The sequence below is a fragment of the Prionailurus viverrinus genome, chromosome D4 (assembly GCF_022837055.1).
Source record: "Prionailurus viverrinus isolate Anna chromosome D4, UM_Priviv_1.0, whole genome shotgun sequence".
Taxonomy (NCBI): domain Eukaryota; kingdom Metazoa; phylum Chordata; class Mammalia; order Carnivora; family Felidae; genus Prionailurus; species Prionailurus viverrinus.
Genome location: NC_062573.1, coordinates 73,493,468 through 73,637,646, shown reverse-complemented (window position 1 = coordinate 73,637,646; position 144,179 = coordinate 73,493,468). Strand labels below are relative to the sequence as shown.

General features: G+C 41.3%; 1 protein-coding gene across 2 annotated transcripts; it reads left to right on the top strand.

Annotated features, from left to right (window-relative positions):
* Positions 1 to 46,253: 46,253 nt before the first annotated feature.
* Positions 46,254 to 128,997, top strand: GDA (guanine deaminase). 2 transcript variants are annotated; one of them, XM_047831148.1, is made up of 15 exons: positions 46,254 to 46,448; positions 47,097 to 48,596; positions 83,542 to 83,630; positions 90,540 to 90,711; positions 98,935 to 99,022; positions 100,510 to 100,615; positions 102,056 to 102,083; positions 103,238 to 103,345; positions 105,872 to 105,979; positions 108,775 to 108,872; positions 109,719 to 109,786; positions 119,415 to 119,561; positions 122,374 to 122,504; positions 124,073 to 124,100; positions 124,992 to 128,997. In XM_047831148.1, the coding sequence occupies exons 2-15, from the start codon at positions 48,474 to 48,476 to the stop codon at positions 125,060 to 125,062; spliced, it is 1,365 nt and encodes a 454-aa protein (XP_047687104.1). In that variant the 5' UTR covers positions 46,254 to 46,448; positions 47,097 to 48,473; the 3' UTR covers positions 125,063 to 128,997. The 2 variants fall into 2 exon arrangements, with proteins under 2 accessions (XP_047687104.1, XP_047687105.1); XM_047831149.1 differs by lacking the exons at positions 124,073 to 124,100; positions 124,992 to 128,997 and adding an exon at positions 120,481 to 120,526 and having other exon boundaries at positions 46,254 to 46,379; positions 122,374 to 122,459.
* The last annotated feature ends 15,182 nt before the right edge of the window (positions 128,998 to 144,179 follow it).

The following is a 144,179-nucleotide window of genomic DNA, read 5'->3' as shown; positions in this document are numbered from 1 at the left end:
GTTGCTAATTTAGCACTGTGATCGTGTGACCACTACAGAGCAGACCATTGGGGAGAGGTGCCATAATTGTTTGAAGCCACTGCAGTTGTGTTCCCACATTCATCAATAACAAAATGACTCTTGCCAAGGTCACCAGTATCTTAAATAAGATACCTTTAAATCCAATTTAAAAATTCATTTTTAGTTCTCTTCTTATATGGCCCTTCCTTGCTGTCATCTTCTTTGATGTGTTTTCTTTGATGTTCATATTACGATGGGTGTATTCTTTGCTTCAAGTCACACCGATTTCAGACATGATTTAAAAAGAGAGAATGTGATGATAGATTCAACATCAAATCGTGATAGAAGAGAGAACAGGATTTGTTTTCCTTGCCCTTCTTTTTTGAACAAAAAATGTTTTTCTAGGCTGTTTGCAACTGAATTTTCTGTAAGCAAGAAAAAACTCTCAAAAATGTTTGACTTGATGTTTGAAGAAGATATCGGCTAATTATAGTTTGCAGGCATGTACAACAAAATAACACACATGTGGATTACAGCATTTTGTATTCTTTGCTGACACTGAGTGAAATAGGCTATTATTAGTTGAGAATTATGTGGGCCGGATATAGATGGGGGATTTTTAACAATTAAGTGAAAAGACATTTTTTTTTATTTTTTTCAATGCCTGTACATGTTATTGTCTCTCAAAAGTCAATCTTCTTCCATTGAAATTATTTCAGGAGATTTAGAAGTATTTATGTTGAGCTTTTATTAACTCATTTAATTTGGGGTTGACACTTGGGACTAAAATTATTACAAAGTATAATGTTCATATTAGTTGGAATGCAAAAAGCAGAGGTGCAAAGCACAGGCTCAGACATCCTGGGTATCTTAGCTCAGGCGGCTGTAACAAAATACCATATACTGGGTGGCTTTAAACAACAAACATTTATTTCTCATAGTTCTGGAGGCCAGGAAGTCCAAGATCAGGATGCCAGCAAGGGCTGAGTTTTGGTGAGGGCTCTCTTTTTGGCTTGCAGACAGCCACTTTCTTGCTACATGCTTGCTTGGTGGAGAGAAGAAACTCTGGTGTCTCCTCTTCCTCTTATAAGGGCACTAATCCCATCATGGGGGGACTATACCCTCATGACTTCATCCAACCTAACTACCCCCTCAAAGGCCCACCTCCTAATACCATCACATGGGGAATTAGGACTTCAATATATGAGCTTGAGGAGGACACAAACGTGTAGATAAAACTGGGATATATATGTGTTTTACTACTTATTACCTGTGTGACTTCGGTAATGACATTTAACATTAGTTTTCTTACCTGTAAAATGGGAGTAATAGTTCATAGTCTCATCCTCCCAGAAGGATGGAAAGGGATAATTTTTCTAAAGTGTACGATGAAGTGCCTTTAATTTAGATCATTGTTATGAGGACTGTTTTATGAGTACAGAGTGTCAGTGTTTGCAACCGTCAGTACAGTGGTGATCAGTTGTGTTGGAAGAGGAAGCTCTCAGTTGGACACAGTAGAACATCAAATTATTACCTGTACCAGGAAGAACACCTACTTGGAAAGATGATTCATCAGCACTGAATCATCTACACTTGATGGATTTTGATAAGGTTCAGGGATGTACTGGGGCTTCCAATAATGCTAACTGGCTAGCAGGTGGGCCAAATTCATGGGCTTTGTTTTAGCAGCATTACACTCTGACTCCCACAGGGAACCACAGAAGTGCTAGAAGCTGAGACCTGATATAAGCTTTTTTTTTTTTTAAACATTTATTTATTTTTGGGACAGAGAGAGACAGAGCATGAATGGGGGAGGGGCAGAGAGAGAGGGAGACACAGAATCGGAAACAGGCTCCAGGCTCTGAGCCATCAGCCCAGAGACTGACACGGGGCTCGAACTCACGGACCGCGAGATCGTGACCTGGCTGAAGTCGGACGCTTAACCGACTGCGCCACCCAGGCGCCCCCTGATATAAGCTTTTAACTTAGGATCCTGTGGCATCCAAGATTGGAGGGAACGGACAGGCTTCAAGTAAGTGTGCACATGCCAATGGGCTTTATCTGCAGAGAAGTTTAGAGTGTCCTCAGATTTTCAAAGGGGTGTCCAATTCAACGAATTTAGAAGTCTTTGACCACAAAAAATACTGTGTTTCAGAGCATCCTCCTTGAATAAATTTGCTGTGTCCCATACTTTCAAGTGAAAAACTTGTATTTCTGTTCTCTAAGAAAAAGATTAAATTCTGTTGAGATTCTCAAGATCTAAAATTTGATAAATTTTTATTTTTGGGGGGGTGGGAAGGGAGTTTTATATTAAGGAACAGAAAAAAAAAAGCTATCTGTAAATTGGAAAATAATGAAGGAAAGAGAGCCGCAGTCATTTTTCTTAATTTTAATATTGCAAAGGAACCTGGGTGGCTTAGTGGGTTGAATGTCTGACTCTTGATTTCAGCTCAGGGCGTGATCTCCCAGTTTGTGAGCTCTGCACTGACAGAGTGGAGCCTTCTTGGGATTCCCTCTTTCCCTCTCTCTCTACCCCTCCCCTGCTCACACGCGTGCATGCGTGTGCACACTCACTCTCAAAATAAATAAATAAACTTTTGATTTTAATATTGCAATGTAACCTGAATGTTCCTAGCTTACCAACCCAACCAGTGGGCATAGATGAAGAACATTAATAAGGTCTGAATTTAGCTTCCTCACAGCCCTCTCTGCCATATGCCAGGACCTCAGCTCATCTCCAGTTTTTTGGCAATTTCACGAGTATCTGACTTGGACTCAGGAATAAGTCCACACATGTCCTGGTTTTGTATCATTACTCAAGTCCATTGCTAGTAGCCACTGTATTGCAGTTCTGCAGCACAGTCATCTTGGTGAGGATCTTCAGTGGGAATGTTTCCTGGCATTCCCACTCCACAGCTGCCCTTAGATTCCTGACAGATGTCCCCCTGTGGTGTGCAGAGATTGGGGTCATGCCCTTCTCCTCTCTTAGTAGCAATATGGCACCTAGTGCTATTGCGTAGGCAGAGTTTCTTAAGAGTCTTTAATCATAATGCTTTTTCTTTCACTTATAACCCCTGCTTCTCTATAGGAGGCCCTGAGAGTTGGGGTGGATAGCAGATTCTCTTCGTCCTTTTGTTCCACATCACTCTTTTCTCTATCCCAGATAAGCATGAAAACCCTCCCTGCCTTCTTTCTCTGTGTGTGTTTGAGGGTGGGATAGGGTATAAGTCCTGCATACTGAGTGACAAATGCAAATAAATATCTGGGGTTGGGGATTTGAGGAAGTTATGTTCAGCTTATATATTTCATTCACTTTTTTAATATTAGTAATAATGAACCTTTTGTATCACTTAGAATACTTTGGGCTGCAAGTAACACAATATTTAATTCATAGTGTCTTAGTAGTGATGCTAATATTTTCGGCTTCATAATATGCTCTGGATAAACATCCAATGTAAGACTGTTCTATTTGCTAGGTTATCCCCAAATCTTAGAACGGCCAGCAATAGTAAGTGTTCATAAATATTCACTGAATGAGCAAATGAATATCTGTGCAATTTTCCTGGCTTTTCCTTCACAAGCACAAGGTGGCTGCCATTGCTCTAAGCATCATGTTGTCATATAGCAAGGACCAAAGCAAGAATAAAGGATGTTGGAAGATGAATGATTCTATCCACATATACTTTTCCTAGCAGGAGGAAAATCTCTAAGAAGACCTAAGCCAACTTCATGTGTTTCAATGCCTAGAAATAGATTACTAGCATGCCCCTGGACCGGTCACTGTAAGAGAGATATGAGATTTTCATAATTCTTTTGCATTATTTTTTTAAAAAATATTTGTTTGTGTGTGTGAGAGAGAGAGAGACAATGTGTAAGCGGGGGAGGGGCAGAGAGAGAGGGAGACACAGAATTTGAAGCAGGCTCCAGGCTACGAGCTGCCAACATAGAGCCCGGTGTGGGGCTTGAACCAACGAACTGTGAGATCATGACCTGAGCCGAAGTCAGACTCTCAACCAATTGAGCCACCCAGGCACCCCTGGGGTTGTCATAATTGACTTAAGCCAGTCTTGAGTCCTTAGATGAGGTGGAGCACTTTGAGACCTAAGCAAAATTGGTAGCCAGGAAGGAGAGAATGTCTGTTGGGTTGTTAACTAACACTGTCTGCCATACTCTTTCCAACATTCCTAAACCCAGTTTTTGTATTTGTTCCATTCCCTCCCTCGCAGCAACACATTCATCACTGGAATAAAGTCATTAATCATGTCCTCATTTTTAAGAGTCTTCCACTGGATAGAAGTGGGCAGAATATCTGGTCTGTGTATTATTTATTAAAAAATTTTTTTTAATGTTTATTTATTTTTGAGACAGAGAGAGACAGAGCATGAATGGGGGAGGGTCAGAGAGAGAGGGAGACACAGAATCTGAAACAGGCTCCAGGCTCTGAGCTGTCAGCACAGAGCCCGACATGGGGCTCGAACCCACGGACCGTGAGATCATGACCTAAGCCGAAGTTGGACACTTAACCGACTGAGCCACCCAGGCGCCCCAGGTCTGTGTATTATTTAAATGAAGAAAGAGGCCAGCAGTCCATATCCTTAGCATCCTTAGAACTAGAATTTGGCAGTGGTCTTCAGGTTGGCCTCCCTGCCTCCAGCCTCTTCTTGCTCTAATTCATCTGCCTCACAGCCAACTGAGTGATTAATTCAGATTCCATATACATGACAGTTTAATTTTTCTGCCTAAGAATTTCTGCTGGTTCCCATCACGTTTTATATGTAAACTTCTTAGTATCACAAACAATGCTCTTCAGTCTTGACTCATCCTGACTCTCCAGCATCATCTACAGGTGCCATTTCTGTTTTTGTTTGTTTGTTTTGTTTTCAGAGAGAAAGAGAGAGGGCACAAGTGAGTGAGGGGCAGAGAGAGAGAAGTGGGCTCATCCACAGCAGGGCTCATGCTTACCCACAGCAGGGCTTGAGCTCACCTGCAGCGGGACTTGAGCTCATGAACTGTGAGATCATGACCTGAGGCTAAGTCAGATGCTTAATGACTGAGCCACCCTGGTGTGCCGCCGGTCCCATTTCTTACCCATCCCAGCTTCACTTTGCCATGACAGACGTTCTCACGCATTTGTGGCTTTTACAATGCCATTCCCTCTTTCTGGGGTATCTTTCTCACTTTGTCTACCCGATTGTCTCCGTTTTATGAGCTTTCCTTGTTGTCTCCAGGAGTTGCAGGTGCAAGTATCTGTGGTTGTCAGGTGAATGAATGAGGTGGGGTAGGTGTAAGGGAAAAAAGTGCTATAGATCGTTGACCTCAGTATCTTAGAGAGAATAGGGGGTTGTGGAGACTGGCAGACTGGAGAACGTGTGCTAAAGAAGGTCATTCAGTATTCAGCTTCGGCAGATTGTTGCCATGATGGAACATGGGCCCTTCATTTCCAAATATTCTGACTATTCCAGAGAAGCCAGGGATCAGTATTAGAAGTGAAGTCTCCCAATTCTACGTATTTAGAGTTTTGATATTTCAAAATATTGTAGGCCCAAACCAAACACAAGCCAGATAGAGTGGGGCACCAGTTTTCCATCTCTGCTTTGGTCGTGTCCTTCTCTGAACAACCATGGTATTAGATTGAACCACAGGAAATTACTGAATGGCAATTTCATAGGTTTCAATTTGATACTTTGAACCTCCTACTGGTATAGCATGCAATACATTGGAGAATGATTTTTTGAGAATGGCTTGAATTGTTTCATAAACCTTGGATGCAGGATGTTAGACTTCTTCTTATTTACTTATTTATTTTTTTAGAGAATAGGAGGGGAGGTGAGAGAAGGAGAGAGAGAATCTTAAATAGGTTCCACACCCAGCATGGAGCCCAACGCAGGGCCCCATCCCATGACTGTGAGATCATGGCCTGAGCCAAAATTAAGAGTTGGACACTTAATCAACTGAGCCATCCAGGCAGCCCAAGGCTTCTTCATTTTTTGAAATAAAGTTAATTTTGGCTTTCCCTTCACAGAGTCTGCCCCAGCCAGCATTGGTAGGTATGACATACAATATCATTTAGCTTTTCATCGTTCATTCTCTTCTCTTCCCTGTGGAGAACACCCCTGACTTGCCCAATCTACACTGTGGGACAAGGCCATGGTGTTGGTTCCTGTGATGCTCTGGTCCACTCAGAAGCAGGCGGCTTTTTTGCCGTAGGCACACTCTTTCTCTGTCCTATGCAGTCCTGGGACATGGCTGTGGCTGTCAAGGACATAATACTCAGTAAGGAGACACTCACCTTTGGGGTGCTGTATGAGAGTAGAAAGCAGGTCCTCACCACTGGTAGAACCACACCCTCTCTCTTACAGGCTTGGGGAGTCCAGCTTTTCCCAAAGTTGGGCCACTCTCCTCTCCTTCCAACTTTGGAGCACATTCCTTCTCAGACAATCTAGATTTTTGCATCACTGGGCCGGGATTTTGAAGAGCGAAGAAGGAAGAGGAGGATTAGTTTTTAAGGGTAGAAATTCACATCCAACTCTTGAGCCTTTAGTCAAGAAGACATTATGTAGTTTAAATTTGCCTATTAAGCTATAACACAACACTAGAATATCAATAAATCATGATGCTACATTTGTTCACACAAAACCTTCCCTGACTACACCTTACTAGCAGGGTGCCTGGCACATAATAGGTACCCCAAAACTAGTGAATTAGCCTAAATATACCAGTTTTATTCTGAAAAAGAAAGAGGTGGGGAATGGGAGGGAGAGAGAAGCAGGGTGGGGAAAGGAGGAAGAGCAGGGGGGAGAGAAGCATGAGGGAGAGAAATGAATAATTACCAAGTACCCACCATCATCTGGCTCTTTATTGTTATTAAAATTAACCTCCCCCCCCAAATTACCACATAGATATTTTCATCTGCATTTTATTGGCAAGGAAACTGAAGCTGAGTGAAAGGTTAAGTAAGTTACCCAACATCACAGAGTTTCTTAGTTGCTGAGTTGGGATGAGACCAATACATCTCTCACGCCAAAGCAGTTACACACCTGTGCTAAATACTCCCAATGAGTCAGGTGATCCTTGAGACCCTAGTTGAAGCTGCCTGTGTTTGACAAATTCAAAATAATATAAAAAAAATCCTCCTGTAGTTTGGCCTGGCGTCACCATGGAGTAAGCTGCAGGGAGCTGGAGGCCAACCCTGAGGGGTGGTTTCCATAGTGGACAAATGTGTTGTGGCACAGTGTGACTTCCACTGTGTTGTCTCTGTAAGAAGTCCACTGCCCTCAGTTAACCAGTTCTGTGCATTCTAATGGCTCTTAACACCCTTTTTCAAAGGAAAGGACCCCCCTGCTACTTCTTAATAACCTTTTTCTGGTATGAAGCCTTTTACTGATGCCAGTGGTTTTTCATCGTGAGCTCCTAAAAGGACTAGCATCAGGATGCTCATGCTGTCCATGAGAAATTATATGTGATTATTCCTCTAGCTGAGAAAGAGTGCCTTGTGTCCCTAGAGTGTAAAGCTGAAAGTTCCAGATGGACAAGAGCTCATGGGGTTCCACACCACTGTAGGGGACAGTTTGTTCCTTTATTTTGCACTTTCTTTATTTTCAATGCCTCCTGATGTCTACGTGTCTACAGAAACTCCTTTAAAGGATTGCCTGTTCCAGTAAGACAACTCTCTATGTCTAGAAGTCTCTAATTAGTTTCAGTCCAGTGTTGACAAAATTTATTTTCTGTAGAAATCAGATTAAGAGAGAATGAATTTGCCCATTACGGGTGTGTTAACAGAATATCAATTCAACAGAACTTACTCAAGCACCCCACAAAACAAAGGACATTTTGAATGCAGACTTCTCAATGTGCATGATTTACAAACTTGGGCTGGTTATGAGGGAGGTCAGCCAGGGTTAACAAAAACTCAGAAATATACTTTAATGTACTAGAAAGAACACTTTCAAAAATATGCATCTAGGGGCACTTGGGTTACTCAATAGGTTAAGCATCTGACTTCAGCTCAGGTCATGATCTTGCAGTTTGCAAGTTCAGGCCCCACATTGGGCTCACTGCTGCCAGCACAGAGCCTGCTTCAGATTCTCTGTCCTCCTCTCTCTGGCCTGTCCCCGCTTGTGCTTTCTCAAAACTAAGTAAACCTTTTAAAAACAATTTGCATCTAAGAAATAGAATTAATTCAGTCTAATGTATTTCCAAGTGGAGATTCACCTAAGTCCACTTTTATATGTAGAGGCTATGTGTTAGGAACACTAATTTATACTTTAAAAAAAATGTGATGGGTTTTTAAAATACAGGCAATCCTCCTGAGTCATTGATCTTGAATATGATACAAATTTGACAAAATCAGAAATTTGTACAAATGCAAATCACAACTCCACCAGGCTGAACTGCTTGAAAATGAGTAAACCTTCAAAGGATGACAGCCGTAGCTACTCTTCATTGTGTGCCAATACGTTACCAGCAGCGTAATCTTACGAGGCAATAATTATTATCCTAACTTTTTCTGTTAAGTTACAGTGTTTGAGGAGGTTAAACAACTGGCCCAAAGCCATGTAGCTGGTAAGTAACAGACGTCTGGGCTCAAACTGAGATGCCCTCAGTTTGCAGACCCTGTGTTCCTAATGCCCAGTTTACACTGCTAAGAGACAATTAAGGCTCGATCTAGTCCAGTGTTTCTCAAACTTGAGTGATGAGCCTATCTCTTTTAAGAAAAAACAGCTTACGTGGATTCACAATGTTGACATAAATGATTTGTATTACCAGAAGCTTCAATAGGTATAAAACATGTTTCTTTTATGCCCATAGTTGTTAGATAAGCATAAAGTCAAACTCCATTACAAATTAAACACCAAGAAAATTTAAAAACCAACAGAATTTTAATTAGTAGCAGTAACATGACAGAAGATGCTGTTTTGCTAAAACAAAATTGTCCAGATTAGCTTTAAAAATACCAAAAAATATCTACTAGGCACCACTATAGGTAATAAGTCTGCAGTTATGGGATAGTCACATAAATGTAATGTTCAGAATGTTACTAATAATTACAAGGCATGAGAAATGTTCAGATGCCAAATTTTTTTAAACATTAAAAAAAAAGTTTATGTATTTATTTGAAAGAGACAGAGACAGTGCGAGCAGGGAAGGGGCAGAGAGAGAGGGGGAGAGAATCCCAAGCAGGCTCCACGCTGCCAGCACAGAGCCTGAAGTGGGGCTTGAAGTCACGAAACCATGAGGTCATAACCTGAGCCAAAACCAAGAGTCAGATGCTTAACTGACTGAGCCACCTAGGAGCCCCAGATGCCAATTTTAATGGAGTCATTGATAACTCTATAAATTATCTTATTTTCTTGAAGAAAATTATGCCTTTTTGGAAATCTACATTAAAGAGTACTTAATTGAATTATCACAGGAATGTGAAACTAAAATTTTCTCATTATGTGTTAAATTGCTTTACAACCCTGTTCTTGAACTGTTGCTAACCAGTACCCCAGAAAGCAGGTTTCACTAGGATTCAGCAAGTCTAAACTATTGCCATATGCCATGTGATGGTTCAATTTTCCACCTACATTTCTCTTTTCAAGGAGAATGTTTATGTACTAGTTAAAGATGGTGTTGGCTCTGATAACATCTAAGCCTTTCAGTGACTGCACCCAATAAAGGTTCACTTCTCACTCATGTCAAAGTCTCGTCATGCAGCCTTCCATATTTCAGGATTCCTTCCATTTTGTGGCTCTCCCCGCCTTTAGTCCTTAGTGGCCCTTCCGTTCAGCTGATAGATGGGAGAAAGAGCAAAGGCTCTATGTGCCGGAGGGGACGTGGGGTGGGTGTTTACATGGGTCTGACTTGGAAATTGCTCATATAACTTGTGACCACATTCTATTGGCCAGAATCATCACCTGGCCACATCCAAATGCAAGAGAGGCTAGTAAATGTAATCCAGCTGTGTGTTAAAAAAAGCAAAAGGAAACAAGAAATACATAGCTGAATAGTCCTCATTACGAAAAAAATGTCACTTCTTTTTAGCAAACCGGGAGTTCTCACATGCACCAGATCATACATATGAATACCAAAATTGGTCTGTAATGATGTAGGAGTGACTAGGTTTAAGTGGCCATCCTTATGATCTATGAACACTTACACTAATGTTTTAGAATATCCCTAAAAAAACCCATTAAATATAAAAATTGTCTTTGAAAACTCAGACATCTGAGAAGACATATACCAACCTGAAAGACATCTGAGAAGACCTACACAATCCTGAAGGTCCCTAAGTCCTGATTTTAGGATCCATCACCCTGAATGAAACGTCCATCCTAGTCAGGCGGGAGTGCTCCCCCACGCCTGTTCATTCACCATAACTGTTCCTGGCCTCGAGCTTTTGCTCATGCAGTTTACTGCCTAGAATGCTCTACTCCTTTCTTTTCAGAAACTGATCTAACTTGTACTAACCACATGGCTCATGGCCTCACACCTCTATTAAGGTTCCCCAGGCTTCCTGTTCTCCAGAATCTCTGATTTTTCAGTAATCTTATCTTAAATAGAACTAAAAATGTATTCATACCGTTATTTACTTTATGAATATATGACTTTTCTTATCAAATGGTTTCTCAGTCAGAATCTAGAGGAATTTTCACTCCACAAAGAAATGAGAAAGATAAAGATAGAATACTGGTTTTTTTAAGGTTTAGTTAATTTAACTTCCAAAATTTTTCCCTAAGATCACATCTTTTCTATTTTTTATATTAAAATGACTTTTGCTTTTATAAAATAATGGTTTGAGATGTACAGAACAACTCTTTCTCCCTCTCTCCCCACCCTTCTCTCTCTCCCCCTCTGTTTCTCTCTCTCTGTCCCAATGAAGAAACTGAACTCAAAGAGGCGAATTAACAATCTTAAAGTTTACATTGTAAATTCAAACCAAAGTATGTCAGTTAGGATATTGTGGGCAAAAAGAACCAGGAAACTCAAATGAAATGTCTTAACCAATAAAGACAACTATGAGGAAGTCATGAAGAAAGGCTCCCATGCAGGGTTGATATTTTTCAGTGACTCAGTGATGTCATCGAGGATTCAGATTCTTTCTGTATTTCCTGCTTAGCCATTCTCGTCTGGGTAGCTTTGGTTTCAGGGTGGCAGCCATGGTCATAAGCAGACATGACAGTGTTTGACAATATGAGATGGTCTCTCTGTGTTTATCTTTTGTAAAAGTGAGGAAATCTTTCTCAGAGGTTACTAGCAGATTTCTCCTTCAGCTCATTGGCTGAAAGTGTATCACGTGCTGAGACCCAAGCCAGTCACCGCAGCAAAAGGAATGGAATAATCATGGTTGGTTAGGATGTACCATTGAGCGGGGTTAAGGGTTATCTTCACTTAGGAGTGGAAAACAGAACAAAATTGAGTTCTGCAAACACAAAAGAAGGGGAGCAGTGGTAGTTGTCAATAAACAATCATTAAGGTCCACTATGTCAGACTGCTCTTAGGGGTCTTTCTGCTGAACAAAATGCTGGTTCCATAAATAGAAGTAAAAATATACATGTAGGAGAAAGATATTAAGAATGTAAATTCAGGCATAGAGAGGGAAATTGGTTCCTAATTCCTTTCTTTAGAACCATCAAATACCTTTATAATTTATGATAATGTGCATTTATATGTGCAATATAAAAATTCCTCCTTCTGGGGCACCTGGGTGGCTCAGTTGGTTAAGCATCTGACTTTGGCTCAGGTCATGATCTCGCAGTTTGTGAGTTCCAGCCCTGCATCGGGCTCTGTTGACAGCTCAGAGCCTGGTGCTGCTTCGGATTCTGGGTCTCTCTCTCTCTCTCTGCCTCTCTTCCTCTCACATTCTGTCTCTCTCTCTCAAAAATAAATAAACATTCAAAAATTTTTAAAAATTCCTCCTGCATTCTTCCTTATGGTGTTATAAAGATAAATAAGCTCTATAAAGTCATATGCCATAAGTATAAGTTTTTATCACAATATTGATTTCAACTCTATTTCTAAAGAGCTGTAGAAATTTTATAAAAAGGAAAAATGAGACTTTAGGAGCAGCAAAGAAAAGCCATACAATTGCACAGATTTTTAAAGTAGGATTTTCCACAAAATAAGTCAGAGCAGTATAAATATATTAAAAAATATTCAGCTTCACTAGTAATCAAAGAAATGTAAATTAACATGAGAAACGTTGTCATTCATCAAACTGACTTTTTTTTTTCCTTAGGCTTAGTATTAAAAGTCTGTGTATGTATAAGGAAATAGGATTGTAACTTGCTGCATTTTTTCTAGTTGTCATTTTAGCAATATGTTACAAATGATGGTTTATTTTCTGTCTTCGCTAGACTTTAGGGTCATTGGGCATAGAAACTGTATGTGCTCTACTGAGTGTTCCTGTTGTCTACACTTCTGCCTAATAATTCAGTAAATATGTATCTAATCTATTGATGGTCACTAAACATCTTTTGAAGTAATAAATAGGTGTTTTAAAAAGTAGGCATAGCTTTTTTACCTGACTTTGAAGTCTCTAGGAATATATATGAAAGAAATAACAGTTATATACCAAGAATTATCTATAAAGATGTTTATTCTATTGTAGTTTTATATAGCATCAACAACAACAAAAAATGTCAGTGGAGAAATAATGTTTAGCGATAAGGGACTAGTATTCTAAATGTTAACACATTCAGATGACAATCGCTAATAAAAAAACACTGCTGAATATTATTTAATAACATTGCATACATTCATAAATGTATATTATTAAACCAAGAAAATTTTCAAAATAGCATGATATCTTTTGTTAACCCCATGGATACATGCAAATGCTTAGAAAAATGCTGAAAATACATACAAGAAAATGCGAACAGTGATTACTTCATTATGATGGTTCTATAGCTGGTTCTTTTTAATTTTTTTTATACTTGACATGTATTATTTTTGTAATAAGGAAGAGAAGAATAAATGTTCTTTTAAGTGAGTGATTCAAAAAAAATATCCATTTGATTACTCCCAATCACATGTCATTATTTTATTTTCATAATGGTGGCTTGATAAATACATACTCTTTATCAACCAAACTAAAGCATAAAGAACCCATTACCTGGTATTTTTGTGACAGACTGTAGGATATTTTCCCGTTGTGATTCCTCCAGCAAAGATACATGTTTTTAAATGATATTTTAAAGATTACCAAAAAGAGTCACAAATTTCTTTGTAAATTGTAGAATCACATCCTCTAGTTCTGACCCTCAAAATTTACTCTATTATATTTGAAGTTAAGCTTCAACCTCGTATGCTTCTTATGCAAGAACAGCAACATAACGTTTTAAAAAGCTGCTTGCCTGCTTCTCTCTCTTTGCCAGTGCCATATAAAGAGCAGTGCAAGCATACTTATCAATAGGATGTGTGAGTCATGTCAATAATTATGAGCAACAGCAATACTTTTCTCAAAGATGTGTGGTGTTTTTTTTAAAAAAAAAAAACTAAGCAAAATGGCATCTTTATGCAACTGAATGAGATTAGAGGCTGTTTAGAAGCAGTGGCATCTTGTCTTGTTTTCCATCAGTCCATATCATTGTTGGTGAGAAAGCAAATGATTCAGAAAACACAAAGCATGGCATTTTTAATGTGACACATTTGATACACGTGGTCTCGGCCGTAAACCCATTGTCCCTAAGACGTGATTCAAATTCCGAAACAGGGTTTTATAAGGTCCACCATGTTTATCAGCAACCTCGAAGTAGCTCCCTGGGTTCTCCAGGGTGGATATTTAAAGTTTTTTTTCTCCTTTTATCAAACCTATGCTTCTAGCACCTGTCCCTTGATGGGATGATGACCTCAACACTTGCATTATTCAGAAAAATAGGAAACACAGACAGAAAATGACTCTACTTGGCACCACTTAGCCTGCAAACTTACCTACCCTACCACCTGCCAATCCACTCTCCTTTCTGTGGTCAGTCTGTGCTTTGGATTTCATCTTCCCTTGGCATTCCCATAAACGGTACTCCATACATTAGACCCCTTTCCTGTGTCTTCAGCTTCTGACGTCAGCCGTGGGCATTTCAATATCCTCTTGGACGGTATGTGAAGAGCATCAATAAAATGGCGATTCCCATCTACTAAGCATTTAGTCTGTATGGGAGTGGAGGCAGAGGCTGTAAATCTATGAACTTACTTCTTTCCACCTCTCTTCAAGTTCAGTGCTGTTTTCCATATTATGCAGATGAAGAGACTGAAGCTTAGGAAGGCTGAGCAGCAGCTAAGATCATACGACAAGGATGTGGCAGATAAGGGAGTCAAACTGAATTCTGTCTGATAATAGGATTGTATCTTGACCACTTTGTTACTCTGTGCTTGTTCATCTCTGAAAACCCTTCTTTGGGACCTAATTTCTATTTCATTATAGACAAACTTCCTGAAAGACCTGTATTCACTCTCCATCTCCACTTCTCACTCCTCAACCCACTGCAGCTCGGCGTGTGCCTAACATCACTGACACCACTCCAGCCAACGTTGTCCATTACCTTCTTGTTTCTAGAGCCCAAGAATCTTCTGAGTCACCTCCAGAACTTAACTTGCAGCAGCTTTTGACTCCATTGGCAGCTCTCTCCTTGTAACATTCTCTTCTATGGACTTTCATAAAACATCCATTTGGTGAGTTTTTCTCCCATTTAATCCGTCTTTGGGGTTGTGAGTTTCTTCTTTTTTCTCTGTCCCTTATGTGTTGAAATTCCTCCAATCTGTCTTCTTTTTATTACAAATACAAATACTTTCATCACGAATACTATCTTGGGGATTTCATCCACTCCCATGGCTTTATGTCTAAGTGCTGATAAAGCTCACATTTCTATCTGGAGCCCAGGTCTCTATCCTGACCTTCAGACCTGAATATCTGAATATCAGTCTATTCACATCTGACTTAACATGTCCCACAGGTCCAGAAGGAGAGTAGTGATGGATTGAGAGCATCCTATCTAGACTCAGATCCCTAGACATGAATTCTAGGTACCACCGCCTAGAACCATGTACCTCTGGGTTTTTATCTCTCTGGGCCTCCATTTCCTTACCTGTACTTACTGACCACACACAAAAACACACACATCCATAGTTTTTCTCTTTTTAAGCGAAATTACACAAATAAAGATATATAGAATTAAGGATACTATTATACTATTGCAGATTATTTTTCATAAGTATTATGCAAGCCACCTGTCACCTCATCAAATAAGAAAATGATGCTATGTTCTTTATTTTAATATTCCAATATTGTATTTGTTATGGAGCAAAAACTATAAAGGGGAGAGAGAGAGAGAAAGAGAGAGAGGGAGAGAGAGAGAGGGAGAGAGAGAGAGGGAGAGAGAGAGAGGGAGAGAAATAAAACAGAGGAAGGGAGAGAGGAAAAATGATTGAAACTTGAAAAACAGAAAAGAAAACTTGAATTTTCACAAAATTTTATACATATTACTATTTATTTTTTTATTTTTTTCCTTTTCTTTTCTTTCTTTCTTTCTTTCTTTCTTTCTTTCTTTCTTTCTTTCTTTCAATATATGAAGTTTATTGTCAAATTGGTTTCCATACAACACCCAGTGCTCATCCCAAAAGGTGCCCTCCTCAATAACCATCACCCACCCTCCCCTCCCTCCCACCCCCCATAAACCCTCAGTTTGTTCTCAGTTTTTAAGAGTCTCTTATGCTTTTACTATTTATTAATGGTATCACTCAGAGTAATTAGTATAAATTATTCACTAAGAAGGACTAGTTGCTTTAGGAAGATAAACAATAATTGAGTAGTGTTTCTCAAATCTGATGATCATCAGAATCACTGCAGAAAATTTAAAATGTATGTATGTGGATTTCTCCCCAGACTTACTGAAACAGAATCTCTGAGGATGGAAGCCAGGAATATGTATATGTTAAAGTGGTCAACTGATCCTGGTAATGAGCCTTTTTTGGAAACCACTGACGAGCAGGGTTTTAGTCATTTGATATACCAATGTACTAAAACCAATATAATAAAATAGTTATGACCTTTTTTAGAACAAATGAAAACTATTTTCAGTGCTATCTGATAGTTTATGTTTCAATCCTGGATAATTTGAGAGAGAGGACTCAAAGCACTCATCATTAATGATTACATCTATCAATCTCCTTTGCAGGGAGGTGTGATCATGTGACTAAGTTCTGCCACTTGGGTGAGAACGGAAATGAGGTGTGCAGATTAGGGACTTGCCTTTTGAGCAGTGTTTTTTTTTTTTTTATGTTTGTTTATTTTTGAGAGAGAGAGAAAGACAGAGTGTGAGTAGGGGAGGGGCAGAGAGAGAGGGAGACACAGAATCTGAAGCAGGCTCCAGACTCTGAGCTGTCAGTATAGAGCCCTACTCGGGTGCTGGAACCCACCAGATCATGACCTGAGCCAAACTTTGATGCTCAGTGGACTGAGCCACCCAGGCGCCCCTCAAGCAGTGGTTTCTAATGGTTTTTGTTCCGTACACTCTTGGTGGCCTACTAGAAGTCTAAGGACTCTTTCTTAAAATAATATTTTTATATGTATAGGATAACATATTTAGAGTTACAAAGGAGACCAATTATATGGCATACTGTTATCAGAATAGTAAAAGAAAATCAGTGATACAGTGATATAGATGTTTATCAACACATTCAACAACATGATTCAGCAGCAGGTTATGGCAGAATTATGAACATTAGAGTTGCTCAGGGTGAAGGTGGGAGAGATATTTCAAGGTAGGGTAATGTCTTGGATTCAGAGCACATAGATTTATCTGGCTTCTAAGAATGAATGGACTCTATTCTCATGTTTGCTAGACCCTAGAAACTTCTAATTATGTCCCTGTCCTACTTCAACAGTTACATAGAGGAAAATTCTATATATAAGTTTATAATTTAATATAAATATTTAACTTATTTTTCAACCTTGGTACCTAGTTTGTTTATCCATTAATCATCCATCCATCCATCCATCCATCCATCCATCTATCCATCCATCCATCTATTCATCTATCCATCCTTCTATCCATCTGCCAAACAAACATTTTTGAGCATCTGCTATACTCTAGTCACTATGCTGGGGTGTCTAATAAATGTTGGTGACTCACAAACTTGCCAGATGTTGAGTAATGGTTATGCCCGTAGTGACAGGCAAATGTCATCTCACCTTCGAGGCTGACCACATCTGCTTGCCCAGTTAGAACAAGACAAGAATTGGGTGTACAAGGAACTGAAAAGAGATATTGCAGAACTGGTTAGTTTTTCTATCCCTATTTCAAGTTTATCCTAACTATCTGAGCTTTTCTGAGAGTATTTGTCTCTCTTTGAGCAAACTGTCAGTCTGCAATACTCAGATCTGTTCAACGAGAGCATACAAAGTCAATCCTAGGAAATTGACAAGAAGAAAATTCCCTGTGACCCTAATGATTCAAACTGGCCATCTGCATGGTTCAAAATGAGGAAATCCAAATGTCTGTTCTTTATGGTTGACTTAGCCTGGTCTTTTTAAAACTGCATGACACTTGTTATAGTTAATGGCATTGCTTCACTTAGAGTGGAATATAATTATATCCTTAAACAAAAAACAGCATTTGAACCAAATTGAATCAAAACTAATTTTTAAGTTTAAATTAATTGATGGGAAAAGAAATCTCTTCTAAAATGAAAAACAGAAAAAAGATATGAAAGAAAGTCTTTCCTGGGAGAACCTACCAGAGACCTGTAGATTGACTTATTCTTTTCTTCCAGGCTAGGGCTTGGAATTTGGACATTCTCTCAGGTTATCTGCCTACATTTTCATTGTGGAGATTGAGTGAAATGATGTATGAGACTGTGCCTTGTACGCTGTACTGTTCTATGCCAAAATAAGAAACTCATCATGACCTACAAAGTCATTTCCTCTAAAAGAGGTTAGATGGTTTTCCCCATTCAATTGTTATGTACCTGTTTATCTTCTGCTTTTGGCTTGTTTGCTCTTTTTCTTATCTTTGTGTGACCATAAGCCATTTATTAGAGAGGACTTTGAATTCTAGCTCAATTCCATCAACTATTTTGTTTGGTGGTTTCATTTGAGCCATATACTTCCAGATTTTCCTGTTTAGTGGTTTACTGGATTTTTTTTTAGTTTATTTATTTTTGAGAGAGAGAAAGAGAGAGAGTGCAACTGGGTGAGGGGCAGAGAGAGGGGAAAAGAGGGTTCAAAAGAGGCTCTGTGCTGACAGCAGTGAGCCTAATGTGAGGCTTGAACCCACAAACCGTGAGATCATGACCTGAGCTGAATTTGGCTGCTCAACCAACTGAGCCACCCAGGCACCCCATGGTTTAGTGGATTTTTGTCATTAGTTATCCAGATCCCCACAGAAAAGGGACTTATGATAAATGGAAAATCAATTCATATCAGGAGATGAATGTAATTGGCATGGAAAGGAAAAGGTACAATAAACAAGGGTTTATGACTACTTCTCTACCTGCCTGTTACCACCGTATTATTTTTGAAGTATTTACAAAGCTATCTCCATAACTAAGTGAATGTCAAATGCCAAATATATTCATTCACCATTTTATGTTCTCTTAAATAAGGGCTTCAAACACTGGAGTGGTGGTGTGGTAGGGTGGAAGTGTGTTTAGATGATTTTCTTACCATTCTTCTGAAAAAATCTGCTTTCCATGGGCAATCTCTTTTCTAACTGTAGTCGTAATAGTGAAAATAATATAAAAACTATTACTGTCATTTTTGAGTACTTGCCATGTACTAGGCATTTTATATCCATTTTCTCATAACAGTGGAAGATTGATACACACACACACACACACACACACACACACACACACGACGTTGATGTGATTACAGTGGATTGGTTATTTGCGTTAGCATTTTGACAACCTTCCGTAGGAGTTCTTTACCAGCTCAAAACCCTCATAGGATTCCTGTGAGACAGGCTGGCAGCCAGCATCTTTATTTAGGCAGGGCTTGAGCCTGATTCAGTTTTTTGCCTAGCACCTAACTTATTTTTAGAATGCAATACATGGTAAAAATAAATAAATTAATTAAATAGTGAACAACAATACAATCAAAGCAATACAGTTTCACTCCTCAAATTGGGTGAGATCTCATTGGAGTTTCTTTTAGGGTGTCTGATGTATGTCCTTGCCTGGTGGTGAGAGATGAAATAAAATTACACCAATTTAGCTTTCTTTTGATTAAGAAATTAGTCAATCTTTTGAAAGAATAGGCCAGCAGCCTCTCTCCCTGAGAAAGCCAGAGAATAAGCCAGGCAGGGTCGGAGTCTCCACTGGCTGCTTCGTTCCTGGCATTTTGGCCATGGCGTACTCACTTTACCTCCAGACCTTTGGGTATTCTCCAGCTGTGTCCACAGTCCTCAGACAGCATTAACCAACACCCCCTTGTTTTTAGACCAAGTTAGGACTTAGTAGCACATAGGATGAGGTTAGGGAATCACTGAGGAAAATGTACTGGTGGGACACACTCAGGGCTCATGGCATCCACTGTAGTATATTTTTCACATCTCATATTCTGGACTTCAATCTTACAGCTCCAATCACTGCTAGAGTCCCAGAACTTTCCAGATACAGGGAGACAGATTAATGCTCACTTAGCTCACAACAGACTCCATGTAAAACCGAAAATGCTAGAGTTACACAGTGACAATGAGAAATGTTAACTGCTGAAAAGAATCCCTGCTCAGTGGAATCTATATGAGAGGCTAAGTGTTTATCAGAGGGTTACTTGGTTACATGAAGGCAGGGCAGGAGAGCTAGCAGAATGAGCTGACCATTAAAAAGTACCCCCCCCCCGAAAAAAAGTCCCAGGTTATATCTGCCTGGGAGGACTTTTGCTACCAAGGTGGGAAAAGGCAAATTCCTGAGCCAGAGCATTTCCTCCCTCTGGAAATTTCCTGCCTTGGAGATCACTTGTGCCTGGTGGAAAACATTGGATGACACTAGAAATATTTCCCCTGGTCTCTGACACCTTCCCCAGTGCACTTCACTGAACAGGCACTAAGAGAAAGATAGTTAAACACCAGTCCCTATAGCACATACACGTAGAATGCTCTACATTCACATTAGGAACCCATCATTTTTCTGAAATAAAATGTCAAGTAATTTTCTTTTATTCATCTAGTGAGAGAATAAAGGTGACATGTTAAAGTAAGCCAAAATAAATGGAGGAAGTGGGTGGGTTCAGTGCCATTTAATGGCTTCTTTATATAGGTAAGAGCTGTTTTAAAAAACAGATACTCCCAGGAGGTTTAAATCTACCTAATATTCATAGCTTGGTGCACTTGAATGAGTAATTTTTTGGTGAGGTCTAACCCTTGATTTATAGAAAATGATGATTAAGAACTTTACATAGGAAGAAGCTGAGGCTTACAGCTCTGAACACAAGTAATTGGGTAGAGGCTAAGGGCAAAGTGCACACTTGCTTTCTCAACCCTTGTCCAAGGCTTTTTAAACAATTAAGTACAGCTTATTTTTCTCCCAGTACCCAAATAAGGGTAAGCGAATTCTGGCTTGAGAGAGAGGCAGAATGGAAAGGAGTGCTTGTTTGAGAATAAGCCATGAGTGGACTTAAGAGGAATCCCAATGGAAGGTCATAAGGTGCAGGGAGGACCATGATGAACATCTCCATTTCTGCAATTCTTCTAGAATTGGTTGGCAGCTCTCATGCCAGGCTTTTTAAAATTTTTTTTAATATTTATTTATTTTTGAGAGAGAGAGAGAGAGCGCGAGCGCATGCGCGAGTGGGGGAGGGGCAGAGAGAGAGAGAGAGAGACACACACACACACACACACACAGAATCCAAAGCAGGCTCCAGCCTCTGAGCTGTCAGCACAGAGCCCAACAAGGGACTCAAACTCATGAACCATGATATCATGACCTGAAGTAGGATGCTTAACCAACTGAGCCACCCAGGTGTTCCTCTCATGCCAGGCTTTTTTGTAGATTTTGCTCTACTACTTAAATGACATCAGCTTTTTGCTTATTTGCTATTTCTTAAATTAATTAATTAATTAAGTTTTTTTTTTTTTTAAAGCACAATACCTCCACATCAAGTACATGAGGGGAAAAACAGAGCTATGAGAAGATAATGATACTAAGACCTGGAGATTTTGGTTAATGGATAACTTATAAGAATGGGACAATCTCATTTTGTTTCATTCTACATTTATTGAGCACCTGTGCTGAGATAAGCATGGGGCCCAACCCAGAGGACACAACATGAAAAGCACATGGTCCCTGCCCTCAAGAAGCCACAGTCCAATAGAGGAGACCTTCTCTGAAGCAATTATAGTGTTGTACATTCTACCCATTGATCCAAAGAAATAGAATATACTTCTGTTGAGAGTGGTCAAGGGAGGCTGAAAATGGCCTCCACACATTGAGTCTGAACTCCTTATTATGGCATTCTTGAGCTTCCATGTATTCCCTAATTCATCACCATTATCGAGCATCTCTATTATGTGCTAGTTGCTAGAGATAAAAGACAAGTTAGAGGAGGTATTTGCTCTGGAGGAACTCACAGTATATAGTGCAGTTATTCTTAATCCTGGCTGCAGTTTAGAATCATGGGAGAGCTTTTAAAACTCTCTCCCACTGTCTCTGCCCCTCCCCTGCTCACATGCGTACACGCACTCTCTCAAAAATAAATAAACTTAAAAATATATATATACACATATTTTTTTGGGGGGGGGGGAGTGTGTGTGTGTGTGTGTGTGTGTGTGTGTGTGTGTGTATCTCCAAGCTCTAATTCCAAATGTACAGCTGGCCTAGAAAGTCACTGGTGTAATGAGACAGACATATGTGAGCAGATGATTTCGTATGGTTTTATATGATGGAAGGTCCTAAAGGGTTATAGGAATAACAAAGCAAGCATTCAATTCAGCCTCAGGTCCTTGAAGGCTTTACTGTGGAAATGATTCTTGCTTGAGTTGAGTTGTGAAGGGTCAGTAGAATTTAATTAGTCAAAGGACGTGGGGCAATGTTCCAGGCAGTTTAAAAAGCACCTTAGTGTTAAAAAGAAACCACGGCCCAAAATGGAACCACTTATGTTAAGCACTACCAAGACTTAATACCTAACCTAAGTGCAGTCAACCTCTTCCATGAGTGGACTTTTAAGCCATTCAGCTGGAGTTTTCCTGATCAGTTTTAGAGAGGTAACCTGCCTGATAAGACTCTCTAGGAAGTGACCTTGCCTGAAACAATCTTTCCTTTACCAGTAACTTCCTTGTCCCACCCAGCTTCTGCCTTTAAAATTCTTCCCTTTGTACAACTCCTTTTTGTGCAAATCCTTTAACCCTTTTTTTGTTAGAAGAGATGCTGCCCGATTCATAAATTGTTGAGTAAAGTCAATTAGATGTTTAAATTTACTCAGTTGAATTTTTGTTCTTTAATATGGGTAAACACCCCGAGGTTCTCCAATGTTTTCATCTGCCATCCTCACCTCTCATCCCCACTCATAACCAGGGTCCTAATGTTGTAACCCCATCCCACCACACCCCTGCCTCACAAGCTCTGTGCTGTGGTTTTGCTACCTACTTACCATTCCTAACCACGCATTGCAATTTCCTTCGCTGCAGTGTGCTTTGTCTATTACTCTAAAACAACCTTACTCGCTCTTCAAGGCCTCGCTCTAGTGGTACCCGCTAAACCAGGGGTCAGAACGCTGTGGTCTGTGAGCCAAATCCAGCCCCCCCCCCCCGTTTTTGTGGATAAAGTTTTATTGGAACATAGCCACATCCATTTGTTCAAGTATCACCTGTGGCTGCTTTTGTGTTACGATAGCAGAATCAAGTAGTTTTTCAAAGATAGTATGGCCTCCAAAACTTTGTCTTTGAGATAATAGCTATTTAACCTTTCTGTGCTTCAGTTTCCTTATGAGTAACATGGCAGTAATTATAAAAGCTGCGGCATGTTTTTATAGTGATTAGATCAGGCACTGTGTATTTGGTGTATGCTGTGATGTGCCACCCTGATCCCTCTTCAGAATGAGGATTGATTCTCCCGGTGGTCAAAAGATAGCACTTAGCTGGTAGCCTCCTACTGTGTTGGAAGAAAACTGTGCCTCACGTCATGACTTTTCTGGGACAAACTTCATCTAATGACTTACTATTCCAGGAGGTATAAAGATCTGGTCCTTTAACCTCTGACTTAAACCTGAGAAGCCATCTCAACACAAGAACTTCATGGAAAGTCAGCCTATTCATATGCCTAAGCCTGCTTTCTTCCACAGGTGTTGATCCCAAGAGCATTCATCAAGCTCCTTCTCAGGATCTGCATCCAGGGATCCCAACCCGTGACAGTAGGTACAAAGACTGGTCCACAAGCACAACACCGAGATGGGATTTTGGAGCTGACCACCATCTCCTGGCTGCCAGTGAGGATGCTGTCCCTGGTAGGTGGACATAAGAGCGAAACAGTAATCATAAGGACAGTGAATTACCTGGCTGTTAAGCTTTACAGACGCCCTGGCAAAGGGTAGCAAAAAGCTGAGATAAATCAGCAGTTAAATGCTGAGTGAGAAGGCCAGAGGGCCTCCCTAGAAACACACCATAAGGCTCTCATCTCTTAAAATGGGAAGGGCTCAAAAAGAGGACCAAGGGCAGGATTTAATTGTAAGAGTAGTTGAGGCAGGTCTGCTATGCTAAGATTGGGCAGTTGGGCTCCTGACACAAGGGATAGGTACATCTGTGTCGACGTCCCTCTAAGGATTTTGTATCTCCAGATTACCCTGAGTCCTCTGCACAAATGGTCCACTCCTCTGCTCTGTTAAGGGCTAGACATACAGACACACACACACACACACACACACACACACACACACACACACACTGTGCGTATGCACACACACACACACACACTGTGCGCATGCACACACACACACACACACACACACACACACACACACACACACTGAATTTAGTACAGAGACCTCTTCTCTGCAAGATGCTATGCACTTTATTCAGGACGTCTCTTGTATCCCCTCCTGACCACCAAATCAGTTACGGGGGTTAAGTCACAGAATAGCTCTGCCAAGGACCTGCTGGGACTACTGAGGGAGGAGATGAACTATCTTCCTTGAGTCCAATTTCAACACCAGCCACTGGGACAGTATGCCTGGGACTGGATTCTGAGGGTGCCTGACAAAGGTGAGTGGAAGATAAATTTGGATACAACAGAATTTACCAACATGAGAGCATTCTCCCATGATACAGGTTGTGCTAATACCTTCCAAGGACCTGAGAGAGGGTGTGAGCATGTTGCAGGATGGCTCCTACAAGCAGGGAAGAAGCAATGACCCATATTAAGTGAGGTGAGAATAATGGAATCGCCATGACAGTGTTACACAATGAAGAAAGGAAAGAAGGCATTTGGCACCCCTTCTTCCTTGCGATTTGATAGTAAATGACATGTGCAGCAATCTCAGTCTATTTTTATTATTGCTACATCACTCTGGAGGTCTCCAAATCAATCAAGACAATGCAAATTAGTGCCAGGAATAATACTCCAAGAATGTCCAACAGGGACCCAGCAGTGCAGACACACCAAGAGACTTTCGGGCCATTGATGGTTCTGCTGGACCCAAGTAGTTAGAGTTCCTGGAGTGCCCTCCCCTCCCACCACCTCATCCCCAACCAGAACAATATCCCTGTACTTGACCTCATGGTCCAGATTTGTGGCTCTGACTTACGAGAGCCCATTATGCAGGGCAGTCCCTGGATATTTGCATCTGTGAGATGGGACCTTTATAATTTCCAAGGACAAAGTGGAGCAAGAGGAACAAAAGGAGACAGCTCTCTGTACCTTGTGTGATAATCAATTTCAGGAGAACTATTCTCTGATAACAAGAAGTAATTTTTGCTTAGGAAGCAATCTCTGAGCTTTCATTTTTCTGGCCTCAATCTATATTACCTATTGATTTGCAGGCTCCAGCATATCAGCTATTTTACGTGAATTCTGTTCTATTTTAAAAATCAGCAATATAGTTTGGATACTGGTTGGGCATCGCTTGTGTATATGAGCATTGTATCTGGGAATGCAGAGCTGAGAATGCTTGCTTTTAGATTAGCCAAGTGACCTCAACCCACATGGAAATTATTCCCTGGTCATTTATTCTTAAACTCTATGGCCTTCTATCATTCTGATTTCCCATAGGTATGATAGACATTGATTTTGGTTACAATTTAAGGAGAATTAGGAAAGCTCCCTCATTTCTTCTTATACTTGCTGACTTCCTAGAAATATTCTTCCAAACAATGCTAGAAATACCACTCCAATCAATCTATCAATCAATCACTGCCACAGTTTTTGAATGGGGCCCAAAATAGTCCCTCTATATTAATGCAGTGCCACCTTAGTGCAAGGTCCAAGATGTAAGGCTAGGGAGCCTGCTGTGAGGACTGAAACCAATCTCCAATACCATCGTACAGGAATCTGAACTATCACAGGAGTGTGTTACCAGGTTTCGTTGGCCATTTAACAATCTGGTCCTTCGGGTCACACATCGAACTCTTCTCTGTGTTTCTCATTTATTACATAGGAACCTATCAGATTCTCTCTTCACTCCTTGTCAAGAGTGGATACCATTGCTATAACAGGGAGCAGGAAGACCATGAAAAAGAAAACAAGTGGAGAGGAAAGGGAATGGCCTCCACAAATAGGGATTGACACCAGTTGTGGGCTGAAACAGTTTGCTAAAATAAAAGACCAGTAGGGTGATAGAAAGAGCCTTGAACTAATTGCCAAACTCTGAGGAACTTAGAGAACCAGTGTTGTGATTTTGGACATGGCATTTAATGTTTGTTTATCTCCATGCATCCAAAAACTGCAAAGTAGTGTGAAACTGAATTAAGGAAGCCTCATCTAAAATGGAGTTGGGAGGTGGGCAGAGAGAGCTCTCGCACCCTACCATGCCTGGAAGCCCTTTGCCAACCCCACCAGGAAAAGACACACCTTGTACGTTCTCAACAGGAAGAAGTCTACACTTGGCAACCCCAGCTGGAGGAACAAAGATTTCTCCTCCCCCTGCAGCAGCCCAGCCAACGAGAGACTGTCACAACTCAGCCAATCAAAAGTCACTATTGTTCCAGGTCCCAGTTTACTGCAATGGACCTTTTGTTTGTAACAGCCCCATCCCACTTTCCTCCATAAAAAAGCTTTCCTCTCCTTTGTCCTCCAGACTCACCCATGGTTTTTTCGTACCCTGCATGCCTGAGTTGTTATTCTCTGTTATTCCAGAATAAACTCATTAAAGTAACTGACAGTTTTATTTTTGAGGTTAACAGCACTATGCTTGCCCTGCCTACCTCCCTTACTGATTGTGAGACCCCCATTTATGTTTTTGAAGACTCTCAATGAGCAGACGATACTCCAGGAAGGCATTTGACCGTTGTCATGGATTTATAAGCGTGCATAAATTGTGCCTCCAAACCTATTGGGAAAGAAGTTGGGTACAAAAAAGTACATAGAACTGAATTAATATTTGTGAGACGTATCAAGTAGGGGAACTTCTGCTCGACAATTCTGCCCGATAGCAATCCTGACACTGCTCTAACAGAAATGAGGATATCCCAGTCGGCTTACTTACTGGCAAAAGAAGGTGGTCGGTCCAGATGACATCAGTCTATGATTTGCAACAGTTTGGGTTTCTTGCTGGTTACTTCCCTGTTGAGCAACACTTCTCTGGAAACACAAGATTCTACAATTCAGGCAAGACAAGGTCAGCTGAGTTCAGAGCTCCTACTCGATTCCTTTTGTTTTCTTCCACATCAACATCCACAATTAGCTGTTCATTAGCAAGATTGGCACATTTTTACATCGTCTTTTGAATAAATATATATTTACCCAAGAAAGAATTAAGGTATAGTCCTGGACATTATGACTAACGCTTTTTGCTATGTGTTTTCAATTTTAATCAACACAAGTAATCGCATGATCAAATAATAAAAAAAAATAGCGGTAATATTTGAGCACCTTCTTTATTCCAACTACTATGCTAAGAATTATATGTATACTATTTCACTAAATTTTAATAGTGAAACTGAGAGTGTTTGCATCTCTACCTTAAGAAAGTGAAATTTAAGATGAAACCACGTGCACAAGATTGCATCACCATAGTGGCACATCCAGGATTCTGATCCATCTTTGATTCCAAATTCAGGAACTTGATCCCTTTGCTCTCCTATCTGCACCTAAGGGCACCTACAGTGAGGAAGGTGTGCTGTGTACTGGGGATGGCAAGATGAATGGAGTAGTATCTGTCCTCATCAAGCCCCATATAACGTTTGGATGAATATTATAAAAGCTATTACTGAGAGGCCCACATGACTGAAACGAATGATTACCATAATAGTTTTTCATAGAAATAAAACGTTTTTACAAATTGAGGGGGAAATATTCCCTTTAGTTTTTTACATTGGGAAATCTAAATCATTTCTTTTTGATGTTTTTAATTTTAATTCCAGTAGAGCTAGCATGCAGTGTTATATTAATTTCAGGTGTACAATATGGTGATTCAGCAGTTTGATACATTACTCAGTGCCCATCGTGATAAGTGTACTCTTAATTACCTTTACCTATTTTACCCATCCCCCACCCAAACCATCAGTTTGTTCTCTAGGGTTAAGAGTCTGTTTCTTGGTTTGTCTCTCTCTCTCTCCCCCCCCCTTTGCTCATTTGATTTATTTCTTAAATTCCACATATGACTGAAATCATATGGCATTTGTCTTTTTCTCTGAGTGACTTATTTCACTTAGTATTACATCCATTTTTAAGTGATAACAGAATATGTGGTATATCTCAGCTTCAGTAAGGTATCAAGCAATGTTTCATAAAATCTTTGAAGGAGAGTTGTAGAAATATAATGTAAATGGCAGTATAGTATGGAGAATTCAGAATGGATTGAGCCCCCATATTAAAATGTATTGACTAATGGTCGAGGTCAAGGTGGAGTGGGGTTGTAGGGATAAGCTCCTGGGCTCTGTCATTGCCCTGACCTATTCATCTCTCTTAACAATGCCTTGGATCATTGATTTGTTTAGCACATAACAAATCTGTGAATGGCATAAGATACTGACAAATTACTGATGCATTGTATTAAAACTAAACAAGGTGATTATCATTAAAGATAATGTAAAGCCTTGGATTTAGGTTCAGGAAGCCAATTACAATTCATACTAATCACAGTCCAGAAAAGATTTTAAAAAATCTTAATTTATTTTTGAGAGAGATAGAGAGACAGAATGTGAGCAAGGGAGGGGCAGAGACAGGGAGACACATAATCTGAAGCAAGCTCCAGGCTCTGAGCTGTCAGCACAGAGCCCGAAGCGGGGCTCGAACTCACAAACTGTGAGACCATGACCTGAACGGAAGTTGGACGCTTAACTGACTGAGCCACCCAGGCGCCCCCAGCACAGAAAGGATTTAAATGTATGGTCTACCCCAATAAAAGAATATGGCTCCTTGTAGTGCAGATGTAACCTTAGACTGTATTAATAGAAGTGTTCTGTTCAGATCAAGGAAGATAAGTTTCAGGGTATTCAGCATCAGTTGTACTTTAAAAAAATATTACAACAGTTCCAGGGGTTTTCTTTTAAATGAGATATTGACCAGGCTGTAAGAGGCAACAGAGACAACATTTGTTGAGGACCTAGTATGTACCAGATTGTCATAGACTCTTAAGTCTAAAGTTCTCTTTTGGCCAGCAAAAAGAGCAGATGCAGGATTAAAGCCAGAGATGACTGGTGTCCAGGAAAAGACAAGAGCCCCAAATAAGGGTCCTTGCCCCATATTTATTCAGATCAGAAGGCTTACAAACATGATGGGCGTGTACAAGGAGACAAAGAAACTGCTAACAGTAACTTGGGGACATGAGTGAAAAAGGGGGTTTTGAAGATATACAGTGTTTGGGGTTTGGGTCAATATAAAACAAAATCCTGGCACCGGGCAGATGGGCAGATGGTGGTTAATGGCAGAAGTGAGGCAGCACCTTTGTCTATCTTAGCTAGCCTAGGGGATGAGACAGGTAGGGGAGTAACCTCAGGGTTGACAAGGCACCTTTTCTTTTGTTAACCATCTCCCCTCTGGGCTGCTTTCCCTGCAGCCCAGTGGTCATAGTCCAATTCACCAATTTACCTAACCTGGCCCTATCCTCCTGTGAAAGCAGCTTTTCTGCTAAACTGTACGAAATTGGGGGTGCTTCCACCCTGAATATCTAATCTTGTTTATTTCATACACCTGTGTATTGGGCACCTTTGCGCCATTCCTATTTTAGGCCTTGGCCTCTCTCTCTCTATTCTGGGGGCTCTGCACCCTCTCTCTATTTTGGGGTGCCCTTGCACCTCTCTATCCCTGGCACCTTCATGCCTTCCTATTCTTGGAGTGCCAATCTGGTTTACCCAAACTCGGGTGTGAGCATTTTATGACTTTGTATTTCTGTATGCCTTGTTAACCCATTGGTGCAAGCCCAGGGGATTCCTAAGCTTATTCTCCCTGGTTCCCCTTTTTCGTTTTCTTGGTTCTTTTAGCTTCGTGTTCGAGGACCGTCATGACGAGCTCCTGGTCCTTCTTTTGCTTTTGGATGGCTTGGAGGGTGATTCTACAAAGACATAAAAAGAGGCACAGTAGGAGGATTCTGCTCCCCAGAGTTATCCAGAATTTGAGATGGGTGCTAGCCGTAAGTGAGAAAGGATTTAGGTCGTGCCACATTTCCCAGGAATCAGCTCATTCGTTTTTAAGCTGATCCTCTGCATATTGTAGCTGTTGGCACGATGTCATATCAAAATCTTCTATATTGTCAGAGAGGTGGGAAGAAAAGACACTGCGAAGGTGTGTCTGGACACCATCCCAAACTTGGGAGTGGTTATAAGGAATGCTAGTCATGCAGATATGCTGGTAGTTAGGGTCCCAGGGCAGTTTAGAGTGGAGGAACAAGGCCTCTTGTCTCTTTCCAGTAAATTCCACTGCAGCCTCAAGAGCTTCAAGGTGGGCCAAAACTTGTCTACCGATGGAAGTTTGGTTTACAAATTCTTTGGTTGTGTTGGCCATAAATTTATTAAGGACATGGGCTGTCTGGATAGTAGGATGCAGGCTGATTCCAGCTACAGTGGCAGAGGCGATAACGCCTACTGCTGCTAGGATGCCCCTGATTAACAGGCCAACAAATCTTTTCCACCTTGCAGCAGAGTGCCAGTGTCAAACAAGCTTGGAAGGTGCACCTAGTCCTGATCGATGCATATAGGGTTCAGAGCTATTAACAAGAACCCAGGCTAAGACGCACTAAGTACTAATAAAGAGGAGATGTTTAATTGGGTGATGTTATTATTACTTACACAGGACATAAGCCAGCCCTGAGAGATAGAGATATGATGATTATTTCCTAGTTGTTGGATCTTTAAGGTGGAGGGAGCAAAGAGAACGTAGGGAGAATGGGCACAAATAGTGGTCCGTGTAAATTGTCTATTGTGCAGGGAGGCCCCAATTAGGAGGTTAATATGTTGTTTTACGTAAATTTCGCCATGGCTAATAATACGAGTTTAGAAGGGAAGACCCAGCCTCCAAATATTAACAAGCCAAGGTCCTTTTACTTTCCCTTTTGTGCAGAAATTATAGGGCCAGATAAGCCTACTAGGCTGGCCAAAGGGTATGGTCTTATTAGAGTATTTGTTTCACCATGTCCTCTAGGACCGCTGTCAATAATACTCCAATTACCCCAGTGAAGATTATGCTCTGTCTCTCCATAACAGGTTGTCCAGGGAATGATGTTCCAGGGGTGGTCTGAATATCTGAGACTGGAGCAAGCCACAACATTACGAGTGTGAGATATACTTGTTTTTTGAGGTATATCAAAGCTTGTAGCTGAGAAAAAGGTAAGATTGTCTGGCCTTGGAGAGGTTTTGGGCTGTATATGTAAAAGCCAGTTGATTTTTATTTTAAGGCAAGCATATAAGTTGTTGAGTTTAGTAACATACACAGGAGGTGCTGGAGAAAGCCACCATTGAGATCTTGGCACATAAAGCCAATGCTCTTGTTCCATTTGGAAGGGCGGGTTAAGATTGGCTCCTTCCATGAACTCTGTCATTATTGCTAATAGGAATATCCTGGGCTTGAGTGTGAAGCTATCAAATAAGAGGTGGGTTAAGGAGATGAGCCCAATATGAATACTGAGCTTGGCCTGGACAAATGAGGGCAAGGAGTAGAATTAGGCTTGCACATATTGAATTTTTGTTAATGGCAGAAACTATAGCCATCAGATGTGAATTAGGGGTATACGCAATATCATTGTGTTGTAAGAGGATGCTGACCTGGTTAGACGGGCATTTAAGGCTTCCCCATATTCTATCAGGGACAAGGACTTGTGTTTGTAGAGTGGCTTCAGGATGAGGCGTCCACGAAGAGGCTTCTTCCATGTTGAAGAGAGGGGCCAGTAGCTGCTCACTCAGAGTCATGGTTCATGGTCTGGCAGTCTTGGTTCACTGTAAGATATTCTGGGGGTCTTCATGTTGCCATGGTAAGGCTTTACCAAAAGTGAGGGAATCCACAGAAGTCCGGAATCTGAAAGAACACAAGCATATCCTCGACCCCAGGTGAGAAGTTGAGTGGGTGCAGTCGGTGTGGGCCCCCCTTCACAGGTTTTGCATAGCACCATGGGGTGAGAGGGTTTATCTGACTTGGAAGAATGTAACTTAGCTGCAGTTAGTCCTTGAGTGTTGGGATTTAAAAAGTTAAGAGTAATCCTAGCACGATCAAGAAGGAGCTGAGGTTGCAATGCAGACAACCAGGGGTATCTCCCCCTTTTTGTTTTTTCACATGTTTTTGAGAGTGATATATGCTCATTATACAATTGTTTGGCCTTGTGGATTATAAAGAATGGGTAATTCCAACCAAGGCTTACGTGAAACAATTTAAAAGGGCATGTTGTCCTGTTGTTTTACCCGTTTTGTTAAAATTCCATTTATTTATTTATTTATTTATTTATTTATTACCATTAACAAAAATGTATTTTTTCTGTGGTTGTTGTAGGATGCATTCATTTTATTTTTGCTCATCAGTAACATACATATTGATCATTGGCCGTTGAGGGAGGGAGCTAAAGGGCCAAACTCAAGGTCTATTCCCCTTTTTCAGTAATGTTCATATAAATATGTTTTAGCCAGGTGGATATCCATTTGAGACATACAGTGGGCTAAGTTTAGTAAAATGGCTTCCATGTATCTTAGTAAAAGCCCTTTATATATTATCCATCCCTCATATGGCAGAGGCATCCATTCTTTTGCCAAACAGAACAACACAAACGTGGAGGATTTGGAGGCTGGCACCAAGAGTATTGCCATCATTTTCCCAGCCTCTGGACCAAAGGAGGAAGAATTTTAATCTTAACCCTGTGTACTTTTAAAATCCATTTATTTTAAACTTGGTCCATTTGACCACACATAAAATTCCTTTTTAAAGATTTTCCCTCACGAACCTTCTACAACTTTTCTTTGCATTTAGATTTTGTCCCAAGCCATTTTTCTCCAAATAAGCAGTCTCGTTTAGGACAAAATTACTTTCTTTTACCTTCAACAAAAATATATTACCATTTCTTATATCTTTCTTTTATATCTCCTACTTTCCTACATACAGAGTTTCTTTTGTTATTTTATGTTTTAACTACATGTAGTGTTATGCCCAGAATTCGTGATCCCCAAAGACCACTAGGGAGCCGAGTCCGATGTAAAAGCAAAAGAGCCTTTATTCGAGCTAGCTCGAGCTCAATCCCCTACCTGCACCGACACAGCGGTGAGATACCGGGGGAGAGAGAGGGAGTTTCAAAAGGACAAAGGTTTTATTGGGACCTAGGGGCAGTTGGTGAGGTTATGGCTATGGCCTCAGCCGATTGGCTGGGAAGGGTCCTCCTGTTAGGCAGGTGAGGGGGGGGTTACCCAAGGGGAGGAGGTGTGGTCAAGGTGAAGGACACAGAACAAGATGGAGTTGGCCGGCGTAGGCCCGCCCTTGCAGTAGCAGAACTTTAACTCTTAGAAACCTTAGTCTCCAGTGAAAAAAGTAGATAGGAACCAATTGTGAATTGTCTGTTATATTAGAAAATTTTTTTAGGTGGTACACTTATGAATCCATTAAGCATAACGTATGGATTTAACAGTTCCAAAAATCCTTAGTTGTTTTTGTTTTTGTTTTGAAGCAAGTCAAAAGCACAGACCCATATCTAGTAATTAGTGTTTTAGCTTTTCACCGTGTTAGATATCCAACGAATTTATTTCAATTTATCATGCAAGCAAAACTTTAACATCTTAGGTTACCAAAGACCCTGAAAGCTATCTTAACAATTACTCGAGAAAACTATGAGGCAAACAAAGTTAACCATTACTTTAAGGCAACCTTTTGTTAACAGATTGGAACAGAGATAACATGAACTTATTTGACCGTTAGTAAACCTTAGTAGAATAAAGTTTTATATTTAATGCTGATAACTTTAAAGGCAGACCCAACAAACTTAAATTAGTTAACGCCAAATATGTTTCATTTATCATTTAAATCCTGGGAAGTTTGTTAAAACCTTAGGAAGTTATTATAAAGCACATCCTAAATGGGATTACAAGTCATTACAAATCTTAAAAATTTATTTAACCAACATGGCAATAAAAGATCCTAAAGGCAAATGTATAGCGTTATATAGTTGTTAGCGAAACTTAGCACCTTTAACATTGAGAAGTTTTAACTAAGCAATTAAAGACCTGATAAAGATGAAACCTAAAGCTTTGGCTTTTCGGCAGACAAGAGAGACAAAACCCTTTGTTTACATTGTCTGATCAAAAGCAGAACAGTCCAAGAAAACTTTGCTTTTTGAACAGAGAGAAATGCTTTTAAAAGCAGAATTTTAACCTTATACCAGTGTACATTTAGAATTTTATTCATCTCCACTTTAGTAGAATAAAGTTTTATAATTTAAAAGACATGCCTATCTTAGTAATGTTCTACCTGTGTCCCCTTAAAAATCTACCACTGTTAATTTTTCCCGTGGCACCAGTGAGGAAATTTAAAGTTTAAGGAGTTTCAGTTTGTTGTTGTTGTTTGTTTGTTTGTTTTTTGCCTTTTGACAGGGTGGGGAGGAGGAGTGCTGTCTGAGGCTTTGAAGAGTCAGATGTGCAGGCCGCACCCCAGGTGCAGAAGTGGGAGGAGGGGGAGAGAAGGCAGCAGAGGTGAGGTGTCTCCACACCCTAGAGGCCTGGAGGCAGACAGAGGCCCAGAGAGCAGAGAAAAGAGTTCACGTGGTCCTAAAGTCTGTCAGCTCAGGTAGATGAGCAGATCCCGATTTTTGTTTTGTTTTGTATTATTTGTTTTGTTTTGTTTTGTTTTGTTTTGTTTTTCCACTAGTGAATTAGGCGGTCCATGTCGGGCCTGAGAAGACAGGGAAGTTCCCCCAAACAAAAGGAGTTTCGGCAGCTGCTTGGGAATATTCCTTAAAATCTCTATCCCGAGGTAGACTCTAAGCATCATAGTACTTAATCCAGGGGATGAATGAGGGAGAAGCCCTCACGTATAGTTAGAGTAACCAGAGTGTATAGGAAGAAACAGTGAGAGGGAGAGAGTTAGAGTCCCCAATATTAGGGATGCCCTCTGTAAAATCCACCGCACTATTTCATGGTGTTGCTTTGCTGACAATGATTGGAACCTGGGCTCACTGCCTTGGTTGGGAATCCTGCCCTGTGTCAGACAGTTGTTTAAAAGACACCGGAATAGTAGCGGCAAAGTTCTGCATAGCACTAGTCACACAAACATCATGAAACTCTTGGGCGCAGACAGCATACTGGGCTAGGCTCCGAATGATGTTCGTAAGAGAGCCCCAGTCCCAGGCACACATAGAATGAGTGCCATGAATATTTTCTAAAACACTGATTGTAAAAGGGCTATGAAGGCCATATAGCTGAGCTGCTTTTTGTAATTCCTTTACCATTTGGAAGGGCAGGCCTTCATGGACATATTGTCCATTTTGCTTGACAACAGGAAACAGCTGTAATTTACCGGCCTTATGGGCTTTTTATTTTATTCCATTATTTTTTTTTAAATATGAAATTTATTGTCAAATTGGTTTCCATACAACACCCAGTGCTCAAGCCAACAGGTGCCCTCCTCAATGCCCATCACCCACTTTCTCCTCCCTCCCACGCCCCATCAACCCTCAGTTTATTATCTGTTTTTAAGTCTCTTATGGTTTGGCTCCCTCCCTCTTTTTTTTTTTTTCCCCTTCCCCTCCCCCATGGTCTTCTGTTAAGTTTCTCAGGATCCACATAAGAGTGAAAACATATGGTATCTGTCTTTCTCTGTGTGACTTACTTCACTTAGCATAACACTCTCCAGTTCCATCCACGTTGCTACAAAAGGCCATATTTCATTCTTTCTCATTGCTTATGGGCTTTTTAAAGGCACTTTTGTATTGGGGTAAGGACCTTATCAGAGCCTGTTGATGAGGTTTTCAGAGGCTCGATATCAATATCGTCCCACCCTTTTGGAAGGGAGGAGTATCTTCTCGTTGTAAAGGAGCCAGAGGCACAATCTGAGTATAGGGGAGTGAGGTTTTTCCTCCTTTTTAGATAACTCTGCATCTTTGTATGCACTGTCCAAGCTCAAGAGGGGAAGGGCAGTGCAGACAATGGACCAGGTGAGGATTACTTTAGGGGGGACATTAGCCCCTTTAGAATACCTGGCCTTCATTGTTTTTTCTACTCGTTCTCACGCTTCAAGATCATAAGTTCCTTGTTCTGGGAACCAAGGGCAATTTTGTTGGACAGCCAATAATCTAAGGAGAGCCTTATAATTTAGAAGAGCCCCTGCTGTCTTTCCTAGGGACTGAAGAATTAGAATATAGCACTTTTGTAGGGAGTCAGGGGCTGGGGAAGGAGCCAGGGAGTTTCCCATGGGAGATCTCTCAAAAAGTTCCACGGTAGCGAATCCTAATATAATTTCCCTTTATCCCTTACCTCGTCAGGTAGAGACTGTACCCAGTGCGTTTTTCTTTCTTTTTTTTTTCTTGGAGCTCCTTTACTGTTCCGCGGTGTCCTGCAGTCGAGTTGTCGCACCTCCTAGCAACATCGGCTGTCTGCCCACATTGGTCTATAGTCCCCTTCCCTTCAATCACGTTGGGATCACCATCTGTTGTAGACCCTAAGTCTAAAGTTCTCTTTTGGCCAGCAAAAGAGCAGACGCAGGATTAAAGCAAGAGATGACTGGTGTCCAGGAAAAGACAAGAGCCCCAAATAAGGGTCCTTGCCCCATATTTATTCAGATCAGAAGGCTTACAAACATGATGGGCGTGTACAAGGAGACAAAGAAACTGCTAACAGTAACTTGGGGACATGAGTGAAAAAGGGGGTTTTGAAGATATACAGTGTTTGGGGTTTGGGTCAATATAAAACAAAATCCTGGCACCGGGCAGATGGGCAGATGGTGGTTAATGGCAGAAGTGAGGCAGCACCTTTGTCTATCTTAGCTAGCCTAGGGGATGAGACAGGTAGGGGAGTAACCTCAGGGTTGACAAGGCACCTTTTCTTTTGTTAACCATCTCCCCTCTGGGCTGCTTTCCCTGCAGCCCAGTGGTCATAGTCCAATTCACCAATTTACCTAACCTGGCCCTATCCTCCTGTGAAAGCAGCTTTTCTGCTAAACTATACTAAATTGGGGGTGCTTCCACCCTGAATATCTAATCTTGTTCATTTCATACACCTGTGTATTGGGCACCTTTGCACCATTCCTATTTTAGGCCTTGGCCTCTCTCTATTCTGGGGGGCTCTGCACCCCCTCTCTGTTTTGGGGTGCCTTTGCACCTCCCTATTCCTGGCACCTTCTCACCTCCTTATTCTTGAGGTGCCTTTGGACACCCTATTCTTGGAGTGCCAATCTGGTTTACCCAAACTCGGGTGTGAGCATTTTATGACTTTGTATTTTTTTATGCGTTGTTAATCCATTGGTGCAAGCCCGGGGGATTCCTAAGCTTATCCCCCACACCAGATAAGGTGCTAGGTGTCATCCAAACCCACAATATCCCAGTGAAGCCCTTTTAAAGAAAATGGCAGCAAATGAACGTCAGAGAGTTTCATAAGTTGTTTGCAGTAAAGCTGAGATTTGATCTCAGATTGAAGTAATTCCAAAGCTCATATCCACACTACTACATCAGGGTCTTAGAGGGCACTACTCACAGAAGGGAACAATGTGTGGGTGGGAATGAGCTGATATGGGTAAGAGTAGAGAAGTAAATTAACATTTATTAGGCATCTACTATTATCTAGACATTTTACATCCATTGCCTCAATTAATACAATAACTCAATGAACTAGGGATTATCATATCTCCATTTCAATGTGAGAAAACTGAGGTTAAGAGGGCTAAATATCTCACTCAAGAGCATCTAATGCAGAAGTAGTAGAGTCAAGATCAGGCTACTCATTTGTTTGATTCGAGGACTGTAGTTTGCCATAATTTCCCCAACTTTAGATACTACACATGGCGTCTATATTGATTTTGCCCAATTTGTGTATCTGTTTTGTAATTTACTTAAATTTTCAGGAAGTCTCACTTTTTAAAACTTTAACTAGAGAACTGTGTACAAAACCATAAGTGAGAAACCAGCCAAATCTATAAAAGAAAAACCAGCACCCCTTGCCATAAACAAGAAGAAACCATAAACATAAATACATTATAAACAAAATAATGTTGGATTCTACCTAGATACTGTTGCCTTTAGAAGGTTCTAACTCTGCAGTCTCTCTCTTTGTTAAAAAGGGGAAACCTGGGGGGTTACTAAGCCTTTTAGTACCATCCTGAGAAGGTCTTCTTGACTTAGGAAGGATTGAAAAATTCAAATAGAAGTAATTTTCTCACTATAATTACATATAATTCAATGCTGTTTATGCAGTGTCTGTGAGATAGCTAAAATCATCTCATGACCCATCATGTAAACACATTTTTGTTCCACCCATTGCTAATATCCTGTATTTTTTAATATACTCTTTATTTACAATTCTTAATTGCCTTGAGGAATAGTGGAATGATGAACATGGTAGGGAAAAAAGGCTGGGACAATCACCACCATTTTCAAATCCTGGAGGGCTGACATGTGGGATAGAAGTGATTTCTTTTTTCTTAATCAAGAAAGTCAAACTACAACAAATTATGTGACATTTTGAAATGCAGACTCCAGCTCGAAGTTTACTTTGAAATGTAACTTCCAGTAGCTTAAAGATCACTAGACATTTAAGATCCTATGGCTGAAGATTTTATTCTAGACAAAGATTTCCAACCTCAGACCTAGTGACACTTTGGATGGATAACTCTTTGTGGTGGGGGCTGTCCTGTGCATTGTAGGGTGTTTAGCAGCCTCCCAGGTCTCTACCCACTAGATGTTTGCAGAACCTCTCGCTGTGACAGCCAAAAATGTCATGAGACACTGCCAAATGCCCCCTAGGGAGCAGACTACTCTTGGTTGAGGATCACTGCGCCAGACCCACTTCTCTCCATGTATATCTACTCTTCTGAGGCAGGAATCAATAAGAAGTTTTGAAAATATTTATATCTCATGTGTATTTTTACCAGTGTACTGGATGCATCTAACAAACATCTATTGAGTATCTACAATATGCCAGATGCTGTGTTTAGCCCTGTAGCCACAGTGGTAAAGGAGACAGACCCAGTCCTCAGAGCTCTGTGGTGGGTGGATGGGGTTGCAGGGGTTGAGGGGAGAAGAGGCAGCCCTATGTATGGTTTAGCAGTGCTAACACATCTGCCTATTTACACCACTATCTTGTGAACTTCTTAAGGGTGAGAACCATGTCTTTTTACTCTTTTGATTCCCAGGGCCCAACTGAAGGCCTAGAATATAGTAGGGGCTCAACAAATGTTTGCTGACTAAATGAATGAGAGCGTAGGGCATTGGCTAAGGGTGGGAAGTGACAACTTACCCAGCTCATTGAACAACAACAACAGCAAAATCAACCATATTTAATTACTGAGGAAGGAGGATAATTTATAGAGTTAAGTCTTTGTTAGGTCTTATGAAACACTGATATCACGGCACCTTTCCATGAGTTTCATCATATGTTGTTTTTATGAGCATAGCCCCCTATCCTAATACCCCGAGGTATATGAAAAAAAAATGCAAACCACGCATAGCCTGCCATTCCTCTTCCTAGCACTTTATCTTAAGATTAATAAGTAAAGGATTGCCTGGGAGGCTCAATTGGATAAGCATCTGACTCATGATTTCAGCTCAGATCGTGATCTCACAGTTTGTGGGACTGAGCCCTGCATCAGAGCCTGCTTGGGATCCTCTCCCTCCCTCTCCCTCTGTTCCTCCCCAGCTAGCACATGTGTGCACGCCCTGTCTCTCAAAGTATATCAATAAATAAATAAATAAATAAATAAATAAATAAATAAAGCATTAAAAATTTTTTTTTAATTAGAAAAAGATTAAGAAGTAAAAATTTGACCCTCAGAAATGATCAAAGCAGGGCTTCTTGTGGTGGCTCATTTGAACCAAAATTTTGCAGGTTTACTAGATTTTATTACCAACTTCAGGTTGGCGTGAAGGATAGGTAAAGACAGTGAAGATTAATGATCAGATTGACATTGTCATGCTATGTATTTTAGGCCACTGAAATAACTATATCAATATATTCCATATCTAGAAATGACTATAATTTCCATAATGTAAAGTACATGGCAAATGGGGAAATTCCTATTGGTATCACAAATCATAAATGGCTTTTTTTCTAAGTCATGGGAGCTGAACTGTGACTCAGATCTGTGTCTTCATGTCCTTCTAAGGTAAGGGCAGTCCGTAAATAAAAATTAAGAGTAGTTCTACTATGTACTTGAATTTAATTTAAAATTTTTTTTGAGATTTTATTTTTATGTAATCTCCACACCCAGCATGGGGCTTGAACTTACAACTCCAAGATCAAGAGTTGCGTGCTTTTCCAACGGAGTCAGCCAGGTGCCTGCTTATGCACTTTACTTTTAAAAGGTCCCTTACACTTGTCGTTCTTAGTGTGAGGACAGGGACTATACCATACTTATTTTTATATCCTGTACAACACATGGCACATTATCTTCCCTGTGGTAAGCACAAAGTTTGTTCAGGGAAGATAAAACATGTTATAATTATTTCAAGTGCATCATGTATTCCATTACGCTTTTGCAATATTTATGCCTCTTATATTTCTTTTTTTCTTTTTTTAGTGTTTTTATTTATTTTTGAGAGAGAGAGAAGGGAGGGGGCAGAGAGAGGGAGACACAGAATCTGAAGCAGGCTCCAGGCTCTGAGCTGTCGGCACAGAGCCTGACGCAAGACTTGAAATCATGAACCCTGAGATCATGACCTGAGTTGAAGTCGGATGCTTAACCAACTGAGCCACCCAGATGCACCATATGCCTGTTATATTGCTAATTATGTCCGCACTTATCATTTCATTGAGTTAAATTAATAACTTTGAGTAGAGGAACTAGTACTCATCACACCTTAATAAAATCTGCTGTTTTTGCCACCCAGAATCCATTCGCCTTCTTTAGGACACTTTATCTCAATTTGTCTAAATAACTACCCCCTTCCCCACATTCAGCTCCTGTGCTTGATGGAGCTTGTGACTCAGGTCATGACATCGCATTTTATGTTGTTCTGTTCCACTGATGGTTTGAGGAAAAGACATTGGCTTAATTGGGGTAAATAAGGAAAAAAATGAGTTTTTGTTTTGGGTTCTTCTGGAATTTGGGAAACATGTTGCTTGGTTTTGCCCTTACTTGAATTTGAGAGAGTATAAAGTCTACAGTGGTTGCTGCCATCTTGAAGCCACGAGGAGAAAAATGCCAGCGAATGGAAGGAGGGAGAACGAGCGAAAGAGAGATGGAGACACATACAGAGAGAGAGAGAGAGAGAGAGAGAGACAGGAGGGGTGACTGGGTGATTTGGCATTGATTAACCTGCAACCAAGCTGTGCCACAAGGTAGTGTGACCATGGATTTTTTTGATTGTGTGAGGCTGTATATTCTCTCTTGGCTTAATCCATTTGACTTCATCTTCTACCACTTTCAGCCCATAGTCTCATACATTTTTTCATTTTCTTCATTTCATGGAATATTCTAGTATTATGTAGCAATTTTAATGCTCCAGAGGGAAAACTGAATGGGTCTGCATGGGGGGGGGGGGCGTTAATATATATAATGTAACATTAATTCCTCTAATATTTGCTGAGTCATTATGTTCCATTGCACAAAGGATTCTGAAAACACAAACCAAACTTATAAAAGCAACAGCAAAAATTGCTTCTCCCCCTCCCATGAGGGCTAGCTTTTTGTCACAAATATAATTAGTGGCTTTTGCATGTCATATGGAAGAATATTCCATAAATGACAAATTCTTTCATTTATGCGTGATATTAAAAATCATCCCTTTAGAAATAAGCATAGAGAAAGGAATTTTTGGCTGTTATAGTTTCTGAAATATGTTTAATTTTACGTATTTAAATAACACCATAAGAATTCCTCAGGGATGCCTGGGTGGCTCAGTCAGTTGAGCGTCCAGCTTCGGCTAGGTCATGACCTCACGGTTCGTGAGTTTGAGCCCCGCATCGGGCTCTGTGCTGACAGCTCGGAGCCTGGAGCCTGCTTCGGATTCTGTGTGTGTGTGTCTCTCTCTCTGCCCCTCCCCTGCTCTCTCTCTCTCTCTCTCTCTCAAAAATACATAAACATTAAAAATTTTTTAAATAAAAAAAAAGAATACCTCAGAACTTATTTTTTTCTTTAAAAACACCATTTCTTTGTCATTTAAGTTGGGTTTCAGTTAGTCTTTCATTTCCAGATGAGATTGAGGGCACTAATTGTGTAGCTCCTCTAAGGATGATAATATTTGGCTTTCTGCTAGAGTAGAGCTCACATTTGGCATGGCTCCCATGGCCTCCCCATGCATTCAACAGTGCTCAGTACATCCACTATCATGTTACTAGTGGCAGCCAGTGTCTTCCCAACTCTGGAACCCATGCCAGCTTGGACCACTTGAGCTGCTCATCGATATCTTTGAGGAGAACCAACCCTCCTCTTTGGCCTCAAGAATTAACACCTAAATAGGATTCATTTCATCCTCTGGGTCTTAGCTGTTCGTGCGGCACATTAGATGTGTGTAAACTCCTCTAGTTTAAGGCAGAAAAATGGACGACTAGTTCCCAAAATACATGTGTAATCATGTCAATGAGTCTCTGCCATACTTGGGTTTTTATCAACCTGCAGGACCAGGATACTCAGGTGGATTATTCTACAAATTCAAAACTGTGTTCCTTAAGCTATTGTTAACAATTCACAAAGCCTAACAGAATTCGTCCAACTTGAGATAGGTTGCATGGGCTAAATAAAATGTTACATCTGCATTGGGTTTAAATTAATTATCAACGTGATGATACTAGACAGTTCATATTGATGACAAGTTCTGATTGGTAATCAATTTGGTCTTTAATTCATGAAAAATGGGGAAATAATTCATTCAATAGTTACTTGTATCAAGTGTCTATCTCGTCTTGATAAAAGTTTTAAAACTTAAGGTTTGAGTAGGAGAAATAAAAAAAAAATGAGCCCTTGAGAATAAATAAATATGGAACCAGTGGTATGATGTGACCTTCTATCTATATTGCGCAAGAAGAAACCAAGGCCAGAAGAGGTGGAATGACTTTCCAAGACATCATTGGCTAGTGGCTGTGCTGGATAGGAACCTAGAGATAGTGATTCTATCTAGCGCTTATCCCTTGATATTAAATGTTGGATAATATAATCCATGTTGGGGCAGAAATGTAGACAGAGTAACAGCAGGTCATTAGTATTTTCTTTGAGCTTGCTGTCATGGAGGGAAAGTGCATAAACTAAACTCTGCTAAGGTACTACCTGATTTTGAGGATCAATCAACAGTATGAGTAGGTGATGGAGATAACCACTTACATGATACTGAAAGCCTTCTATCCAGGAAAAAAAAATCTTCCTGCATGAGCCTGGCCTAAAACCTTATTCAAGAAAGAATTGTGTAGGTTGCATATAGTCAGGACAAGATCTGTTTCACATATTGTCCTATCAACGGTGCTTAGCATAGCATCTGTCCTAATACAGATTTCCAAAAAATGCTGAATGGACAAACGGGACAAATATATGGGGACTAGCGCAATATTCTCCTAAAAATCAGTGAAATGAGGACTGAACCACCTCTCTGTTGCCAGGAAATGCAGAAGTGAGACAGTCACAGACATAACTACTGCTACACAGATAAAATAGTTGGGGGGCCAAGGATGCTCCTTTGATGGGAATGCAAACCTGCCTTCTGACTTAAGAACTGGAAAATCGAGATCATTATGATTTGCTATCTTTCAAGTCTTCCTACTCAGAAGAACACAATTTTAAAAGGACTGCATTTATCCCATCTCGGATTTTTGGTGTGCTTTTTTTTTTTTTTTCTTCTCTGAAGCATAACAAGCTTGTCAGAGTTTCCATGGTGAACATGGGGCACCATGGAAACTGATAGATTTAGCTACAAAAGAAGAATAAATAAAATAGGCAGGCATCTATTTCACTGTGCAATGACAACTTCTCTCCTGCCTGGAAGAGGAAAGTGACTTCTCATTTAACCCGCCTGTCCTTCACTGTGCCTCATGAAAACATGAGTTATTCGCACTGCATCGTTTTTACTGACCTGTGATGATTGGACTGTTCTTCTCAAGGTCCATTGGCTTCACTTCAGGGTAGATCTGTGTGTCACTGGCAACTGTTGGGAAATCATGTACAATGTGACAGTTGTAAATGACAACCCACAATGCAGTGACGTCGTCACGACAAAATTGAATGGAAAATTCTTTGCAGTTTACTGTATGGAGGCAATGTATGAGAACAACTGGTGTGGAGACCCACGTCCATCCTATACTAACTAGACAGGCACACCAACCTCGGTTTCTTCATACCTAAATGCTTAGACTTCCTACTCTATAGATTTGTTGTGAGGCTCAGAATAAGCAAGTAGAAGAGAAAGCCTTTTTCAGCAGTCAAGTTCTATCTAGCAGGAGAGATTGAGTAGCTGCGGGTATGATGATACTAATAAAGTGACCAAAATGTAAAACTGATTGTGCTATGGTCCCATCCTTTGCCTCAGGCAGTTAGAGGTTTAGAATATACTGGTCCCTCTCAGTGATTGTGGAGTTTTGAGACCACTTGGCTCCATCTGAGATAGAAGAAGTGTGATCTTAAGAAAGGAAGCTGTTCAACTTTTCTGTGTGTTTGAAAATTTTCATATGAAATGTTGGAAAACTAAAGAAGTAAAATAAAGCTCTTTCTTAACCTTTACTCCCAATGAACTGATTGCCATTAGCACACGCCCTCTATAGATTTTTTAATCACTAAAATGTAAGCAATAGAGCCATCACTTGAAATTCAACATTTATATAAGGCTATTGAGTACTTCCTACTGGCCACACACTGTGTTAAGGGGATACAGAGAAAGAAAGGAAGAAGATACGGTCCTTAAGGAGAACACAATCTTCTACTGAAGATAGACTGATAAAAGAATAACAATAACACCCTGCAAACTCAGAGAAGGAGCACTTAGTACTTGAGACAGAGAGGAGGTGTAAAGGCTTTCTAGAGGGAGTTGGGAAGGGGCAATTAAGCTGAAGGATTTAGCCAGGGGAGAGTGGGCAGTGGAATAAGGCAAGTGCGGTGTAATGTGGCATTAAGGGCACTTCAGGCAGAGATCGTGAGCAAAGTAGACGCAGAGTATGTGGGATACGGAAGGAGAAGAGCCCAAAGAAATAGCGAGGGCTTCAGGAAGCCTCCATACCAAGGAGCATCTCCTTTCTTTGGAAAGAAATGATATGTGAGGGTAGGACTCTGAAAGTGCACACCATTGTTGGATTTCTTTTTGAGGAACTGAATAGTGATACTAGAAAATAGCAGTGAAATGTACATGAATAATAACTTCAGTTCTAATACTGCATGAATATGAATGTGGGCTATCGAAAGAACTGAAGAAAAAACCTGCTATTTCCTTGAGACTTTGGAAGCACAATAAATACCATTGGTCACATGCTTTGCCTGGCCAGGCAATAGTCATATTAATCAGAAGCTGTCTTGTGATGGGCTTAGTCTACGTTTCAAAGGTGAATATGAAAGTTCTGTGCTCCTTTCTTCCTTCAAACTTCAGTGGCCTTGAGAACATTTTCATGGGGACGCCGAGATGAGAGTCAAAACTGCAGGGGGACCAGCAGCGTAAAAGATGAGGATGGAGAACAGATGAGATTAGTTGGGAAGCCAAAACTTCCCGAACCTGGCTGAGCTGAGGGTACTGGATCCCAAGCACAGGACCTACAGCTTGGCTGGGAATTGGAGCAGAAGTCGGTACTGCTTGGAAGACCTAATCCCTGAGGAGTGCTGGTGTTAGGTCCACTCCTTCTATTTAAAAAAATGTTCTTAAATGTGTATTTATTTTTTAGAGAGAGACAGAGAGACAGAGTGCGAGCAGGGGAGGGGCAGAGAGAGAGGGAGACAAAGAATCCGAAACAGGATCCAGGCTCTGAGCTGTGAGCACAGAGCTCGACGCGGGGCTCGAACTCACAAACCATGAGATCATGACTTAGCCAAAGTCAGCAGTTTAACTCACTGAGCCACCCAGGTGCCCCCACCCACCCCATTCCTTCTATTTAAGATTAACTGTATTTAAAGCTACACAATCATTACTCATTCCAGAAGCCACACATAACAATGTCAACAAACATCAAAACAAAATTCCCTAGCAATTCCATTACCTCCACAGAATGATATCCATTGTTTTTGGTATACCTTTTAAATTCTAGCATATACGCCTATAGGCTTTTCATGACTGTAACCATAGCATGAATGACGTTTTTATTTTATTTTATTTTGAGAGAGAGGAGAGATCAAGTGGGGGAAGAGCTGAAGGAAAGGGAGAGAAAGTGTCTTAAGTAGGCTTCATGCCCAGCACCGAGCTACTCTCGGGGCTCCATCTCATGACCCTGACAATCATGACTTGAGCTGAAGTCAAGAGTCAGACGCTCAAATGACAGAGCCACCCAGGCACCCCATAAATGATATTTTAAAAAACTTACCATCTTCTGTGTAATTGCCATGTGGCTGTTTTAAATATTTCCTTGCTTTTTAATAACTGCATAATATTCCACTAAACTTGTCTCTACTGTTGGTCACTCAGGTTGCTTTCATTACAAATAACATATTAGCCGTATCTGTTTTAGGGATCCAGTACCTCTTCTGGAAACATTGAATGGACTCCTTTTTTACACGAAAATCCAGACATTTTCTTCACTTTTCCTTCTGAGGTTCGTATGTATCCAAGCCTGAGTCAAGAGGATGTTTTCACTGTGCTGGCTGTTGGACCTACAGGGAAGGTGTGCGAGTCTGCAGAATCAGGACAAAATGACAGGGACAAAGGGCTAACGTGGCAACCTTAAGAGGCAAGCGCGATGCTCTCAGCTTCAGGGCTTCCTAATTCTGAATCCCTGGTAGGGTGACCAGCCACCTCAGTGTTCCCGTGACCGCAGTTTCCTCAGGGTGAAGGACCTGAGAGGGGAACGAATTATTTATGTAAACTGGCCCCGCATCATAATAGCAGCAACTCAGAGAAAGCCTGCTCATACGCTGAAATGAGAAACCCTTATCCTTTAGGTAAGAGCCACAATAGATATTTATCTCAGGTTATTGCTCTGCTCCCCCCCAAAAACATGCATATATTTATTCAGTAAACATGTAAGAAACCCCAGGCACCGTTCTAGGCATAAGAGCCCTCGTCTCTGGTTGGCCTGGGTGGCTCAGTCGGTTAGGTGTGGGACCCTTGATTTCAGCTCAGGTCATGATCTCACGGGTTGGTGGGAATGAGCTCTGTGATGAGCTGTGCACTGGCAGCGTGGACCCTGTAGGATTCTCTCTCTCTCTGCTCCTCCCCACCCCCCAAATAAATAAATAAACATTAAAAAAAGAGAGAGAGAGAGTGAGCCTTGGTCCTGTGGTGCTTCCATTACTCTGTGTGTGTTTTGCAGGGAGAGGAGCAGAAATCAGTGAAAAACAGGCAATAAATGAGGATGGATATGATCAATGCAATGGCAGAAATAAGGTGAATGGAATAGAAACTTTGGGGGTGGGGCGCCGCTGCTCGTTCGCCGGCTGGGAAGATTACTCTGGAGCTACATTTGAGGCAAACCACTGATGAGAAGGGTCGGTCACGGTGAAGATCCGCAGGCGGCCTTAAGGGCTGAAGGAGCAGAGTGTGTGTGGCCCTGAGTGGAAACCAGTTGGTCTCCCTGGAGGAATTGAGTAAATGATTTTGTGAACGCATTGCAAGGAAGGAATGCTGACCCGGAGGCGGTCTTAGCAAGCACCCCTTCCGAGTTCAGTTTTCACAAATGAAGATAAAGAGGCCGAGGCTCACTGCCTTGACCATCGTCTCTTGATTCCTCGTCCAGTGCTCTTTCCATCAAGCTATGCCACAGTGCCATTCCTAGCCACTTGGCCTGAGAACTGAATCCCAAGCCCCGCCCCCCACCGGACAACTGGAATTAAATCAAAGAAATGCATTTGTTTTAGGTGTGAGAAAGACTGGAACTGGAATTGTTTGTGGATGGTCACAAGCGCCAAAACACTGGACTCAAGGAAAAAGAGAGGGATTTGGGGATACAGATCAACCTTTGTTGGCGGGGCCCCCAGCAATTCTGTTGAGGGATGCTTCCGGAGCACCAGGTTAGGACAAATACTGCAGCCCGCAGAAACTGAAAACAAAACTGATCCGTAAGGCAGGCAGTTCTAGCGGACCTTTCCACCTGTTCCTGAACTTGGGACTGTTCAGACTTTGAAAGTGCTACAGGTTGAAGAGGTACAGGGTTTGGTCACAAGCAGCCCGAAGTTTAAAGGGCAGAGAGAGCAGGCAGGCGCAACGCGAAGTGTGCCAAAAAAGACAGGTGGAGGAGGCTGGGGGACGCGGAGCAGGGGCGAATTTAGCGACCGACGGAGGTGCAAGGCTGGAAACGTCCGCTCCTTCTGCCCCTTCCTTTCTTTCCCTCCCCACCTGGGTTGGTGACTCAGCCACCCCAGGTTGAAAGAACTGCGTTGTAGGCTGTGAATTTGGAAACTCAAAGAGTTAACAGATCAAAAACTAACACAGGGGAGGAGAGAAAGACCACACCCCAAGGGAGCGCGGAGCCAAGTCACAGGAGGAAAATCCTATTGGCATCGAGGAGGCACGGAGCCCGCCCCTGGGCGCGGCCTGCAGGGGGCAGGCGATCGCCCAGGAAAGCGGGGGCAGGAGGAGGCCCAAGCAGGTGCACTCGGCAGCCACCCGCAGTTGCAGGGACCCCTCCTGGCACCTCCGCCCGGTGCGCCCTCCTCGGCTCGCGAACCCCGCGCTGCGCTCTGCCGCTGACATGTGCGCCGCCCCGATGCCGCCCCTGGCGCACATCTTCCGAGGGACATTCATCCACTCCACCTGGACTAACCCCATGGAGGTGCTACGGGACCACCTCCTCGGCGTGAGCGACAGCGGCAAAGTAAGCGGGCGCGGGGTCTGGCGAACCCCGACGGGCGCGCGCGCGGACAGGTGGAAAGAGTCTGGCGCCTTGCGCTGCGGAGCGAGAGCCTCGGCTCCAGAGTCGAACTTGACTGTTTGACTCTTGGGGAACGCCACAAGAGCCCTGGGGCTAGGTTCGTGGGCTGGCCTGGGAGTAACACGTTCCCAGAAGCTGGGAGCTGTGGAGTACTCACACCCACGATTGGTTAGACAGCCGTCCAGGCTGCGGTGGAAGGGGGAGCGAGGCTGTGCCCTCGCAAGTATTAAGAAATCACTAATAAACCTGAACCTTGCTTCATTCATCTTTGTGTCTTTGGCGCCTGGCATACTGCCTCGCACAGGCTAGGCGCTCCGTACATTTCATTGAATTTATTGTGAAAGAAATAACAGACGAGGGAGTCACTTGGTTAGTGTTGTTTAGCCCTTTCAGTGCATAGAATAAGCAAACAACTGATTTCATTCACTTGATTGCTCAACAGACAATATACCAACGATGCCAGCGAGATGACTTATAATGCTAGAAAGGTAGTCAGAGCGAAATTAACCACGTCCTCCCTACCCTGCCCCCCACCCCATAGCCATTAGCATCAAAGCAAGCAGTTGCGTTTTAAGGCTCAAAATGTCCTCTATGAGTGTGTCTTCTGTACTTCTTTTCCCCAAATCGGGATTTCTACAAACGACCTAGGTAACTTTGATGTCTGATATTTACTGTTCATACGCACCGGGCTGGACGCACCGGGCTGGGGGTGGTGACTGCATCAGCAGTGGCTTGGCTAGTTTGGTAAGTGGAAGCCATTCCATTTTTGGCAGAAAAAAAATAAAGACGAGGGTGGGCTTTTCCTCAACTACCACTCTGGTTAGCAAAAGTACACCTATTTGTGACTTGTCAGCTTGAAGATACCATTCCTGGACTCAAGACGCTTCCGAGTCAGTGACAGTTTTGAATCGTGACTCTTACGTTTGGGGATAACTGAACCCTGTTTTCTTATGATGCTTAAAAAATATTCTCTCTGTGTGTATTCAGGGAGACTGCTGTTGTGTTTCCAAGGTGATGGAACTCGCAGAGCTCCCCCAAATGGGGAGGCTTTAATAATGTTCCCCCCCCCCCACCAAGAGTGATACATTATTGCCTGGTGTATTTGACCCTCAAGTTTCAGGGAACCCTTAGACTTGGGGCTAGTCCCAAGAAGTAAAGCAACAGTGACCACTACTCTGGGGAGAGATCAGAGGTGTTTCCCTAATCACCAGGAGCTGTTCATCTCTTGGGTTTCTATTTAAAAATCAACTTCCCATATCTAGAATTTTACTTGGGAAGATAGCAGACAAGAGGGTGGGTTTGAAGACTGCCTTCACCGGGTAGCGCGTAGTAAGAAAAGGAAGTAATTCACCTAAAAAAAAAAAATTACCTTTTCTGGGGGTTGTAGAGAAGAAGAAGAAAAGAGTGTCCCGAACATGCAATTAGCAGTTCAGTCAGGAAGTCTATTCCTCAGTGAGAGCATACTGAAGTTATAAATTTAGAAAAATGCCATTCCTCCACAAAATAAAATAGCTAGGAATTGAATACAAAGGTGAGTTAATCGAGTGCCTTATGCAATGTCCGAACTGGTAACTGTTGATTGCTCTTCTAGCTGTAAGGCAGTTGACTGCAGACTGCGTGTAAGGGAAGAATGTGCCATATATATTCCAAGATTTGACTTCCTCCATTTTGAAAATGGGGCTGCTTTGCCTTTGTAGCTACTGGGATAATGTTCATTTAAAAAATGTCAAGGTTCTTCCACAAGATTATCTCCCCATAAAATAAATATGTGGTGTCGTTGTGATGTTTACATTTTTACTGAGCTCCTAAAGCTGTTCACAAACCTGGGGATGATCGGAAACATGTAGGGGTGTTTAAGTGCTGGTTCCTGGGGGTCATTCTCACTCCAGAGAAGGTGAATCTGGAGGGGTCCCCAGGAAATGGCATTCCAGCAAAGGTCCCAGGGCATTCGGATGCAGGTTGTGGGTGGATTTGGGGTAAACAAGGGTATAGGGTGTGTGATGGGACCAGTTGTATAGGGTCTTGGGACCTAGTTCTCCATGTCAAGCCCAGGTCTGGGGTAGCTTGTCAGAGAGAGGGGACATGACTTCCTCTCCTTCTCTTTCTCCCTTCTAGACCTCATCTCTCATTTCCTGTAATTCATTTAGGACTTAGAGCATGATAATGACTAACTACTTTTAATTCATTAAGTAAAGCTCATTGAAATTACATTAATTAAAAAAAATCTCTCGTCAACATCTTAGTATTGGGCATTTTGAATTCAGAGTTAACTCAAGTGACATGTAGCTTTTTAAAAGAAAGACTCCTGCATGTATAATTTATTTGCAGATATTCAATTAATCTTGAGATGCTGTGTGCTCCAGTTGTACCAAATTATCTGATTCTTCCCACATAGAACAGGGGCGGGTTGACTTTAAACGTAGCGAAAAGATGCCCGGGGCCTTTTTAATGCACACTTACCTGGAAGCAAGAGCGAGGAAGAGAATCATTTTGCAGGTACTACCCTGGGAACAAGTCCTATGGAGAAACCAGACTTGGGTTCAAGTTCGGTCTCCACCACTTACTTGCTCTGAGACCATGAAGGAGACACTTAATCTGTCTGAGCCTCAATTTCCTCACTTGTAGACTCAGGGATTCTTTTACTGAGTATTAAATGAGATAATATATGAAAATGCCTGGTGCTTAGTGGATACTTAACACACGCCATGTTCATTCTGTTACCTTCTTTCCCTCTGCTCCTAGCAAACCCTTAACCTCTGGTTCACTGTAGCATTTTTGCATATTTCCACTTGATGGCATCGTGCAGACCAGCAGGTGGAGAAGAAAGCCATGGCCTGTGATGCACTATGTGGGACGTGGGGAGGTCACCACATTTCCACTGTGGAGCATCCCAGCTCATGTCCTTGGCCCACTGGGACACAAAGTTGCACCTGGGAAGAAAGATCTACATGGCATTTTTCGCCAGGTGTGCTAGCACATTGTATTTAGTATCTCACTGTGTCATTATTCCCATTACAGATGGGGAAGTTGAGACTTGAGAAATCATGCTTTCAGAGATGGTGGCGTAGCTGGATTTTGAATTAGCAGGGCCAAAGCCATATTCTCTTCACTAGAGCAAGCCGCCTCTGTGAGGCATAGTCCTTAGCCTCAAAGGACTTGCACTTTTAAGCAAGAAAGCTTAGACGTGTACCTGTAATAAAAGTGGACTGACTCCTAAACCAAAGACTGGACTCGTTGCTGACGACACGTTGATGAGAGAAACATGCAAACCTTGCCCTGCCCTTGTGAAATTGATAACATAGTGATACATTAACAGACTGCTATGACCTATCAGAACTTGAACTAATCAGGGAGTGGAGAGAAGGCTTTCCTTAGTGTCAAGTGACATTTAAATTGTGATCTAAAGGATGAGTAGAAATTAAATAGGTAGGGCAGGAGGCATTGGAGATAGGGAGGGAGCAGCCTGTGCAAAGACCCTGGGGTAGAAAAGAATGAATGCATTGATGTGGTTAGAGTCCAAAGTTCTAGGAGAAGGATAACTCAAGATAAGGCAGGAGAGATAGGCAGGGCAAGGTCTCGGAGTGCATAGGGAGTTGGAGGGCAGGGACACAGATTTGCCATCATCAAATTGTACACTTTTTATTATTTTTTTCTTCTTAACATTTATTTATTATTCAGAGACAGAGAGGGACAGAGCATGAGCATGGGACGGCCAGAGAGAGGAGGCGACACAGAATCTGAAGCAGGCTCCAGGCTCTGAGCTGTCAAGCACAGAGCCCGACATGGGGCTCGAACTCACAAACTGAGAGATCATGACCTGAGCCGAAGTCGGACGCTCAACTGACTGAGCCACCCAGGCACCCCAAACTGTGCACTTTTTAAAGGTCATTTTAGCTTCAAGTTAAAGAATGCATTAGAGAGGGGCACCTGGGTGGCTCAGTCGGTTAAGTGTCTGACTCTTGATTTCAACGCAGGTCATGATCTCACGGTTTGTGGGTTCGAGCCCCATGTCGGGCTCTGTGCTGACAGAGCAAAGCCTGCTTGGGGTTCTCTCTCTCTCTGACCCTCCCCAGCTCACTCTCTTTCACTTTTTTCAAAATAAATAAATATAAAAAAAAGAGAATGCATTGGAGAGGAGTCAAGTGCAGGCAAGGGGATCAGATAGGAGCCTGTTGAAGTAGTTTAGGTGAAATGGATGTGGTTCAGAAGAGAGAGGCAGTGTTGTGTCAATTAAGATATGAACGCCTGGAGCCTGCTTCAGATTCTGTGTCTTCCTCTCTCTCTCTCTGCCCCTCCCATGCTCATGCTCTGCCAATCTCTCTCTCAAAAAAATAAATAAACATTAAAAAAATTAAAAAAAAAAAGATATGAGTATAGTTGATACACAATGTTACATTAGTTTCTGGTAAGAGATGAACTGTTAAGAGTACCTAACTATGTGCATCTGATGAAGTTACTGAACATTTCTACTTTCCAGTTTCCTCATGTATAAAATAACTCGCGTAACCCCCCCTCATACGGTTGTTGGAGGGCTTACGTGAATTACTAATTGTCAAGTGCATAGAATACTGCCTTGGACGTAGCACATGCCCAGTAAACATCAGCGGTTATCAGCAGTGGAGGTGGAGAGAGGTGGACAGGATTGGTGTCAACTTAGGTCAGGTCAAATGGATTTGATGATACGGTTAGAGAGATATGTGTGACTCTATTAAAAGGTATGGTGCGATACTTACTTTTCCAGTTTCCTGGTGTTGAAGGGTGGCCAGTGTTGACATTCTGACATGCAAGAAATTGGCTAAGAGGCTTCTGGGAAATATTTTTCTCCCTCGTAAATGTGGGAAGAGTTCTTCCTTTTTTGGATGTTCTCATGTGAAGAGTGGACCTGCTGCCCTTGTTTGAGACGATGAGGAAGAGCTTTAGAGGATTTCAGAGACACTTACCTGGTCTGTCTTTGAACATCATCGAATACATACATGAATAACATCATTGGATAGTTAACTGTCCCGGGAACTGCCCTCCGCCTACTGCCCTCAGACTTCTGCGGGATAATGAAATGGCTTTTTTGTGTGTGTACACATCTGTTAATTGCAGCCCAGGGCACCTCTAACTATGGCACTGCTTTTTTTTTTTTTCCAAAAAATCATATTATTTCAAAGGACTGCTCACTGCCTTTTCCTTTTCCCCATTTCTGTCTTCTCCTTGTTGGCTCAAAATGTCAGTGTCTTTCCAGGCACCCAGATCGTTAGTCCAGACCACCTTGTTTTCCTCTGGGGAATCTTTGTATGCGCCCCTGTCCATTATCATTGACCTTGTCCAGCCTTTCACTTTCTCTTGCGAAACTAATACAGGAGCCTCCTAGCTGTTTGCCCTTCTGCATTCCGATGTCTATTTAATGCCGACTCCTCCTTTAGATCACAATTTAAATGTCACTTGACACTAAGGGAAGCCTTCCCTCCACCCCCTGATTAGTTCAAGTTCTGATGGGTCATGTCAGTGTACCCACCAGGTTATTAATTTCACAAGGGCAGGGCAAGGTTTGCCCGTTTCTCTCATCAATGCTCTCCACATCCCCGAAGGCTACTTCCTTGGAGCATGGCTAGCATCACGCATCGCCTCTCATACCACTACCGTCGGCTCTGTGTTGTCTCTGAGATCCAAACGTTCCTGATCGACATTCTAGGGATGACGTTGTTTGACCCCACCCTGCTGTTCTAACAAATACTTCCTCCTGCTCCGTGTTTCTCTCTGGCAAATGGGAGGGGGATTTGCATGACTCGTTTACACCACGAGGTGTCCATGAGCTCAGGGATGTCTATCCCTGCCAACTTCTCACTGTTCCCCAGCACATCGTGTTCTCTTATGCCTCCTTTGTGGGTGCCAATCTCACAGCCCGGAATAGTCCTCCTTTTTATATCCCCCTCTTCACTCCACCTCTGTCAAAATAAAATCTTGCTCTTCCTTCAAGGCCCAGTTCTGATGTCTTCTTCTTCTTCGCCAAAGTTGCCTTGGCCATCCTCCTTCAGTTGCAATAAATTACCCTTTGTTCTCCCACAAAAGTTGGCATATATACTGACACCAGTGTTTTTCTGGTGGTGAGGAGCATGGCTTCTGGAGTCAGACTGTGTGGATTCAGACCCCAACTCTGCCTCTTACCTGGATGAATTTTCTAACATATCTAAGCCTTGGCACCTCATGTATAAATTGTGGACAATAATAGCACCCTGAAGGAGTGGTGAGGCAGATAAGACAGAGTGTGTAAAGCACTTGGCACATAGCAATTGCACAATAAATATTGGCCACTGTTCTTATCTTTTCTTTCGGTAAAGTAGTTATTTCATTTTTGCCTTTCATTATGCTTAGCTTTATAGAACGTCCTCACTCACTGGGCTAGTGTGAACTTCTTTTACAAATGGGAGGTGAACTGGAGAGAAGGTAACATTTATTAAGTCATACTCTTTGTCAGACCCTGGCAGATTCTTTGTACGTTAGCAATTCTGAGATGAGACCGCATCATCATCGTCTTTTTTTTGCTTCATCATCCCTGCTTTACAAATGAAGAAGGGAGGCTCAGAGAGTTGTCTGTCTCAGCTGCGGCCACAGCAAGTTAGTGGCAAAGCCAAGATTCACACCCATGACTGATTCCAAGGTCTGTGCTCTTTCAAGGAGTCCCTCCTGCCTCCTGTCACGAGAAGGGCTGAAACCCTATTGTCCTTAGGGCCCCTCAACATTGACTTATCGTTTGAATGCAAATTAGGTCTGTTGAATGTGTTGTGTAGGGTGTGTGTAAAATGTGTTGAATGTGGTGTGTAATACAAAGACAGTCATGCGTGATGAATGAAAAAGACATTTATAGTTCCAGAGAGATTTTTTTTCAAATTGAAGTATAATTGATACTCAGTGTTACATTAATTTCAGATGTACAGCATAGTGATTCCGTGACCCTATACTTTGTGCTATGCTCACCAACACTCACCATACGATGCTATTATAATACCATTGACTCTGTTCCCTATACTGTACCTTCTATCTCCATGACTTACTCATTCCATAACTAGAAGCCTGCATCTCCCACCCCCTTTCACCCATTTTGTGCATTCCCCTACCTCCTGCCCTCTGGCGACCATCAATTTGTTCTCTGTATTTATGTGTCCATTTCTGCTTTTTTTTTTTAATTCATTCATTTTGGTTTTTTTAGGTTCCATGTACAAGTGAAATCATATGGCATTTGTCTTTTTCTGACTCATTTCACTTAACATAATACCCTCTAGGTCCATCCATGTTGTCACAAACAGCAACATCTCATTCTCTTTTTATGGCTGAGTAATATTCCTTTTTGTGTGTGTTTATCCATTCATCTATCGATGGATACGCGGGTTGCTTCCCTATCTTGGCTATTGTGAATAATGCTGCAGTAAACATAGGGGTGCAGACATCTTTTTCAAATGAGTGTTTTTCTTTTCTTTGGGTAAATACCCAGTAGTAGAATTACTGGGTCATATGATAGTTCTATTTTTTAATTTTTTGAAGAACCTCCATACTGTCTTTCACAGTGGCTGCATCGGTTTACATTCCTACCAACAGTGCATGAGCTTCCTTTTTCTCCATATCCTTGCCAACACTTATTATTTCTTGTCTTTTTGTCTCCAGCCATTCTAACAACTGTAAGACTATATCCCAGAGAGATTTTTTTTTAATGTTTATTTATTTTCGAGAGAGAGAGACAGAGTGTGAGCAGGGAAGGGGCAGAGAGAGAGGGAGACACAGAATCCAAAGTAGGCTCCAGTCTCTGAGCTGTCAGCACAGAGCCCAACACGGAGCTCAAACTCACGAGCCGTGAGATCATGACCTGACCTGAGCCGAAGTCGGATGCTTAACTGATGTGGCCCTGGAGAGATTTTTTGAAAGCACAATTGGACTTCTTCTTCGAGGCTTTGAAGCAACGCTGCTGGGTGTGACTGGAGTTCGCCACTCTCTGGTTCTGTAGTGTTTTCTGTTCATGGAACTTCTCTGCAATCATTTTCCAAGGTTGATCATCTGCTTACCTCATGCATGATTCTGACTGACATTGTTTCCTACTGTCTAAAAAGCCATACTCTTCCTTTGTGAAGACTTTTTTTTAGTTGACTTTATTATACTACTTTATTAATTCTAAAAGATAAGCTACATTACCTTCAAATTTAACTTCTAATTGAGATCCAGTTTTCAAAATCTTTTGACCGTTGTGTTCAGTGCTTCTGCTTGTGAAATGCAGATTTTTTTCCTCCCATGAATAAGTTATTCATGCACTGTTACCTGAGACCATTTCAGAACAAATACCCTTTACATCTTTTCTTTCCCTATTGTCCCCGCTCAGGTTGGCACCCGCAGAACACCGGTTCCTATAGCCACAGACCTCTTGCTCTTCCCAGCCTATTACTGGGTTTTGAAGAATTATTTTGACTGAATGAACCTTTCTCAGTTAAAACCCCACTTGAAAACTCGATTGCGCGGATCTCAGTTTATCGACAAGCTATTGGTTCACGAGTTAAAAAAAATCTTTGAAGGCTAAAGCAATGATACTGTAGTTCTAATTACAAGTAAGTTCTTCTAGGCTTCCTAGGAATTTTAAAGGCCTGCTGTTCCCCAAAGGCTTACGTGGGCAGAAAAAGTGTATCACGTGATCGTACAACCTCTCCATGCACCTATACCCTTATAAACACACTTATAAAACACATTTCTGGAAGGCAATATTAAAATTAAGAACCAAAATGGGGCATCTGGGTGGCTCCATCTGTTAAGTGACCGACTCTTTTTTTTTTTTTTTAATGTTTATTTATTTTCAAATGAAAGAGAGAAAAAGAGAGAGGCAGACGCAGGATCTGAAGCAGGCCCCAGGCCTCGAGTTGTCAGCTCAGAGCCCAATGTGGGGCTCAAACTCACAAACTGTGAGATCAAGACCTGAGCCGAAGTTGGACGCTTAACTGACTGAGCCACCCAGGCGCCCCAAGTATCCAACTCTTGATTTCAGCTCAGATCGCGATCTCACAGTTTGCAGGATCGAGCCCCGCATTGGGGACGCGGAGCCCGCTTGGAGTTTCCTGTCTCCTTTTCTCTCCTCCCCTCATCCACAAGCACACACGCACTCTCTCTCTCTTAAAAATAAATCAATAAATGTTAAAAATATATAAAATTGAGAACCAAAAATAATATTTACTTTTGTAGAGTAGGAGCGGAGAGTTAGGGACGTGGAGGAGAATTTTTATGTTGCACATTCTAGCTTTTCACAGTGTTAGTTTTTCGTTTTCGTTTTCCTTTTATAGTTTAATATAATATTTACCATTTTAATGTGTGCACTTCAGTGTCCTTTATTACAGTCACAGTACAACCATTACCATTACCTAGTTCCAGAATATGTTTGGAGCATGAACCATGTAGCAGCCACCCCCTATTCTTCCCCTCCCCGCCTCAGCAACCACTAATTTGCTTTCTCTCTCTAGATTTGCATATCCCGGATGCTTCAAATAAATGCACACATACAGTATGTGACCTTTTGTGCCCGACTTTTTTCACTTAGCTTAATGTTTCCAAAGTTTACCCATTTTGTTGGTTATCACTCTAGTCCTCCTGTTCTCAGGAATAGCTAAGCCCATTTTGTCCCCTTTTTGTTTGGCACCTCCTTACATCTCTTACTTTTTTTCTTGAATCTCCCCTATAACCTCACCTTGAAGGCAGGGACTATGACTGTCTTTCTTTCTTTCTTCCTCCTTTCCTTTCCTTTCCTTTCCTTCCCTTCTCTTTCCTTCCCTTCCCTTCCCTTCCCTTCCCTTCCCTTCCCTTCCCTTCCCTTCCCTTCTCTTCCCTTCCCTTCCCTTCCCTTCCCTCCCCTTCCCTTCCCTTCCCATTTCTCTTTCTTTCTTTCTTTCTTTCTTTCTTTCTTTCTTTCTTTCCTTCAACTTTTTCACTTTTGTATCCACAGCTGTTAGCATATGGTAAGCACTCAGATGACTATTTGTTGGATAAATAAATGGTGTTTGGATTTTTTCACCACATGATAACCAGGATGGAAAAATTCACTTGAGGAGTCAGCAAAATGTACAGCTAGCTAAAAATATCTTCCAAACAACCAATTGTTTGAACAAGAACTCTGGGTTTTTCTAAGCTAGATGCTTGATACAACATATTTGGCCACTGGGGGTTGTAATTAGTTTCATGTCCTAGAGAATAATTAAGAACCTGGAAAAGTAGAGTTTAATTGGAACTCTGAGACCTCATAAAATTCTCAAATGCCTTTAGCTTGAACCATGTGAAGGATTTGGAATAATGTAGATTATATAGGACTGTTTATTCCTTTTGGTTTTATATTATGGTTTGTTAAGTGTTCACGTCTTCATAAAATGGTAATTTACTGGAAATATTGCTTTTAAATTGCCACTTACAATTTACAGTCCTGGAACATGCTAGGCCCTCCATGAATAATAACTTATTATCCATCTTCTGCCCTCATAGTACTTACTGCTTTAGCACAAAATCGCCATTCAGTAAATGCTTCTGAGTGAAAGGACAGAATGGTCTGCTATGCTCTCTACGCTATTTTGGGGGGATGCATAGATGGGGCAAAGTTTTTCATCCATACTGTTTATTTATTTATTTTAATGTTTTGTTTTGTTTTGTTTTGTTTTGAGAGGGGGTGAGGGGCAGAGAGAGAGAGGGACACACAGAATCTGAAGCAGGCTTCAGGCTCCAAGCTGTTAGCACAGAGCCCATCACGGGGCTTGAACCCATAAACCGTGAGATCACGACCTGAGCCGAAGTAGGATACTTAACCAACTGAGGCACCCAGGCGCCCCTCCTCCATACTATTTAACCTAGAGGTTGTTTTTCCCCTGCCATGTGTAGAAGGGTCTCATATATGCCTTAACCTGTTGTTTTTGTTTGTTTGTTTTTGTTTTTGTTTTAAGTATAAAACACAGAGAGAAGCCACTCTAGGTCCTCGGGTCAGTGTGAGCACACGAATCTCCTCAAGATCCAGGCTGGTGTGGACTCACAGTCCTGTGTAGCTAGGATGCTTGGAGCTCATAAGAATTGGTAGCTGAAGAAGAAAGAACAAAGGCTTCAAGGGGTTAGGGACAAAACAATGAGCAAAACAGATGCAGGTTCTGCCTTATTTGCGTTCAGAGTCAATAACCACATGAGCATGGAAAAGTATATAATTTCTAAGAAAGAAAAACGCAGAGCACTAAGGAGGTGTGAAACCAGAGGACTTGGCTTATTGTGAAGAGAGGCTTCAAGAATGCAACCCTAAGGAAGCAACATTTGAGTTGAGTTTGAAGGTTGCATGGGAGGTAATTCGTCAGAGAAAGAGGAAAGGCCTATGCAAAGACCCAGTAGGGGGAAACCATTAGAAACTGATGTCGTGGAGGGTGGAGGTGGGGGGGAGGGGTTGGTGGAAATAGATGAAGCCAGGAAGATACGTGTCAGGCAATAATAGGCTTTTTTGTTTATCCCAAAGGCAGTACAATGGGAAACCAGTGAAGAATGTTACAGAGAGGAAGGCAGATCAGATTTGCATTTAAAAAAATATATAAACAATAATTGCAGAGTAATAATTATAGGAAAACAGACTGGACTGTGGAACAGGGCAAGAATAGTTAGTCGCTAGAGGAGATGACTTGGAAGATAATGGCAGTGGACCTGGAAACAGACACGTAGGTGGTGATAGAGTTGGAGAGAAATGAGCAGATGTGTGAGACAATAGGGAGGCAGAAATCAATGAGATTTGGTGACCGTTTGGCTAAAGAGGGCTAGGAACAAGCTTCCCCTGTATTTCAGGGTTCTACAACTGAATGGATGTGTTGGCCATCACTGGGTGAGGGAACAGAAGAAGAGATCCACCTGGGGAGGGCAGATTCAGAGGTCTTTTCTGGTCATGCTGAGTTGAGGCCCCCTTGTGACATCCATGTGGAGATGCCAAGTAGGGGGTGGCTGGCAGGTCTGAATATCAGAGGAGAGATCTGAGTGGGAGATATAAAATGTGGAATAAAGTTTGAGAGAAGAACAGGAACTATATTAACCCTGGTGGTTGAGTTTGGAGTAAAAGAGACTGAGTGAGATGAGAAGGGCAACCCAAAGGTCAGAGGATAACCCCGGGAATGGTGTAATAGGAAACAAAGGATGGGGGACAACTTCAAGAAGGAGGGGGGTGCCTGGGTGGCTCAGTTGGTTAAGCGTTGGACTTGGGCTCAGGTCACGATCTCACGATTCGTGGGTTCGAGTCCCATGTCAGGCTCTGTGCTGACAGCTCTGAGTCTGGAGCCTGCTTCGGATTCTGTGACTCCCTCTCTCTCTGCCCCTCCCCTGCCTATGGTCTGTCTGTCTGTCTGTCTCTCTCTCAAAAACAAATAAACATTAAAAAAAAAGAAGGAGGGAATAGAACAGATGGTACATGTCATTGAATGGTAGGAGGAAGAGGAATAATACTGGGAACATGTCCAATGGATTTAGCAACCTGAGGTTATTGGCGACCTTAAGAAGACTTATTTGGGGAGGGGGGCGCCTGGGTGACTCGGTCAGTCAAGCATCTGACTCTTGGTTTCAGCTCAGGTCATGATCTTGCGGTTTCATGAGTTCAAGCCCTGCATCTGGCTCTGTGCTGGCAGCTCAGAGCCTGCTTGGGATTCTCTCTCTCTCTGCTCCTCCCCGACTTGGGCGGTGTCTGTGTCTCTCAAAATAAATAAATAAACAAAAAAGAAAAAAGAAAGAAAGAAAACTTATTTGGCTATAGAGAAGATGACAATCAGCTTCATTTGGGTTTTGGAATGGGTGGAAGATAAGAAAATGAAGACAGTGGTCATAGACCACTCTTTTGAGATGATAAACGTGCAATACTTTTGTTTATCCTCTGAGAAAAATAAGGTAGTGCCTTTAATAGTAATAAAATACAAATAAATTATATATGTTTTATTCTCCCAATTCTTAGGTTACCTGAGGACTTTTTATACAAATGCGCCACTTGTAACATTATATAAGCATGTTGGTATCTCCCGCTTGCCAGTGTTTGAGTGGATATCAAGACATTTGCAAACATGTATGTGCCAGCACTTAGACGTGGTTGCAGCCTTCTTAATAATCATTTTACACTCTTATCTCAGAAATGTAACTTAGCATCTCGGCGTCACCAGAATTCCTGGTATTTGGTCAGTATTTTTGTTTTATAGTACAGGATGCCAGCAGCGAAACTGTTTTCATTTTATTAAGATCTAACAGGAAAGGCATAATTTTTCCTTGAGTTTGAGATTTTTTTTTTTGAAATTAAAACAAAAATAAATAAATAAAACTAGAAGAGACCATAAAGCCAGATGTTTCCTTTATTTAAAAATGCAGTCAGTTTGCAGGAAAGCATTTTTGGACTTTCTCTAAGGGAACCGAGAAAAACCTCTCCCCTTCCATCCCTCCTGGTGGATGACTTTGAAAAGGAGATTTAATCCAGCTGAGAAAAACAACTCCTGAATGACTCATATTAAGGAGAATTGCAACCCATACATGTTTGAACACAAGCTTGTATAATCGTTCTGTTTTTTTTTTCTTTCTCTGTCCAGATAATCAAGTAGGAAGCAGGAGAAAAACAAGAAGGCTTATGCTAGATTTATGTCAATTGAAATTAGAATAAGGAGAATTACACCTGTAACCTAGAAAGGATTGGATGCTTCCAAAATGCCAAACCATTGGGCAGGTAGAGTAAGAAGACAGTAAGATGAAAGGATATGGAACTAAAATGAAGTGACAAATAGTAATATAAACCCACATCAGTTTACATTTAGTCATGCCTTTGGGTTTCACCATCGTTTTGTCCACACCCCAAATACCCTTACCTCTCATTCTCCCATATGTATGTATACCTTATCCATCACCTCCTCCAAAAAGCAAACTCATGTCTCTAGTCCTCACTGATTTCTCCCTTCTCTTGAGTTTTCTCAGCTCAGTCTGTAATGCCAGTTTGGACTTTACAAATATGCCACCGTGCATGGTTTTCAGTTTCCTATATGCACTTAAATTTTATTTCCCCAGCTAGAATATAAACTTTTTTTTTCGCTCTTTTGATGTTAACTTACTTTTTGAGAGAGAGAGAGCATGAGCAGGGGAGGGGCAGAGAGAGAGAGAGAGAGAGAGAGAGAGAGAGAGAGAGAGAGAGAATCCAAAGCAGGCTTCAGGCTCTGAGCTGTCAGCACAGAGCTGGATGTGGGGCTCGAACTCACAAGCCGTGAGTTCATGACCTGACCTGAAACCAAGAGTGGGACACTTAACCAACTAGGTGCCCCTAGAATATGAACTCTTGAAAGGTGAGGATTATTTCTTCTACGTATATCTGATATGTATATATCTGATGTATATATCCTTAGCAGTTTGATGGGCATATGAGGTACATTTCAACAGTATGTGCTGCCTTGAATTGTTATCAGTTGAAATGCATTACCGAACACGACAAAAGGTAGGCCAAGAAAAATATTTTAAGCAGCTTCCCCCAACCTCTGTGTTCCATGATTTGATTGGCATGTACCCCGTCACAAGCTCTTGACATGCACAGGTGTGACTTTCACAGATGGCTGCTTCTCATTTTGTTGGGGTTTAGGACCGAATCCCAGAAGCTGATGTCAGCATGTTGGTCAGTATCACTTGGTAAGCCCACAAGCCCAACCGGTTCGCCCGCACTGGTGCCTCAGCGAGATTTCTCATCCTTGTTATATATGCGGTAACTCTCAAGAAGTAGTTGAAAAACAACCCAAACTTGGCATTTTTAATAAAATGGTATAATGTTCTTGAGAATGTGGATGGGCAAATGAAGATGTGCTATCAAAGTAGTTCTCGGCAAATATTTGAGGAATGAATAAATAAGAAAGTGATTATTTCTAATACAGGCAAAAGATTGTATAGCACTTTTTTTGTTTTTTAAGTAGACCAGCAGGGAGCCCAGTGCAGGGCTTGAACTCAAGACCCTGAGATCAAGACCTGAGCTGAGATCAAGAGTCAGACACTTAACCAACTAAGCCACCCAGGAGCCCCTGTATAGCACATCTTATGTTTCAGCCACTGGTCTAAGTCTTTTATGTATACTAACTCAATCATTGCAACAACACTGTGAATTAAGTACCATTGTGTCTCCATTTTGCAGATGAGGAAACTTGAGTCATCAACAATTTAAGTGCTTTGTTCAAGGTCACATAGCTGGTAACTAACTAGTGGAGTCAGGATTTAAAGCCACATGGTCTAGTTCTAAAGTCTATACCTTTAGCAGCTCTGGCATGGGAGAAGTTAAACGCTTTATTGTTACTCAGATGTTTGGGGGTATATGGAAGCCTTAGGATATAGTCATCAGTTACTGTTATAAAATTTTTGTTTGCTTTTGTCTTTTTGTCTTGCAACACAAAACTCCTAAGGCATTCTGACAATTTGTCAGTAAACCTGAAGCAATTATGTGTCCTTTCCAAGATCAACAATTTGCTAATTCTTAATCAGGTTTTCAATAACACTATTATGTTGTTACATGTTAGAGCTTTAGGACCTCCTAGGTTGGCCTTGGCAGTGGTGAAAAGTAACCTAGTAACAGTTCATGGCTGGCATACATCTTCACACAGGAGACGAATTTGTAAAACCAATAGCTGGGCCTGTTCTGAGTTTCTTTTATCAGTTTCAGGAGTTAAGTTTGTGGAGTTAAGCAGGCAGTTCCCATGTTGGTTGTGTGAAATCTAATGTCAAGTGCATTTAGAGATACTATGAAGAGAACACAGACAAGCAGGGAGGGAGAGAATATTAAGTCACATGAAATGCTTCTTGTCAGGGGCGCCTGGGTGGCGCAGTCGGTTAAGCGTCCGACTTCAGCCAGGTCACGATCTCGTGTTCCGGGAGTTCGAGCCCCGCATCGGGCTCTGTGCTGATGGCTCAGAGCCTGGAGCCTGTTTCCGATTCTGTGTCTCCCTCTCTCTCTGCCCCTCCCCCGTTCATGCTCTGTCTCTCTCTGTCCCAAAAATAAATAAACGTTGAAAAAAAATTAAAAAAAAAAAAAAAAAAAAAAAGAAATGCTTCTTGTCAGACTCAGATTTTATCTTTTTAAATCTACTCTTTTGGAAATAGAGCCCTGATTTGACTTTAAGTTAGCAGCTGTGAATGCATGCTGCCTGGATGGCCACCATGATTTTGTTACACATTTATATAGACTTTGTAAGTGGGCTTTATAAATCAAACCTTGGAATAGCTGTAGGAAGTCTTGGCAGAAACAACCAACCAAAATTTTGCCTTTCTGTTCTCATCCAAGTTTCAATATGCAGTCAATCTGATTAACAAACCAACAGTAAACAACAACCACCAAAAAGGCTAGAAATTGAAAAACATTTGGTTTTCCAGGGGAACTGGGAAAGCCTTTGTAATTAACATGACAAATGGAAAACCAACAAAAATACGTTATCAATTTTGCCATTTTGGGTAGAAAAAAAGAGTCGTTTAAAAAAACATATCCTCCGGCTCTAAGAGCAGGTGATGGTGCCCTACATCTGAGCCTCCAGGAGGGGGCGCTCTCTGGTATTTCTTACACCTGTGTCCCATCCAGTGACCAAATGGGATGAGGAGAGAATTGTAAATCAAGCATAAAGCCTTTGCCCCTTTAAACTTAAGGAATATGGCATCAAATACCATTCTATGGCTGCCATAAAAATACAACAGGAAACTTGGATTAGACCCACAGGTTTGACTAATGATGCGGTGTTCATGAAAACACACAATTTTCCCTGAGCTCTTGGAGCGAACTGGTTGCAGGAGCTCAGGAGTGGGGGAGGGGATTTACACATAATAATTGTAAAGACAGAATTCTAGTTGGCAAAAAGTGACTCTCCTAGAACTAAACGTATGCAGCAAGCGGCGAGGAATATATATAAATACTGAGAGAAAAATAAAGCTCATCATTGCCTTCATCCAGTGCAGATCTTTTCCAGACCTTAATAACTGTATCATTGTGGAGCTGTGTGTAAAAGGGATTTTATAAAGTAAATCTTCTGGGAAAATGTATTAGTCTGGAAGTTGGCATACCTGAACTAGAGAAGGGATTCTGTTATTCAAAGGATCGTGTGATCATGGGCTAGTCAGCACTCGTTGTGGGTCTTTCTTCCTTTTCTGTGAAATGGTTCCAGGATGTGGTCTTCCAGAAAGGATTTTTATTTTCTTCTTTTGCGAGCTAGGGACTACAGGGACTACCGTGCATTTCGTCTGAGCTCAATGCTCACTGCTCACTGCTCCTCTTTCTGCCTAGAGCCTCCTTTTGAAAAGCGTTGATGCTTTCCCTGTGTCCTGAAAGTTCTACCTAAGAAGTCTTGTGCAGCATATCATTATTTTGTAACTGAAGGCTCTTTACAGTATCTTGCCCGCCATATTTATGGAAACAGGTATCGTAGATGTTACTGAATGCTAACTTTATGCCAGGCATTCTTTAAAAAAATTTTTTTAATGTTTATTTTATTTTTGAGAGAGAGAGAGAGAGAGAGAGACAGAGCGTGAGCAAGGGAGGGGCAGAAAGAGAGGGAGACACAGCATCCAAAGCAGGCTCCAGACTCGAGCTGTTCACACCGAGCCTGACATAGGGCTCAAACCCACGAACTGTGAGATCATGACCTGAGCTGAAGTCAGGCGCCGAACCGACTCAGCCACCCAGGCGCCCTCAGGCATTCTTTCGAGCATTTGCACATGTGCTATCTCAGCTAATGCCTACAGCCACTTTATGAGGAAGGTAGTCGTTTTATTCTCATTTTATGAGTGAGGAAACAGAGGTCTAGTGGGATTAAGTAATGAGTTGCCAGCGTCGCACAGCTGATGAATGTTGGAACTGGGATTAAAAAAATATCTACCTAAAATAAATCCATGCACATGATAGGAAGTTCTCAGTGCACAAAAGGAGATGTAGTTGCTGGTAAGTTCCCTTCCTTGTTCCTGTAGCCTAGACATGGTATCACCCCTTCCAACAGGCAACCAGTGTCTGTTACCAATGTCTTACATACTTTTCTGGAGATAGTGTAGAACACATACAAACGAATGGACATAGCTTACACTTGAAAATATTTACATGTAGTCGTTTTTCCCTGGCAAATGGTAGTAACTAAATGTACTGTTTAACGCTTTGTCTTGGACGGTCCTTTCCTATTAGCACATAAACTAGCACATCTTAGTCGTCCATAATTTTGCATTGTAGAGATGGGCCAGGATGTTCTTAAGCATTCTATGTAGATGAGCATGTAAACGATTTTATCTGTTTTGCTGGGGTGTGAACTCAGGGCGTGTGACTCCCGATTGCCTACTTCTTGCCAACCTTCTCTTTTGCTTTCTGCTGAGGTGTTTCTCTGTTCTGGAAACGAGGAAGGAAATGGAAACTTACTTACTTACTTACTTACTTATTCACTTACTAGATAACTGGTTTATTATAAGAGGATACAACTCAGGAACAGCCAGAAGGAAGAGATATATAGGACAAGGCATGGGAAATGTCATGGAGCTTTCCCCACGTGTCCACCTGTTCCCCAGTCTTACAGTTTTTGAACCTCATCCTTGTGAGGTTTTGTGGAGGCTCCATTATGTAGGCAGGGTTACTTAAATCATCAACCACCAGTGTGTTTTTTTTTTCACCTCCAGCCCCTCTCCCCTCCTGAGGTCAGGGGATGTGGGCAACGTGATCTCCTACATCTTCCACCTGTCCAACCCCAGCCATCTGCTGCAGCCACAAGCATGGCCTCACCTGGAATCCTTGAGCTCTTCATTGAGCCTACCACAGTGCTGTCAGCAGACGCATGCAACCAGTGCCAAAGGAATGCCCTGTTTAACCTGAGGGCATAGGTCACCGAGTCAGTGGTTGGCCCTTCAGCTGAATTCTTCAAGAGTGGGTGGGAATGAGCTTCCATGTCATTACTCCCCAGTTCTGTCTCTCTGGCTTTACCGCTTACAATTGTTTTCCTGGCTCCTCTCACCCTTCTGGACTCATCAAATCAGCTGCAAACCCTAGGCTTCCTCCATCAGCCTTTTCATCCAGATATGGCTCTTTCCTAGATATGTCATCCTCTTGTGTGGAGTTCACACTCACCTCCACACAGATGACTCTGGTCCCTGTCTCCAGACCTGGCCACCTCCAGAACTTCAGTCCTGTGTCCACACCTGCTGTTGGACAGCTCTGTCTACAAGTCCTGCCCCCCCACCCCATCTCTCCTTTCCACCCACAAACTCTTATCTCCTCATGGCCTTCCATAGTTCTATCCTTCTTTCCTCATTCTCTCATTCAGAGATGTGTGTGTATGTGTGTGTATGTGTATACGTATATGTATGTGTATACACACACACACACATACACACACACATATATATGTATACATATCCTCAACCATTCCTTCCACATCCAGTATACTACCAAGTTGTGAGGGTCCTTCCTTAACATTCTGCCCACATTCTGCTACTCTCTGCACTGGCCATTGCCTTCACCAAAATGAACCATTCAAATGGGTGACGAAAGCTTCTTCCTGTCACTAAACTGTCCTCCCAACTTACCTTACAATCATTGTTCCATTAATTTTCACCTGACTCTTGTTAAAAAAAAAACTTCCAGAGGATAAAGTCTAAACTCTTTAATATGACATTTTAAGGTTCTCCAGAGTCTAGGGCATGTATTTATTCATCCAGTGTCCATTAAACACCTCTGATGTACTAAGACTGTGGCCAGAAATGGAAGTATGACAATGAGTAAAAATGAACATCTCCACCCTTGTGAGATTGCCATTTAATGATAAAGATAGATATACATAAAACATTAGTTATGAATACATGTGAGATTGTGAAATTGCAACTGTAATCAAATAGTAGCTCAGACTTATATAATGTCTGTGATGTGTCAGCCACCATACTGACCATTTATGTATATTGTCTTATTTAGTTGTCACAAAGTGTTTACAACTATTATCCCCACTTTATTTTTTTAAATTTTTTTTACATTTATTTATTTTTGATAGAGAGAGACAGAGCACAAGTAGGGGATGGGCAGAGAGAGAAGGAGACACAGAATCCGAAGCAGGCTCCAGGCTCCAAGCTGTCAGCACAGAGCCTGATGCGGGGCTCGAACTCAAACTGCGAGATCATGACCTGAACTGAAGGCGGACACTTAACTGACTGAGCCACCCAAGTGCCCCCCCCACTTTATTTTTTTAATGTTTATTTATTTATTCTGAGAAAGAGAGAGAGAGAGAGAGAGAGAGAGAGAGAGAGAGCACACACCAGCATGGATAGAGGTAGAGAGAGAGGGGGAGAGAGAGCATCCCAAGCAGGCCCCACACCGTCAGTGCAGAGCCCAACACAAGGCTCCATCTCATAAACCTCGAAATCCCGACCTGAGCTAAAATTGAGAGTTGGACACCCAACCGACTGAGCCACCCAGGTGCCCCTATTATCCCCACTTTATAGATGAGAAAAGAGGCACAGAGAGTTTAACTAAATTGTTGAAATTCACACGACAGCAAAGGATCTAGGTCAGGCAGCCTGGTTCTAGATTTTGTACATTTAACCACAATGTTTTTCCACAAAGAGAAGGTGCCTGGTGCTTTGAGAATCATTCATTGGGGATGGGGATGAGGAATTTGAGGTAGTCTGGAAAGGCATCCTAAGGAAAGACAGCTAAACTTAAATAGGAAATATGAGTAGGGTTAATTGGGCCAAAATAGAGTAAGGTGTTTATGCAGAAGGAAGGTCATGTGTAAAGGCCCCATGGTGGTGAGAGTAGGGTGCCTACAGGATCTAAATGGGATCAATATGGTGGAGCAGAGAGGGCAAGGGAAGTGAGGAGCAAGACATGGGATTAAGCTGAAATTGGATTAGGCTAGGAAGGCACACAGGTGCAAACCACTCAGGGCCCTGTAGATCACATTATAAATTTTTCTCAATCTTAAATGCAGTGGGAAGCCATTGAGGTTTTAAGCAAAGGATAAGAGAGAGATGTGGCAAAACTTTCTACAATGTACCGTGAATTGATGAGGTCTTGTTCTCCAGAACAGGAATCCTGGAAAGGGACTAACGAAGTTTGGGAATAAGATTATGGATTCCAGTTTGAACATGTTGACTTTGAAGTGCTTTGTGAGAAATACTCATGAGATATCAAGGGAAATGTCCAATATATGGGTCTGGAGTTTGTAGAAGTCTGGGTTGGAACTTTAAGTTTGGTTGAGCAGATGGTGCCATATTAAAAGAGATGGTCCCTTTATATATGAAAAGTTGAAAGGCTCAGGACTTGTTTCACTGACCATTTGCAACCGAGAGATGAACTTGTTGAAGGACTTCATGCCTATTAAAGAGAACTTTAAGGCCTATTGGTGAGGTCTGCATTAGTCTTTTGCAGCAGATTTGAATGTAGGGTAATAATCAGGGAGAGTGGGAGGAATTCATTTTAGAATCTTTCTCTGCTGTGTACTTTTACAACAGATTACCATTGTATAATCACTTATCTTTCAATGATAGGAGCTAATTTTTGGAAATTGTGGTTTGGATCTATTAAAAGAAAAGTGGCATTAAAAAAAAAGGCTGTGTGAGTAGGCTTCTCAAGACTGCTTTGTACCCTTAGTGTTCAGATCAAAATGGATTGTATTGGGTGACTATTGCTGTGTAACAAATTACCTCAAATGTAGAGGCTTAAAACAACTTACTATCCTCGCAGTTCCTTTGCCTCAGGGGTTCAGGAGAAGTTTAGCTGAGAGGCTCAGGCTAAGCATCTCTCATGGAGCTTCAGTGAAGATGTTGGCCATGACTGAAGGCTTGACTGGGGCTGAAGGATCCACTTCCAAGTTTCAAGTTTATTTGCATTACTATAAGCTGGTGCTTACAGTGGTTGGCAGCAACCTGTGGTATTTCCCCACAAGTGCTTTTCCCAGGACTGCTTGAGTATCCTCAAGGCATGATGGGAGGCTTCCCCCAGAGTAATAACGCAAGAGTGAGAGAGCCAGGTGGAAGCTATTCTTTTCTGAGCTAGCGTTAGAAGTCACATAGCATCATGAGTGCTTCATTCCAAGCACATCACTAAGTTTGGTCCACTACAAGATTGGGGAAGGGAACTAGACTCCACCTTTTGACAGAGAGGAGCACTGAAGAATCTGTGGACATGTTTTAGAGCCACCCCATGGATGTTCGGAATCTGAGTTGTGGAGGCAGCTCCCCCTCTCACCCTGTGTAGAAATTAATTTCTGTTACAACAAACCTAACAGATGGTCAGTCAGCCTCTGCTTAGCACTTCCAGCTATGAGAAGTTCACTATGTTATGAGTCAGTGAATTCCATTTATACCCACTTTCAATCGTTAGAAGTTTATTCTATTCATGAAATTGACAACTCTTCTGCTGAATATTCCAATATTGAAACTACTTCTGCTGCTCTAGAGTGGCACATTTATGTGATGGTGTGTCCATTATCTGCAACCAGGGTAATCTTGATTTCTTTCTTCTTCAGAGAAAATACTGTCAGCTCCACTCAGAATTTCCCCTCACGCTTTGATTTCAGGGTTTTTTCACCTTCTGGTCACCTTCCTGAAAACATCTCAATTCAGTTCATCCCTCCACAACTGCAAACCAACAACTAGTTCTGTACCCTAAGCTAAATTTAGAAGGACAGGACAAGGCAGTCCTCACTTGGCACAATAGGGAAAGACTGAAAAAAACCACTGTGAAAACTGAAATCATGCAAAGTAATCTTAAGAATCAATGAGAGGGGTGCCTGGGTAGCTCAGTTGATTTAAGCATCCAACTCTTGATGGGCCTAAGTCATAATCTCCTGGTTCAAGATTTCAAGCCCCGAGTTGGGCTCTACACTGACAGTGCAGAGCCTGTTTGGGATTCCCTCTCTCCCTCTCTCTCTTCCCCTCCCCCACTCAGAATAAATAAATAAACCTAAGAAAAAATAATCAATGAGAAAATTATGATTATTGAGATCATTAAACACTTTTGTTAAAATATTAAAAATTTTCCTTCTGATCTGAATGCATGGGAAGATGAAAAGAAACTGTAAAAATAGTGTTCATTTAGGATACCTTAAAACATTAGAAACAGAGAATCACAGTGTTTTGTTTCTTTATTAAAAAACACAGCAAGAGTAGTTTGGACAGTGCTTGCCTTTCTCTTCTCATTATATAATAATTATTCAGAGCAGACATCTTTTGTTCGCCTTGGCAAATTGCCTTCTGGATCAACTTCTAAGATTTTACGTCTTGAACTCTCGATGTAGTGAAATCTCTCTTGAGATACTTCTCTGAGAGTTCCTTCAATGGGAAGCTACTGCTGGTGCCATGCTTTCTGAGACATCTTTAATCACTATCCTCATTTATGTTGATAAGTCTACCTCTGCTAAGTTCCTCTGGCTGTAGATCTAGAATTTCTCCAATGGTGGCAATGTCAACGTTCCCATGGTCAGCTATTTCTTGTATAACTCCCTTTATGTTAGATTCTTGTTCTATGCTAAGCACTTCTTGTGCTCTGGCTTTTCACTTCTCTGCTGTACTTTCATCGTTGTTAAGCAATTCATTCTATGATCTATTTTTGTAATATGCCACGTGAGTTTATTTCTGGGAGACAAGGAGGTAACACAACTACATGCTTTGCTGTTGGTGTGTGAACTCAGTAACAGATAGTACACCATGGTAACTGGTAGACATGGTAACCTTGAACCATGCCATTGGGGCGCTGTTGTTGTTCAACTAAACCGTGGTATCTGAAATTGATAAGTATCAGAACCATGCAAAACAGGTGTTGCCTGTGTTTCTACACATTTGGCCTTAGTTAGATCTGTTTTTATGGGCAATTATTCCACACGGCTTGTTTGAGCTCATGGTCCTTGTGGTTATTAAGTCTCACACATCTTTACCTTGTGCATTTGATTTTTCTTAAATAGAAAATGTCAGGTTTTACTTATATTCTCGTTAAGCTTTCTCTGGTAGTCTTAGCCCATGGATGTCTTTTTAAAACTTGATGTTGCTCTCTAGGGAATAAACTATCCCTTCCAAATTGTTACCTTTTTCATATCTAAAAACTGTTAATAAGAAGAGGCTGGGATGGAGCTTACTGATGTTTCTCTCCATCTCCAGACATGCGTCCCTCATTGTATTCATCAACCCTTTGAGTAGGAATATATAAACTAATATGAATTCTCCAACTCTTTTGTCACCCACCTTGCCTTTCTCGAGCTTATCCAACAAAGTTAACTCTCTGGGGCCACCCGATGCCATTCCGAAATCAAAGCACACTGCAACGGCAGTCGTCTCCTACCATATCAAATATTAACACTACTGATAATACCTATGTTTACAGAGAGCTTTTACACTTCATGGACTGTTTTTACATATCTCCATTTGAAAATAGTTTGCCTTTATAAGATTGAAAAGTGTGGCACATATTATCAGCACGTTTTTAAGAACCGTAAGTCAGAAAAAGTACAGGATTAGCCTGTGTTCACAGAACTGCTAAATAGCAGAATCTTGGTTCTTCAGTGAGTTTAGTGTTTTGGTTTTCTTTAACCACTTCAAGCTTCCCAGACGAGGTGCCTACAGAAAACAAAGGAAGAGAGTTTCTGCAGTGTTTTTCCTTTGCTTATTTGCTAGAATAGTCTTCCAATCTTTCCTCCTACAGAGACTTCTATTAGTTTTCTAGGAGTACTAGAACGAAGTACCACAAGCCAGGTGGTTTGAACAACAGAAATTTATTGTCTCTCAGTTCTGGAGGCCGCAAGTCTGAGATCAAAGTATCAGCAGAGTTGGTTCTTTCTGAGGGCTGTGAGGGAAGCATCTGTTCTAGGCCTTTTCCTATGGCTTGTGGATGGCATCTTCTCCCTGTGTTTTGTCATATCAACTTCCCACATTTCCCCTTTTCATGAGGACAGCAGTCCTATTGGATTAGGGCCCATCCTATTGACCTCACTTTAACTTGATCATGTCTGTAAAGACCATATTTTCAAATACAGTCGCATTCTGAGGTGCTGGGGGTTTAGGACTTCAGTGTATGGATTTGAGGGATCCTCAGTTCAACCTGTAACAGGTCTCTAAGGCAGATTTCATGTTTAAAAAAACCCAAAGGAATAGACTTGTGTAGCCAGTACTTTTGTGTATACCTGCATTTTCTTATCAGTAGCTATGTATCTGCCGCAGTCTGTTGAGATAAACTTTGGGGACAGTTGACATCACCTTTCGGTTCTCAAAAGAAGAATGAGTGTTTTTCCTAAATTCATACTCAGTTGTCCACTTGCTGAATTTAGTTTCTGAAGATGTCTTTTGTGAGACAGCAGCTGAAATTGTTAGCTTGTTTAATGATTTCATGATTCAAATGTGTCATTTAACCTTGGTTTTGAGATTTGGATTGAAGTTGATTCAATGTTTTGTGATAATTGTAACCATTTTAGCAGTTTCCCTATTTCACAAATTGGTTAAGGCATCAGGGGATTTTGAATTTAAGAAATAAAAAACATTACGGCATAATAATTTGTATCCCAAAGCCTTCTGCAAACTCAGGTGCATGTAGAGGTCGTTGGGCACATTACAAAAAGAAGGAACATATATGACCTCACTTTAGATTGCTGGTGTTGGGTGCTGTCAACGTTAGATCCGTGTCATTCTGTTTTCCCGCTGCTTACACCCCACTCTTAGTTTTTCTTGTTGGTCATTTGGGTGTTCCACAGATTATCAGTGTAAGCATTTTACATAATATGATTTTGAAGTTAAAAACTAACATTTATTATGAGCATATAATTTGTTTTTGTTCATATATTTGCTCACATAAAAAAGAACAGCTATAATGCCTGTGTGGCTGTAATAGATGAAGACATGATGAACTGTTGTTTTTAATCAAAGCCTCCCAGATGCCCCTTCCATCCCCTTTCCTTCCCTTCCTCCTCTGAGGGAGCCATTATCCTGAATTTTATGTTTATCATGTCCTTACTTGTCCTTATACTTTCATTTGAATATTTGTATTTCTTATTTTATTTTATTTTATTTTATTTGGTTTAATTTAGTTTAGAGAGAGAGCATGAGAGCTGGGGAGAAGGGCAGAGGGAAAGACTCCCAAGCAGGCTCCATGTTCAGTGCAGGGCCCAATGTGGGGCTTGACTCCATGACCCTGGCATCATGACCTGACCTGAAATCAAGAGTTGGAAGCTCAACTGACTAAGCCACCTAGGCGCCCTTAAATATATGTAATTCTAAGAAATATACTGTTTGTTTGGTAGTTAAGATTTTTTAAATATTTAAGTTACTACAAATTGTTTTAAAAAGTTACAAGAACACTATGAACAACTCTCATATAGCCTTCACCCAGGTCCCCCACTGTTAACATTATAATGTTAACCATATTTGCTTCATGGTTCTTTCCCACTTTCTCTAGATATATGTAGGTATACATATGCAAACACACACACACACACACAAATTTTTTTTTAACTAATTGAGAGTAAGTTACAGACATGCTGTTCTAGTCTAAATACTTCATCATCTATTTCCTAAAAAGAAAAAAACAAGGATGCTATCTTACATAATCATGTACAATCATCTAGATCAGAAAATTAACATAGATCTAATTCTGCCCTGTTATCCACAGATCCATTCAAACCTTGTCCATTGACCCAGCAATGTCCTTGATAGCTTTCTCTCTCTTCTGGGTCAGGATCCCCACTAGAATCACAGGTTGCATGTTCTTGTCATGATTTTTTAGTTGTCTTCCACTTGAAACAGGTCTTCAAGTCTTTCTTGTCCTGGATAAGTTTCAAGAATACAGGACAATTTGTTTTATTTTAGAATGTCTTCCTGTTTAGGTTTACCTGATGTTTCCTTATAATTAGAGTAAGATTATGCACTTTTTGGCAGGAATACCACAGAAATGGAGCTGTGTTCTTCTTGGTGCATCATAGCAGGAGGCACACAATGTTGATTTATCCCATTATTCTTGATGTTAACTTTGTTCAGTTAAAGTAGTATTTACCAAGCTTTTCTACCATATAGTTACTATTTTTCTCTGTAAAATAAATTTTGTGGGGAGATATTTTGGATTTATATAAATATCTTGTTCTGCAACAAAATTTTCACCCACTAGTTTTAACATTCATTGATGATTTTTGCATGAGTCATTTATTACAATGATGGCTGCCAAATGCTCATTTTCTAATTCTATTATTCTTTCCACATGGGTTAGTTGGTGTTCTACTGTAAGAAAAAACTCCCCTTCCTCCCTCCCTCCCTCCCTCCTTTCCTTCCTTCCTTCATTTGTGTGGACTCAGGGATTCCTATTTTATTCATTGGGATTTAATTTATTATTACTATTATTAGATGCTAAAACTGGCCCATATTTGGCTAGCTGGAGCTTCCTCAAAGTGGCTCCTGTGGACTTTTTAACACTCTTCAACTATATTTTTAGTGCTTCCTTTTTGGTACAAAATTACATTCCAGATTTGTCATGTACTTTCTCTGCTGCAGCCGTTGCTGCAGTCAATCTGATTCTTTCTAATGGAGAATGGTATATAGAAACCAAGATCTGAGCATTATGGGTGCTGATTGCTACAGAGTATCATTGTTCCTAAGTCCTGTCAGCACACAGACTTAGGAAGGACTTATGTATGTATGTATATGTATGTATGTATGTATGTATGTATCCATTTATTTATTATTGACCTGTCTAAATGAAAAACCATGGTTGACACCAGTACCTCCAATTCAAATCCAGTACCACCATATGCTAGCCTTCCCTTTCTATATTTGTAACTCCCCTCTGAGAAAACTATCATTAACCACAGTATGTTTACCTACTTGCTGGTTACCTGTGTGTAATCAATCTCTTGATCCTGGTAGCTGTCTCCTCAGCCATCCCTGTCCTCTTAACCTGCCTTATTGACTCTATACTTCTTCATCCCCAACTCTTCTGGCCCTGTTAGCCTTCTTAGCCTTGATGACACCTTTAGCCCTGACTGCCTTTGTGTTCCTGGTCCCACCAGGCCCACAGTCTGGGACGTTATTAAGGGAAGGGAAGGAAATGGAAAAGCACAAAGAAATATTTTGTAAAAAACAAAACAAAACAACAAAACAAAAAGAGAGAGAGAGAAATTAAAGGGGAGGGCTTTTAACAAAATTTTGTGTGAAAGACAATTTTAAAAATGTATAGCATGGTGCTTAATAGCCGTCAGCCTGGACAGGGACTATAGTTCAAATTTTAGATACCTACCAGCTGTGTAATCTTGGGTAAAATAGTTAACATACCTATGCCTGACTTTTCTCATCTGTGAAATGAGGTTAATAATAGTACCTACATCATAGGGTTCTTGTGAAGTTAAAATGAGTTAACACAGGTAAAGTGTGTAGGACAGTGTCGTACACGGTAAGCACATTTATTTTTTTTATTTTTATTTTTTTTAATTTTTTTTCAACGTTTATTTATTTTTGGGACAGAGAGAGACAGAGCATGAACGGGGGAGGAGCAGAGAGAGAGGGAGACACAGAATCGGAAACAGGCTCCAGGCTCCAAGCCATCAGCCCAGAGCCCGACGCGGGGCTCGAACTCACGGACCGCGAGATCGTGACCTGGCTGAAGTCGGACGCTCAACCGACTGTGCCACCCAGGCGCCCCTAATAAGAATATTTTTATTATCAGATGTCCCATAATTTTAGAATGTTTTATTTTTGTACTAAAAAGTTACTAAGTGCCAACGAATCATTTACAATGCCATTAGATCACAAGAATTACTGAAGTTACTTTTTTAATCTATTGAAAAATATCTATTTCTATAGCAAAATCAGGTTTTGTAAGGTAGCCAGAATGTATACTTTTCCAAGAGTATTTTATCAAACGCTGAAGTTAAAGGAATAATTGGTAAAAGTTATTGTCAATTGAAAAACCAATCATAAATTGAGATAAAGCTTTTTTTGAAAATGTTAGTGTAAGCCACTGAGATGGTTTTCAAATTATATGATTATAACATCCATGAGTCTTTTTAGGAGTCTGCAGCAAAGCTTGGCAAACTGCGGCCCACAGGTCAAATACAGCCCACTGACTGATTATATATGGCCAGTGAGCTAATATAATTTTTACATTTTAAATGATTGGAAAAGAAGAAATTTTCCTGACAAGTAAAAATTATATCAACTGCAATTTTTTTTCTATACATAAGGTTTCATTGCAAAATAGCCAGGCCTATCTATTATCCAGGACTGCTTTTGTGCTACATGACAGAGCCGCATACTTACCACAAAGACAATGCGGTCCATATTTACTATATGGCCCTTCATAGAACGTTTGCTGACCCTTAGTTAATACTATTGCAGAAGCAATCATAAAAGGTCTGGGAGAATCCATAAGATGGGTCGAGTCAAGCAGATACTCCTGGCTTGCCTCGTGACCTTCAACAAGTTATATAGCCTGGTCCGTTTCCTCACCTGTGACATGAGAATATCAGATCTGAATGTGTGAGTTCCCCACGCTGCCATTTGGTGCCTTTGTAACATGAGTTTGTTCAGTTCTACCTCTATAAGCTGACAAGTTTTTGTTTGTTTTGCCTTTTTTTTTTTTAATTTTTTTTTCAACGTTTATTTATTTTTGGGACAGAGAGAGACAGAGCATGAACGGGGGAGGGGCAGAGAGAGAGGGAGACACAGAATCGGAAACAGGCTCCAGGCTCTGAGCCATCAGCCCAGAGCCTGACGCGGGGCTCGAACTCCCGGACCGAGAGATCGTGACCTGGCTGAAGTCGGACGCTTAACTGACTGCACCACCCAGGCGCCCCTGTTTTGCCTTTTTAAGGCAATCACACTTTGTCTTTCTTTTCCATTAATCTGTTCGTGGTGAATTGAGCTAATATGGTGATTTTCATCTCCGTCCAAAAGATTCAGAAATCTTTGAAACCTCATGTTTTTGATCTGATCTTATTTCCCATTACAGGGCCTAAGGGTGGATTTTATGTAATGGGTTGCAATATATGTTACCTTATTTAGTTGGATGGGCAAGCTTTTCACAATGGCCTGAAGAGCAGTTTACTCTGTTCATAGCAACAAACATCTTGCCCAAATTTACCATCTGGTGCTTGAAGCCTCTATCTTGCAAAGATTTTTTTCACTAGCTAACAGCCATTACTCATCTACTTTTGGCTTTAGTATTGCTGACATTCTTGTTATTGCCCATCCTAAATAGTCACATTCAAATAAGAGAGTATTTGGAATTGTTTGCTTAACAGAAGGGACTCGATTTCCTCATCTGGAAAACAAGGAGGTCAGATGAGAAGGTTCCAGTGAGCTGGCACCATCTATGATTTTATGAAACTTGGTTTTTATTGATTTCTGTATGTGCCAGACAGCCCACCTAATCCGTGGCTTGTGGAGGAAGTGCGTGGGTTATAACAGGCACTCATTAAATGGTGAAAGATTGAAGACGTGGTTGAATGGCCACATAAGCCCAGAAAAACTCAGGATGAAAGAGCATTGTCCCATAAAGAGAATCTCAGGTGATATTTTATAACTTTGCCACATTCATTTTCCAAAATACTTTTAGATGCTTCTTAAAAATAAATCTCAAGGCTGAACCATGATCTACAAAGCCCCGGCTACCATCTCTACTCTTCTGGTCCTTGTCGTGTATCCCCACTGGTATCCCTGATGTTTCAAAACTTGCCAACCATCCAATTTAAATTAAATTTGAATAACATATCAGAGCCTTTGTGCTGATTTGTTCCCTCTGCCTGGAATGCTCCTCCCAGAATATCAAGTGTTTTACTCCCTCCCTTCATGTAAATGTGTGCCCAAACATCATTTCTCAGAGACATCCATCACACCCCACTTTTTATCTCACCCATTTACCTTGATTTATTTTTCATCACAGCACTCACTAATCTATGCAATATATCTGATATTCACCTATCAATTTATTTACATGCAGGTGATAATTGTTGAGTGAATACATGAATAAGAACAAGAAAGCAATCTATTAATTAAGTACTTGATTTGTGAATTAAAGCTGTCTCCAAACCAGGTTTCCAATGGTATTTAAATGTCCTATTTATTTATTTATTTTTTTTATTTAGAGAGTACAAGCAGGGAGAGGCAGAGAGAGAGAGAGAGGGACAGAGGACCTGAAGAGGGCTCTGCATTGAGAGCAGTGAGCCTGATGCAGGTTTGAAACTCACAAACCACAAGATCATGACCTGAGGACACTCAACCAACTGAGTCACCCAGGCACCCCTCCAATGGTATTTAAAGAACAGGGGCATCTGAGTGGCTCAGTCGGTTGAGCCTCTGACTCTTGATTTTGGCTCAGGTCATGACCCCAGGCTCATGGGCTCCAGCACCGTGTTGGTCTCCACGCTCGGTGTGGAGCCTGCTTAAGATTCTCTCTCTCTCTCCTTCTGCCCCTCCCCCACTCCTGCACATGTGTGCATGTGCTTGCTCCCTTTCTCTCAAAAATAATTTAAATACATAAAAAGCCCATAATTTTTTGCAGATTGTAAACATATATGTGTTAAAATTGAACTGTGACATTACTTTTAAAATGTATCTAACAGAATAAAAATACAGTGATTTGATATCTATCTTAATCTACTTTTTAAAAAAAATCATGAGCTCACTTCTTCTTAATGATCTGAAATGCTGAATAGTTCCCTTTTCTTCTTGAATTACTAACTCTATTCTACTTTCCTTACAGAGTCTATGCTAATGCAATATAATTTTACATTTGAAAGTCTTTTATTGATCAACCACTGCAGTTAGATTTTTGTGCATAAAAGTATTTAAAATTCCCTGGGACCATAAGATAATTTGTTAGATGTAAAATAAAAAAGCTGTTTTTTCCCTCCAACTAGATAATATATCTCTGGATGAGTGTTAACTTGTCGGTCGAATGAAATAGGAGTAGCATCAATTTTTTTTAATTTTCCTTTTTAAAAAATATTTATTTATTTTGAGAGAGAGAAAGTGAGAGAGAGAGAGAGAGAGAGAGAGAGCGTGCACACGGGCTGAAGAGGGGCAGAGAGAGGGGGAGAAAGCGAGAATCCCAAGCAGGGTTGAGCCATCAGTGCAGAGCCTGATCCTGCAAATCATGAGATCATGACCTGAGCTGAAATCAAGAGTCAGATGCTTAATCAACTGAACCACCCAGGCGGCCCCTTATTTTCCATTTTTATGCATATAAGTGCTGAGAAATATTTTCACATGAATCAAGTGGGTGGGATTGGGAGGGGCTTTGTTATAGCAGTATCTCTCAATTTTTTCAATTCCTTCTGAGTTATTTGATAAAAATTACTATTAATATATCACTGAAAAAGCACTTTTAATGATCTGTTGGTGGATATGCAATTACGTTTTCTGTAAGTTTTACTAAAAGTAAAGACCACGGTGCTAGAGAAATGTCTTAGGGTGCCAGGAGTTGATAGGAGTTGGTAGGAACACTTTGGACCTTGAAGATTATGGATATTCCATCAACCATGTCATGTGCTGCGGCCCAGAGAAGGGGAGAGTTGGATTCAGCTAAGGCTAAACTTCTACCTGGTATGTATTGACTAAGACGTAAGAAATATGAAATAATAGGTGGTAGAATCTAAGCTAGACAAGGACAGTGTGGAAGAAGAGCACTGAAGGACTGGGGAAAAGTAGAGAGGAGAAGATAAAGGGAAATTCAGGTGGAAGACTGGTTGGAGGAGTCGAAATGGCAAACAGGAAAGAGAGGTAATTTTTGTCAGATGTATGACTCAGGAGTTTTGGAGGTGGAACAGTTATGGGTCATGAACATGTCCAAGGTGTGACCACGATGTGAAGTTCATGAGCTTCATTTGTTCACTCGTTTACGAACAAATCACTGAAGATGGGTTCGTGGAAATAGGTGGTCATGGTGTTGAAAGGATCCATGATGATTTTTTAAGGAATGAAGGCAGGGCTTGGAGTGGAGAGAAAGAATGTGAGGCAGGCATTGACAAATGTAGACACTGAGAGAAAGGTTGGTAAAGGAGAAGAACAAAGAGAGGAAAGGTGCTCTTGAAAGCTGGAAGGGGTGAGTCTTAAAGGAATTTAGTTTACAAGGAGCTGAAGGAAAAATGGTTTAGAGATGGCCATGGTTGGTATGGAAGAAACCAAACTCATTGCCTGACCGGGATGCATGAGAAACACAGAGACAATCGTGTCCTCAGGGTAGAGCCCCAGTTATTAGGAGGGAGAAACTTGTGTTTGTGACAGGTATCATGGTTCTGAACCGCGAGCTTCCCTAATGGGTTAGAAAAACTTCCTCAGTTTCTTCTAGAGTTACTAGTTCCTTCAGTTTCCCAGAATAAATTTTGATTGTTCATATTTTCAAAAACGATTTCTTTCAGGGGTGCCTGGGTGAGTCAGTCGGTTAAGCTTTCAACTCTTCATTTCAGCTCAGGTCATGATCTCACGGGTTCGTGAGATTGAGCCCTGCGTCTGGTTCTCCACTGAAAGCACGGAGCCTTCTTGGGATTCCTTCTCTCCCTCTCTCTCTGCCCCTTCCCCATGCGCTCTCTCTCCCTCTCAAAATAAATAAATGTTAAAAAAACACACGTTTATTTGAAATATATATTCAAATGTGTGAATATAGTGCTTTGTATAGTTTTTGTATGTATGTGTATGTATTTATGTCTTTAATGGTGAGTCAGCTCTGAGTTTTATAGATAAATACTGTTTTTGTGTTTTTTAAGTTAATTATGGATCTGTTTTGATCTACTTATGAATTCAAATGTGTTTTTTAGACTCATCAAATTACTTTTTCTTATTTGTAGGAATTACATTTTTATTTTCCTCTTCTGATAAAAATCCCAATTTTTAAAAAAGCATATCATCAATGAATAGAGAAGTCAACATATATTTTACTTTACTTTCAGTTCCACAAACTATTTTTCCCACACTATATTGCCTTGCTTCTAATTAATTAGATACATTTTCTCTACCAGTGTTTTTTCAGTATTTTATGTTCCACGAAACATGTATTCTCACAATATCACATTTATAAATGAAATGCAGGATATTTCCTGTATATATATATTCCATTGTTCCTTCTTTTTTCTTGCTTTGCAATCCATTTTTATAGAGAAGACAATAACACTGTATTAAAAAAAACCAGCAATAGATATAATGTGTCTAGCATTTAACATGTTCCAGAGATGTGCTAATTTCTTTTCCAAAATTATAATATTTACTTTCTACAGTAGCCCTGTGAAGTATGCTCTGATGTTACCCCCAGTTTGCGATGGGGAAACCAGACAAAGAGAGAGGAAGAGGCCCATCCAAGCTTCCCCAGCAGTTGCCTAGGGCTCCCAAGCCTGTGTGAGAGATCACTCTATTAGCATCTCATCCACAGTACTAGAAAAATATAGCAGACCTCCCTTTTTATGGTTGATGTCCAGCACCAGAGCATCAACATAAGTCATGCTAAGATTTGATTACTGGGCAATTATTATGTGCAATCATATTGTGTCAATAACCTTCCGCATGATACACTACTACCCTACTCTAGATGCGGGTTTCCTATAAAAGCCTAACAAAAATTTTTTATTCACCTGCAGTGAGGTACACTTTCTATAAACAATTGTTTCCTTCAATCATTCTGGGGTGGGGGAGAAATAGATATCAATGAACGATTTTTAATACCCTATATCTTCAAATTAGAATTTTGAAATCTTACTTATGCCTACAGAAAGGCAGAAAAGGAAAAACTTCCTTACTTCCTTGGACAAGCGGAGGCAAAACCCTGTCTTTTTGTCTCTGAACGCTATCCCATTTGGTATGGAACACCTTTAAAAATCAATTCAGCTACAGTTTAGTCTCTTTTTAAAAGATTTAGATATTTAACAACAACAAATGCCAATGGCTTATTAATTTGTGATTCTTTTCTTTCTTTCTTTTAAAGATAGTGTTTTTAGAAGAAGCATCTCAACAGGAAAAGCTGGCCAAAGAGTGGTGCTTCCGGCCGTGCGAAGTAAGAGAACTGAGCAACCAGTAAGTCATAGCCAACTTCTTCCCTTTGCTGTCAACTAGTGATGTCAACTAGTCTCAGACGATTAGACACCTGCCTGGAGACAGAGAGGCTTTGTTTTTTTTTTTCCCTCTGGGGTGAGTTGAGAGGGGACTAGAGAACAGGGAGCTGTAGGGTGGAAACTTTGAGAACAGGAGTCTGCCATCATTCATTCATTCCTTTAGCAACCCTTTGTTGAGCTAACTGTGTGCAAGAACTAGGATCTGGAGCAGAAAATGGTCTATGAAGTCTTTGCCCTTGCGGGGTTTACAGCCCACGGGGATCTCAGAGATGAAGTGGGTACACAGACACAGAAGAACACCAGCGATAGGTTGTGATACCTTTTATGAAGGAAATAAAGAGGAAGCGAGATAAACCACCAGGAGGAAGGGGATGGAGGTTTGGGGATCAGTAACTGACAGCACGGTTAGGGAAGACCTAATTCCAGCCACTTCTGTGTTATTGCCTGTTTCCTCTTTCTAGATTTTCTTGAGAATATATGTTGAGGAATGACTGACATTAAGATTCCCGCCTGTGTGCCTTTGGGATATGGGGTCAGAAACTGTGGGAGTGCACAAGAGGGAGAGAGGGAAGTCGGGAGGCCATAAGCAAGTGGTTCAGCAGTGGGAGGGTGGGGGGAAGGGCAAATACTTCTGTGGCCTTTTATATTCTTTTGTCCCTCTTTATGAGGCTGCTTTTGGAGGTAAGTCCATCAAACAAATGTAGATTCTGGTGGACCTGTAAGCACCACACACAGAGAAGTGGTAAGGTAAGACAAAATGTAAACTTTGGTGGAAGACTGAAGTCTTTGAAGAAAAAGAATATTTATTTATTTATTTATTTATTTATTTATTTATTTATTTATTTTTAAATGTTTATTTTTGAGAGAGAGCATGAGGAAGGGCATGAGAAGGGGGAGGGCAGAGAGAGAGAGGGGAGCAGAGGATCCAAAGCAGGCTATTTGCTGACAGCAGTGAGCCTGATGTGGGCTTGAACTCACAAACTGTGCCATCATGACCTGAGCCAGTCTGGCACTCAACTGACTGAGCCACCCAGGCACCCCAGAAAAATAATATTTAAAATGCAAGGTAATTCTATTTTTAAAGTGTTTATTTATTTTGAGAGAGAGAGAGAGAGAGAGAGAGAGAGAGAGAGAGCGAGCTAGCAGGGGAGGGGCAGAGGGAGAGGGAGAGCGAGAATCCTAAGCAGGCTCCTTGCTGTCAGCGCAGAGCCCCAGGCAGGGCTTAATTCCACCAACTGTGAAATCACCACCTGACCTGAAACCAAGAATCAGATGCTTAACTGACTGAGCCACCCAGGTGCTCCAAAATACAAAGTAATTCTTATATCAAACACACGAGATACATGCAGTTGAATTTCTTTAAGTAGCAATTTAAATGCCACAGAAGATGATGTCTCTGACAGTGTGTTTATCAGACTTCCTGTGCCTACAGGTCTACCTCAGCACGATGTGGATTTTTTAAATGCGAATACTAACTGGAACACTCTGAGTGGTGCTTTCATAGAAGTGGATCAGATTGTGGCTATGGGACCATAGAGACATTGGCAGGGCCAGGATTAGGGTGAGGCAAGTGAGGTGTTCACCTTGGGCAAGGAATTTAAGGGTGGTGGGTAGGGCAAAAAAAAGTCAGTAATCAAGATAAGTAATAGTTTGGTGCAGTATTTTGAAAAATCAAAATTAATGCAAAGAATCCATGATGAACAAAATACCAAAATTTTAAATGAAGACAGAATGTTGTTGATAGTTTTATATGCCTGTGTTGTTGTGCAAGAAACAGTCATTTTCAAATGGCCTGGGCTCCCCAGGCCCATGGGACCATCACACCCCCTGCAGGGCAGGTTAATGAAGGTTGACAATGATGTACAAACAGATTGGGCAACTCAGACCCTTCTAGACAGTCATGTGTTTTGACTGTTGAGCTTTTATTAACGTTTTCCACTTGGTTAGAACATGGGTGGATGTTCTGGCAAGTGTATATTGGGGCAAACTTTGTTTTTTGTCCTCAGAGTCTAATACAGGCTGGCCAGCACCACAGGTTTGGAAGATGAAGTCGATTGGTTTTTATTTGGGAAGGGGGGAGACACCGAGCTTTTCTAAGGGAATTAAGATAGTAAGTAAAATTGGAAAGAGGAAAGCTGAAAAGCAGAAGGAAGGAGAGCTGTTTCATCTTTTTCTGTTTCCACCTGCAGGCCTCATCTCTGCTGTGTCTGCAGCTTGACTTTCATTAGTTATGATTTAGCTGCAAGTGAGGTCTTTGGTGGAGAACCGAGTTCTAATTCCGACCAGGCCACCACTAACAAGATGCATGTCTGAAAACAAGCGTGTTGTGCCCAAGTTTCCTTTTGCTCTCTCTGTAAAATGATTAGTTGGGCTCAGTGACCTCTGATCTCATGAGCAGCTCTCACAGTCCACACTCACACATGCACCAATAACTGTGATACATACACGATACATATATAAGCAATATGTGAATATTGCTCATGTCAATATTTCTACTAATAAGCATTAGTAGAAAGTGCTTCCTGTTTCCCCAAAAGAATCGTTAGCTCTTCTGGATGAAAGTCACATGTAGGATGCAGTAAATCCCTGCTCTTCTGTCGCCTCTGAATTTGTTGTACCCTAAATTATCTCTTTTGCTTCTTTCGTCTCTGCTTTAAAAACGTGCTCAACAAAACGTGACTTTCCCTCTCCTCCTACACTACCGTTCTTTCACTACCAAATATTTTTAAAGAGCGCTCTCCCTCCGCCCAGTACTTTCTCTAACATTCCTCTTCCATGTTCCTGTGTGTCTTTTCAGCACCTAGGACAGTAACTAAACCATTCTAGATATAAGGAGGGACTGAAGCCATGTGAAGTTGGGTGTCTCCCCCAACCACTGCATCGAAATGAGAGCACTCTGTCTTTCCTGAAACCACTCGCCCTTGCAGTTTTAACACCATTGCCTGTCCTCAACTCCTTTCCTTTCATTGGTGCCCTTCATACCTCTTTCCTGGGTCTCCCTTTGTCCTCCTGACAAATCTGCCCAGAGGGAGCATGGCCTTCTCTTCCTCATTCTTACTCCTTAAGTGGATGCTGCTACTCAAGATTCAGTTTTGTTCTTTTTCCACAGAAGTCTCTGGCACCACCAGCTTCTAGGGTTAGCAGCTCAGGGCAGACTCTCCAATCTGAATCCCATCTGTACATCTTCTGTGACCTCTTAACCCACGTTTCTGATGCTTTGGAGGTTACACTCGGGCCCTAGGCTTCGTAACATTGCCCCTCCCTCAATGTGGAGTTTCCTCCTACATTCTCTGCCCTTTGTATCATATGTTCAGCATCGCATGCTCAAAAACTCTCTCTTGAACTCACTCCTCTCCTTTGCTTCCCAGACCTGATAAAATGTCAAGGTTTTTCTTTTGTATTCATCTTTTCCTTTTGTTCCTATCACCATAATCTTTCTTTAGAAATGTGACGGTTGGGAGATGGAAGGAATCTCCCAACACATGCCTGGCACCACCCGATTTCTGTCCTAAACCTGTGGTTCAATATGTCACAGTTCTGCAAAAGAGAAGGAAAAAAATGTAACAAATACCATCTCAGTCCCCTCTCTCTTGGGTACAGAATAACCAATACAAAATGTTTTTAAGTTTATTTATTCTCAGAGAGAGAGAGTATGTGGGGTAGAGTCAGAGAGAGAGGGGAGAGAGAGAATACCAAGAAGGCTCTGCACTGTTAGTGCAGAGCCTGATGTGGGGCTCTAACTCACGAACTGTGAGATCATGACCTGAGCTGACATCAAGAGTCGGATGCTTGACCAACTGAGCCGCCCAGGCACCCCAGAATAACCAATACCAATTAATTCACTTAATTGACTCTTCAAGACTCTTTTTAAAGACTTTTTTTGACTGTTGTTTTTGAAACATTTTTTATGTAGTAAAGTGCATAGATCTTAGGGATGTGAATTGATAAATTTTGATAAGCATATCTACATATGTAACCAACACACCAAGAAAGATATAAAACATTCCTATCAGCCTAGAAAGTTCCTTTGTGTCCTTTCCAGCCACTCTCCACCCCCTCATCCACTGTTTAATTTTTTTTCTATCACATAGATCACTTCTGCTTGTTTTTGAATGTTGTATGGATGGAATAAACCAAGAAGTCTTGTGTCTGGATTCTTCCATCCATCATAATGTATTGAGATGCATCCATATTATTGTTTATATCAGTAGTTCTTTCTTTTTCGTTGCCAAATAGTATTCCATTGTGTCAATATACAGCAGTTTGTTTATTTGTTTTCCTGTGATATTTGGATTGTTTCCAATTTGAGGCTAGTACACATAATGCTGCTATAAATATTTTTGTACCCTGTTTTTGTTTTTGTAAGCATATGTTTTATTTCACTTGGGTAAATCACTAGGAGTGAAATTGCTCACTAAGATCTTTTATATTATGACGAGATTTACTTCTCTTTTTCTCTCTAGCTGTCTCACAACACCCCCCCCCCCAACACACCACACACACAGATATCCTCACTCACCCCTAATCTGCTCAACCTGGTTATAATCTTTTTGGAGACAAGATGTCTTATTTCTTTTTGGACTTTCCAGAAGGCTTAGGAGAGTTTTTTTTTTTTAAACGTATCACATACTTGGGAAAAATTATTTGATTGAACGATTCAACTACATAAAGAAATCATACCACCATTTCACTGTGTGGTAGTGGAGACAGTAAAGGTCCCAAGGACTGGGTTATCCTGAGAGGTCAGTGACTCAGGCCTGAGAGGAATCCCTAGTTCATCCTCCCTCTCTTCATGCCCCACATTGTAGACATGCTGCCTTCTTGCCATGCTAGCTGGTCACTGCTCTCCATTGCCAGAGTGCCTTAAGAGTTCAGTCATATGGAGGGTAGTGACCAAGAGTAGTGAGTCTGCAGACCAAACTTCCTGGACTAGTTGAATGATTGCTTTTTTTCCAAGCTACTCATGTTTCCCGAGCTTCAGTTTTCTCTTGTGTAAATGAAGATAACGCTACTTCGTAAGTTTGTTGTGAGCATTACATCATCATAACAACTACTGCTTTTTTTCTTTTTGAATGCTTTTTATTATCTAGGTGCCGTTTTAGCACATGCTAACAATCCTCACGTCAACCCTATGGTGCTACTGCTGTCTCCCTTTTACCTAAGGGGAAACTGAGTCACAAAACACATCGATTATCCCACTGCTGATTTATGGCGGGGTCTGCATTCAAAATCAAGCAGGCTGAGTCAAGAATGTATATATCGAATCCCTATAATCAGCCGCCTCCCACAAGTAGGATGATGCATGTAGGTGCCGTGCCCAGTGCCCAGTACATGCACCTTGTCAAGAAAATTCCCTGCTGCTACCACTGTCAGCAGTAGCACTACCCATTCCTAGTTCCCACTGCTCTAAAAATGAGGCGTTTAAAAAATGTTTATTTATTTTTGAAAGAGATAGAGACACAGAGCACGAGCAGGGAAGGGGCAGAGAGAGAGGGAGACAGACCCAGAATCGGAAGCACGCTCGAGGCTCTGAGCTGTCAGCACAGAACCTGATGTGGGGCTTGAACCCACAAACTGCAAGATCATGACCTGAGCTGAAGTCACATGCTTAACCCACTGAGCCACCCAGGCGCCCCTGAAACTAAAGCATTTTATAGGCGGCCCTGGTTTTGTCTTCCACCTAGGTGGTATACATTTGAATTGGTAGAATAAGGAATTCTTTGTTATGTCAAGTTTTGAGCTCAAGTTCTTTATGTACATTAAAATGTAATTAGTATTTTCTCAGGGTGGTGGCGCATACTGTCTTCTAACAAATATCTGTTGGGATATGTTTAGACACTTAATAGACACCAGTGAACTGGATTCATTCTTTAGAAAAGCCGTTAGTTTTGGTTTGTCTCGATTTTGTGGGGAATGCCTCTGAAAACTCTTTTTTTTTTTTTTTTTAAATTCTTTTTCAATGTTTATCCATTTTTGGGACAGAGAGAGACAGAGCATGAACGGGGGAGGGGCAGAGAGAGAGGGAGACACAGAATCGGAAACAGGCTCCAGGCTCCGAGCCATCAGCCCAGAGCCCGACGCGGGGCCCGAACCCACAGACCGCGAGACCGTGACCTGGCTGAAGTCGGACGCTCAACCGACTGCGCCACCCAGGCGCCCCTGAAAACTCTTTAAAAAAACATCTTTCCAGAAGTTTCTGTTATAAGAATCAGTAGACATATGAAAATCAGTTGGAGGGCCAAGGTAACAGCAGGAGAGATCAGCAGCACCTGGAGAAGGGTTGACAGTCTTGTCTCCTAAGATTGCCTGCCCCTAACCAGCCTCAGTGTGCATTGCTGCTTCTATTTCAGAACTCAGCCCCTACATCACATGGGAAAAGACTAGATTTCTTTCAGTCAGCCAAGGTCAGGTGACCACTGGGTCTAAAATTGTGGCCACTGTGTGTGTGTCATCATCAGTCATCCTTAGTGACTTGGGAGTAATTCCTCAGCAGGGCTCTAGATGTTTTCAAGACCTTCTTTCTCATCTTTGCTCGCCGTCGATACCCTTCCAGTCGTGAGAACAAAGTCGTGAGGTGTCTTGGTCCACGACTGCTTTGCTTCTACTCCGTGCTGTGCTTTTTCCCCTTTGTCATCTTTGGTTAACCTCACACCAGCCGTTTTAACAGAGGAGCCGTGTCTCTCCCAGCAGAGCCTTACTGTTGTTTCTTGATCTCTAGATAACAGGGGAATTTACAGCCCTCTGGTTGCATCAGCTCTAAACCTGTGTGGGGTGAACAATTAAATCATTGTTGACAGAAGATGTGATTTAAAGATATGGAAAATGACTGAAGATGGTGTTAAAGTTCTTTTCCTCTCGTATTAATTTCCAGTGAGTTTTTCATGCCTGGGCTGGTTGATACGCACATCCATGCCGCTCAGTATTCTTTTGCTGGGAGTAATGTAGACCTGCCACTTTTGGACTGGCTGACCAAGTACACGTTTCCTGTAGAACACAAATTCCAGAACCTCGATTTTGCTGAAGAAATATATACCAGAGTTGTCGTAAGTATCTTGCTTGTGAGTAGTGGTGTGTTATGACTGAATCACCTGTAGAAGGGTCCATTTGGGGGGCAAATTTTTTTAATGTGTATTCATTTTTGAGAGAGAGAGAGAGAGAGAGAGAGAGAGAGAGAATGCAAGTGGCGGAGGGGCAGAGAGGGAGACACAGATTTCAAAGTAGGTTCCAGGCTCTGAGCTGTCAGCACAGAGTCCAACGCAGGGCTTGAATTCACGAACCGTGAGATCATGACCTGAGCCAAAGTCGGATGCTCAACCAGCTGAGCCATCCAGGTGCCCCATCTTGGGGGCAAATTTTAATTATAAAATTAGCAGTTAAGGCTAGCATGGACTGTTGAGACTTTTTAAGGTTTTTTACAGCCCAAGGAGTTTGTGACCACCTTATCTACACAAGCTAACCCCTAGCAGAGAGACAACTTGAACTCCAAATTCCCAAATCCCTGATTGGGTGGCCTCTCTTTACTCTGTTACTTCTTGTGTTTTTGCATTACTAAATTTGAGTTTAATGCATATGTGTGTTCCCTTACTCCTGCCAATCCACAGTGTGTTCTGGGGACCATATGGAATAGCTGTGTAACCTTTGGAAAGTTCCGTGACTCATTTTCCCCATCTGTAAAATAGAGATAGTGATAGTAACTATTTCATAGGATTGTTATGGTAAGTTAGTATTCGTGAGGTTCTTAGGATAGTGCCTGACACATGGTAAACACTCTATATGTTTGCTTTAAATACCCAAGGAAGTTTAAAATTAAAATTTCAAGTTACAGTTAGAAGAATATCACATTATTTTAGTAGCTTCCAAATTGGGAGAAATCGGGTGCCCCCCCTATAGCAGGGCATGTGGGAACGTGATGAGCATTAACACCACTAGAGGGAACTATGGAGCTAGTTCAGTCATTGAGCAGCGCCTGTGGTGTATACCTGCCATATATTGGAGGCTCTGAAAATGTCCTTCCTTCCACTCTTTCAAAGAAGTCAGTTCCCTTCTTATTCCAGCCCTATGCCAAATTCACTCAGCAGCCAGAAACAGCTTCTGCAGTTGAGAATACCTTCTCCAGATCCCATCTTATCTGACCACTACCTCTTATCATTCAACACACTTAGCCTGAACATTCCTGCATTTTTGTTGGACCCTTCGATAGTTTTTCCTCTAAAGTGACGACTATGTGATGGCGACAATATTATAAGCGTTATGCGGTTACCCAGCCATTTTGCCATTTTCCTTGGTCTTGCGTCATTCAAGCCTTGAGGAGTAAAAGCAAGTGCTATCCTTTATACACTTGACTTGCTTAATTATAAATTCAGTGTAATTGTGGGTCTTATATATTCAGCTAGCATCCACATGACACCAGAAAAACTGAGAAGGACTAACACTGTGCATGAAGTTGCCATTGCATTGTGTTAATGAATCATGTTAACCACACCAAACCTTTTTATCCTCAAATTTTATTTATACTTCCCATTGTTCTAGAGATATCTTAAAATAACATAATGTACAATGGAAGCAAATGAGTCACAAGAGCATGGCAAAGGAAAAAGAGGGAGAAAGAAAAAACAAAATAAAACCGAGAGTTAAATGTATGCCATGGCCGGGGGTGGGGGAGGGGGATCCACACATTCTTTAGAATTTATCACAATGAATTTAACTTAAAGCTGAATGAGTTAACTCAGTTAGTTCAATGACTTCACTTGAAGCTGAATGCTCTAAGTTTCTAACAGCTGATCCAGAGAGGGAAATCAGTTATGTAATTTACACAGTATATAGGATAAAAAATAAAACATTTCTTAAGGTAAAGCATGTCTATTCCTTATACTGATTTCCTTAAAAATTAATTCCAATAATCTTTAATATAAATACATGCTATGTTGTCAAAATATATATTATTAAGGTGCTATAGTATAAAAAACCAGACACATCTGTGTTTTATGTTTTAGACAGAGTATCTAGAACCATATATCCTTCAGACAGCATTCTATAAATATTATTTCTTATATCAGAGAGTTAAGTATTTGATGTCAGTGACTTCAAAATAGATTTTATTCTTGACAAATATTTGCATTGCATATGTTTCTGATTAGGAGCAAGCAGGCCCACACACTTTAACAGTTGGATGAGCTGATGGTATGATTGAAATCTGTTTAAGTTGAGATGTGTTAAGTAGAACCTGTCCCTAGGCTGAAGACTGCCCATGGCAGTGCAAAGGGATGCTAAGGCAGTACTTACGAATAGAGGGAAGCCATTTTTGTTTGTTTGTGTTATTTTCTCCCTCAGAAAACCTAGATCTATACATCAGCGAATGGGCAATCCAGACCCCAGAGTTTTGCACCATAGATGACAGTGGTGCAAATTTCATTTCATTTCATCTGCAAATAATTTTTAAAAAATTTTTAATGTTTATTTTTGAGAGAGAGAGAGAGACAGAGCCCAAGCAGTGGAGGGGCAGAAAGAGGGAGACACAGAATCTGAAGCAGGCTCAGCAGAGAGCCGAACGCAGAGCTCGCTCGAACTCACAAACCATGAGATCGTGACCTGAGCTGAAATTGGATGCTCAACTGACTGAGCCACCCAGGCGCTCCAATCCGCAAATGATTTAAAGTATATATTAGCAAGCCTCTCCTGAGATTATATGGAAAAAAAATCCCAGGGGCGCCTGGGTGGCGCAGTCGGTTAAGCGTCCGACTTCAGCCAGGTCGCGATCTCGCGGTCTGTGAGTTCGAGCCCCGCGTCAGGCTCTGGGCTGATGGCTTGGAGCCTGGAGCCTGTTTCCGATTCTGTGTCTCCCTCTCTCTCTGCCCCCCCCCCCGTTCATGCTCTGTCTCTGTCCCAAAAAATAAATAAACGTTGAAAAAAAAAATTAAAAAAAAAAAATCCCAGTAAAGCAAGCCTAGATTTTCTACCTTTAACCACTGCAACCTGGGTGAAAGATTACAGTTTTAAATTGGACTGGAATGAACTAAAAAGACTAGAAAGAGTTCAGTAATCTATATATTATACAGCCTGTAGTCAAGGGATTGGAGGTGAGATCCTTGGTAAATGGACGACGATAAACTAGTTGCAAATATTGTGGATAATAGAAAGAATATGCTGACTCTTTGGGTTTGTCCAAGATTCAGCTAATGAATCCAAACAATTCCAAAGTGGTATCAAATCATTAAAGTACAAGGTGAAAAGAAAGGGAACGGGTCATTCTTCCCCCCTATTTCAGCACACTGGAAATGCAAATCATCTAATCTGTTAAGAGGCCATTGCTGCAAGCCTTGAAGTTGGTAGTCATCCTACGTTTGGAGTCTGTTTTGAGCTCAAAAATCTTAGCCTCAAGAACTGAAGGCTGAGGAAAGACTGAAAACACAGGCCACAGTCTGATGTTATTCTTGATAGAGTCTTGTAAATGGGAAAAATACAAACTCGTCACTCATGGAAGAGCCCCCTTGAAAACTTATGAGGAACCAGGGCGGAATGGAGTCTGGGATGCCCAAATATAGAACAAATGAAGAAGGAAAGCAGCTGTATTTTAGAGGGCCTCTTCAGTAAGTTTTAAAGCCGAATTCTTATTTCTTTCAATTACATAAGCCACGCCCATGTGGCTCCTTTGTTCAATGGGCTGGACTCCGTGGGAACCGGCAGGAGTAGTAGCGTGGGCGGTCTTTGCATCCTCTTCCCTCCTTTTCTTATTTTGCTTTCCGGACTCTCCCTGTCCTGTTCCTTAACTATAATTCGGGCAGATTCTTGAACATTCCGGTTTGATCCAGTCCAATTTGAAACTGCAGTTTCTCACCCAGTGAAAGCTTCCCTCCATCCCCCCCACCCCCACCCCCACCCCCGAGTCAGAGGAAGGACTTGTCGGCGCCTGTGCGGTGCTTCCATCGTCCTTCTTGCTAATGAGCCAACAATTTTGATTTCATCTTCAAGCCAAATTTTTAGAAAAGGGTGAGAAATTTTGAGAATTTAGAAAATGTTAGATTACACTTCTGTTTTCGTTTTGAGTTTCATTTTATTCTGGTTCGGTGTGCAACTCATGTGATTATTTTTCTCAGGAATTAGTTCACTTTATTTTATGACCCAACAAAAGGTCAATTTTTTTTATGATTATTCTGCCCATTTTTTATTTTATTTTATTTTTTAAAGTTTATTTATTCTGAGAGAGAGAGGGAGGGAGAGAAAGAGAGAGAGAGAGTGAAGGAGGGGCAGAGAGAGAGAGAGAGAGAGAGAGAGAGAATCCCAAGCAGGCTCCATACTGTCAGCAAGGAGCCTGACACAGGGCCTGAACTCACAAACTGCGAGGTCATGACCCAAGTCAAAGACAATTAACTGACTGAGCCATCCAGGTGCCCCCTGCCCATTTTTTAAAAGAGTGTGGGTTCTCTGTCAATAATGACATTTTAACGTCTCTGTAAGATTGAGTTAAGAGTGTTAGACAAGTCTTCTATCATTTTTCAATATATTCTTCCATATAAGAAGACAAGAATATTGTATGTACTGTCCCTTCTTCGTCTCCCCCCTCCCCCCACGTCTTATGTTCTTTCATCTGAGGTTTTGATTTCAGTTTTTTTCCACTATCTACACTTAATTTAAAATAAGCTTTAGCTTACAGGGTGGCTGGGTGGCTCAGTCGGCTAAGCATCTGACTTCAGCTCAGGTCATGATCTCACAGTTGGGGGGTTCGAGCCCTGTGTTGCGCTCTGTGCTGACAGCTCGGAGCCTGAAGCCTGGTTCAGATTCTGTATCTCCCTCTCTCTGCTCTTCTCCTGCTCATGATCTGTCTCTCTCTCAAAAATAAATGAACATTAAAGAAATTTTTTAAATAAGCTTCAGCTTTTAAATTTAATATTTTAAAATTTAATTCCACTTTATTTTTCAACATCTGTACTTAATTTAACAGTGTGCTTGCTTTTTCTTGTGCTTCTTGGATCCCTGTCTTCCTTTTGTATTCATGTTTCATTTTCTTGAAGAATTAACTTCTGATAATCATTTCCAGTAAGGTGGGTGATAAGCCTTCCAAATCCTTGAATTACTAAAAATGGTTTTACTTTGTTATGACTCTTGAATGATGCACTTTAGCTGTGGAGAAAATTCTATTTAAAATGATTTTCCCACCAACATCTAATAGGCTGGTGTCAATCTGACATGTATTCCTTTCTGGCTAATTTGCTGGCCTTCAAGATTTTCTTTTCATTCTTGATGTTCTGAGATCTCACTTATGGATCTCTTTTTCAGTTCATTCTCTTTAATATGTAGTTCTTTCAATATGAGAACTCCTGTCTCTCTTCCATTCTGGGAAATTTCTCCCCCCCCCCCCCCGCCGCCCCCACCTCTCCCCTCTCTTCCCCCCATATATACTTCCCTCCAGTCTACACTTAGCTTGTGATGAGCCCTGTTAGAAAAATAATGAAATATCTTCATATACTTTCATGTCTCTTTTGTGCTATGTTCATACAGAATGCTGTGGCCCAAGTTTGCAAATCATTAATTCACTCTTACCATTCTAATGGTCCATTTCTCTTTCAAGGGTAAAATGTCCTCTCCTATCCGTCTAAGGATGCTGATTTTAGTTCACTTTATGTCTCTTGTTGCTTAGTAATTCTGCTACCTCAGGTATTCATTCAACAAACATTTAATGAGCACACACTCAAATTCAGGCGCTTTTCTGGTTGCTAGAGATGAATTCAATGTCTCTGTCAAGTTACTACCCTTTCTCCTGGATTTGTGAATCTGATAGAGAGTTTATCCTTATCTGTAGCTGACAGGCTCTAAACATCTCTGGCAGTCAAACACATTTTATTTCATATGCAAAGTGTCTTAATTTGAAAAGATTGATGTAAAAATCCAGATTTCCCAATTCTCTCAACTTTTGGGACTAACTGATGTCACTGGGCTCTCACTTGTTTTTTTTTCAACATTTGGCTGAAGCTGAGTAGAGGCTGTTAAAATATGGCATATTCTTCCCTATTATCTTAAGTGCAAAATATTTTTCCCCCTGAGAGATTCTTTTTTAATTTATCCTACAACCCTTTTATTGACTTTCAAATTTCATTTATAAAATCTTTAGTGTTGGAGAGCCCTTGTTCTCTCATTTTCATAGCATTCTGTTCTTGTTTTGTGGATGCAATATATTCTTTTATTTCATTGAGAATGTTAATCATAGATATTTATTTATTTACTTATTTAATTTTAATTTTTTTTTTTTTTTGAGAGAGAGAGTGCACGAGTAGGGGAGGGGCAGAGAGAGCAGAAGACAGACTCTGAAGCAGGCTCCTAGATATGAGCTGTCCTCAGAGGGCTTGAACTCATGACCTGAGCCAAGTTGGATGCTTAACTGACTGAGCCACCCAGATGCTCCTTATTTATTTTTTTAAAGTTTATTTATTTATTTTGAGAGAGAGAGGGAGTGTGTGAGTGGAGGGGGTGGGTCAGAGAGAGGGGGAGAGAGAGAATCCCAAGCAGGGTTTATGCTGTCAGCACAGAGCCCAACATGGGGCTCCATATCACCAACCGTGAGATCATGACTTGAGCCAAAATCAAGAGTCAGATGCTCAACGGACTGAGCCATCCAGGCACCCCAGATTTTTTTTTAATTTTTTTTTTCAACTTTTTTTTTTAATTTATTTTTGGGACAGAGAGAGACAGAGCATGAACGGGGGAGGGGCAGAGAGAGAGGGAGACACAGAATCGGAAACAGGCTCCAGGCTCTGAGCCATCAGCCCAGAGCCTGATGCGGGGCTCGAACTCACGGACCGCGAGGTCGTGACCTGGCTGAAGTCGGATGCTTAACTGACTGCGCCACCCAAGCGCCCCCAGCTTTTTTTTTTAAATCAAACTTTATTCTGACCTTATAAATTGCCTCTTTTCTCTGAGATTTTTTCCCGGATTCTTTGCTCTTTCTTCTCTTTTTTTAGAGTAGCTTTCCTCAAGTATCTGTTGAACCTCAAACATACATTCCATATTTAAGTGTGACACTCAAAGATGCTGATTGGGAGTCTGGATGGGAAGTAGCACTTGTTGACTGGTGAACTTTATTCTAGGATGGACAGTGAAGGCAATGAATGGCCCTTCCAACTGTGGGCCCCAAATGCCATTGTGAGGATATCTTCTTTCTAGAACCATTCATCTTCTCTAGGAAAGAGTCATCAGTCCTGCCAGGAGTGATGGGAGTTGCATATGTGACGTTTTGGGGGGTGATGACCAAGGATCCCATGATCCTTGGGTCAGCCAGATTATCCACTTAAAACTCTTCAGTCGGGGGGCGCCTGGGTGGCTCGGTCGATTAAGCGTCCGACTTCGGCTCAGGTCATGATCTCACGGTCCGTGAGTTCGAGCCCCGCATCGGGCTCTGTGCTGACAGCTCGGAGCCTGGAGCCTGTTTCGGATTCTGTGTCTCCCTCTCTCTGACCCTCCCCCATTCATGCTCTGTCTCTCTCTGTCTCAAAAATAAATAAACGTTAAAAAAAAAAAAAACTCTTCAGTCGGCCATACTTTGCAGTATTGGATGTCTAGTCTTCAAATACTACACAGTTTCTGCAAGAGTAAATATCTCCTACAGGATCAGGTTGGGTGGGTGGCTGATTTCAACAAGTGGGGAGAAGGGTCCTGCCAGGGTTTAATCTTTTGTATATAGACTATCGGCCAATTCTCTCTTAACAGCTCCATGCTTCTTTCTCTCCTTCCAAAGTCACCTCCACGTTCTCATCCTTGTTTTTTTTTTCTTTTTTGTCTAAGAAGATATAGAAATGTTTCCTCTGCTCATGTCTCTTTCTTGTGTGTTAATAAATTTTACTGTTAGTTTAGTGGAAATTTGCTAAGGAAGGGAGATAAATACATGTGACCAATCTGCCAGGTTGAACTAGAAATCTGGCTGCATAATTTTGCCCTCTTATAGATAGAAAAATCTCATTTACATCCCTTGGTGCAATAAAGTTTGGGTATCCTTAAATAATCCTAAAAAACAAGGAATTAATTAGTATTGCATTTTGTGAATTCTGCAACACCCAACTGTGTGAATCTAGGAAATCAAAAGTACCAGCTTCTCCTCCAGTTCACACTTTTGGAATATAAATACTTTTGCCATTTACCTTAACTGTACTTCACATCAAGATGGCATACCTTTAAATAAAAACATTTTAAAATTAAAAACTAGAATTCTATTTTCGTCTTCATCTGCCATGTGACTTTTCTGGGCACACGCGATTCATGGTTTTGTGATTTATTTTTAGAGGAGAACACTAAAGAATGGAACAACCACGGCTTGTTACTTTGGAACAATTCACACTGACTCATCCCTGCTCCTTGCAGAAATTACAGGTGAGGAAATGAAAGCATGATGTATGGGCACATCCATCCAAGACAGTCAGACCATGTCCGGCAATGAGTTCTACTTGTGAGCAGTCCTGCCTTTTAATTGCTGGAGTTTGAGCACCGCCTTTCTTGCGAGTAATTAGGTGTTTGTGTATGGCCCTTGGATGTTTTTTGTTGTTTAAGTAATGTGATTATTTACCTATGGTTTTGGTTTCAGAATGGTGTATACGGGTCTGAGGTTTTTGTATTAATTTAGAGCATTTTGGGACAGGTTTACTAATTGTCACTGTGGCAACGGTTTATTGTGATCTGCAGATGTTGTGTTGGCTGCTGGCTACACTTAGGAGACTGTGCGAGGTGCTGGGAATACAATGAAATAGAAAATCGTCTCTGCCCTTAAGGAGCCAGACAGGATTAACTGACTAATAGCTACACACATTAATTAATAACTGTAGTAACAGCTGCTGTGCTCTTGCTAGACGCCCGGCTTTACATGGAGCACTCGGTGTGGATTATTGCCGCTCAGTTGCAAACAGCCTTTGGAAGTAGTCGTCAATGTCCTCATGTTACAGATGCATAAACTGATGCTCAGAGGACGGAACATGCCCAAGTCATACAGCTAGTAAGCAGAAAGGAGACTGGATTTAGATGAGCGATTCCAAAATTTGTACCTTGCACAGTGCCCAGAACATGGCAGATGCTCAGTAAATACCTCCGGCTCCTCTGGCTGATGCACTGATGCTTCTGCTTGCTGGCTAAGGTAGTTTATGCCAGAGGCCTGAAGGGTACCACTGAAAATATATATTGCTATTTTGGGAGGAGACGGAGAAAACTCAGAATTGGATCATCTGCAAAGAATTCACGGAAGGGACTTTTAAACGGGGTTCAAAGGGACGTAAAATGGGGAGAAAGGAAAATGTCTTCCCAACAGGGGAAGTGACATGGACAGAGGCGTGGGAGCAGGAACATCCGTAGTAGATCCAGGAAGCGGGGAACAGAGTAGCTAAACTGGAGGACAGGATTCATTGCTGGGTGGGGTGGGGGAGGAGGTGGGGGAGATGGGACAGTTCAGACTATGGACAGATTCATATGTGCATCAGACACTCAAGATTTTAAGCCAGATGAGGGATCTGATGAAGGTGGGGTTTTAGGGAAGAATAATATAATGGCCAGGTATTAAAACGAATTACAGGGGAAAGAGGCAAAAAGGCTTTTGCAAGACTCTTATGACAGAGGCACAGACATTGTAAAAAAAAAAAAATTAATATTACCCCACATAGCTTCAACTTTCTAGCTAAAATAAAATTTCTCTAACACCTCTAATGAGGACTAGGTTCCTTAGTGCTGAGAGCTGCTGGTAGAACTAAGTCAAATTCCCCGCTTATGATACATTCTCACTTACGTTTTCATAATGATTTTAATTGAAAGATTAGCAAAGATACCATTTGGGAGAAAAAGAATGACTTCAGATTCTGTTTGTGTGTGCCTCACAGATAAATTCGGGCAGCGGGCATTTGTGGGCAAAGTCTGCATGGATTTGAATGTTACTGTTCCCGAATACAAGGAGACCACTGAGGTGTCAATCGAGGAGACAGAGAGGTATATTCATCTTGATTTGTCTTGTGGGCAGTCCCTTTGCAGCACTGATGGAGGCAACCTCTGTGAACCAGGCGGATATACACATATGTCACCGTGTGGGTTTGCCCCACTTTATGCGGTTGGTCTGGTCCTAAAGAAAATATTGCATGTCAATACTGTTTGGGACCCTCTGTGAACTCGTTATAGGAGTCCTAGGGTGAACCCCTTTGTGAAATGAAAGATTCTTTTTAAAAGTTAATGATTTACCACTCCCCTCTCCTTTAGTATAGATGGAGGCTTTTGTAAATTGAACTTGCTTTAAATATATGTGGTGTGCTCATTAGATTACTTTTGGTTGTGGGTCATCCTCTTGCCTGAGATCACGGGTTTTTGTTCTGTTCTTTTAAGATGACCTTGGGATACTCTATGGATCCCCAAAATACTCTATCTACTTCTTTAATGGCTTTTCCATAGTCCCTTTAGGATCTGATTTGACAAGGAATTGTGTTGTATGACTCTCAACATGCAAGAGATCCAGAAGAACATTCTTTAGATTCAAATCTCCCCCAAGACCTAACCTATCCTGATGCAAGTTTTAGAAGCCCAACTTTTCTCCAGTTCCAAAATTCCTTCACCTTAAATGTGTCCTCTGAAAAGGGTGGCTTAGGAACCATCACCTGCTCCCAGAAAGAATGAAACACTCCTTTTATCATCGGCCATTTGCTGAATTTTTCTATGGATCTGTGTTTGTGATCGTAGTAAACTTTAATCTGCGTTTTGTTCCAAAACAAAGGTCTACCAGTAGGCAGGAAGCTAGCTAGTAAATATATTTGTCCAGGGCACCAATAGGTATTTCACAGGCCCTACGGATACTACCGTCCCTGCAGATACAATGGGTAAGATTGTCACCTGGTCCCATCTGGTGCCCCCTGCCCCCAATTCACAGCCACCTCTGGCCTATTCCTTCTGCCTTACTCCATCGTCTGTGCCCAGGAGCACCTGGCCTTTGGAAATGAATGATGATGTTGTGTGAGAAAGTAGCTTTCACTCTATAAAGGAAAATTAGGAGGAGAGAGTCCTATGGCTTCTAAACACCTCCAGGTGCATAGGATTCCATGATTCTAATATCCAAGGAGCGTAACACCCTACAATATTCCCCCAAATAGAGCTTAAGCCAGCAGAATGGCTTCCGTGCTGTGGGGATACTTACGAACAGCCCAGCTGATGTTAGATGATAAAACTTCAGTTCCCTGTGATTTCACACTTTATCTCCCTGGCCGCACGTGAGAAAGCAGAATAATTACTACTTGTTAATCTTTAACTGCTGGTGGTGAAACATGTACAGCGTTGGAAATGTTTGTCTGGAAGTTAGGACCTGTGAGGATCATGTTTTCACCCTTTTCAAAAACGTATTTTTAAATGCCAAATTTTTCTGTTTTCCCATTTGTTGCTGTATTTCAGATTTGTGTCGAGAATGCTCCAAAAGAACGTAAGTAAGCTTGTTCCCAGCTTGTTTTTGGATTGCCTTTGTGCTGTTTGCAGGATGCGTTATTAAGTTGTTTGGTAAAAATTAGTCTGCGTGTGTATGGCTTACTCCATGCATGCAGAAATATTTTCCCAGAGCCTTTAATTGTTCCTACAGTGGACCCATCAACCCAGCTCTGTGAGGCCAGGCTTTTTTTGTCTTCTCTGTGGTTTTCCCTTCCTTTTCTCTAGAACCTTTTCATCTCACAGGACTGGTCCCTGGGGAGGTAGGAGGGGGCTTCATGGATGTGGACAGATTGGTAAAAATTGGAAGTTGGCTACCTCAGCGTTGGCTCTGGCCTCTTGTGCTCCCTGATCTGGTCTGAAGCACAGGTTGTGTCCACCCTGATGCCGCAGCTGTTGGCTGCCTTGGTGCCTAATGTGTGGTATATCACATGGCCTGCAGGCATTCAGACACTCCTCTTTGCAATGCCCTAGTGTTGGTGAGCCTTGGAGGCAGTGCTGTTTCCTTTCCCGACCCCACCATGCCTGGTTCTTAGCTCCACTGTGCAAGCCAGCCCCTTCCTTTACCACCTTTTGAGGTCTGATTGAAAATCCAAGAAATCCATTACTTGCAATCTAATCTCGGGAGACCTACCTGCAGCCTCCTGGGTCCTCATCTTCACTACTGCTCTCCGAGCCCTTCTCTCCTGTTCAGCCTTTACCCTGGGTCACATCAGAGCCAATGCTGCCACTAAACGTCCCGAGGGAGGCCACGGCCAGCACACCTCCCCAAGATGTAGGTGGTGAATAGGCCTCCAGCTCACGTTTAGTCTCCCCAGTGGCCTCCTTCGGATGTTCTTCTGTTTCCCGTTTCTCTTCATGAAGGCCACCCAGTCAAGGCCTTGTCTGAGCCTTCATGTGAATGTGTGACTCGGGGTGTCTGTCATTTAGGCCAGAATCTTCTTCCATTGAACTTGGTGCTGTAGAATCTTGTCTCCATTGTCCTCAGTCATGAGCCATTTCCATGAAACCCAAAACTTCCACCTGCTGTTAGAATGGGAGACTGTCCCCCAAAATGAAAACATAGTTATATGTGTATGATATGCATGTTAGGGTCTGCTACACATTCATGATATCCATGGTTTCCTGACTAATTGCTCTTTATATTATTTCCAGTATTCTAGAGTGAAGCCCATAGTGACACCACGTTTTTCCCTTTCCTGCTCTGAGACTTTGTTGGGTAAACTGGGAAACCTCGCGAAGACCCATAATTTGCACATTCAGGTGGGTGTTTTCCCCCTAGTTCTGCCTCTGTCCAAACCGGCAAGACTTCTCAGCACCCTAAATTCTTGTAGTAAATCTCCAGTTCTTCTCCTGAGATCTAGAGAAATAGCATCACAGCACAGGAAGGGCTCTTACAGACGTCACCTAAATCCACTCCTTTCATTTCTCAGGTCAGAAACCTGAAGCTCCTTTTACCCTTGGTCTTCTCTGATCAGGCTTTGGAGAGACAAGGACATCATGAGTAACCAAGCCAGACCTACGACACACCGGTTACCTGTTCTCTGTAGGATACATTTCAGGCATTTCTTTCCTACTTCTCTCTTTTATTTGATACTTTTTGTCAGTGTTCTAGTCCTTGATTTTTGGAGGAACCACCCATTATTCGAAAAGCAAAAAGAACCTAATTTCTACTTGCAAAAATGCATTTAAAAGCCCTTTTGTTCTGAGTTTCTTAATTTGAAATGAGGAACAAAAAAAGCATATCTTACTTTGTCATTAAATGGTCGCAATTTAGGAATAAAACCCTTCTAAAGCTTCCAGCTAGGTTAAAATTGGGGGTTGCAAGCTCCCCTTCACACTTCCTCCGTGCTTCATCACGTACTGCACTCCAGTTTTCCCTCTTAAGAGTTGACTATCTTATCACAATGGGCAAGGGAAGAGAGAGACGACACATTGATTCTATATCAGAGTGGAAGGTGTTCTGTTTTGTTTTAATAAGATTTATTTTGTTAGGGCTTATCAACTCTTCTCATCACCCCCCGTTTTTTGTGGACTGTGATATTTGTATTTTTTATTCAATCCCACATAATTGTAGGGGAGGAAAAAGTTTTCCTTAACCTTCTTAGAGTCAGTCCCTGGCCTCATCTGAAAACTAAATTGACAAAGACAGATTAAAAAGGGAAAAGCATACAAAGGTGTTTAATCTCAGCTTTACATGATACAGGAGACTTCATAAGGAAATGAAAGCCCAAAGAAAGAGCCCAGAGCATTTCTAGGCTAGGTTGGGTGACGAGTGCACAGTCATGGAGGAATATGATCTTTGGTTTGGATTCTTCTGGGCATCCTTTTGTCTTCAGAGATAAGGGTGCTTCTTCCCTCCAAGTATAGGATGGGCATCCCTCACACAAGAGTTTTATTTTATTTCCCTGTTTCAGGGAAGAAGGGTGGAGGAAGGTCAGAGTGACCTTCCCACTTCAGCTATTTTCCTTCGGCTTAAAATAATACAGTATGCCACAGTGCCATAGTTGGGGGTAGTCTGTCCTGAGCTCCATGAAGACACAACCAAATCAAGCGTGTCCTTGCTGGGGATGTATGTATGTGTGCATGTGCATTTAACATCTCCTCAAATTTATTACAATGACCTGAATCATCTGGTTGTCCTTTTTTTCCCTTCAGATGCCCAGGCATTTCTTCAGTGGTCTAACTTTCCTCAAGGACAGGATAAAGCTCACCCTCTAGGTGCAATACTCTATTTTTAGAACATGGATCTTTTTTTCTTCTATTTATTTGACTGACACTCTACTTCATGGAGAAGGGAAATGGTATTGCCATTCTTGAAAATGGCAACTTGCTCATGAGGGTTTTTTTTCCCCCATAATATGTACTCATCACCAGTTGGTCTGGAGTGATTTTTGTTTTAGGCTAGGGAGTGAGGTGGTTACACCCAAGTGTTGTGTCTCAAAAATACTTTCTGCCCTCTTGGGGTTTGTGATGTTCTGCAGGTGTGGGGGCCAGGACTCATTTGTTTTGATTGCGTGTGGATTCTTATGGGCTCTTTTTTGGTGACTTCAAGATTGTCTAGCTCAGTTATTGTCAAACTGTTTTCTGCACAGGAGCTCATTCTGGAAGGTGACAAAGGGGACAGAATGACGACAGGGTTCCAAAATCCCAACCCTGCTTCTTCCTGAAAGGCAACTTGTTGATGCCTTTTACATATTGGATGTCTATGAATTTTTATATGAATTTTTGGAAAATCACTCACTTAGCACAACCCTCATATTTGAGAGCTGAGAATGTGGAGGCCAAAGGAAGTAGCTGACTCACCCTAAGACACACAATTAGGCTCAGAACTTGAGCTAACATTTAGCTCTCCTTGTTCAAGTTCTAGTTTTCTTATGAGGGAACCATGCTGTCTGTCCCTTTGTGGCCCTTAAACTCTTATCTTAAACGGCTAACCCCAGAAGCAAATTGCCACCGATAGCTAGGCTCTTGAGCCTTTTCAACTACTTTTTACTTTCATTTGTTCCTAACATAGTATGGGATTTGAAAAGACTCCATTGGAAGAACATAACATTGGCTTAGGGTTAGGGTTAGAACATTACATGCTCATGTAATGACATAGTCATAGTTAATTTTTCATGCCGCTGTTATATATGATATGTATCATTGCTTTCAATAGCACACTTGTACATTCTTCGTGGTCTTACATAGGCAAGTAGAATCCATCCTTATCCTTTTGGGGAAGAAGTATCATTTCTGATGGTATTTGACATTAGAAAATTGAAACTATTATTTCTTTTCTTGTAGAGCCACATAAGTGAGAACTCCAGTGAAGTAGCAGCTGTGAAGAACTTATTTCCCGATTATAAAAACTACACAGATGTGTACGACAGGAACAATCTTCTGACAAATAAGGTACATTGCATATCGTGACATAGCCTGTATACAGCAGGGCATATTTATCTACATTTTAAGATCTCAGGGGCACCTACGTGGTTCAGTCAGTTGAGCCTCTGACTCTTGATTTTGGCTCAGGTCATGATCCTGGGGTTGTGGGATCGAGCCCCATGTTGGGCTTTGTGTTGAGCATGGAGCCTGCTTAAGATTCTCTCTCTCTCTCTCTCTCTCTCTCTCTCTCTCTCTCTCTCTCTCAAATAAAAATAATAATAATAAAATAAAATCTCAATAGTAATCTCCAGACTTCTCCAACCTACGTGCATTTCCCAAACTAGAGCATGCACATATGTGGGTAGATAGTTAAAAATGACCTGAAGTTTCATCCCAGTAAAGAAATCTAAAGGCTTCTTAGAGGGAGGGTAGGTCGTTTGGCCTAAGGACATTTTGTCAGTATCCATTAGAATATAAATACGCATTTCCTTGAGTTAGCAGATACGTTTTTAAGGATCCATTCTGTACGGAATATGAATAGGAATGTTAATTAATGTGAAAGTTAGAAAATATCTATCAGTGGGGGATTGTTTAGATTATAGAACATTCATAATTAAAATTTTATCCAACATTCACAAGAATGATGTATCCAGGCTTACATGGAAGAATGTTTGTACAGTATTGCTTGATGTTGTGTGGGTTGCATGCTCAGTTAGAAAGAAATTATCTGGAATACAAACATTGAATGTTAAAAGTGATCCTCCTGAGGGAGAAGGCAGAAGGACTTTTTACTCTTTGTTTTTAAACACTCTGCCATTGCTTTAAAAAAATGAGTGTGTATTACTTTCATAATTAAATAATTTTACATTAATTTAGATTAATATAGTGAGGAGAGACTTCATTCCACAGTATACCCTTTAGCCTTGGCCTTCAATGAATTGTACAAAGTGCATGGAGAGTTTAACTACTGCAGCAAATCAGTTCTTCTGGACTCATGTGAACAGAGGGCTGAATGTGACTAATCTGAAAGATTAATCCCTTACATAGGTCTTTAAATGTTACACTGTAATTTTCATCCTTCTCTACATCTATTTCCATGTGATTAATAAATTAACCTTCTAGTTGCATGTTAATTTTATTTGCATAGAGCTTGGGAAATTTTTATTTTATTAATTCTGTGGTCACGGAACCGTGCCTCCCAAAAGAGAAAGCTGTTTGAAAACGGGTTTTGTACTGAGGGGAAAAGAATTTTGAACGAGTAAAGCCGTTTTTTTTTTAATTTTAATTTTTAAAAATTTGAGTATAGTCGACACCCAATGTTACATTAATTTCAGGTATACGATGTAGTGATTCAACTTTGCTCTATGTTGTGTTGTGCTCACCACAAGTGTCGCTACCCCCTGTCACCACACAATGCTGTCATAGTACCTATATATATTGACTATATGCCCTGTGCTGTGCCTTTTATTTCCATGACTTCTTCCAGAACTGGAAGCCTGTGTCTCCCACTCCCCTTTACCCATTCTCTCCCTCCCCGCCTACCTTCCTCTCCGGCAACCCTCCATTTGTTTCCTGTGTTTGCAGGTCTGCTTCTGCTTCTGTTTGTTTGCTTATTCATTTTTCTTTGTTTTAGATTCCACACATGAGTGAAATCCTCTGGTATTTGTCTTTCTCTGTCTGGCATATTTCACTTAGCATAATACTCTCTAGGTCCATCCATGTTGTCACAGATGGCATGATCTCATCCTTTGTTATAGCTGAGTAATATTCCATTCTATGTGTCTGTATGGATATATGCCATAAGAAAGAGGCAAGTCTCATTCAGGAAAACCCACAAATTATTACCAGGACTGAACAGAAAATTCTCCTGTGTGTGCACACCGCCCACCTTCTTTGATCCATTTTACCTTCCACGTTAACGCTTATAAGACATCACGTTTCCTAATTTTTGTGAAAATGTGAATATGGGTGATAAAACAAAGCTTATTTGGTCGTGTAAACTATACTTCAATTAAAAAAAAAAGACAGAAGGGGCGCCTGGGTGGCGCAGTCGGTTAAGCGTCCGACTTCAGCTAGGTCGTGATCTCGCGGTCCGGGAGTTCGAGCCCCGCGTCGGGCTCTGGGCTGATGGCTCAGAGCCTGGAGCCTGTTTCCGATTCTGTGTCTCCCTCTCTCTCTGCTCCTCCCCCGTTCATGCTCTGTCTCTCTCTGTCCCAAAAAAATAAATAAACGTTGAAAAAAAAAATTAAAAAAAAAAAAAGACAAATAGATGAACAAAGATTATATGGTTTTATGTGTCAAGAGCGTCGTGCGTATGTTTTACTAGGAGCAGAAATAAAGAACGACGGTTTCCAGGATTACCCCCACAGCTTCCATGTGCTGGCAAAGGAAAGCTCACTTCTAGAAAGTTCTGATCAGGATGGGAACAAGCACGGCCCCACCAGTTGCTCCCCACGTAGAGTTAGGAAATAAAATAACGTGGCTGTTTTCTTAGGGTGGCGATGAAGCCATCGTAGTATCTTTGGGCGGGGTGGGTATCCTATACTGCCGGTAACCTGGACCCTCGTTATTTTCCAGATGAAAAAGAGAAAACGGTAAGAGCCACAAAACTTGCTGAGCCTCGTGTGATCCCATGTTCATACGGGCCTCTTTTGAGGGGGTACCCGGTACACAGGGATTTTATCCATACGAGTGATCATAAATGCTCTTGTGGGGACGAGGCCACCGCAGCAGCTGTGTGTACCTGTAACGTCTCGCTGTGAGTGAAGACTCACCAAACATTGTTAAGTGGTAAACTCCACGCGGGGTACTCTTCTCTCCAGACAGTGATGGCGCACGGCTGCTACCTTTCTGCCGAGGAACTCAAGGTGTTCAGGGAGCGGGGAGCGGCGCTCTCACACTGCCCCAATTCTAACTTATCGTAAGTAGGCGGTAATCGGTCGGTAGCTGGTGAGCATTTGGGGTGTGAGTTAGCAGCCCGAAGACCTCTGTTTTCTCAGTCATGTCTTTAGTGTCCCTCTTCTAGAGGCCTATCTGATTGGGACAGGGACCAGGGAGGCACACAGACATTCCCCCGAGCCTTAGGGGACAGAAAGGGCACTCGAAAGAGGACACTTTGTGCGGAGTATGCACGCGAAGAACACAGCGTCTTTTAAAATTTCTGAGTCTGCGCAATGCATCACGTCTGGAATTCATCCTAGACCCTTCTCTCCTAGTTTCTGCGGTTCTCAGCGGCAGCCTGTGAACTGCCAGGCCCCGACGCATCAGCCTGCACCCCCTCTTCCGGTGGTATCCCCTTTCTCTGGCCTTGCAAGTCCCGACTCATTCAGGGCAACAAATTATTCCAGACAGAGAAGAGAGGTGATGCTTTATAATTTGTGCGTCTTCACATAGAAGGATGAGTTGGTTAAAAACAAACCAAAACAAACAAACAAAAAACACTGAAGACCAATAAGACTTTTGCACTAACTGCAAGGTCGAATTGCTTCATTTATTTCTCCTTACAAATGATTCCCCTGCTTTCCCTTCTGCTTCTTGCTGCTTTGTACCCTCCTGAGATTAACCTCAACCCAAGGATTAAAGATCCTTTATGATTGTGTGTTCCTCCGGGACTCAGGTGATCTGATGTGGCTAATGAGTTTGTACCAACATGAGAGCCGATGTGACAGGAACCAAGTGTAGTGAAATCACCATCAGTACTGTTGGTGTCCTTTCTTTGTTGGAAGCATGTGGGTCTCCTTGTCCTGACTCTCTCCTCTCTCTACAGGCTCAGCAGCGGCTTTCTCAATGTCCTTGAAGTCATGAAACACAAAGTGAAAATAGGGCTCGGTACAGGTCAGTAGTTCGCTATTTGGACCTAAGCAAAGTGGTTGAGTAAGTGCGTAACTTTCTGATGTGACTAATTTTCAGGTAACAGTTCTTTGTTAAAAAAAAAAAAAGTTTTATGGGATGCCTGGGTGGCTCAGTCAATTAAGCGTCTGATTTCTGCTCAGGTCATGATCTCCCAGTTCATGAGTTTGAGCCCCACGTGGGGTTCTGTGCTGACAGCTCAGAGCCTGGAGCCTGCTTCGGATTCTGTGTATCCCTCTCTCCCTGCCCCTCCCCTGCTCACGCTCCATCTTGCTCTCTGTCTCAAAAGTAAATAAAATAAACATTAAAAAAATGTATTAAAAAATAGTTTTATTATCTGCTAGTACTGTCTCGAGCTGATAAAATGGTAAGGTTGGAAGCAGTAAGAAGGGGTTTTGATGATACTAACCTCCTCAAGGCCATTATCCTTTCTTCCTGTTCAGAGATTGGGTGATAAAGGGTAAGTCCTTCTAAGGTGTTTTAAAGGTTTTTTGTTGTTTTTTTTTTTAAAGCTCCTGATTTTTCTTCCCCTTTTGTTTTGTCCTTCTGGCTAGGTTTTGACGGTTTGGGTTTGTACGGTTTCGGTTTTTAATAACTATGTCATCGCAAATACTGTCTCAACAGAAAATTATTTGACCTTGCCACATAGTAAGCTCAGATTCTATCGAGGCCAGCATTGTGAACTCGGTGGTATGTTGAGAACTTGTTTTGCTTTTAAGCAGTGTTTCACAAAATGAGATTCCACTTCCCGCAGGTAGTCTGTCGTTGGCTGTGTTGAAGGACAGTCCAGGTGTCTGAGGAATTAGAGATGTCTTTTTTTGTTCGCAGCACATTTTAATTGTTTTTCCTGAGTAGGTGCAGTGCTTCTCACTTTGGAAATATGAGACAGGCCAAATGTCTAGGCATATCTGCCGTGAACCTTTTATTACTGTGTGTGAATAAACTAAAAAAAATTTTAAATGGGTGTGGGGCACAAGGATTTATTTTCCATTCCTTTTTTTTTTTTAATGCTTATTTATTTTTGAGAGAGCATGTGAATGAGTGTGAGTGGGGGAGGGGTAGAGAGAGGAGAAACAGAGGGAGAATCCCAAGCAGGCCCTGCACTGTCAGCACAGAGCCTGAGGCAGGGCTCGATCCCACCAACCTTGAGATCATGACCTGAGCTGAAAAAAGAGTCGGACGCTTAACCGACTGAGCCAACCAGGCACCGCTGTTTCAGTCAATTTCATACCAGCAATGTTGGTAAGATATACAATAGTACAAAATGAATTATCAATATTTTTAAAGATGTGTGCTATGTTAGATTTTCTCCCCCAATTTTACATGAATCAAAAGAATTAAGATTTTTTTTTTTATTCTAATTTAAGGCTTCAATCACTGAGACTGTGGCAATACTTGGGTAGAGTCACAGGTGTTAAGGTGGTGATTTTACCTTCACAGAAGAGCTTTAATGAATAAGAAAAACATGGCCAAGAATTTTTGTTACACGCTAGTCAGTTAATGACAAATTTTGTAGACAGCCAAAAATCAGGTAAGTGTCGCTTTCCAATTTTCTAGGATTTTGGTCTCCATGATTTAAATTCGTCATATGACTTTCAGGGGTGCCTGGGGGGTTCAGTTGGTTAAGTGTCCGACTCTTGATCTCCGCTCAGGTCATGATCTCACAGTTCAAGTGTTTGAGCTCCCTCTCGGACTCTGCACTGACAGTGTGGAGCCTGCTTGGGATTCTGTCTCCCTCTCTCTGCCCATACCCTACTTGTGCGTGTGCTCTCTCTCTCTCTCGTTCTCAAAATAAATAAATAAAAACTTTAAAAAATTCATCACATGACTTCTAGTTCTTGACTTTGGGTTGTATAGCAATGCATAAAGCCTTTAGGTAAAACTGTCACTTATTAGCTGTAAGACTTTGAGCAAATTACCTTAATTTTCTAAGACTTCATTTCGTAATTACTATAACAGTATAGCTATGTGTACTTTATAAGCTTATTTTGAAGCTTAAATTAAAAAAAAAATGCATGCGAAGTGCTTAGCACCTTCTTGGCACATTGTACCAGTCAACAAAGACTTGTTTAAAGGAAAAATCAATGTTGGTGTATTGACCAAAGATTTGATTAAATATGATATATTCATTTATGCATTTGGAGAATGCTATTGCATTTTACATAGTTTCTGTTAAAATATCCCCTCTACATTCCACCCTTTTCTGAATATGCCCTTTATATAACAACCTGCCTGTCCCCTGGAGGCTCCAGAACGTCATTTAACCTCATACTGTAGAGAGACAGCAGGTCCAAAAGTACTTTGTTCACCCTGTCTATCATCAGTGGAGACAGATCTGGGCTTGTTCACCTATGAGACAGGAGAAACTCACATGAAGCTTAACAAAAACATTGCAAACCAAGAGAAAGTAGTATTCCAAAGGATGAGAAGATGAGCTTATCTCAGAAAATGACCTACTGCAGGATCCAGAAGAAAGTTTCAGAAAATTGCCGTCATTCTTGGAGTACAAGAAGACATGGTGCTTTGAAAAGACCACAAGTTGTGATGGAAAGGGAACGTGTTTAAATGAAAGAAGAAAACTGGAGGTGGGGGGAGGGCGGGAAGAATGAGACGCACTAGACAATCGCCTGCGGCTGGAGGGACAGTAAGTTTTACAATCACTTTGGAAAACTGGCAAACTGGCAGTTGCTTATAAAGTTAAATATGCATCTGCATATGACCTGGTAATTCCATTTTGGGGTATTTACCCTAGAGAAATGAACACGTGTGTTTATGGAAAGAGGAGTACACGGACGTGCATACCAGCTGTGTTTATAACAGCCCCACACTGGAAACAATCCAGACACCTGCCGACAGGAGAACGGATAAGCCAACTGAAGCACATTCCTACAATGGAGTGCTACTCAGCACTCAGGAAAGAACGACCCACCGATGTATGCAAAACAAGGGTCAATCTAAAAAAATATTTTGTTAAATGAGAAAAGCCAGACACAGAAGAGCACACACTGCATGTCCCCATATGCATGAAACCTAGGGACCAATAGAGCTTACCTGGTGTTGATAAAAATCAGAAAGCGGTTGCCAAGGGTTGGGGCCGGAGGCAGAAATTGACTGGAAAGGGTGGCGAGAGAGCTTGCCGGAGCAATGGAAATGTTTAATATCTTGTTTTTCTGAAAGGTACTTCAATGGCCATGTACAGTCGTCAGCATTCATCGAACTGGACACCTGCCTTCTGTGCATTTTATGATATCTTAATTATACTTCAGTTTAAAAATAGCAAATAAACTAACCATGTAGGGAAGCTATGTGAAGTAGAACTATTGTTGCAGAAAATTAAATCAGTGATGTCAAGAACAAAGTTGGCCAAAGATCAAAGGGGGTGTTTGAGGATGATCCATGCGGAACGCAGGACAGCATTGCACCAGCACAGGGGAGTCTCCTGGCCCAGGATCCAGAACAAATATAATAGAAGTTTTGAAGGCTAAATCTTTTCCTTAAGCTTAAGAAAGAACTGTGTATCATATTCAAAGAACTTACCCTATTCCAGGCTAAATCATAACTGAACACATTGTGGCAAAATATTGGAGTTGCAAAGAAAAAGGAAACAAAAAAGTCTTAAAACAGTGAGAGGGAAAAAAGTAGTTATCACTAAAACAATTAAAAACCAGTTTGGCATGAAAAATACCAAGAGAAAGAAAGAGTTTGGAGCCAAATAGTTGTTACTCAATATTATATTGGACGAGATTCTCCTGTGAAGGCAACAGAATTCTCAGATGTACAAAGTTTTGGAAAATATTCTCCCCATGAACGCTTTGGAAAAACTACTTGAAAATCTACAGCATTAAATGAGTTATGAGGCGAAATAAAGGGCCAGGATCAAGGAAGTGATATTATAATAGGATATCAGCGAAGGCTAAGTCAGTTAAAACAGAAATAAGATTTAAAAAATTGTAAAAGAGTTTAAAAAATGAAAGCAAAAATCAAAAGTGTATCTTAATAGATTGTGCACAGTGTGAAAAGTAATATCTTATTAAAAAGTTATCAGGCTGTGAACCTTAAACTGCTCTAAAAAATAAAGTCAGTAAACAACGGCAACAAATGTAAACATTAAAAAAATTTAAATGGCAAATCAGTAAATCAAGAAGAGTCTCCGTCTGGTTGGGAAGAGGTTCCTGGGACCTGAATATTTTACTTTTGATACTGAGTGCCAGGTCCTTGAGGTTTGGCATTATATATCCCTTACGTCATTTGAACATCTTTAATCTTTCGTCACAAACTTTGAAAGCGGTACATGCTCTGCAAGAAAAAACTTTCCAAATACTAAAATTTCTTCTATTTTCTGATTTTGTTAACAGAAACCAAGAAATTGCGGTTTCTGTGTAAGGTTAACAGAATGATGTATTTGGCAAGTGGGAACAAAATTCTAAGTATGTAAAATTTCTCATCTCAGAATAAAGGGACATAGTAAAAAAAAAAAAAGGTAATCTGAAGGGAAAAAAATATGGAACAAGGTTTACGTCAACAAGACCTACAACTTCATTAAAACAAACAACATACATGGAACCAGGGTCCTACTTTCTTTTTTTTTTTAATGTTTATTTTTGAGAGAGAGAGAGTGTGGGGGGGGGGCGGCAGAGAGAGAGAGAGACCCAGAATGTGAAGCAGGCTCCAGGCTCTGAGCTGTCAGCACAGAGCCCGACATGATGCTTGAATTCGTGAACTGTGAGGTCATGACCTGAGCTGAAGTCGGAGGCTTAACCGACTGAGCCACCTGGGCGCCCCCAGGGTCCCACCTCCTAATGACAATCTCCTGACTTTCTATCTTAGTTGTTCCATTACTCCCAAAGCAATAGTTCTTTGACCAACTTGTAAACGCCAAGCCACTGATTCCGTGCTTTCTCAAATCCATTTTCCACTCCTAATTTACCCAGCTTAGATGCCAGAATACATTGCTACAATCATTTCCTTGGAAACTCTCGTGTCCTTTTCATTTTCTTTGTACTCACTTAGCAAAACGTGAACCTCCTTGGTTCTCCCAATGATTCCCTTCTCAGCGTCTGCAGCTGAGCATCTGGAAGTTGCTGGGAAAAAAATTCTCCGGTGGGGTTTCATTTTAAATTTTGCTCTCAAATTCCAAATGGCCCTCAGCACTACCCAAACAGACAATCACGTTGCTCTAAATACGCATGCATCACCGTATTCCAAGACGGCCTTTTCTTATTTGTTTGCCCTAAACTTTCTACTCCAACTCTTACCCTCCTGACTTCTTTACCCTCCTCTCATGTCATTGAGAAAATAGAAACAATCGGAAATCCTTCCCTCCTCTTCCTCACACCAAATGTCCCCACGTACACACTTTCCTGCATCTGAGTTTTCTCTTCTTCCTCTCACTGCAGCCAAACAAACACACCCTGAGTGAGGTGTATTCTGTAATCTACACTGTACTCATCCAACCCACGACTCTAATATCTGCCGAGTCCACCCCCTTTCCCCAAATCAGCCACGGCCACCTGAGGTTGCCATGGTTTCTTGCCTAAACTCCTGCACTAGCTTCCTAATTGGTCTCCCATTCATCCCGGGCCCTTCTAATTCAGTCTTCTCTTTTCAAAAGAATTACAGTGAAAATCAGACCATTTTACCTCCTCCTGCTTACACCCTTCAGCGGGGTTTTGAATAGGGAAACCTCATGCCAAGGCACACAAAGCTCTGTCTGCATGGTTTGACACCCGTCCAGCTCCCAGCCTTGTCTCTCACTTCTCCCCGTTCCCTACACTGGCTATGTTTTAAACCACTCTACGAAGTCACACTCCCTTCTACCAAAAGAACTTGTGCATTCTGTTCCTCTGCCTGGAATGCCCTTTATTTCACTCTTTATATGGCTGAGTTCTCACTCCTGTCCTAGTCTAAATATCATTGCCTTAAAGAGGTCTTTTCTTGACCGTCCTGGCTAAATGGGTTTTCCCTGTCCATTTTCTTTATTACTAGCTGAATGTTATCTATACTTAATATTTGTTTGTTCATGTGTCTCTTTTCCTTCTCCTTCGCCAGGTAGTTGGCTCATGTGGAGCCCATAACTTTTACTTATGAGTGCTTAAATAGATCAAGCACATAGAAGGTGCTCAGTAAATGACGGTCAATAAATGAATGAATGAAACAAAATGCACACGCACACATCTAATCATGTGCTTTTACCTTCCCATTGCCCTTTGGCTCAAGTTTTTACTCTTGTATGGTTTCTTCACTGTCTTCTTGTAAATAATGTCCTTCGTGTTGACTGGCAAATGATATCGTTCTTCCTCATTGTGATGGTAGAGGGACTTGGGGGTTTGGGAATCCATTTTCTGCAAAAATGCATTCTTTTTGCCCCCTCCAGTTCCCCCATGTAGTTTCCATCCTTTAGTCCTTATTTCTTTGCACTTATGCTATTTAATTGGATTTTCTCAGCAACTGTTAAGGTAGGTCATGTTATTTTAATTTTCTGAGAAAACTGAGGTTCAGAAGGTACCGACCAAAGGTCTATAAAACAATAAAGCCCCAGATCCACAGTTTAAAACCAGGTCAGTAAAATGTAAAGCTCATTCTTTCTCTCTCCACCCCGTCACGCTGCCTCTTGTGATATGATAAAATAGGGATTTTACCTTCATTAAATGTGTTGCGGGGAGGTGTTGGGGGGCAGGGGGAAACCATTGAGCTCACTGGGTATCTTAGGGATCAGGAAGTTAGATACTCTGGACAGAAATTCACAGAAGAAAAGCTTGACTCTTACACCAATAGTCCAGACTAAATACCAGGGCCCATTCATTCTTTCTTCGGCACGGTATGGTTCCTATTGGTACTTTACTAACATAACAACTGAAGAATATAGGATCCTCAGCAACATAATAAGACAGCTCTCAAAATTTTCTCAGTGAATTGCATAGCATTGTTTTCTAATCTGCCCTTATTCTTTCTATATTGTTAGCTTTTATTAGATATTGAAGAAAATACTACTTTCTGTCATATTTCATAAAACCTGTTTTTTTTTAACTGCATTAGTCAAATCTTCCCTGTTAATACCATCCTAATGGCGTTGCTTTTGTTTTTGTTCCTTTCAGTCTTTGTCCACATACAGTTGACCCTTAAACAATGTGGGGGTTGGGGATGCTGACCCCATGCATAGTCGAAAATCCGTGTATAGCTTGACTCTCCCAAAACTTAACTGTTAATAGCCTGCTGTTGACTGGAAGCCTTACCCAAAACATAAACAGTCAATTGGCACATATTTTGTATGTTATATGCATTGTATACTGTATTCTTATACTAAAGTAAGCTAGAGAATAGAAAATGTTACTAAGAAAATCACAAGGAAGAGAAAATGTATTTACGATACTGTACTCTATTTAAAAAATCTACATATCATGTGTTCAAAGGTCAGCTGCATTTTGAAATACATATTCAGTCTTTACATGTTTCCATACCTTATGGTGATAGCATTTTTATTCTGCATTTACACTTAACGTTTGCTTGGTTCTAGCAATAAAAAGTAAGCAGACAATGTTTTTCAAAGTTAAAAGTACATTATTTCTGAATCTTATCTGAAATCTTTCTAGATTGAAGCTATGGTAAAATGAAGATTTAATGGATTGTTACTAAAATGGACAAATAACTTTTCTTAAATTTAAGTTTTTATTTTAATTCCAGTTAGTTAACAGTGTTATATTCGTTTCAGGTGTGCAATAGAATAATTCAACACTCCCATACATCACCCCGTGCTCATCATGACAAGTATACTCCTTAATCCCCATCACCTATTTAACCCATGCCTTCACCCCTCTCCCCTCTAACAGCCATCTGTTTGTTCTGTATAATTAAGAGTCTGTTTCTTGGTTTGTCTCTCTCTCTTTTTCTTATTTTTTTCACTTCGCTTGTTTTGTTTCTTAAATTCTACATATGAGTGAAATCATATGGTATTTGTCTTTCTCTGACTGACTTATTTCGCTTAGCATAATACTCTCTAGCTCCATCCATGTTGTTGCAAATGGCAAGATGGCATTCCTTTTTATGGCTGAATAATATTCCTGTGTAATATGCCTGTGTCATATATATATGTGTGTGTGTGTATATATACATATATATACACACACACACGTATATATATATGCACACATATATATCATATCTTCTTTATTCATTAAAATGAACTAATAACTTAGGTAGATGTAATAAAACTTGCCAAAGAAGTGGATGATCTTCTGGTAGTATTCATCTGCTAAAAGAAAAAAATTTCTAAAAACAATTCTATACATGTTATCTAAGGACATAGAAGACAGTTGCACATAGAAGTGAACTGCAGACTAGAGATTATTACTTAATAGGCTATTACTTTCCACTTTTGAAGTATATGTAGGCACTGAGAATTAAGTTTGTCTACCTGGAAATGCAGAAGGAACCCTTAAAATATAAAAGGTATTTTATTAGTTATAGATGTACTTTTCCTTTAATAAAACATGCTAATTTATTTACTTGGCATTTATTTACACAAATGCATTTAATAACTTCTACATTTGTTCTTGTCAAACGTAGCATTTCAACTTAATTATGGTTAGAGACTTTATTTAAATCACTAAAAATCACATTCCTCATCTGATGATGATGCCAACCAACATATAAAGCTGTTTACATCAGCACTGTTCATTTATTACACTAATTTTCCAGAATGTCTAAGTTCATTTTAAAAGCTATCCCTGAAAAATTATTATAAAGAGGTAGCTTTTTAATGCCCAAAGTTCTCATCTGGATTAGAATAGACTTAGGATGAGATTTTAGGGCATAAGAGCATGAGTTTGTTTTAAATCTCATGTTACCCAAATTACCTTCGTAACTATGCAGACACTTCTGTGAGGCTTCAGGGAATATTCAGAGATAAGAGTTTCTTCCCTTAACTTTATCAACCATTTGGGCATTGTACTGGGTTGAATTGTGCATTTCTGCCCCCCCCAAAAAAGATGTCTACTGGAACATGTAAATGTGACCTTGTTTGGAAAAAGGTCTTTGCAGATGTAATTAAGGTAAGGATCCCAAGATGAAGTCATTCTGAGTTAAGGTGGGCCCCAAATCCAATGATGAATGTTCTTATAAGAGAAAATGAGCAACATGTAAAGACAGAGGGAAGTAGGCCATTTGAAGGCAGAGGCACATATTGTAGCTATATTGCCACAAGCCATGGAACGGCAGGAGACACCAGAAACTGAAGCAGCAAAGAGAGATTCTCCCCTAGAACCTTTGTAGGGATCGTGGCCCCGCCGACAGTTTGATTGAAGACTTCTGCCCTCCAAAACTCTGAGAGAATACACGTCTGCTACTTTAAGCCACCACATTTGTGGTAATTTGTTGTGGCAACCCTAAGAAAGGAATACAGGTATCCATTTGATGCTAATTGCAGGTTTTCAATTATTTTAAATGTCACTGTATACCTATTCTGTGTTTAGATAAGATCTTTTCTTTGAAGTATATTGCAGACTGAATATCAGTCACTAAAACCAAAAAACCAACCTCATATACCTCATACTCCATATACCTCATATTCCATTTATCTCATGAAGTGACTGCTTTGGCTTTATTTTGTCTACCGTAGATGTGGCCGGTGGTTATTCATCTTCCATGCTTGATGCAATCAGAAGAGCAGTGATGGTTTCCAATATACTTTTAATTAATAAGATAAATGAGAAAAGCCTCAGCCTCAAAGAGGCCTTCAGACTAGCTACTCTTGGAGGCAGTCAAGGTAATGACCATTTTCTTTCTTTCTTGAACAGTATACAACCATGCCGATCTGTGTCCTTGCAAGCAACGTGAAGGCACAGGAGGGTCGCATCAGCAGGCATCCCATACTCATGACTGTCGTATCTCATATTACATATCCCAAATTTAGCTACTTAAGATTCAGATATGTGGCGGAGATGTCATTTCTTCAGCAAGCCCCCTGTCTTTGACAGAAGACATGCTCGGCACACAATTATATTAATTTTGCTTTGCTGGATATTTGCAATGGTCACATGTGAGTTCTTTAAAATAATCAGTTTTTTTTCCCAGAGTCAAGTAACATGCTCTCTGTTGGCCTGAGTGATGATAACAATAATAGTAAAAATAATAGCCAAGAGCTACTGAACTCTCACCAGATGACAGGCAGTATGCAGCATGCTTTACGTATGTTGTTCCTCAATCCTTATAACCACTGCGACGAATTCCACCTTACCAGTGAGATACCTGAATGAGGCACACACAACCATCAAGGTACAGAGCGCCATGGTTTGAATCCAGATCGTCTGATGCCAGAGCACAGGTTCTTACCCTTGCACTGTGATACCTTCCTCTATAAGTCTTAGAAATGCAGGATGATAGTAGCTGAGAGTATCCTGGGAAGAGAACTTCCTGGCTCTTCTTTGAATGTTCGGGGCTATGATGAACGCCATAAAGAACATTGAAAAAAACAAAAAACAAGTAGAGGTCATGCTCTTGGCATTTTCCTAATGATTTCGTTTTCTAAAGTTCCAAGTTTTAAATCGCCCATTTTTAAAAACAAGTGTGACACTCCCCACCCCCACCCCCAGTCCGTTTGTGCATCTGAGTTTGAGTAGCTGGCCTACCATCTTATTTTCGGGGTGCGAATGGATTGTACTTAAATGGTGCTTTTTTTATTCTAGACTCTCTGTGAGGTGCTTCATCAGGATCCTGTATGTGATCAAGCTGGTATGGGGTGCTTACCAAATCCTTTTCTGTCTTGGCTGTATAGCATTTAAATCTATTTTCTGGGCCACTGATCTTCCTGTGATGAAATTTCTTCTCCTTAGCTTGTGCCTCTACGACACTATGAGGGAAATGAGATGAACAGTTCCCTGTTTAAACTGTGGCATCTTCCCAGCTTGCCACAGCCTTTACATTCACTCTCAAGATCAGGATGTGCATAAATCACCCTCACAGAGACGTTTGCTCCAAGGCTGCAAAACTGCATTTCCTGAAACTTATCTGAATTGCTTACCAGCCCTGCTGGGCCTCTCTGCAATAATCTGAATTTAGACCAATTTACTAATTTACGAAAGCAATTGGGTCTTTTTTGGTTAGTTCATGCCCGACTTTCCAGCTTCTAATGATTAGCTCAGTTAGTTTATATATACCATTACACTGGCAAATGAAGCCGGTTCTCTGGCCTATTAAACACACAACCATTTTATGTTGAATACGGTCATTAAAAACTCATATTTGTTATACTTCTTTGTCAAAGGCAAAAAGAAGTAGATTGTAATTGGTAAAGGAGGAGAGAATTTCCGCTGATTTTCTATTACATTTGGTCCTTCCCCACATAATTAGTAGAAGTCACCTAACTGCCTTTAACCTTTTCTAATTCTTTTTACACCCCTGTCTTCCTAAAAGAATTCTTTAGCTACACACTCTTTTTCTTTTCTGAGAATAAAGGAATTGCCCTTTAAATAATCTTTTAAGAACAAGTAGGATTTCTAAATCGGTACTTAGACAATTGCCAAAAGGCTACTGGATATCCATATGTAGAAATATAATGTACCAGATATTGTCTGACAGAGATACGTAATCCAGTATTTTCAGATCGGACTCTATCCTGCCTGTGGCAGAATACAACCAACACATGTAAAAATTCAAATAAATAATGCTGCCCTCCAGTTGGCCTTCCTTTTATGCATGCTTCCATTTGGCACCTCAGTGCACACTTAAATTACAGCCTTTAAGGAGCTTTAGACTTAATACCTTTATTGACTAGGAAAGCCAACCACTCCCATCTTCTGAAACTAAATCATAAGTGACAGATGTTCTTCCTTGACATCCAATATTCATGGAACATGAATTCTAGCTTTGAGATGGATCAAGTCAATAGATGTTATTGACCCATGCCTATTTTAGAAAACCATTCTTCCCTGGCAACCAGAAAGCCCTTGAGGGTACGGAGAAATCAGTCTGCTTTCAAAAGTGTTGGGACTCTTGAGTTATGGGGATCTATTTACTTTCAGAAGCGAATTTTCTCCAGTCACAGGATGTAAACCAAGGAACTTACGATGGATATGCCTGCATTCGCAAATATGTAAAAGGATACTTATTTTTTTATTGACTCGAGGTTCATTTCACTGCCATGAAAATAGATCCAGTCAGCTGTTTCATGGAACAAAAAGGGCAAGGAAAAGAGCTGGAATGTGAGGGGAGAAGGAGAGGGAAGAAGAAGAAAGATATTATGTCAATTGTCATGTTTGTTTGAGGGATGAATGGAAATAGACCAGCTGGACTGTGAAATGCACTGACAGAGCTGAGATAGACCGACGCCATCCGAATCATAGATCGTGGTGATGAAGGGAACTGTCTTGATTCTTAGATTTTGCTTTCTCTGTCCTTATTCTGCTTTCTGTATGTCAAAGTTTTAGGACCGCTTGGAATGAGAGAGCTTTTCCGCTTCACACTAAGATACTAACTTTTTCTAGTGATATGTTGGCAGATTCTGTCCTTGCAAACTAGGACATTTTCACCACCTGATGGCTCCAAAGACTGACTGTTTATTAATTTATTCCAACCTGTAGCCCTGGGGCTGGAAAAAGAGATTGGAAACTTTGAAGTGGGCAAGGAATTTGATGCCCTCCTGATCAACCCCAAAGCGTCTGACTCTCCCATTGACTTGTTTTCTGGGGATTTTTTTGGTGATCTGTCGGAAGTAAGTAAAATAAATTTCATCAGAAGGCATAGATTTCATGAAGTAGTCACAATATCTTCCCTATAGAAAAAAAGATAGAAACTGAAACTTTTCATGGAATGCAGGAGGATCTTAAAAGGGACGCTAGATCCTTTTCAACTGTTTATCATTTGCCAATGCAATGTGAATAATGGTACTGACAGAAATCGGTATCTTGAAGATATTTGTATATTTGAATGTATTTGACTACAAGAAACCACAATATACCTATTCCTTATTGATCACTTGCTACGTGCTAGGTAGTATGGGATTAAGTACTTCCATGCATCCTTTTTGATTAACCATTAGAATGACTCTTAATGACACGCAAATGCTATTAATATCTCTCGTTGCTCACATGGGCAGTGAGGCCTAATGGAAGTTAAGTGATTTACCTAAGGACTCCTGGCTAGTAATTAGTAGTTAGTAGATACAGTTTGGATTCCAGCCCAGGACTTTCTGACTTCCAGAGTCTGGCCTCTTGACCACAATGCTACCTTGATTTTCTTAACTTTATAAGAAAATGAGTTTTATTACCTTGTTCCTCTTACTTTAAAATATTTTTTCTATGTCTAAACTGGTTCTTCCTAACAGCTCTTTATAAAACTGAGTTTTTCTAGAAAGTAATTAACTATTACTGATGTGATGAGGGCTGGGAGCGAATGATCAGGAAAGAATTCTGGAGATGTTTTTGGTGCAAAAAGCTGTTTTTATTTAAGCATGGAGACAGGACCCTTGGGCAGGAAGAGCTGCTCTGGAATTGTGAGGAACAATTGATTATATACTTTTAAGTAGTGGTGGTGGGCAAAGGTGGTAAAGACAAAGGAAGTTCCTAGAAGGTATTTTCGTATGTTAAAGAAGACTCATAGGATCCTGGAAGTCGTGGCTATTGTCAAGGAAGGTTGCATTTTACCTCTAGCAAAGTGTTAACATCAAAGCAGTTTTGAGTTCCTTGAGGAATGTCCTACTCTGCCTGTCTCAAGTATTTGTCAATGGGCTGCAAGTTCTAGGGAAATTTAACTTTGTCTACATTTCTTTTGCATTTGTTCTCCTCATCACTACTACTTATAAATCGATACACTGGCGAGAGTAAACAGGACATTATATATAACTTGTCAAGGTTTTTAGAAGAAAGATGCCAGATTGCTTGAAGGTGGTACCATTTGTTATTTTTATATCACTTATTTATTCTTTTACTCCTTCATTAAAGTAAATTTGTGGGAATAGAGCTGAGTCCCATTCACCCACTTTTCTTATACACCTCTTAAAATATTTGATTTTATTAAATTAATTTCTTTAATTTATGTAACACTTTTCTCTGAAGATTTCAATATCACATGCCAAGAACTTTTACATAATGGATAAACATTTGTTAATAGCCAGGATTATTTTTTAAGCAAAAGACCATTTCGTTTTCACTAATAGAGTAGATTTTGCCATTGAGAAATACATTTCTATGTCTGTGCTTTGCCAACCGCTATTGGCTATGAATTTACTTTCCTAAATGCACAGAATTTTTTTTCTTATTATTATTCTATTTTGTATTTTAGGCTGTTATCCAGAAGTTCCTCTATGTAGGTAGGTGGATATATGTCTCTGTGGGAAATAAAATCTTTGCTTGTCTCTTTCTTGGGTATGGCTCCCTATATTTGTGGCACCACAGGCTAAACCCTATGCGTGACCATTTTATTTGGTTTGTTATTTTATTTTAACATTTCTCAGCATCAAGCCCATTTAGGGCACACTATTGAAAGGCACTATTTGAAATGCACATGGCTCTCTGCGAGATAAACCCAAAGCTGAGGAATGGCAGGCAGGCCCAGGGGAGGGGCCATCCTGTCTCTTCCTCCTACATTCGCTCTGTCCGCCACCCCCCACCAAGGCTACCCTACCATGTCGTATTTGTGATGTTTGTCGTGGAGTCTCACTGCGTGTGGTTTTTTGTGTTTTGTTTTGTTTTGTTTTGTTTTAATGTACTCACATTCCATTCCGTTCACTGAGAGAGAGAAATAAAGAGTACCGAAGGCTCTACCCTGCCTCCACTTGGTCCACTGAGCTCTGAGTCCTGCATAAACCTGAGATGGGAGAGACGCAGGTGCTATTTCTTGAGCTCACTTCCTGCAGGCCTTCCACCTCACCACCCAGAATATGATTCTGAGGTGTAAAGATAGTATTTCCTTTACAGTTGGTGCTGGAAATGCAAACCACTCCAGCTGAAAGGGAGTGGACCCAACTTTCTGTGATTTCTGCCTTAGGTGCAGAATTCCAACCCTAATCCTCAAATTCGAGGCAACATCTTCCCTTGGCCATGTCCCCTTGTCCAAATAAGAAACAATCTGAGAGAAAAAAGGCACCTTTGTGCGTTTTCTCTCATAGAAGTGGTATTTGTTTCTAAAACCCGCCCGGTGGCAATTAGAATACTCCAGACATAAAAGCCCTTGATGAATGATTCTCTCATTTTTCTTTCAGGAGATGACCGAAATATTGAAGAAGTTTACGTGGGCGGAAAGCAGGTGGTACCCTTTTCAAGCTCAGTGTAAGACCCTTGGCCTCTACCAGCTCTGGGATCACGTGGTTCTGCGTCTCCCTTGTGCCCGGGCGGAGTTAGAAAGTCAAAAAATAGTATCTTGTTCTTGGGATGACTATCTCTTTCTGTGTCTAGTTACAGTATTCACTTGACAAATCATTTGAAGGAAGTTGCGTTAATTCTCAACTCTGTTTGGGAGGATTCAAAATTTCTCCCTTTTGAGCTGTTCGGATTTACTTTAAGCTCAAACATAAGGGAATGTTCTTCCTGATGGTGTTCTTACTATGAGATTTAAATGAAATCACTCCATATTTGGAAATGTGGAGAGAAAAGATACTCCTATAAGGTTAGATACTTTGAGCTAATAAATGTGAAAATCAGAAATGGAGAATGAAACAGTGGATATATTTTTATGAGGGAGAAAAAGTTAGACTATGAGCAAACATTGGAAAATCAATTCAGATTATGTTTGAAAATTAAATGCTGAGCATATTAATTTCAGAAGAGAACTTGTTGAATTTTAAAATGTGTTTCTAGATTGACCTTGTGTTCTAGAAATTTGCACTTAATGGAATTTGCATTTCAGAGATGTTATTGTTTTGCTTTGCCTTCTTTGGGCATGAAATGTCAGAAACTGGATGCCACATGCTTTCTTAATACAGTTCTGTGCTTCAAAGTGTTCGACAGAGGTTGGGTATTAAAGATTTAAAGTTTCTTAGGAATATTATTCATATAACTACATGGCATAAATAGTGATATTTTTGTGTACTTCAGAATCACCTTAAAGTATAACTATGTGATGCTATTATTGCTTCCGTGTTATTAGAAGAGAAACACATTCCATACTCCACACTGTTGTGTAGACTGGTCATCCTAAACTGGGGTAAGTGCTGGATGTCAAGGATCCGTCAGTACTAAAAGGAAGGGTTCCATTGCAATGACGTATTCTCTCCAAGAGTAGTGCCACAGTTGCTGAAAATTTCATACTCGGATATCAATGTTAGAACTTTGAAATGAAGGACAAATTCAACTAAAAATATTGTTACAAATCTTTAAATCCTGCTTATTGAAAGTACTCTGTGTTTCAATTTTATCCTATTGACTTTTTACTTCAAGTAATTTTCAGGACATCAGAATTTTAGGATAATGAAAACTATGTAGATGTCCCACGTAATAGTTATATTAATAGGACTTAATCTGTACTAGACATCTAGGAACATGAAACAAAGCAAAAAGTATTGTCATGCCTCCAAACTCTTACAGTGTGCTTTCCCATACCCTGTAATTAAAAACAAATTGACTTTATGATAAACCCTTAAGAAGTATTGATGTGAATGTCACTTAAATACTACATTTTTCTCGTTTAATTCCAAATACTATAAACCAATGTGGAAAAGGAATAGATTTTCTTAATATATCATAACACTCATGCCTAGAGCTTAAGTGTGACTCTTTATTATTTACTTTAGAGAGAGCACTTTATGTAATATCATATAGCTAACTCCATATTTACCGAACTAAGACCAAATTCCTCTTGTACTATACTTTGTTCTCACATAGTTATGCTAAATCACCAGTAATTTGAATTGCGTACTTTCTGTTTTTTGTTTTTGTTTTCCCGGTGGAAACACTTTTATAATTGATTTTGTATACACAACACCTACTGATCTTATTTTTATTCTTTTTAAGAACTTTTCTTATTTGAGTACCGTCGACTCACAATTTGATCTTATTTTAAAACAACAACAACGACAAAGTTTGTGTTGTGGGATATAAAGTAACTCAGTAAATTCAGTTTCCGGTGTCAATCTCTGTATTTCCAGAATTCCTAATTCCCGAGCTATGTCAACAAGGCCCCGCCAGTTTTCTCCCCATTTCTCTGTAGTGTTGACTGAGTGTTTCCTGCTCTGCCTCCTAGTCCCTGCCAAAGGAACATGATTACCTGGTGTCTAACCCACAGGAGCGGGCTTAAGAATTTGGATGAGACACGCAAAATCCACTAATAGGCAGCGGCTATCCTCAGCTTTTGCAAGATCCTACACTTGTACCTTCCTTAAAGATGTACATTTTGACGTTGAACATCAGTTTTCATTTAGACTAAGGATTCATACACAGTGTATATAAGTAAGCGCAGCATCAGCGACAAGTAGAATCGATCTATACCACCGATTTGTTGAACATTAAATGTAGCCCAGTAGGATGTTAAGACCCTACTATCTTTTCTAGTAAAAATAGAATGTGTTGACATGTTTACATGTAGTTTAATCTCCCTGCATCACTTACAACTTACGTGTTTGGTTTCTCCAAGTGCCGTGTTCCGAACGTCGCGTATGCTTTTCGCAGCGCTACAGGCATTGGCCATACATGTGGCCAGATGCTCTACACTTTGAAACCTTGGCTTTGCCTCATGCGGCTTAACTTTCTGAATTGTGGACAGGCGGTATTTCAACCCAACACGGTTTGTCACTTTATGTTTGAATATTTTGCTCTCTGACAGGGAAGAAAGAATTAATTGAGACTTCTTATCAGCCCCCTCACCTCACCCGGCACCGTTTGCCTCGGGTTTTATGGTAGTTTTAGTGGCATACACATTAGCAGGTAAAAACTGATTCAATAGTGGTGACTAGCACACATTTCAAAGGTACTTTTTACAACAGAACACAAAAGCAGGCCGAGCAGCTAAGGTGCACTGAATTTCCAAAAGGGAATGAAACATGGGACTAGGGCCCGAGAGGTTGTCCTCATAATCATAACCTGAGACTGAGACCCTGCTCCCTTCATAAGCTCCTTATCTGATTTAATTGTCAAGGGCTCTAGAATCCAAGAGAGTATCTTGAACTAGCTCCCTTCATGGCAGGAGGAGATCTTTCTGAGTTATTGTTGTGAAACTTGAACCCCACTGAATCTCTTTTTCACTTCCGTGAGAATTCTGCATGGCGAAGGGAGGAAAGTAGTTGGAAACACTCCTGTTACGCTCAGCTGATTTTGAACTGTGCCCTTGAAATCCCTGTTGGCAACTAAAGCTGAGATGTCAGAGAGGAAACATAATGGATGTGAGATCCAGCAATGTATTTTGAATCTTCACTCCCTTCCAGACTCTTCCTATTTTTAATCTTTTCACCTCAGAACTAGACATATGGAAGGCTTTCAAGGCAAGCTGGAAGGCACGTTGGATCAGTTCTACCTTGTGCTATACCTAAAAGATCTCCAGAAGTGGTGGCTTGTGTAGTAAGTAGCCTCCGGGACATCTTTTCATTTTTGTCCATTTTTTTAAAGTTGATGATGCTTCTGGACACATTCACATGTCTGAAAGGAGTGTTCGGAATTTTATAAGTTAGACAAAGAATTGTGTCATGGCAACATCTTGAAATAATTTTCAGATTACATGGATTGTTATGAATTTTAGAAGAGATATTTGCAACTTCAGGTCTACCTAGCCCCTTTAGGTATGATTTTGGACCCCAACCCTTTTCAGTGTCTCTAAAGGAAAAGTGTGGAAACAAGTGGAAAGGTGAAGGAAGGGACACTGTTGGCAAGCCCTAGCATTGGTCCCCATGCATGTTTTCACACCCGTCCTTTCCCTCCCACAGCCCCAAAGGCGAGAGATTGAGAGCTGAGGAGTTAGTTTGTAAATCTGATCCGAATTTACTGAAATGCAAAAGTTGAACAGGCCAGTGATGGACGTCAGTATAAATTCAAGATGGCTTTCAGAGTCCACGGGGTTCAAGTGACTTGAGTCACAGATATTACATGGCATTGACTTACCTGTCCACTTCCTACTCAAGAGCCTGTCAGAAAGCATTCTCTATCGAAAACCACCTTCCATGGTTGTTAAGCTCCTGATTGCTGCTTTTAAGAATATATATGTGTGTATTCATGGGGACATTTTTACTCAATATTTGTGTGATTTGCTTACTGTTCATGTGCTGAGTGAACTCCTTTGTGCTTCAGACAAAAATAAATGAGATTTTGTGTTTACATTTTTTTGTTGTTGTGAGTTCTATCATTCTGACAGAAGGGAGATTAATCTTACAATGCTTTCCTCCTTTTAACGTGAAGTTTTAAAAACAGAATATTTAGCTGTGGACCAACATGTATCATGACATTTTATGACAGATAATATACATAACTTTAAAAAATTAAGCTATAATGTCAGCCCTTCAGAATCAGATTGCGATCGCTTTTGGTTTCTGCACAGTTAAATTTCCTATTTTCCAAAGTCACAACCCAGAGTCAGAAATGCACTTGAGCATCAAGAATTAGTTCATACCTAACATATGTGCATGTGGATTTAAAACAAAACTCTCACAAAATAATACTCTCCGTAACTGTGATGCCCCGGGCTATTTTCTGCACTATTACTCTGTCCCATCCTTTTGTGTTCTGTTCTATGATATTTTCTTCTAAGTTTTTTTTATGCTGATAGTGATTTCGCAGGTTGATTTCTTGGTCCTGGTGGGCTGGCAGCTGCAGTGTGGAAGCGGAATTTCTAGTGTCTTTTGAGCTGTTTAAGTCTCCATGACCCCATTCTGTGATTGGGGCCTGACCTAAGTACCTGCCTCAGAGTAGTGAGGATTAAATAGAATAATACATGGCCAGCTCCCAGGAGAGCATCTGAGACCAAGTGAGGGCTCACCATGTGGTAGTTATTATTTTTAAAATGAATACAGACTGAACAGAAATAAAAATAATTTGAACTGTATTTTTATCAGTTTATTTTTTAGAATCTAAATCAAGTGATGTTAAGGATCTCTCTGCGCATAAAAATATTCTGTAAGGATTAAATCTGATTTCTCCCCCCCTGGCGCTATGATGTTCATTTTTTCTTTATAACACGAAGCATAAGAAAGTGGTAGAAGATTTGTCTTTAAATTCACCCTTGGCACCTGGGTGGTGCAGTCGGTTAAGCGTCCGACTTCAGCCAGGTCACGATCTCGAGCCCCGCGTCAGGCTCTGGGCTGATCGCTCGGAGCCTGGAGCCTGTTTCCGATTCTGTGTCTCCCTCTCTCTCTGCCCCTCCCCCGTTCATGCTCTGTCTCTCTCTGTCCCAAAAATTAAAATAAATAAATAAATAAATAAATAAATAAATAAATAAATAAAAATAAATAAATAAATTCACCCTCAATTTTCTGAGCAAGCCAGGAAGCATCTTTTCTTCCTCCTGAAGAACAACTTAGTGAAAATACCCAGAAGAGAATTCTCAGGCGCGTAAGCTAGTGATAACGTGTGCCTAATTTGCAACCGTGGGCACAGAGTTCTGTAATAGTTAATTAACAGACATGTGCAAATTATTGCATGGTACTAAATTAGGGATTTCAATAAAATAAGGTTTAGGTATAAAAATACTTGCTAGTAGCAAAATCGAACCTGTGGTAGGGTGTTTGAAAACTCCACGGGGAGGTCACTCAGTTAAAGGAACAGGACCTGTAAGTATTAACCAACGGGAACAGGTTTTGAGTTTTGGGGTTTTTTAATCTTGTTTTAGAATGGGATAAGAGGAAAAAATTAAAATGAAATGGAAAAAGGGAGTTAGTCTCTTCTTTAAAGTGATAGAACATTATTTTAAAGTGTAATTATTTTTTTTTAAGAATTCAGACTCATCTGCTTTTACCATCAAGCCCGCCTACACCATCATTGTAAAATGACATTAAATTTGCTATACTTCTTGGGTTTTTCATGCTTCTGTATGAGTTGAGTCTATATTTTGAGGTGGGAAGAGAGAAAGATCGCTAAAAAAAGTATTCTCCATGGGAAAGACTTTAGTGGGAAATCTTTCAGTGGTAACTCAGAAAAAAATAAAACGTTTTTTAAAAAAGATTTTATTTTTAAGTGACCTCTACACCCAATGTGGAGCTCGAACTTACAACCCCGAGATCAAGAATCACATGCTCTACTGAGTTGGCCGGGTGCCCCCCAAATAAAACATTCTTTTGCCTATACGTAAAAAGTGATCAAAGAAAATATGAACAGATGAAATGGAGTTTCACAGGCCACTTGAGCCCTCCTCAGTCGCCTGGACTGTGCCCACCCCTATAGAGAATTAAGCAAACTTCATTCCGCATCTGTAGAAAGAGAGCTCAAAGTCATAGCTGTAAAATCCAACATACAAGAAATAAAGTCCCTAGAAATATTATCATTCAGTCTGATAACAAAAGGTTCTCATACTTGCTTGAAAACTTGAAGCTTCAAGAGACTTGGGAAATTAATTTTTTTACATGTTTGTTGATTTATTTTGAGAGAGAGAGAGTGCACGTGCAAGCCAGCAGTGGAGGGGCAGAGAGAAAGGGAGAGAGAGAATCCTAAGCAGGCTCCATGCTGTCAGTGAAAAGCCTTATGTGGGGCTTGATCTCACAAACTATGAGATCATGACTTGAGCTGAAATCGAGAGTCAGTCACTTAACCGACTGAACCGCTCAGGTGCCCCACTGTGAAGTTAATTTCTGTCCCAATCTTGGACGGTCTCCAAATCAGACTTTTGTTTTTACTTCTCTCAAACAAAGCCACAAATCTGAATTGAATAATCTTAGGAAGAGTTTTACTCTTGTTTTTTAATTTCTAAATTTGCTTCCTGGAGCACTGGAGAGACTTTAAGCAGCTTTGGTGGGTTTTTTGTTTGTTTGTTTGTTTTTGTTTTGTTTTTTGTCTTCCTGCAAAAGTTGAGTCCACTGTCACCTGAACTTGGCAACCAGTGCAAGGATGGCTTTGCGCTTGGCAAGCATTTTGAAAATCTCCACTGAAGCCTCTAAACCGATGAGGAAATGAGAGGCTTTTGTTATTTCAAAGGAGAAGTTAAGAGCCTCAGGAGAAAGCAGTGTGTACGCTTCTTTTAATCCATGAACATTTTTCTCCTGGCAGAACTATGAAAGATGAATCAGACTTAGCCAATTACATCTTCTGGATTAATTTATGCAAGTGCCACGGACCCCTTCGGCATCATAAACATGTCCTGGCACGATGCAGGGGCAGGCAATGCATCCAGTAAAACCCCATGGCAATGGCTCCGTCGTGCGGGTGTAAAAGAGAAATTGTGGACTTTAGGGTGTTTGTGGTTGTTGTCGTGTGAAGCTCGGTGACAGATTTTTTTGATGTCCAGGACAACTGTGCTATCTCTTGCAAGTGGGCTATTTATTGTAACACATGGGCAGAGAAAACCCAGTCTGTAGAGACTTGTACAAATTCCTCATGTTCCTTATAAAATTACTGCCCAGATAAAATAAGAAAGAAGTCAACATCAATGCATACAAAGTCTTCATTACACATGGTTTGTGACACTAGACCATTTAACATGGTGCAATTGCTTCCAAAGGAAATCGCAGTTAATCGATCAAATTGCACTGAAATGCACATGGCTGTTCTCATGCTTCTCATTGGTAGCAGTGAGTACTTAAGATTAATGAATTGCTTCTTTTAAAAAAGGTAGATAGAAACCCATCCCTGCAGGAAGCATAAGTTACAGCCTGGTAAGTAATGTTTTATTTACTCATTGTGAAAGTTGGTAAGTTTTAAACCATATTCATTCAAGTGATATTTTATTAAATGCACACGAGATACCAGGCATGGCCCAGTTTCAAGGGTTAAAAATAACGTTCAAGGTGCCTGGTGGCTCAGTTGGTTGAGCATCCGATTCTCGATTTTGGCTCAGGTCATGATCCAAGGGCTATGGGATTGAGCCCCACATCAAGCTCCATGCTGAGCATGGAACCTGCGTAGGATTCTCTCTCTCTCTCTCTCTCTCTCTCTCTCTCTCTCTCTCTCTCTGTGTGTGTCTCTCCCCCACCTTTATCTTTCCCTCTTCCCCTCTTTTGCTTGTGTACTCTTTCTCTTTCAAGTAACAAAAAATAAAAATAAAAGCGATGTTCATCTCTTTGAGGAACTCGATCTAGGATGGTTGGTGAGAGAACTAGGCAGAGAAGTCAATATATGAAGTTCATGACACATGTATAGAGTGTTTACAGGGGAAGGCTGGGGTGTGTTCGGTACATGGTGGGCAGGGAAAACAGAGGCAAGGGCTAGTGGTGATAGTGTCACAGAAGAAAAGGTGACACAGAAGTGTCACAATTCTTGAGCTGTAAAGAAGAATAGGAATTTCTTTTCCATGTGAAGGTTCTCAAAAGAATCTTCCAAAAGGAGCATTCAGCATGAGCAACAGCAGTCCTCATAAAGAACATGACCTCTGAAAAAAGTAAGCTAAGATTGAGATGGACTAACCCAGTGACCATAATGGTCACCAGGGGTGTTGATTCAAAATGAGGGTTTCCAGGCCCTTCTTCCTAGAGACTCTGGTTCAGCAGGTCTGGACTGGGGCTTATGAACTGTATTGTGACCTCGGTGAGGTCAGGTCGATGTGTTTCGAAGAGGACCATCCTGGTGAAGACAAGGACCCGTGTGGTAGGAGGCATGAATAGTGAAGAGAGAAGGTGTGTCATTCACTGAGCGCAGGACTGTGAGCTTCGTGTGCAACCAGGGTCCTTTACCTGTTCATGGGGCAAATGTGTTATTAGCACACCGTGTGCACGGCTACTGGGGAAAGACAAGCTGCCAGCCACGTATGCCCCGGCCACCACGAGAAACCGGAGAGATGAATCCTGCTCGTAAACACCCAGAGGTCGAATTTTCCTGAGTCTGGAACTGGAGACGCAGGGGCTCCGGCACAGGTGAGGCCCTGATCCAACTGGAGACCCAGGGCTGCTGTGGCTCCCTACTGCCCTGCCACTTCGTGAGCTACCTCAATATCCTCTGGTGACTTAAGCCCCTGCCAGCTTTGTTTCTGGCAAATCAAAGATCCCCACCTAAAATCCCTCTAATCTCTCCCCTGCCCCACTAGGGCTAAATTCTTCAGTAACAGGTTATAAATTGTGAAACAGCCATTTTCTTCGTAAATAAATGAATGAACGATAAAGAAACCACAGGTATCTGGCTGCCTCCCCCACCCCAAGCACGCCCAGAGGCTCTATTCTCCACATCCACAGGGGCACCTGCAGCTGAACCTGGCGTCCTCCACGACCCCAGGCCAGCCTCCACTCACGGGTCCCTAGTTTCTATCCAATAAAGGTACTAGCGACACATCATCATGGCAGAATTCCAGGTGGGATACGAGGAGAGTCCGACGCTATTTAAGGAAGTAAATGGTGGCAAGTTTAGCTAAAAGAAGCACCTGTTCCCTCTGCAGAGGCAGCCACACTTCTGAGACTTCATGGAGTGGAGAAAACTTGCAAAATTGCAGGACAAGCTTGGGAGCCGTGAGCTGAAGATGGTCACATGATGCAATCAGCCTGGGTCACCAAGTCACCATCAGAGTCTCCCTGATCCAGAAATACATGGATTAAAAGGGGACCAGCTGGCCCTACTGCAAATTCACGACCGGCTAAAACACTGCCGTTCTGATATTGAAATCCAGGACTGTTCGTTATGCCCTTTGCTGAGGCCTTTCGGGGCTCTGTCCCCGCCCACCTGGATAGACCAAAACAAAAGCCAGGTGGGGAGACCCCTGTGACCTCTGCAGGCAGCATCAGGCTTCCCTGCTGCCAAAGGAAACTTGAACTCAGGAGAATGTTCTTCTCCCAGGGGTGTGGGTACAGGGCCAGGTCAGGTCCAGAGCGGCCAGGGCTCATGGCTGCTCTCCTCTGGCTGCAGCCAGCATTTTCCACTCGTGCAAATGGACTGGACAAATAATATCACTTCCTGTTTGTGCAATGAGCAGACCCAAATTAGAGAACGCTGTTTAATGGAACCTGACCCCCAGCCCACTGACGCTCCTCCTGTTTGCCAGGCACCTGTTTGGGTTAGCAGGGGGTTCCTCATGATCAGTTGTGGCCCACAGGATCCTGGCAGCCAGGGGCACCTGGGTGTCTCAGTTGGTTAAGAGTCCGACTTTGGCTCGGGTCGTGATCTCACGGTTGGTGAGTTCAAGCCCCGTGTTGGGGTCTCTGCTGTCTCTGCACAGAGCCTGCTTCAGATCCTCTGTTTCCATCTCATTCTGCCCCTCCCCCACTCATTTTCTCTCTCCCTCTCTCTCTCTCTCTCTAATAATAAATAAACCTTAAAAAAAAAAACAGATGCTGGCAGCCAGAGACAAAGCAGCAGTTGCTTTGGAGTCTGAAAGTTGGTATGACATCTCCCCAGCCAGTCCTGGGGCACTGCTCAGTGCTCTGGTGGTGGCCTAGGAATGCTTGAGCCAGGCCTAAGTCTCCCTGGGTCTCTCTGAGAGATTCTGGTATAGGCAGCCCTGATCATTGTTCTAGAAAAGAGCCAACACTCTTTAAGCAGCAGTTAGTAAATAACCAAACAGGCTCACATCTTCACGTGAGGACAGGGTAGACCTTGTCCCAAAAGGACAGAACAGCAAGCCCCTAAACTTTCATTTCATGGAAAGCTGATCTCTGGACTTCAAGGGCAGACAAAACCACTAGGAAATGCATCAAAATCCCATCACTCCTGGTGACCGATGCCAAAAACGTCTTACAAGCATCTCAGAAGAATGTAGAACAACTTACAAGGGAAATGATGGATACTCCGGCTGAAACACTCATTTCCAGGAAAGCCAGAAACTGCTTTCCCAAGAAGCTACTAGGAAAGTTCCGAGAAGGGACTGTGCAGGAATTGAACGAACAGAAACATATGTTTGAGAATGAAACAAGGGGTAAATTTCTGAAACTGCGCTAAAGATGGTAAGTTTGCCTGGGATTTCCAGAAAACATTACATGATGGCAACTTGAGATTAGACAAAAAGAATACAACATGGACACCTGCGTGGCTTAGTCAGTTAAGCATCGGACTTCCACTCAGGTCTTGATCTCACGGTTGGCCTGTGCTGAGAAGCAGAGAAGAGACCATGTGGTCCCAGGGAAGGCGAGAAGCTATGCGGAACATTTGGTAACTTTGTTTTTTGTTTTTGCCTCCTTTAGTCAAGATTCCTAAAAGGTCTGTGTTCTTCCTTGTTGCAAGTCCTGCAATATTTATTGTATTAAATCTTCTATAGCCTCTTTTTGTTGTTGTTGTTGTTGTTGTAATCCTACAACTCTTAAATAAAGACCTACCTACTTGCCATTGAAATGGAGCACTGTCATCCCTTCCGGGGCAGCTATTACCCCGGCAAGCAAGCAGCTGATTTCTTGAGGCAGAGGTGGGGAGGGACGAGTGTGTGTGTGAGTGGGGGGAGGGGAGGTATCTTCTGCCATTTTGACAACACAGGTTAGAGTTTTGATTCATCGTTGGTGAGGTGAAATAAGCCCCTGTTTCCGCAGTCAGTTGGTCTGACACCCTATTGAAATTCTTTCAGCTTCCACTTAATGCCCATGAAACAATCCTCTGCAGTTAAATAGCTTCCACTTAGGGGCATCTGGGTGGCTCAGCCGGTTAAGCATTCATCTCAGGTCATGATCTTACTGTCCTCCGGTGGAGCCCTGTTAGCTTGAGCTGACAGCTCAGAGCCTGGAGCCTCCTCCAGATTCTGTGTCTCCCTCTCTCTCTCTGACCCTCCCCTGCTCGCATTCTTTCTCTGTCTCTCTCTCTCTCTATCAAAAATAAATAAACATTAAAAAAAATAGCTGCCACCACTTGGGAGCTTCTCAGATGCACCTGGAGAGAAGCTGAACGGCGCTTAGTTTATAAGAGGAGGAGATGCGTGAGTTACACAGGACTCTGAAGTCCTCAGTAGGGTGGCACCTGTTCCCCAGAGGGATGATACCCCAACCTGGTGTACCCTCCCCCCATTCTGGAGAGTAGCAGAACTTCCTGACTTCCTCTCTTACTTTTCTTTAAAAGATGAAAACTAGGGGGCGCCTGGGTGGCTCAGTTGGTTAAACATCCAACTTCAGCTCAGGTCATGATCTCACAGTCCATGAGTTCAAGCCCTGTGTCAGGCTCTGTGCTGACAGCTCAGAGCCTGGAGCCTGCTTTGGACTCTGTGTCTCCCTCTCTCTCTTCACCTCCCCTGCTCATGCCCTGTCTCTCTCTCTCTCTGTCTCAAAAATAAATAAAAACATTAAGAAAAGATTAAAAAAAATAAAAGATGAAAACCAAACTGAGATTGATGTAATAACAAACAGTAGTTGATACTTAGTATGTACTTACTTTATGCCAAACATTGTTCCAAGACATTTACTGAATCCACTCAGTCTTCACAGAAACTAAGAGGAAGGGGCCACCATCATCTTAATTTCACAAAGAGGGAGACTGAGGCATGTGGAAATTAAGGAACAGGGTTAGATTCAAAGCCCAATAAAGGACACTGGTGTGATCATTGGCAAGATTTGAATAACATTTGCAGATTCCATCAAGGGTCTGCAAACTGTCTATGTAAAGAGTATATATTTGGGGCATTGTGGATCAGCAGTGAGCATACCTCAGAAGTCTCTGTCATGACTACTCAACTCTGTCTTTGTAGCACAAGAGCAGCCACAGACAGTGGCCACACCTGAAAGTATTTAGAGATAAAGTATCAACCTGTTTCCAACTTCTCTCCACCAAACGGCTATCCAGCCTCTGCTTGCATACCTCCACTGACGAGAAACTCATTTTAACCAGCTCATTTTATTCTATGACAACATAGATGAATTAGAAAATTGGGGCACCTGGGTGGCGCAGTCGGTTGGGCGTCCGACTTCAGCCAGGTCACGATCTCGCGGTCCGTGAGTTCGAGCCCCGCGTCAGGCTCTGGGCTGATGGCTCAGAGCCTGGAGCCTGTTTCCGATTCTGTGTCTCCCTCTCTCTCTGCCCCTCCCCCGTTCATGCTCTGTCTCTCTCTGTCCCAAAAATAAATAAACGTTGAAAAAAAAAATTAAAAAAAAAGAAAATTATGTTGGGGCATCTGGGTGGTGCAGTTGGTTAATACCCCACTGTTGATTTTGACTCAGGTCATGATGTCATGGTTCATGAGATTGAGTCCCATGCACTGTTAGCACAGAGGCTGCTTGAGATTCTCTCTCCCCCTTCCTCTCTCTGCTCCTCCCCATCTCACACTCACTCTCTCTTTCAAAACAAATAAAAAAAGAAAATGATGTATCAGATTGAAAGAAAATATAATTCAAAGTGGGCTAAATCCTAAGATAAATATAATTATTTCAAAGTAAATGAAACTGGCTCTTTAGTACAAGATCTAAAATGGGCATTTTGGGAGTACAAAGCAAGATTGCTTGCATCCAGGGAGGTGGAGATAATGTTTCATGAGTGCACCATCTAGTGGCCAAAGCTTGAACAGACTGCTCTGTGCAACAACCAACGTTGAACAACTAAAACGGCCAAGTTGCAGAGGGAGAAAAGAGCCAAATTAATTTTATATTGACACCCAGCAGAGCGGAAGCTTACAATTTTCATAAAAGACTAAAACAATACAAGAAAATTTGGAAAAGTATTTTTCTAGCAGGAATCTGGACATATTCTTTTCCTATGCAAAGAAACTATCAAATAATTTCTTAGGTTAAACCCAGACTCTATAACAGACAAAACATAAAAACAAAACAAAACAACTATATTCTCAATGCAAACAAATAGCATTTACTCACTGTCCTTAGTGAAAACAATTTCACAAGGAAAAAAAAAATGAAACAAAATTGTGAAATCTCGAATGGCTTGCTCAAGTTGTCTCAGTTCCTTGAAGATAAAAGGCAAAGATGTGTCCACTGGAAAGGAATCTTGCATGTGGACATACCACAAAATGATGAATTTCCATGGGTATGTTAAATTTGTCTTAAGAAGTAAGAATGTGGGGTGCCTGCATGGCTCAGTTGGTTAAATGCAACTCTTGATTTCAGCTCAGGTCATGATCTCGTGGTTCATGGATTTGAGCCCTGTATCAGGCTTTGCACTGACAGTGAAGAGCCTGCTTGAGATTCTCTCTCTCTCCCCCTCTTTCTGACCCTCCCCTCCTCTCAGTGCTCTCTCTCTCTCTCTCAAAATAAATAAATAGTTTTTTTAAAAAGTAAGAATGTAAGACAAATTGTTTTACGTATTCACCAAATATGAAATTCAACCACACTGCTTGTAGTTTGGTCAATTATTTTCAATTACTACACATACATGCATGATCCAAATGATAAGCCTTGCTCTAGCTTATGCCAAACCAATTACCAATTAACAGGCATTATCCCCTTTCCAGTATTAGACAGCCAAATGAAATCAAGAGCAGGGGAATTTGGAAGATGGTGTGTCATAGTCCCATGAAGGATCTTACAAATCAAATCTTAGAAATCTTGAATCTCAGATTTGGAAGAACATTTTAAATATCATCTAGTCTGGCCAGCTGGCTGATGTTTGAATCTCTTCTTTAATATCTCCAGCAAGGAATATTTAAGCTTGTTTAAGCCCTGGGAGTGATAGGGAGGTCAAGGCTGTGTCCCAAAGCTCTTTCCATTCTTGGACCACAATTTAAGAAGTCTAGCTAAAAAGACCTATTAAAGAGACCATGTAGAATGACCACGTAGAGAAGGCACATAAAGATGAAGAAGTCCTAAGATTGCATGGAGAGAGAGACTCAGCTTTTCCAGCACCTCAGCTGAGCCCATCCTTCCAGTCATTTCTGCATGATGCAATATATGTAAGCAAACAACCTCAGCTATTCTAGCCCAGTTGAGCCTCCCGATGACCACAGCCCCAAATGTCATCACACAGAATAAGAGAACTGCCCAGCTGGCCCCATTAACCACAGACTAATGAGAGAAAATAATGCAGTGGTTATTTTAAGCTACTCTATTTTAGTTTTTTTTTTTTCAAGTCCAAGAGTTAGACTTAAATGCTCAGAGCAGTATGCACAGTGTTATGGCAGTTATCAATTTATTGCCTCTTAACTTCAAATTCATGCTTCGTTACCTTACTTATGAAAATGTAACCAGACCCTTCAAATCTTCTACCTTTGTGTGGCACAATGCTAAGCTTCATCAGTAGAGGGCCCTAGAAAGATCTTCCAATAAGAAGGGTTCCTGGGGGCTCTTAACTAGGTTGGGGAAAACAACTTCTTTCCACTGCTTGGATGATTGCTAGAGGCCTGTGGGACACAGCTTTCTCCACATTTGGGTACCGTGCATTTTCTCCAGTTCTCATCTCAGGCAATGCCAGTGTGGCTAGGAGTCCCAGGTGGTTATATACATATAAACCTTTTCTTACTTCGAGGAAGGAGGGTTGCAGGGAAGATGGGTTGGTCACTGAATCATACTTTATATGCTTCTGTATTGTTTGAACTCCTGGTGGGTAGCAGTGAATACCCTATGATTTGGGCTTTAAATTGACCCTAAATTTCAAGGCCTCTCTTTGCTTTTGCCACTGGGACACATTTCTGTAGATTTTTGTTTTTATGATCATATACAAACTGTTCACCGGGAGAACAAAGCATCCATATGCTATTACCAAATCAGATAGATATATAATCCTGGATATGTACTAATTGAACAGTTGACAGAGTGTGGAGCCACACTTCACAGCACTTCTGATATTGTGTTCCCTGGAAAGGAGGAGCCATTAGGGTAGCTGTGACCAACCTTCCTTTGGCCAAGCTAAGTAGATCACAGAAGAGTTTGGTATTCGACTAAGTTGAGTGTGATTTATTATTGCCCTTTGAAGCGAATCATTCAGCTGATAATGAATGCGATTAATGTCCCGTCTAACAAATGACTGGCACAATCACAATACTAAATAATATTGTGAATGAGGCAGAATTGGAAAGTATGTTGTGGGAAAAAATGCAAATTAGAGCTCATCTGATGTTTTGTTCAAATGGGATATGACCCAATGCCCACCCCAGAAAGTGAATAAAGCATATTAAATTGACTCGCCTCCGCAAATTTTGAAGTGTATGACTAGATTTGTACATATCCAGAGTCGTTAATAGTGCCACTCAATCCAATTACATGAATTTTACAGGCATCTTGCTGTGACAATAAATGAAAACAATGTCGACTCTTCTGCTTTTCTAAAATTACTGTATCTTCAGGTCAATAAAAATGTTTTCACATTTGCTAATTCATGATTTTTTTTCTATCCGTTCAGAGATGAGTCTGATACGGGTAGTATTTACTTACTGTAATGGAAATTGTTCATTACGTTTAGAGGACTGATAATCTTGGGAAGAATTTGTCTTTCAGTGGGGGGGGGGGAAGCATACTTGATCTGTTTTAAGACTCTGAGGACAGAGGTGGACATAGAAATTTACAACTTTTGGATCAAAAAGGGGCCGTGGCATTTGTACTGATCAGGTTTCTTTGTGGTACACAATGGAAATGGCCCCAGTTAATCTAAGGAGAGCTGTTTACAAAGTCACCATGGAGCCTGGAGAATCAGCCTTAGAAGTCAGGCACGATCCAACGTGAGGCTGACTGGCTGGAACCACCGTGAAAATCAGGCTACAGGAAAAGGGTGCTCTAGGCCCTGCTGACTCCACTTTTGGTGGACACTGCCGGTGCTATGGGAGAACACCACCGTGGCGAACGGTTCTAGCTGCACTTCCGCTCTTGGTGCCTGGCCACCTGATGGGCCAGCCTGCGTCCTGTGCCCCTATATTTGTCAGGGACATGAAGTAGGGAGACTTCGCCCCGAGTGACCTCAGTGAAGGATGGGGTACCACTTCCCACGGACGCACAGAGTGGGGGGTTTCTGCAAATTAAAAAAAGGGCTGGATGGCGGGACAATATGGATAAAGATCAAAATGGTTTATAAGATTCATCCCTACAGTATAGGCAGATGTGACTTCTAGGTCCCATTAGTTACCCTCATGTCCCAGAACAACATTTGTGTTCCTCACATCCTGTCCGCACCTGTCCTATTATTTTGGCTCAGTACCCCCAATCCACCAGTAACTCTACCTCGCGCCCCCCCTGCCCCCCGCCGCTACCCTCTCCTTCCCTTTCCTGTTGGACCTTTCTCTCCAGGACGCGACAGCCACTCATCACTGGTGTTTGAAGTAGGAAGTGTAAGAGTGGGAAGAGGGGGAAGCAGAAGGCCATCTGCAGGGGAACTTTTTGTTCTCATGGTCAAGGCTGCACCAGGAGTGACATGTGTTCTGATCCCCGTGGTTAGAAGTCTGTATGCAAAGATGAGCTCTGTATATCGGACCGTTAGCCCAAAGCCCGCCAACAACAACCTTGAATCCTTACACATCCAATTGCTTTAAATGTAGCCCCAATAAGCCTATTTCTAGCAATCCAGAGCCTGACGGCTCTGCATACCTTGTGGAAGTTCACCCAGCAACAGCTAGCCGTGCATAAGATAGACTCCACGTCATAAAAGACCCCAACGTGCTGCTGTGAATCAGAGACTCCCCTCCTTGCTGCTGGGCAACATTGCCTAGACACACAGCCCCCTCTTCAAGTCCCCTCCCCGCCCCCCAGAGTTCCCTGGCCCTCTTCCCCTTGTAGGTGGTGGGTCCTCACCTCTGTATCTGGAAGATCGCCCGCAGGGAGGGATGTCCCCTCTCAAGCAACCCCGGCCCAGCACAGCCCAGGGAGCATGTTGTACAATACTGCCATCTTCTGGTCCTGTCGTCTCCTATATAAGCCCTGAGATTCTCCAACACACCCCAGGACCTTGCCTTCTCTTGTTCATCATTCAGAACCTATTCATGATCGGGACTCCATTTCAGCCAGACCAAGGGTTAAACAGGTTTCTATGAACTAATCTGGAAACATAACCGTCTGAGATAAGTGGAGTGACCTGGTGTCCCGGTTTGCCAGAACTGTTGGTTTACCAGGCCCGAGGGTGTTCTTGGGATGTTGGACTATCAGTTCTAAAACTGGAAAAATCCCTACTAACCACGGTGAGTTGGTTACCTTAGGAATGACTGTCTTTGTGGGAAAATATATTCTTCACTCCAAACTATTGATTTCTAGTCAGCTTAGTGAATACAATCTTTGGAGACAGCATGCTGGAAAGTATTTGACTCACCTAGTCAATGTGATCGGCTTCTAAGTAGGGCCGACATAGGTATGCTAATATGATTTTCTGACAGCTTCCACCAGAAGTCTTAATGTTCAGGAGTATTCTGTAGAGACTAAACCTGGGATACCAAGGATATCAAGAGAATATTCGTGTCTTGGCTGAGTCAAAGAAATATTTTATACTGGCCCAAGAAAAGAGCCAAGACATGGCTAGAGTCTTTCTTTATAAAATTTTCATTAAAGATTTGATTATTTTTGGTTACAGGTACAAATGCACTCCACACAGGTCGGTGAGACCATACTGGCCAAGAGTCTGGTTGTATGGGTAACTGCCCTTGAAATCCTGGGGGACGTTTTGTCACCAATGAAATTTCAAGGGCAGCTCTGCAGGTGGGAAAGACTCTTGGTTGAAAATTGCTAACACTAATGAAACCAAACTCAAAGCCCTTTTTGAGTCCTGCACATCAATTTGGGTGAAATTCCTAAATCTATTTTTTTGGGGGAAGGAACCAGAAAAGCAAACAAACAAGCAAAGAACTTTTGGGGTGTGGGATGAAATTGTTCTTTAAATTTAAACTCCTTTCTTTGTATGTTTTTAATAGAACATCATTTGAATCTAAGCCCAATCATCATGATGTTTGTGTTAGTTTGGGTTCTCGCTAAAAATATAGCCTGAGAAAAGAACTTGGGTGCAGGTAGTTTATTGGAAGTGATCCCTGGAGGCAGGAGTGAGGGAACCAGGAGTGGGAGTGGGAGACAGGGAAAGAAGAAAAGCCAATATAAGGGTGTACTATCAAGGTTATGACCAAGGGCTCATTCCTGCTGGGAATACTGAAAAGTACACAGTTTCTGTGGCTCAGGAATTTGGGAAGAGCTTGGCCTGGCAGTTCTGGCTTGGGGTCTTTCGTAAGGTTGCCAGCAGATGTCACGTACAAGTGTAGTCATCCAAAGGCTTGTCTAGGGCTGGAGGATCCTTCTCTAAGGTGACTTAGTCCCAGGTGGCAAGTTAGTGCTGGGTCTTGGCATTAGGCCTCGGCTCCCTTCATGTACCCCTCCACAGGGCAGCTTGAATGTCCTCACAGCATGGCAGCTGGCTTCCCCAAAGCAAGTGATCCATAAGGCCAACATTAAATGTGTACTATGCTTCGTAATGTAGCCTTGAATGTCCCACACAGTTTCTTTCTTTTTATGCTGTTGGTACACAGACCAGTCCTGGTTCAAAGTGGGAAGGTCTACATGAGGAGGTGAGTTCCAGGAAGAGAGGGTTTT

Bases quoted from the DNA above. Each gene is read 5' to 3' on its own strand.
- GDA (XM_047831148.1), top strand. From the start codon at position 48,474: ATGTGCGCCGCCCCGATGCCGCCCCTGGCGCACATCTTCCGAGGGACA. The intron at 100,616-102,055 runs GTATATTCATCT...GCTGTATTTCAG, and splicing joins TCAATCGAGGAGACAGAGAG to ATTTGTGTCGAGAATGCTCC. The intron at 102,084-103,237 runs GTAAGTAAGCTT...TATTATTTCCAG, and splicing joins CGAGAATGCTCCAAAAGAAC to TATTCTAGAGTGAAGCCCAT.